Genomic DNA, 143669 nt, shown 5'->3' on the forward strand with positions numbered 1-143669 from the left:
TATGCTAGATCACAAAATTACAAGTTTTCAAATTGATTGACATGAATCAAATGGAATTTGTCCTGACGGTTACAACAAATCGTTAGACCGTCTCTCTAAAATGGTTGTACAATCCAACGATATGTGCGAGAGATATTCAATAGTGCAAATCTTCCCAACGATCGACTTTTGAGGAAGGGATAGCTCTTTTTAATTCAAACTCTTTATGTACTTAGTTTTTGTTAAATTTTATTTTTACTTATTAATTTTTTGGTGTTAGCTCCCAGTTCACCCTTAGGGTTAATCCGGATTCGGAGCGAGTTATGGGTAGATAGGTTTCATTCCCCTCCCAATTGTTGTTGCGGGACCGAGATCGAACACGGGTTCTCCTTACCAAGTTCAGCCTCAATCACCACTGAACCAACAGACAATTGATTATTTCTACTTACTAATAACTCGATTTTAAATTAAAAAAATAATAAAGTTAATCATTGTAGAAGTTCCTCATTATGGTTACCACAATTGGAGTACCGCCACGTACCAATTACTCGTGAATTTACATACTACCTCCGTTTCATAAAGTTCTTTACAGTTACTATTTGCACGGACTCCAATACAATATTTAACTACTAATATATCCAATTTCATATGTGAAAAAATTATAAAAAGTTGATATTCTGAATATGAATAACGAGACCAATCTAACAAGATCTTACATGTAACATTTTGATGTATATAATAGTGGGAATTTACAGTCAAAGTTTTCATACTTTTGACACATTTTCCAAAGCGTAAAGGACTTTCTGAAACGGAGGTAGTAATTATTATACATGACACAATATGAGTATGTACTCCGTATATGACTTGTTCGTTAATTTCCTTTTTTTAAGGATTAAAACTCTTATAAGGATTTGAAATCCAAATTAATCGAGTACTTTGTAATTTGTAATTAAAATCATGATACGAGACCAAAAAATAGTTTTCATTAAAATTTTCATGATTTTGACATGGTTTGATATGAACTCTTTTTTATTATAATTAAACACTACAAGAATTTGTATCTTTAACGACAACCTAATTACGACGGGTCAAAAATCCCGTCATAAAAGCCCTTTTGCGACGGGCTAACAATCAAACAAAGACGGGAACAACCGTCGCAGATGTCTTTTACGACGGGTTAACGACGGGATTTTCCATTAACGACGACCCCCTTTTATGACGGGTTCGCGACAGGAAATCCCGTCATTAATCAATGATTATTGGCCTTTAGCGACGGGATATCCCGTCGTTAATGGTACAATTTTTTGTAGTGAAAGAATAATAAACTTTAATCTTAGAAAATTTCTTGCACTTCCTTAAAACTTTATTTTCAAACTGTTTTCTGTATTATTCATAAATTTGTAAAAGACTTAACTTCTTTGGTCTTTAATTATTACGATTGATAAAAAATGCATAATAATAATAATAATAATAATAATAATAATAATAATAATAACACGAAGGTTACTGCTGATGCGGAATCCACCCACTCCTTATCTTCCCGTCATGTTGCCCTATGGAAATCACAGCAGGGGGATTCCTCCTCAGCTTGGTTGCGGGCAGTCCCCATCTCGGGTTTGGGCCAGACTATGAACGGTAAGACTTATCGTTCGGTTCTTTGCTATTGGTTGGGTATTCCGTTGTTCTCTGATTCGGCGCCTTGTTCTGCTTGCTCTCGGGTTTTCGATGGGGACATTTATGGGGATCATGCCGTGTCTTGTGCTGGGATTGTGGGTATTAAACATCGGCATAATGTTGTTCGTGATACCCTTTTGGATATTTGCTATCGGTCGGGGATTTCTGCTCGCAAGGAGGTTAATGTTGGGCTGACTAGTGAGAGTAATGGAGCTCTTCGTCCTGCAGATATATTGCTTTATTCTTGGGATGACGGTGTCGATGTGTGTGTTGACTTGACTGGGTCTTCCCCCATGACGCAATCTGGGTTGTCAGACTTCGTTCCGGGTCGGGTTGTGGCGGTTGCAGCGCAGCGGAAGCAGGATAAGTATGCGGCACGTTGTAGGGCTTTGGGTTACGGTTTCTTTCCTTTTTCCTTCTCTTCTTTTGGAGAATTAGAGAAAGGTGCTGTTTCGTTACTGAAGCGGGTCCAGGCGTACTCTAGGGCTCAAGACATTGGGGCACGGGCAGCTGCCCACATTTTCAGCAGGATCGGGTTCGCCATAGCTCGAGGAGTGGGGGCCCAGATTGTATCTCGGCTCCCCTCCAACTTCTTGTAATTTACTTGATCTTTGTAACTTGTTAAGCTTGTAACGTTTTGGTGGTTTCCCATAATAATAATAATAATAATAATAATAAATAATAATAATTTATTATATTATACATGAAGAGTTATCAAAAAAAAAACATGAAGAGTTACCAAAAAAAAAAATTACAACACCCAGCTAAAATAACCAGCATCCCAACATATTGGGATGGAAAAATGGGTGTGAGAAAAAAAAAAAAAATTGAAAAAAACATTAGCCAATGCAAGTATTCTAAATACTTGGGCCAAAAAAAAAGGGAAAAACAAGTCATTTAGTAAATAATTAATGTAGCAATCATAGTTCTATAATTATCCTATTAATTTATATAATTAACACATACCATGAAAAAAAAAAATGGTATTTGAAGGTGAATATTCTTCAGTAGTGCTCCTCAGGAATGCTTTGAAGAACAGGCATCCAAGAACTTGATTTGTTACCCTTAGCTTGAGCACTAGCCTTCTTCCTTCTCATCAGATCATACAATCGTCGTTCGATGGACGATGACGATTTTGGAGATGGTGATGATGAGATCGATGAAGCATTATTATTGTTGGTTGGACGATGATGATCACGAATCAGTGCTGCATTGTTCATTATCTTTTTCAAATCTTGTTTCTTCACCAAAATCTTCATCCTTACTGTTCCATCTTCAGCAGTGTAAGAAGATATGCTTCCTCCTTGTGCAAGAACTTCTAGAAGACTTGATCTTGAGAATCTCTTACCCTTTGTGTTTCGGAATTCTCTCTTTGGAGAAGACTTGAATTCTTCAACCATGATTCCCATTTTGTTTTGTTTTTTGGAATTTTTGTTTGTTTATGAGTTTGTTATATGTGATTTTAATTTAAGGTTTAAGGAAGATGTATGATGTGTATGTCTCTCAATGTCTTAAAGAATGGACCATTGAGCTATATTTATAGGGGATGCCACCTAATCTTAGTACTTTTTGTATGAATGTATCAAATTAAATAAAGTTAGGTGAATATAGATATCAAATTTCTTATGCAAAAATGGGTTTATTGTACTATAGGGGTAAAATGGTCAAGTCATTCAAATTCTATAATAACCTATTATTTATATTGTATATAAACGTACTCCCTTCAACTCTAGCTAATAATTGCCATATTTCTAATTTCATAAGTTGTTTGACTATTTGTCCAAAATAATAGGTCACTTTGTTGATCATCGAAGAGTTATACTTTCAAAAAAACTATTGTTATTGTTAACAATTCCATTTACTACAAACTTTACAATTGGTGATATCAATGAGACTGGTCGAATACAATTGGTGGTCCATCCTTACTAAAGAGTTGTATCAAAATTCCCGCTCCATCATGCCATACACTATAAAAGCTCATAGTTCTAAGCTTCTAATGCCACACTTAGTCTTACACATCCCAACTTATGGCAAAAAGCTCATAGTTGTAAGCTTCATTTGGGATGCACAAGAAATTAAATCCATACCAGCAACTTTCAACGTTTTTACGATCATAAAAACAGACATGATCAAGGTAGATAAAGCTCATGTATTCGCCAACAAATGCAGGAAGGAATGATTATCGTTTCTTAATAGTTTTTAGCCACTTTCTTTTACCATTGTCAAAAAAAACTTAACGCAAAAAGTATAGTCCATTACAGCAGTAGAACACCGATAGAACGTACCAACATCTTTCCTGTTTTTGTATATAAAAAAAAAATATCTTTCCTCTTTTTACCTTTGGCAAAAACAACAACATTTGTAGACAATTAAATGGTGCACTCTCCAAAATGAATTTGATGATTAAATAATACAACTGTTAATAGGTCCAATTTCGTGAGTGAATCGATACAGACATGCAAATTAAATTAAACTAACTAAAATAGAATTCCAATAATGCCCTATTATGCAAAATGTCAGCTTTGATTGGAGAGAAAAAGGTTTAAATGAAAAAAAGTCAATAGGGGCAAAAAAGGGTGAACAACCTCGCCATACCAATAATGATGTGTTAAGGAAGGATCATACCGACTCATCCTCAAGTCCTCACATGTAATGGGTCCAATAATATGCATACGGAGTATTATTCAAGGCCGCGTTCGTACAGAAAACTAGCTAATAAGAGTATTCTTTTGCTGAGTAGTGGGTGTATATATTTTTTTATTTTTAGGTAAGATGAAGGATCTTATCAGATTGTGATATTTATTGCTTGAATAATCCCTGTATGATTTGGACCGAACAGGATAAAGGCCGGTATTTCCATTGGCAAAGTGCTTCCGGTGAAAACTGTATCTCTGTCATTGTTTCATCAATTTTGAAAGTCGATCTCCTTTCACTAGGTCAAATTTACCTTTGATAAAATTAGATGATATTGAACATACATACCCTAATTGAACTCTAAAACTATTATACAGAGTATTAAAAAAAACTAACTATTTGCAAGCCGTAGAGTAGTGGGTGTATATGTGGTTTCTTATTTAGCAGCTTCCAATATTAATATGCATATTTGAGTAGGTTACTTAATTAGTAGAACACCCTGTTGGTTTACAGCATTGCCAGCATGCTGATCAATCGTTCATTGTAAGCAATGCAGCCATACATCAGCACAGCAACAACAGCAACAACCACATCAATGCTCTAAAGTCCAAGCAAGCTTCTAGAAGATTTCCTAACTGATTCCCCTTGAAATCAGGAGGTTGTTAGAGCTGCATATTTATGATTCATGTAATGATATCTTGTATGTAATCTGAGATGTACAAACCAAGCATTCCCATTGGTTTAAACACATCACTAGTTGTAGCTAACAAAGCTGTATATATACAGATTGTTCATTGTAATTCATTTTCAACATTCAATAATAAAACATTCTCTCTTTCTCTTAATCTTTTCTAAGACAGAATTCATCCTAGAAGGAGAATTCTGACATGGTATCAGAGCAAGATCAATAGATCCTGCTCAAATTTTTTCCGCAAAATCTCTTTCTATTCTCTGATTAATCAGCCAGCTTGATTCAGATTGTTTCAATCAGCTGATTTGCTTGATCAATTTCTTGAATTGTTCGAGGTTTTTTGTTTTAGTTTGATTCAAATTCTTGAAAATTTACTCAAGAATCTCAAATTTCACTATGCCTGATCAAGAAGAGCCTTCAATCAATCCTAATTCAGCTTACTACCTAAGCAACAATGATCTTAATGCATCCAAGTTAGTCAGCATCATCTTCGATGGAAAATGCTTCAATGACTGGAAAAGGTCTATGATGATAGCACTCTCAGCAAGAAACAAATTATGTTTTGTTGATGGAAGCCTCAACCAACCAGCTTCAAACTCTGCAAATTTCAGAATATGGAACAGGTGCAATGATTTGGTGATTTCCTGGATTTTAGCTTCATTAGAACCTTCTATTGCTAGAAGTGTGTTGTATCTTAAAACAGCTAGAGAGATATGGTTGGATTTAGGGGAAAGATTTTGTCAATCATCAGGACCACAACTTTTCTCAGTACAACAGAAGCTGTATGACTTGAATCAGGAAGATGATGAACAGATTTCAAGTTTTTTCACTAAGATTAAGTTGTTATGGGACCAACTTGATGGCCTAGATCCTTTACCATCTTGTGTTTGCACAGGTTGTAACTGCACTCTAACTCAGAAACTTCTGAAGTCTCAACAGGATCAAAGACTTATTCAATTCTTGATGAAATTGAATGAAAAGTATGATCATTCCAAAAGCACCATTCTGATGATGACACCTTTGCCAACAATATCAAGAGCTTATGGACTTCTTCTTCAAGAAGAGCAACAGAAAGAAGTCAACAGCAGTAGAAATCATGGTTTGGAATCTACAATTTTTGCTGCCAGAAAATTCACTGAAAATAAAGCATACAAACCACAATATACTTCATCTTTTGGTTCACAAAATCTGAGTGGAGGAAATACTTCAAGAAATTTCACTTACACAAGGAATAGCTTATACTGTGAACACTGCAAAATGAAAAACCACACAGTTGACAAGTGTTGGAAATTACATGGCTATCCTAAAGACTTTAAGGGAAAAGGAAAAAGAGTGGCAGCTGCTGCACACTTAGAAGAATTTTCTGAACAGGATGCAACAGGAAATGCAGAACAAGGCACTGTCCATGCAACTTTTACTCAAGAACAATATGATCAACTGATGAATTTTCTCAATAATCAGAAGGTTGCTAATCAAGCTGAACATAATGGCTCTAGTTCTCTTGGCTTAGCAACTAGCACTCATTTGAGAGGTACTTTCTGTCTTTTGTCTAATTTCAAAACTAAGTGGATATTAGACAGTGGGGCAAGTGATCACATGTGCTCAGATTTGGCTATGTTCAGTAGTATTGAATCAGTAAATGATAAATTGCACACTATCACCATTCCTGATGGCACAGAACTAACAGTTACACATAAAGGAGAAGTTGATCTAGGCACTATCATTCTGAAAGGTGTACTGCTTGTTCCAGGGTTCCAGTTCAATTTAATTTCTGTTTCCAAGCTGTGCTATGATGATCAATGTTCAATATCATTTACAACTGATGAATGTTTTGCACAGGACCTTTCCAAGAACAAGCATACTCTGCTTGGTAGATTGGACAAAGGCCTATACAGTTTCAATAAAGATTTGCTAAAATCTGACAACAATTCAGTGATCAATAATCAAGCTCTCTCAACTGTGTCAGAAGTGGAAGAAGCAAAATTATGGCACCTTAGACTTGGACATATGTCATTTGGGAAAATAAAGAACATCAGAGGAGTTGATGTTAAAGGATGTTTAGCAGAGTGTTTTTGTCAGATATGCCCCTTAGCTAAACAGTCTAGATTTCCCTTTTCTGTAAGCAGCATTAAAACAGTTCAACCTTTTGAGTTGTTACATATAGATGTTTGGGGTCCCTACTCTGTGTATGATACTGCTAAATGCAATCAGTTCCTCACCATTGTGGATGATTACACCAGGATGACCTGGACTCATTTAATGAGAAATAAGACTGATTCTGTCAAAATAATGCATGATTTTCTTTTGTATGTTGAGAATCAGTTTGGTTATACAGTTAAGCAAATCAGATCTGATAATGCTCTTGACTTAACTGAAGGAGATATGAGACTTCTGTTTTTAAAAAGAGGCATTGTTCATCAAAAGAGTTGTAGTTATACACCACAGCAAAATGGTGTTGTTGAAAGAAAACACAAACACCTTTTGGAGACTGCAAGGGCTCTTTCTTTTCAATCCAAACTCCCTGATAAATACTGGAGTGATTGTGTTCTCACTGCCACCTATTTGATCAATAGGATGCCATTGAAAAGTATTAATTTCATCACTCCTTATGAAAGATTGTTTCATAAACCACCTGATCTGTCTCATTTGAGGGTGTTTGGATGTCTATGTTTCATCAGCACTCCTACCATTCATAGGTCAAAGTTTGATCCTAGAGCAGTTCCATGTGTGTTGCTTGGTTATCCTCCACATCAAAAGGCTTATAAGGTCCTTAACCTTGTCACAAAGAAATTTGTTGTGACTAGAGACATTATTTTTCATGAACATCACTTCCCTTTTCATTTTTCAACTACACCTGATCTAGCCTATTCTAATCAGTTTTTCTTACCTGTTGTTACTCCTTATACTTCAGAATTATGTTCAACAGATATCTCTCAACCCCATTCACATACTTGTACTGATTCTCCTTCACAAACTCTTTCAGAAACCAATCAACAATCTTCTAGTACACCCTCATTTTCTACACCAGACACATATAATTCTGCCTCACCAACAAACCATATCTCACCAACACATAGTCCACCAGCACCAAGAAAATCCACTAGACCCTCCAAACCTCCATCTCACTTGAAAGATTTTGTTTGTCAAAAGCCTACCAGACACTGGTGCAATTTAGTTGCTTATGACAGTTTACCTATGCATCACAAAGTGTTAGTTGCTGCTCATATGGAGTTAATTGAACCAACTACTTATTCTGAAGCAGCAAAGAATTCTCAGTGGATTGAAGCTATGGACAAGGAAATCACAGCTCTCCAAAACAATAAAACATGGGATTTTGTTTTGCTTCCTAAAGGAAAGAAGGCAATTGGTTCTAAGTGGGTCTACAGAATAAAGAAAAATGCTGATGGATCAGTTGAAAGATATAAAGCTAGGTTGGTTGCTAAGGGTTTTACCCAAAAATATGGCATAGATTACCATGAAACTTTCTCTCCTGTGGTAAAAATGTCTACTGTCAGATGCTTGATTAGTCTTGCTGCTAGCAGAAACTGGAAATTGTTTCAGCTGGACATAAACAATGCTTTTCTCCATGGCACACTTGATGAAGAGGTTTACATGAAAGTGCCTGAAGGTGTGACAGCTCCTCCTGGTTTTGTTTGCAAACTTAATAAATCCCTATATGGTCTTAAGCAGGCATCAAGACAGTGGTTTGCTAGACTCCACCAAGAACTCAAGTCTCAAGGTTTTCACCAATCCAAGAATGACTATTCATTGTTCATTAAGAACACTTCATCAGATATCACTGTGGTTGCAGTTTATGTTGATGATATCATCATCACTGGGTCCAATGAATCTGTCATTACTGATCTAAAGAACCATCTTCACCATACTTTTAGCATCAAAGATCTTGGTGTTCTTAATTTCTTCCTTGGGATTGAAGTTAGTCATACAACTGAAGGATACATTCTCACACAGAAGAAGTATACCAAAGAGTTACTTCAAGATTGTGAGTTGGATATATCTAAGCCTGCTGTCACCCCCTTTCCACTCAATCTTAAGCTCTCTAATGAAGGTGAAGATTATCCCAATGCTGAACTCTACAGGTGCTATGTAGGGAAACTGAATTTTTTAACTCATACTAGACCTGATATATCTTTTGCAGTTCAAACTCTCAGCCAATTCATGCATTCTCCCAAGTACCAGCATATTGATGCTCTCTCTCACACTCTTAGATATATTAATAGCACTGCTGGTCAAGGGATTTTGTTGAAAGCAACTGACAAACTTACTCTTCAAGCATTTTCTGATTCAGACTGGGCTGCTTGCCCTACTACAAGAAGATCTGTCACAGGGTATGTTCTTCTTCTTGGCAACTCACCTATCAGTTGGAAATCCAAGAAGCAATCTACTATTTCTAAGAGTTCCTCTGAAGCTGAGTATAGAGCAATGTCTCATGCTGCTGGTGAAGTGACTTGGATCATTCGATTACTTGAAGAACTAGGTGTCACTGATCTCAAGCCAGTTGTTCTGCATTGTGACAATCAGTCTGCCATACACATAGCTACCAATCCAATCTTTCATGAAAGGACAAAACACATTGAAGTGGATTGTCATTTCACTAGGGATAAGGTATTGGATGGTTTACTCCAATTAAGTTATCTTCCCACTCAAAATCAGCTTGCTGATCTCTTCACTAAAGTCCTTCCTGGTGCTCAACACAGAAATCTATCTAGCAAACTAGGCATGGTTCATACCTTCCCTATGTCTAGTTTGAGGGGGGGTGTTGGTTTACAGCATTGCCAGCATGCTGATCAATCGTTCATTGTAAGCAATGCAGCCATACATCAGCACAGCAACAACAGCAACAACCACATCAATGCTCTAAAGTCCAAGCAAGCTTCTAGAAGATTTCCTAACTGATTCCCCTTGAAATCAGGAGGTTGTTAGAGCTGCATATTTATGATTCATGTAATGATATCTTGTATGTAATCTGAGATGTACAAACCAAGCATTCCCATTGGTTTAAACACATCACTAGTTGTAGCTAACAAAGCTGTATATATACAGATTGTTCATTGTAATTCATTTTCAACATTCAATAATAAAACATTCTCTCTTTCTCTTAATCTTTTCTAAGACAGAATTCATCCTAGAAGGAGAATTCTGACACACCCTAATTATTAACTAGTAGGTCAACGCATACATTTGTTGGAGTGGAGAATTGGAGATTACACCATATTTTATTGCTTTAGTTAAAAAAAAATATTGTATGTTGAAATAAAATGGAAAAAAAATTAAATAAAAGCTATACAGGTTAGTTTCTCTGCTCCAATAGGTATATCAGCGCGTCTCCCGTGAGACCAGTCACACCATTAACTTGATGGTGTGACGAGCGCGAAACCAATAGCGTACCTCCCCTAAAACTATATATATAAAAAAGTAACAGATCTAAACTATAAAAGTAATATACCTAAACTAAAAAAGTACCTCCTCTAAAATTATAAAAAATAAACAAAAGCTTTTGTGTAAGACCGTCTAACGGTTAGACCATTTTTTTTGGTACTAACTAAGCTAGTGTAAAACATAACTAAAAGTAATAAAATCATAACTAATTGAATAACAAAATAGTTAAGGTATAAAGACAAATAGTTAAATTTACGAGTCAAATAGTTATTATTTTCGAACAAACTTATTAATAACTAAAACTCATAAAATCTTAACTAATTGATCTCATTGCTTAACTAATCAGTTTCATTGTTTAACTAATTGGTTCAGTGCTTAACTAATAGGTTCGGTTGCATAACTAATAGGTTCGGTTACATAACTAGCTGGTTTCGTTGGTTAACTAATTGAATTTCAAACTTAACTAATTGGTTTCAGCGGTTAACTGATTAGTTAAAGTGCATGAATAAAGTGGTCTAACCGTTAGACCGTCTTTCCTAAAAGTTTGTAAAAAATAAAAGTAACATGTCTAAATTATAGAAGTAACATACCTAAACTAAAAATGTACCTCCCCTAAAACTATTCCCTATAAAAAAAGTAACATGTCTAAACTATAGAAGTAACATACCTAAACTAAAAAAGTACCTCATCTAAAATTATATAAAAAAGTAACATGTCTAAAGTATAGAAGTAATACATAAACTACAAAAGGTACCTCCCCTAAAACTAATCAGTATAAAAAAAAGTAACATGTCTAAACTATAGAAGTAATACATAAACTACAAAAGGTACCTCCCCTAAAACTAATCAGTATAAAAAAAGTAACATGTCTAAACTATAAAATTAACATACCTGAACTAAAAAGGTACCTCCCCTAAAACTACTCCGTATAAAAAAAAAAAGTAACATGTCTAAACTATAGAAGTAATATACCTAAACTAAAAAAAAAATACCTCCTCTAAAATTATTAAAAAAAAGGTAACATGTCTAAACTATAGAAGTAACATACCTAAATTAAGAAGGTATCTCCCCTAAAACTACTCCGTATAAAAAAAGTAATATGTATAAACTATAGAATTAACATACCTAAACTAAAAAAAGTACTTCCTCTAAAATTATATAAAAAAAAGTAACATGTCTAAACTATAGAAGTAACATACCTAAACTAAGAAGGTATCTCCCCTAAAACTAATCCGTATAAAAAAAGTAACATGTATAAACTATAGAAGTAACATACCTAAACCAAAAAAAGTACTTCTTTAAAATTTTTAAAAAAAGTAACATGTCTAAACTATAGAAGTAGCATATCTATATTCGCAAGTGTGAACTGGTCTCAACATCAGTTGATGGTGAGGACAGTCTCATATAAGAATTTGGGTAGGTATATTGCGTCTAATCTAATCTCCTAGTTAAGTACGTAACTTAATTATGATCATACATATTTATGAGTGTGAAAGCACAACAAACTTTATATTAAAAGAGAATGTCATGTAGATTTTCCTTAATCATAGGGTTTAATTGACCATTAAGAAAATTATTATATAATTAAGCTCTCATTTGGAGGGCTTTAATATAATTAATCTGACAGATTAACCTATACATTTTCAACTCTGTTAGACCTTCAATTCAACATTCCAAAATTTAACTAGTTTTGGTTTAGAGGATTGCTATTAGTCTGTAATTGATTTCGGTTAGAGACTACTCAAACTTATTGTAGTGATTACTCTGTAATTTTATGGACCGGTAACTTTTTGTGCTACAGAAAAGATTGAACACATGCATAAAAGTCTCACAAGATTCCATCCTAAAATCAATTGGTTATAAATGGAGTATCCCACCAATTTTATATGTTAAGTGATTTTGAAGAGATAATTTTTATTTAAAAGAAAAATAATTTATCACTAATAAATATATACTCCGTATATTTTACTTATACCGGAGTAACTTTTAAACATTTTAGGATATCTTTATTGTAAAATATTTATTGTATATGAGATGTAATTAAGTATTTGTGTTAAAATAATGATATGTATTAGCAAAATTTGGATAACTTTTCTACTATTCCGTATACTTGTGCTGGGTGGGTGCGCGGTGCCTGATTGTAAAGACAGACAAATAGAAAGAGCGAGCAGCAATAAAAATCTGGGGAGCGTGTCACAGGAATGTTTTGGGTGAGATGTCGGACCGTTGAAAACTTAACTAATTACAGTTGAAATCTTAATCTCAGGAACACGCTATACTCAGCTCAAATTTGCTGGCTTCATTTCTGCCCAGGTTCATAGTTTCCCACTTTCCTGTCTACGTGGCACTACATTAGGATACATACTACCTAATTACTCCGTATTGGACTACTTTTAACCAAGTTTATAGCGAGGTTGTTTTTTCGCATATCAGATATGTGTGGAAACACACATATCAACTAAAAGACAAATAGCTAAAAGACAAAAAAAAGTATCATTCATGTAAAAAAAAGTACCATTCTGTAAAAAAAAGTATCATTTTTGTTTACAAAGTACCATTTAATTATTATTTTTGTCATTTTTCCTATTTTGTCTTTTGTTGTGATATGTATTTGCCCATACATATCTGATATGCGCTTGTACTTCCTCAGTTTACAGCCAACTATTTTTTCTTAATCTCCACCTTTGTCTTAATTTCTAACATACAGTGTATGCTTGTGTGGTACGATAGTTCCTAGTTAGGATTAAACCACATTTCTACCACATACATGTTGTAGAAATGTGGTTTAATTTTAGCCACAATAGAAAAATAATTAAAGAGCGACAATAATCACATTATTAAGTTGAATTACCCACATCGCTAATTAATGTTGGGATGAAATTTATACACGTACGTAAAGTGCTAGGTTTATTTTTCTTTTGAATGCAAAAGAGGGAGATCCCTGTATATATAATGTTAGGTTTATAAATAGATCAAACTCTCTTAATCTCGTACAAAACATTTATGCATATTGATGCATGGCTCGAGATAGTCAAGTACAATTAAGGACTAAAGGATGTACTTTATGCCGGCCTTTAGGCTCTAGCCCACTAAAACCAAATTGAAGCCATGTTAATTAGTTCATCATTTATGTAATCATGTGCAACTTAATGGGGGGTGGAGGCCGAAGGCCGGGATTCCTTACACATTTCGTCTTTAATTGATCGAGCATCATGTTACAATTACAGATTCTTGCACATGACCAACGCTAATTCTCACATGCTATTGCTAATTAATTAAGGATGCATTTTATTAAGACAAACTCTTTGATAATTCATCTTATCCGATCCAATGACAAATGGACAAATGTAGCTTAATTTGTCAATCATCTCTTTATGAAACCGTACGATTTGATTTCAACCAATTGATTGATTGTATTGAATTGAATTCAGATTAAAAGGTGACTCCAATGCTTAATTTTATTATTATTATTATTATTATTATTATTATTATTATCATTATTAATTTTTTTGAGGGAAATATAGCTGACATTTTATCAAATTAAGTCAATTTCCACCAAAGTTAAAATGTTTTGTGGAAAAGTGCCAATACAAACACGTTTTGAACTACTACTAGCATCCCACATGGCCACCAAGTGAGCTATCGTATTACATACCCGTCTAACATAAAAAAAATAAAAAAAAAAGTTGAAATTTAAACTACGCATCGAGTATGTTTCTTAATATCCTCAATGACTAGATGAATTGGAGAACACTCCTTAGCTTGTACCCTTAATTTAACAGCTTGAACTACATTTGCAGCGTCACTTTCGACTCATATTCGATTGTACCCTTGTTATTACTATTATTATTATGGATCGATGAAAAATCTAATCAATAAATTGGCAACAATATTTTAACTACAAAATCACTAGATACAAAACGCAATTTGATGACTGACTAAATATAACGTCTATTTAAACTACTCTTGACAAAATATTGGTGCCCACATACACCAGTTTCTTATAGACACATAGTCTCAAATGCACTTAATAATCTAGGGTCTTCCGTTAGTTGCACACTTTCACCTAGTGACCTAGCTAGCTAATAGGCCAGTTAATTTGAAGTTTAATTATTAGATCATGTGTAGTTTTGTAAGCATTGTAAGAGATAATGCATGGGCAAAGGCTGTCATATTCTTCAACCCTTATAATTAAGATCTGACTTATGAGAAAAAATGATTAGTATACTAAAAAATGATGTGTTTGAATAGAAAGACTTTTAGCACATAACTAACTTTCCTGAAAATGTGTATAATTATGGGTGGTGGGCGGATTGTTCATTGTTGGTTGGAGTTAATCATAGGAATGATGTTAACTTTTAAACGTCTTTACCTAATTCCAATTATTGGTTCGTCGCCCAAATCTCCGATTCTAGGAAGTAGTGCTACTGCACTTCCTTAATTTGATGCCATGCATGATATCGATGTGATGTCCCCAAATATAGATATTGTTAATTCTTTAATTTAATTGGCAGATTGCAAATCAGAAACTACTCATCTCTAATCTACACATGTCACTCTACTTTTGCTGATTTCTCTATCAACATCTTTAAGATTTGTCACATTAATTTCCAAATCCAACGAATATTACATTGTTATAACAATGTATAACTATAACCTAATTATAGCTATAGATAGGTACGTTTTTTATTCCAAGGAGGAGTTCATCCAAAGAAAATTAAACGTTATATAACTAGGTACGTACATAATACTACCTCCGTTTTTAAAATTTCTTTATAGTTACTATTTGCACGAACTCCAATGCAATATTTAACTACTAATATATCCAATTTCGTATGTGGAAAAATTATAAAAAGTTGATATTCTGAAAATACATACCGAGACCAATCTAACAAGATCTTACATGTAATGTTTTGATGTATATAATGGTGAGAATTTACGGTCAAAGTTTTCATATTTTGAACACATATTCCTAAGCGTAAAAAACTTTCAGAAACAGAGGAAGTAGTACCTTATTACATCTATCTTAAAATGATTCGATTTGCGAATTTGGAATTTGTTAGTTAGTTATAGAGTAGTTTAATTGATAACATCATAGTAGTACTAGTACTCCACATTACTTTAAAAATCATAATATTTTAAATTGTACCCGGGCTTAAAATTAAAATTCATTATCATTATGTCTCCTTATCATAAATAAAAAGTACAAGTATATAAATATTTGATACTCTGTATTACTACGTACAAACATAGTGTATAAGTCGTATTCCTAGTGCAATATATTATATATAACAGGGCAAAGTTTCAATCACACACACCGGCCATTATGCATATCTTGGAAGAAATTAACGTTAAACAAGCTCTTTAATTGTTATGATCTACTGTAAAATTTAGTGATATTCGATCAGCTGTACTTGCAAGTACAACATAATCATGTTTAGTTGATCATATTTGAGCTGATAATACTCCGAATACATTTCTGATTCTAATTAATAATTGCATATATAATGCATGGTACCGTATACATTTCTGATTCTAATAATTGCATATATAATCCATTTCTGATTCTAATAACTGCATATATCTGTGTCTCAACTTAGTAATTATTGTTTAACTGTACTACTGCAAAATATTGTCATTTGTTTAAATTAGAGAAAGTTCAATTTATTTCAATACAACACTGATAAACTAACTTGAAATATAAAATAAAAAGTAATCTGTAACATTTGAGTTGAAAGTCATTAACTCATTATCCCCCACTGAAATAAAGGAAAGGAAGAAGGGTGATCAAGATATAACTCGGGTGGCCGGGTTGCTCAACCTAATATCAATTAGTTTTATGACGAAAACTAAAGGGGAAACAACAAACAACCCATTTTTTTTAGAATTGAATATGCCTTGAATCGGTTAATTCTATTTACTGTTATGCCTCAACATGGGATCTCGGTATCTGTTATTCTGGACTAGTTTTATTTGTTATGCTGGTACGTGCTGCTCTTCGAGTTTGAAATTAACAAAAAATGTACACAGCTCGAATCACAAATTAAGAGATCATCAGTTGAAACGTATATTAATTAGTTGTACCAAATACCAATAATAATAATGACCTTATTCACAATAATATTTTCCCAATGAATCATAATTTTGCTAATTGACTAAACTACTAAAGAATTTTTGTTATGATCGAGTGTATATATAAATTAATGTCTATATATGTAGATATAAATAATAATCAATGTTCTTCAGGAATGCTTCGAAGAACAGGTCTCCAATTGCTGGATTGGCGCTCCTTATTAACTTGACTAACTCTCTTCCTCTGCATAAGATCATACAACCGGCTTTCGACTGACGGTGATGGTGATGAATTATTACTAATATTGGTAGTAGCATTATTCTTGTTTGTTCACCAAAATCTTAAGCTTCACCTTCCCATCTTCGGTCGTGTGAGAAGTTACGTACCCTCCCTTAACAAGAGCCTCAAGGAGTGTCGTGTTCCTAACAATCTTGGCGTTGTTGCACCTTGTATTTATATTCTTCGAGGAACGAGCCGCCTTTGGAGACCCCGCGAGTTCTTCAACCGTCAAAGCCATTTTCAATCTTCTTACAAATTATATGTATATGTAATGTAATGTAATCTATATATTAGTGTTGCTATTTTTGTTTGAGTTTTGTTTTGCGATCGAGATGAGGATCTTGTACCCAATAAAGCCATGTATATATAATTATATATATATAGAGAAAGAGAAAGAGAGATTAAGATGTGTTAGTGTTGCCTAACCATCACATCCCTATCGTATAATTGAGGTTCGTTTGGTCAATTAATTATTAATCTATTTTAATTATTATAAAATTTATGAAATCATTTGCATCTACTGCGTTACAAGAGGATAATAAGTTGGTAGGATTCCTGAATCGATCCATTTTGATTCGTTTTACATCATATACAAGCGGTGCCGGTGACTCTTTCGGTTTAACTAAGGATAAGTTGTTACAATCAAACAACACTTGATTTAGATGCGGTCACATTCAATTGAGAAAGTGAAAGTCATAGGGAAAATGTATTAGTCCAGATTACAGGAGATTTGCGTATAATATGACGACACAAACTCATTAGTCTTGAGTCTTGACACAAAACCTGGAGCTTGTTTCGCTGAAGGATGTAAGATTTGTACGTATGTTAGACCGCGTATACACCCAATTAGCGTGGATTCTACTTACTCCTATTTCTATATTTTATGGACTACGGATTAATTAATTAAATTAACTTCATAATATTGTTTTTATTTATTTAATCATATACGATCGATATTAGTTCTATCTTTTTTTATTTAATTATACGGAGTATACGATTTTTATTTGTTCGCTTTGATGATTGCGTTCGAGTTGGTGGGAATAAATTATAATTCAAGGTCAGATTTCTAGCTACTGCAATAGGGATTTCAAATTTACGTAGTATACGTATGGGTTAGCAATTTTTATTTTTATTTTTATTTTTTGACATCGACTTATTGCCTTGCATTGCTTTATTTGGAATGATCTCTAGAGAGTTTTTATTTTTATTTTTGGCGAATGAGCTGTAATTCTGTAAGGGCAATACAAACTATAAGTAGGGATTTAGGGATTCGAACATGAAAATACAGGACCTATCGTGTACAGGAGTACAACAGTACAGATACTCAGTCTTAATCAATAGACAAATACTTTATTGCTATAATCTCTCGAGAGTTGATATACGTGATGTATAGACTGAAATACTGCGTACTCCGTAATATTTTCGCGATGATCAAATTTACAATTGAATACAAAAAGAACTTCTTTTGTAGTTCTGACTTTTGTATTTAATAAAACTCCATATTGCTAATTTCTTTTGTCCTATCAGTCTGATAGAGTATAAAACTAATCTTGGGGCTTCAACTATCAGCTTAACCTTTTGGTTGAGTTGGTCCTTTGACATGGTATCAGAGCCAACGTGACACAAAGGTCACGGGTTCGAATCTCATCCACCCCTCCTTTCAAAGTGGAATATTTCGCGTTGGGTATGAGGAGGCCTATGCTGCATCCACACTCAAGCCCAAAGGGCTTTCATGTGAGGGGGCGTGATAGAGTATAAAACTAATCTTAGGGTTTCAACCATCAGCTTAAACATTTGGAAGCCATTAGAAAACAATTTGGTCGACTAAGTGATGCAACAAAGCAGCCTGAATTCATAAAAGTTGTAAGAGAGTGCGACTTTTCTTTTTGGGAGTAATAGATTGTAATCCCCTAGATAATCAAACTAGGGCTTATGACTTTTTTTAAAAAAAATCCTAATGGTTAACTGTGGTTAAACTATTTAATGAAAAAGTCAGGAAAATAAGGAAGTTAATAGTTTAAGTGTATCATTCACAATATATAATTTAAAGTGAGTGTATCGTTGGCAAAAATTAATAATAAGAGTGTACTAATGAAAATTTCTCATAATAATTAATATAATAAAATTATCTCGATATATAGGTACAGAAAATAGTCCTGTATAGTACAGCATATAAATGTAAATGATTACAAATATAATATTACACACTCCGTATAAAAAGAATAATCCGGGCATTATTATAAGATAATCATATAAATCTAGCATTTTGTAATAGATAATTGATGAGATAATCATACGCATTACCATGAGATTAATTATAGTCATCTAATAAATGTATTTCCTAATTAATTGTCTAAATTTTACTCTGAAATTATTTGTGGTGCACATGCTTAGTGTACGTCTTACTGTCTCAGTTGTGGAGTCTCTATCCTAAGCGAGTCAATTACTTATTTTTCTTAATTAAATTAGTCCCTACTTAGAATATTGATCACTTTAAACTATATTTTCACCGACTTAAAATATATGATAAGTCGTCTTATTAAATTTAACTAGTTTTTGGACTCGGACAATATCGTGACTACTATATTGATAACATTCACGTACAATTACCAATATTTTTTGTTTTTTTTTTGCAATGATAACAATCTCGGTCACATGAAACATGTCATATCTTAAATTCTTAATGGTAAAAGCTTTATTATTACTCAATGTTGAGGGTTCGAACCTTATACAAATCATATTTGACATTTTTATGTATATGAAGCGAAATACTCATAAATAGAGTGTCGCATGTCATGTAAACTTACTTAGAAACGTCTTTAATGTATTATTATGTTTAACTTTTGTTAAATTGACCATTTATTTTTGTCCAAATTAAACCAAATTGTAAAATCACAAGTTAAGTAATACGTAGTAAACAAGGTTCTAAGGGACTCATGGTGATTAAGATCGATTTCGAGAAAGCATACGGCCGTGTCAAATGGTCGTTCATTAAGGATACTTTGCCTCAAATGAATCTTCCACTTTTATTGCTTAATACAATCATGGAATGCGTAACTACTGCATCCCTCAAAGTACTTCGGAATGGAGAGCCTTCAACTAGTTTCAAGCCATCACGGGGTGTGCGGTAAGGAGTCCCCTTGTCCCCATACTTGTTCGTAATGTGTGGGAACAATTATAACAGATTATTGAAAACCAATCTGTGCTAGCAGAGATGGGCCTCTTCTTTCTAATTTATTTTTTGCGGACGATATAATGTTACTTAGGTATGCCCACACTACCAAGCTGGGTCACTAGAGAAACTTTTAGACATCTTTGTGATAGAATTGATCGTAGATTATCAGGATGGAAGTCAAAATATCGAAGCACTCGATCTTGCCAAGTCCACCATCTCTTATATGAGCTATTATGCTATGCAAATGGCCAAAATTCCTCGTACCATATGTGATGATGTGGATAAAAGAGTACCAAGGTTTATTTGGGGAGCGAGTGAATATAAAATAAGCATCCATCTTATGTCGTAGGAAACATTACAACGTCCTTTAGCTCAAGGAGGAGTTAGACAAGTAAATAATGCATTTCTCACCAAGATGGTTTGGGGGATACTCACAGAGCCTAACTCCTTATGGGCGAGTGTTTTGCGGTACAAATACTGTAAAGGTCGTTGTAATGTTGACATGTTTGAGCCTAAGCAAGGTATGTCCAACGTATGGAGTAGGATAACAACGAATGCCCGTGTGTTGTGCGAAGGAATGCGTGTAGCAATAGGCAATGGTGCAAAGACCCTTTTCTGGGATCATAGACGTCTCCTCGAACCTTCTGTGAGTTAACCATTCAGCCAGTTCAAGGTCACATCATAGGAGCCAGAGTCCAAGAGATGTAGGAGTAAGGTCAAGGGTGGAGATGGGATATCTTCAGTCCATACTTACATCAAGACACCCTCAAATTAATTCAAGCTCATAACGTTAGAAACAATCCTGGCTTGGGTGATTTATTGTATTGGCATAATTCTGTTGGAAATAATGCAAAGAAAGAGTATTACCATATTGTGAAAATGTCCCACATTGGTAGAAATGAAAATGAGGCTTTTCAAGTGGAGTATTTAAAGAAAATGACTTTGTCCCACATGGAAAGAAAACAAGCTTTTCCCTTTGTTTAAATATAGGGAAGTAATGTTTATACTTTGAAGTACTTCCCCAAGTGTTGTGGGCTAGAAGGGGGAATCCCCACGCGCGCCGCCGCCGCCTGTCCGGCGTGTTCGTGGCACGTGCGCGGTGTGGTGGGGCCTCCTTTTTGGGCCAAGTCGTAGCTGACGGTCCAGTCTTTATGGGGCCGGTCAGTTACGTAGCTCACTCCACAATCGTAACGGTCGTATTTATTACGTCCCTTGATTTTCGCTTCCGTTTTAATTACTCAAATCAATTCTGATTTTCAGTTATCAAAAGTTTTATTACATGATCAATTCTGATCAGCGGTTACAGGTGCTTTAATTACCCAATTAAATGTTAATTTTCGGTTACAAAATCTTAGTGGCTTTATAATCAGTTTGGGGATCAGTTTTGAAAGTACACCGAAAATCAAACTCTCTCTACTCCTATTCTGAGCATTATTGTGAGTTCCATGTTTCTCCTTAGTTGAGTGCACATTTTGGAGAGACGCTGTGTAAAATCTTGGGGGGCAACGCCTTTTCCGATTGCACCATAGTCGGGGCGAATTTTGCTTCTAAGACAGTGTTTCGTAACACGTCACAGCTTTATTTACATCAAATATTCGGCCCACATTTTATTAACATTTTCGGATTTTACAGTTTTATTTCCTACAAATTCTCCTAAGGGGAAGTTTACCATTAAGTCTACCATTGAGATTGTATTTGAGTCACGAAGTAAGGGAGACAAATTTGAGTCACGAAGTAGGAAGTGCGTATTTTTGGGATACCCATTTGGGCAAAAGGGGTGGAGATTGTATGACTGGAGACACGTGAGTTTTTTGTATCTCGGGATGTGAAATTTCATGATTATGTGTTCCCATTCATGGAAGCAACATATGAGCTTTTGCATTCTTATTCGTTTGTTGGGGTAGCGGACAATATGATGGAAAATGTGGATGATTTTGATCATTGGCATATAGGAGGTACTGACCTGCAGGTGCAAGGTGAGCTGCTTGGGAGCAGCGTGTTACCTGGTACGGTGCAGCATTGTAGGAAGCAGCAGCAGTAGTGTTGCAGGAAGGGGGGAGGCGTGAGGCGCCAGAGGCGCTGCGTGAGGCGAGGAGTGAGGCGCTAGAGGCGCTGCATGAAGCGAGCCTAAGGCGAGGAGTGAGGCGTTAGAGGCGTTGTTTGGTCAGGGTGCGCAGCAGCAGCAACAACATGGATTAGATGGTACACATCAGCAGCAGTGTTCTGCGAGTGAATTGATGACTGATGAGACAACAGCTGTGACTGAAACACAAGATACAATTTCAGCAGAAATAAATAGGGATAATGTGGGTAAGAGTAATATGGAGTTGAGTACGAGTAATACGGAGTTGGGTCGAGGCAAAAGAGAGAAATTTCCATCTTCAAAATTACGTGAATACACAACACATACAATCCTGAAAAAATATAGTACTTCTGAAAGTCCACCAATGTCATCGCCTTCAGGTACTCCTTATCCTATCACCTATTTTGTTAATTATGAACGTTTTTCGTCGAAACACAGAAATTTTATTGTAGTATTGCAGGAAGAAAAGGCACCTAAAACTTTTAAACAGGAAATGCAACATCAAGGGTGGCGCGACGCAATGGCAGCCGAGATTTTTGCCCTAGAGGATCAGGGTACTTGGACATTGGAAAATTTGCCGGAAGGGAAGAAAGAAATCGGAAGTAAATGGGTGTATACTGAGAAGAGGGACGAAGACGGGAATTATTTGCGTTTAAAGGCACGCTTAGTCTGTCTAGGCAATCATCAGGAGGAGGGTCTAGATTATAACGAAACCTTCCCTCCCGTAGCAAAAATGGCTACAGTTCTTACTTTCCTTGCGGTGGCAGCTGTTAAGAATTGGGAGGTGCATCAGATGGAAGTTCATCATGCTTTTCTTCATGGAGATTTGGTGGAAGAAATTTATATGAAAAATGGCTACATTTCTTACTTTCCAGAAACATAATTCGGATAAGGTATGCAGAATGAGAAAATCGTTGTATGGATTGAAACAGGCACCCCGGTGTTGGCTCGAGAAATTGTCTACGGCCCTGAAGAAATATGGCTTTCAACAGTCATACTCAGACTACTCTTTGTTTACACTTTCCAAAGGTACGTTGCAGTTAAGTGTGTTGATTTATGTAGATGACATGATTATTGCAAGCAACAGTACTTTTGCGCTAGAATGTTTTAAAGCATACTTGAGTGAATGCTTTAAGATGAAGGATTTGGGAGCTCCGAAGTATTTTTTGGGGCTGGAGGTGGCTCATAGTAGTCATGGGTTCTATGTTTGTCAGAGAAAATATGCCTTGGATATAATTTCGGAGACTGGGTTGTTGGGTGCAAAGCTTGCAGATTTTCAGATGGAGCAAAATCATAAATTAGCGTTGGCAGACGGGGCAGACTTTGCAGACGGTGAGAAGTACAAGTGCTTGATTGGGCTTCTGATCTTTTTGGCGGTAACAAGACCAGATTTAGCGTACTCGGTTCATATTCTTTCACAGTTCATGCAGTCACCAAAAGAGGAACATTGGGAGGCGGCATTGCGAGTGGTGCGGTACTTGAAAAAGTGCCTCGGACAAGGTATTCTACTTCGTTCTGATAGTGCTTTACAGTTGGAGGGGTGGTGTGATTGGGCGAGTTGTCCGTTGACTCGTCGCTCCTTGTCGGGTTGGTTTGTGTTACTTGGTCTGTCTCCGGTGTCTTGGAAAACCAAGAAACAACATACCATCTCTCGTTCGTCCACTACAACAAAATGAATAATTAACAGCACCTAATTGATAGCGTTTATGAAAAATCGTTGTTGTTATAATTAAGTAACAGCGCTTTATTTTTTACCGCCATCACAAGTTGCTATTTAATACCACTTTGAGTCTAGATTAGTATAATACAGCGTTTATTATTAATGTGCTGTTGAAACGTACTTGGTAATTCTTTACCTACAGGGAAAAAAAACACACAAACACGATAATGTGCAGTTCCAATATGCAGTTCATTCTCATCTCCCCACAAATTTCTCCAGAAAGCTAAACTAACAGTTTCATTCCAATCTCCCCCAATCCAAAATTTTAAGAGTTCCCCTCAATCCAAAATCGCTGAGTTCCCTTCAAATTTTCCCGAGTTCATTTGTGATTTTGCTAGCATCATCTCCGACAAACCTTTACTGGCGACGAAATTCAGTTGCGGTCTTACGGAGGATTTGGATTGCTTCTTCTTCTTTTTAATTGCTCTGAAATTCGGTGTGAGTTATAAATTATGATTTGTAAGCATTGATTTCTTTATAATTGTCAAGTTAATTGAGTCCTACAGGTTTATGAATTGGGAATTTCCGATTTTGCATATGTGAATTGCAGATCAATTGCGAAATGTTGGTTTACTTCTATTGAATTTGGTGTTTTTCCTTCTTAACTTATAGACATTGAAAAGTGTTATTTGATGATTTAAGCTGAAGATCTAACTTGATCTAGTGATTTTTTAGGTTTTAAGGGGATGCAGTCCAAGAGGATTTTGAAGGAGCTGAGAAAGATCCTCCTTCTTCTCGGAATGCAGGTATAATTTATCAACAACTTGTAAGATAGCGTTTGTATTGAAGCTGTGAATTTGATTATGATTTTATTTGTATCCTATAGTCCATTATATTTTTTAATATATACTTCATAATTGCCTGCATTGCTGATAATTTTGGGATATAATTCCCAAATTTATGGTTTTTATTGGTTCCTTGTACTGCCCTCGTCCATGTTTTGCTCCACCTGAATTTCTAGTGAAGGTGGTCACTTAATGAAGTTGGGTGGGTTGGTTTTAGTGTAGCTTTAATTAAATAGTGTATCACTGTCTGAAATTTAAGCTACCGTGTAGACTTGACTTTCATGAACCTTTTCCATATGTCAAGAAGTAGCTTCCTAGTTGAATTTGGTTTTTTCTTATCATTGCAAGTCCTGAGTCTGTTGGGTCATTGCTTCCCAACATCTTCACAATGATGAAACAAAACTGGGACCAGTTGTTGGGGTTTCCATGGTTTCCATGGCAGAAGTAATGGGTGTTCAGATGGCAATTTGTTCAAGAGAGCATTTGTTGTATTATGTAGAGCAGAATATCTGTCGCGCAATACCTTTGGCACTCAGTCTCTTGTGCATATCAAACCCCCAATGTGTGCTCTGTTAGTTTTGAATGAGTTTTTTGTGCCTTTTAATATTCTGAAGTATCTATACAAGGTATATTGGCTTTACTGTAACAATCTGAAGGATGGAACAATAATTATACTGGTGTGAGTTGAGGAAAAATATACTTTGTATATATTGACTAGAGAATACTCTTGGAATTGTTAACTCCAAAGTTGGAGATTGTTTTTCTTTAGAATGCATTATGAGAATTCTATTTCTTTTCCAGGCAGACCATACGTACACATGAAAACATATTAATTAGTTGGAGGTTATTACCTTTAAAATATGTTTTTAAGGAATCTGCATCCATGCTGATGCATCATGTGATTTAATCCCTTTTTTTTCTTCAATATGAAGTATATTCTTCACTATCCCGTTCTTTCAATGTTATGTTCTTTTGTGCAGATACTCTTTACTATGATCGCCTGGAAGTTAAGACTTGCCTAGGACAGGAAAGAAAGGTATTTAACTGGTAGCCCTTGTCGATCTTGTCTCTGTACTAAGCAGAAATGTAATGAATTTACATGTAGCCTCGGTATATAGTGCTCATTTGAGGGCAAGATACGTTCCAAAGAACTAATTTTTTTTGATATGTTGATCATCTCTTTGTTAATTGTGATCAAGGAGAATATGATTTACCCTTACCCGTAATAAACTAATTTGCTTCCGCAAACTTGAGTGCCTTTTCGATTATGTATCAACCTAGCTATGGGCTTGAAATAAATATGAATTGACCTGATAGTTTCAGATTTGGTCTTGGATGTAGAATTCTTCGGTTGATAACAGTTCGTGTTCAGATCAAACAGTTGATATAAATTCTATTAAGACATAGGCATATCAATCTCAGCAGCAAAATACAGGAAGCTGGAGAATGATGAAAACAAAGGTCCGGAATGCATTTCAAATGGTTCTTGTTTATTTCTTATTTTACACTTGTTTGAACTCCCCCCCCCCCCCCCCTACAATCTTGCAGTCAAGACTACTAAAGAGGAAACCTATGTCACAGTCCTAGACAACGTTATGTGATGCAGTCCAAGAGGGTTTTGAAGGAGTTCAAGGAGAAAGATCCTCCTAGTTCTCGGATTGATGGTATAATTCATTAATAATCTTGTAAAATAGTGTTTTTAAGCTGTGAGTTTGATTATGATTTTATTTAAATCCTATATTTGATTAAAAACAATTAATACATGCTTCATAATTTCTTGCATTGCTGATAATTTTGGGATATAATTCCCAAATTTATGGTCTCTAGTGGTTCCTTGTATTGATGATTAGGGCCCTCGTCCTTGGTGTGCTCCACCTGAATTTTTAGTGAATGTGAACGCATATGCATCGCTTAGTGAGGTCGGGTGGGTTGGTTTTGGTGTAGCTTTAATGTTATTAACCAGTGTATCATTGTATGTAGATTTAACTATTTAAGCTACCATGTAGACATGGCTTTCATGAAGTTTTTCCATGTGTCAAGAAGTAGCTTTTGTATCATGAAGTATGCTTGAATCACTGGTTGAGAATCTGAACAAATGATTATATTTGACCAGGTTCTATCCTCTATCAATTGAAGGTCCATCTATATCGCTCTGATTTCCCCTGTTAGGGCCGATTGTATCTGCCATTTGATACCAATGGAGTTAGAACTTAGTGGGCGCCCACAAATATGATAGAATTATCTCCTGGTGAGACCTTAAGCTCTTTTCTTTTCTATTTTTTCCCTTGGAAATGTTCTGATTTGCTGTCTTATTGCACAGTCATATGCTTGAAGCTATAGGGCATGAATTCATGGAGGAGGTTTTCCGTTGTTGTGATTCTATCTTGGCAGTTAATGTGTTCTTGTCCTTGAGGTAATGACAAAAAAAAAATCTAATGCTGCAATCCGTTCATACTTTCTGATTGTTTCAGGTATCTTGCTAAGTGATGTTGTTTCTTCTTCAGTTTATATCTATATGTGATGAGCGATATGATGAGTACAGGAGAAGCTCAGATTTCATTAAGGAATACTTTTTCCCAAGAGGATGCCTACCCTGCTTGAGCCGAGTAACACCAGCAATGACTGCTGCGTCCAGACTTTGGTACGTGCAAGTGCAACAAATTAAGTTATTTTTAGAAGTTTCTACTCAAAACTATTGGGTTATTCTTTTTCAGTGTTGAACACATAGAAAATATTGGGATACACTACTATAAAACACTCAGATGTTGGCGAAAAAATTTCTTGGAGCATCAGAGGTCAGTTGGTTACTCAGTTCATCAGTCAGCTCGCAGCTTTGCATACTACTGCTATCTGAATATGCAGCAAACTTATTTCACTCGGGTCATAATGTAATTTCTACTTGCAGCCTGATATTGACTCTTTGAAGGCTGCAATCAGCTCTGTTGTTGACGTGATGCAGGCGATGGTTTCCTCTGTCTGTTCTGTGCTATCAAAGGTTAGTTGAAGATCATCAAACTACTTATAATTAATAATAACGAGATTTTTACTACAAAAACAAGGAAAATTAATAGAAATATTTTAGTTTCATTTCTATCAATTTTGTTCTTTTCATGAACTTCAACTTTTATGGATTTACTACTAAGGAAGTTGGACTTGTTGAATTAGATAAAGGAAACTACAGTTTGTTGGTTTCTTACTGGTGATCAGTTTGTGGGGTAGGATTCATGAGATTTATCTCCTGCCATTTTAAGGTAAATATCCTCAGGGAGTTTCTTTGAAACTTGTTTGAAAGCTTATGTTCAACCTTCTAGTTCTAGTAACAATTTAAGTAACCCAAATTTTGTTCTCCGTCTTGCATAACTCAGTTTATCTTATACCTGCCAGCCACCAGGATAGCGATTTAGTTGCTTTTACGGAGCAATGGTAATACGTGTCACTTTCTTCGTATCTACTAATGTACATTAGGTATCAGATCCATTATGCACCAATACTTGAACCTTCTTTCTCAACATGCTACACATCTGATAATTGACAAATGCATAGCTAAGGGTGATAATTGAACTCCCTGCAATCATCCACAACGTTACACATTATATCATATACCGTTTTCCTTCCTTGAGTGCATTAATGGCTATAAGACAGTCAGACATTATACCCAAGTTTGGACATTTTTCCTCTTTTGCAACCGTCATAGCTTTCTTAATGCTAAGTAGCTTCGCATATAATGGAATAATCGCATAACTTAGTTTGGAAAAACCATCCTTCCATCTTCCCTTACTATCTTTAAACACCCCTGCTATGCTGGAAGGCAGGTTACAATTTACAAACGAGGCATCAGCATTCACATGAGTCCAATTCGGTAAATTAGGGGGTGGTTCTGAATTTTCCTTGTTTATGTTTTGAGGGATCCGCACTGGTTGGGGATTAAAGGCATGACACTCCCACGCACAACTAACAACACCAGGTGGGTCGTTATAGTTTAATCATGGAGTTACATTTTCATTTGTTCGTAGTGTCTTTTTTCATTTCTACAGTTTTCCCGCTGTGAAATGGGTGTCACTCATGTCCTGGTAACTTGGGGTGCTGGCCGGCTTTATTGGCTCTCATGCATCACTAAGACTTCTATAGGACTCCTATCGTGTGACAGTTGTGGTATCCCCTTCCTTTGATCATTGTTGTTATCCACTACTGGTTTAGTTATTGAGGTTTACAAAGAGATTGTTTTTTATGCGTAGGACAATCTTTCTGGTGGGAACCTGGCTGCTGTTAAGAGTTTGCAACAAATGTTTCCAGAACCAGGTAGACTTCATTTTGTATATACTGATCTAGGAGATGCTAGTGTAGTATCCTTATCGCGACAGGCCATTATTTATGTGCTATTATTCTTTCCTTTGGGCCCTCTCTATCAAAATTAGAGATAAATATGAATTGGATTCAACAATATTATCTAGAATATGTGAAGATGTATGTATTTTTCTTTGTTCAGTTATGCTTATACATTATATGTGTTGTTACTAATTATGTTAACTTTCTTATTTTGTAGTACTTTCATAATTGCAATGTTCCGAATTATGACCAAGAACAAACTGATGAAGTCAGAGCTCAATAGATGCGTCATGTTCTTCTCGTGTGCATTTTGTGGTGGATCAATTATGTTTTTCGATTGGAAATTGTCTACAATTTTCTAATTTTAGTGTTTTGATTTGAAATTGAAAGAAGTACTATATGACATAGACTTCTTTCTTTTTTCTATTTTTTTCTTTCTAGTGTGTTGCCAACATTGCATATGACTTTAAATTATGAGAAGTCGAGACGTTTATTTGAAATGATAGAAATAAAATTGGATGGTATATTCAATTATGTTTTTTTATTTTATTTTTTATTTGTAGGGAGAAACATATGTACATTCATCTTTGATATTACAGGCTCTAGAACGGTTGTTTTTTTTATTTATTTATTACAGGTATTTAATAATTAAAAATTAAAACTAAAAAAGAACCTGTAAAAAATGAAAAGTCGCCTCTAAGGCTCTAATATTAGCATTTTTTAATTAAATGCTACTAATTAATTTAAATTAAATTAGTTGTTCGGTGCACAATTTTTCACCTTAACCAGAAGATTTAATAGCGTTTATATATTGAATGCTGCTAAATGAGGAAATATTAACAGCGCTTATTAAAAGCGCTGTTATTTTTTTAACAGCGCTGCTAATTAACAGCGCTTTTAAAGCGTTGTCTTCAATTGAAAAAAGCGCTATTAAAAGCTTATTGTGGCGTAGTGGTCGGCAGAAGCAGAATATCGTTCGATGGCCGCATTGACGTGTGAATTAAAGTGGTTGAAGCAACTACTACAGGATTTGGGAGTGTCGCACAAGCAAGGTATGCGCATGTTCTGTGATAGCCAGTCTGCACTACATATCGCACAGAATCCAGTATTTCATGAGCGGACGAAACATATTGAGTAAGATTGTCATTTTATTCGTGACGCAATCAAGGAGGGGATCATTTGTCCGTCGTATGTGTCAACAAAGGTCCAGTTGGCGGATATTTTCACTAAAGCTTTGGGGAAGGCGCAATTTGAGTTTCTTTTAGACAAGATGGGCATTCGAGATCTTCATGCTTCACCTTGAGGGGATGTTACAATAGGTACATACGGAGTATACGGAGTTTATTATGTGAATATTGTAATATCCTAGATATTTACGGAATTACCTAATTAGCTTTCCTAATGTAATATATATACACGTTGAGACTTAATGAGAAATCAGGAGTTTGAGTATTATATGTCATATTTTCTTATATATTGAAAATAATTTAAAAGATTATCTTCAATTGTGAATATTGTTAAATATCTGAAATCTGAATTAGAACATTATAGAACGGATGGAATACGTGGCATCACAAATCTTCTTCCTCTTATCCAGGACAAAAACATTCCCACACAAATCTTCTTCCTCCTACACATTTATCTTGGTTCATTTATGAGTACGTAGTAACAAAGAACTAACAAAGCAGTGAGCTGAAAAATCACTTGGAGAAGATCAATTGAATAAATAATAAAATTTGTATAGTATAGGTAATTAGGTATACGTAAAAGTAACAAATACAATCTTTCACCATAAACACTATTTCAATAAATCATTAATTGTTGTATACGTTTAACCTACTAAAGAATATTTGTGTGGAATATCAATTTGTCACTAGCTATATTTGTTATCAATGGCCTAGTTAAGTCGTTGAATATCAATATTCTTCAGGAATGCTTTGAAGAGCAGGCTTCCATCTGCTAGGCTGTTGTTCCTTAGCTTGACTAGCCCTCTTCTTCTTCTTAAGATCATACAACCGCCTTTCGAACGATGACGACGATAATGATGATGATGCCGGCAAAATGGTAAAATTACCATTATTATTATTAATATTATTGCAAGAAGTAGCATAATTCATAGTCTCAAGTATTTGCTGCAAATCTTGTTTCTTCACCAAAATTTTAATCTTAACCTTCCCATCATCGGTTGTGTGCGAAGTTACGTACCCTCTCTTGGCAAGAGCCTCCAAAAGAGCCGTGTTCCTAACATTTTTGGCATTTGTAGAACGAACCTCCTTCTTAGGAGAGACACCTATAAGTTCTTCCACCATCAAACCCATTTCTTTAACTTGCTTAATTAGCTTGTAATTTGTAAATGTGTGTGTGTTTTTTTTTCTATTTTAGTTTTGCTTTGTGTTATGAAGATCTTGTACCCGATGAAGCTATATATATATATGGTCACATAGAGAGATGTTACCTAATCCATCATCACCATATCCATAATCAATCATTTCTCGCCAAATATTATTGTTGGGAGAATTAATAAAATTATATATTACCTCTGATCCGTTTTAAAATCATCTTTACACTTTATTTTTATTTTTATTGCATTTTATACATTTTTATTGCATTTTATACATTTTATACATTAATATATCGTTTCATAATGTTATTTTTATTGCATTTTATACATTTTTCTGACATTGAAATTTATTATCTTACCTCTCGATCTTATCCTAAAACATTTACAACTTTCTACTCAATTTCTCTTATTTTATTCATTTTATTTTTCTTGCACTCACCCACCTTTTCACACTCTTGCTTTTATAGTTTTTATCTATATTTTGTTATATTCACCGCTCTTTCTACACATTCTTCCACTTTTGCTTTAATATTTGGGCAAATAGTCACTACAAAAATTTGTATCTTTGATGACAACCTAATAACGACGGGTAAAAATCCGGGCTTTTGCGACGGGGATAATAACACAACAAATACTGGAATAACCGTCACAAATGTCATTTACGACGGGTTAATGACGGGATTTTTCATTAACGACGACCCCCTATTATGACGGGTTCGCAACGGAAAATCCCGTCGTTAATCAACGATTATTGATCTTTAGCGACGGGATTTCCCGTCGTTAATAGTACAATTTCTTATAGTGAGTAACTGTAAAAGTTATTATGAAACATAAGTATTATGAAATAGAGGGTAGTGCGTATTATATGTATATGATCAAACTTATTCGTACATTGTTACTGAATCATTTATGCCACTGGCTAGTTTACGTTATTACTAAACTCGACTACGAAACAGTTAATTAACTTGGAACAATGGGAAACAAATCAGTTTAGCCAGGTCCAGCTAGTGTACGTTATTAGTAACTTGTACAGAGTATATAGCCAAATACTCCAGTTGTCCCCGGTTTTATTAAAATACGATGACACATTGACACCGACGATTCAAACAGTGTTGACATGAAACCTGGAGATTGGTATCGCTGAACAAAGATAAATTTGCGCGTATTAATATTAATATAGCAACTTAATTAATTAAAGAAGAATCTAAATACTAAATAGTGTATATAATTATACACCTCCATAATTTAATGTTTTGTTATTGTTTAATTTGTACTCTTTCTATTTGTATGCTCTAATGATTGATGCCAAGTTGAAAACTTTCCCTTTTGGGGGGAATGGATTATACTCAAGACTAAGGGAACTTGTTGGCAACTTCATAGAAAGAGACCGTTTTTCATGGAAGAACACATTCCTTTTTATGAGGTGTACAGCTATCATTTGATTGGTTAATTTATTAGAAGTGATGATGCGTTGGGAGTGGATATCATTTGGACTAGTTTCTACTAATAATTGTACACCCGCTTTATTAAACAAGCGGTCAAAAATCAGGATCTATAAAGCTGAAGATGATATTGGGTTTGAGCCGTGTGCTATGCCTGTAAATGGGCCAGGGTTGGCTAGGCCAAACTTTATAAACATTCGGCCCAAACTCACATGCACAAGTACACAACCAGTCAACCACTGCAAAAATAAATTACTTTTTAAGGATGGAGAAGTCAGTCTCTAATTAGTCCAAATCTATATCAAATGTTAACTAGAGATAGATTTGAGATGAAAATAGAATTTTGTGGACTATGGATGATGGTATATAATGAGTATGATGCACCCAAAGAGCATATGTACACACGGAAAAGAACACAACATTGCGACAAAAGAACATGTTATATATTATTTCACTTTTTATTAAAAATGTAAATAATAAATATATTCATGTTCTTTTCACATAAGATAATGTTCTTTTAGATATGCATTTGTGCTCCTAAGATGCATCATGCTCACTGTGCACCATAGTCCACCATCTAAATTGCCGGAAATAGGGCGTTCCTATAAAGATAAAATTTTGTCAACTCCATATACAATTCCATCGCAAGTATCATAAGAGACAAAATTTTGGCATTCTATCTCAGTTTTGTCTCTAATAAAGTACGAAGTATAATTTTATAGTGAACAGAGGAATTTATTATGCTATATCAACCAAAAATGTGTTTCATGCATGGCCAATAGCCCGACCGATACACACAATAATATGTCATACGTGATACGTCTTAGGTTGGCCTGGTGCCCAGGGGCGGACCTACCTATACCTGATAGGGTCCCTTTGGACCCCCATTTTTTTTAAAAAAAATTAAAGACATTAGAACACGTGGAAGGAAGGAGAAAGAAATGCTGAAATTGGGACCCCCATTTTATTAAAATAGAAAAAGAAACAAGCAGTAACAGAAGAAAAAGTGCACATGTTCATGTTACAATAAACCTGCCACTCCGCCAATTGGATGCTAGGGCCTATTCCCTATGATAAATATTTCTTTTTTTTTTTGTAGTAACTTTTTACAAAGTATAATGCCAATTCATACGTACAAATGTACAATTCATGCGTTGAATTAAAAATGATAGGGGCCTATCCCTATGAGGCTATGAATGTTCATGAATTATAAATGAAAACATTACAATTCACACACTGAATATACTACCCAATTTCCCCATTACTCCAAACTACAAATAATTTGAAAAAGCTAACTCACCAAATTAACTTTAACAACTCCGTTTTGAAGTCATTTCTCTCTCCTTAATTGAAAAGAGGCCTCCCATATATAATTACTCTCTCCGTTTCGAAATAATAGAGACATTTTGCCTTTACATATTTGCCAATGTAAATGTTTAGACATTAATATCTCTATTTTTTTATTCATAAAAGTTATAAAAAGATGATATTCTCTAAGTACGTAACGAGACGAATTAAACAAGGCACACACGACTATATTTTTCAAAATTGCCGAGGATAATTTTGTAATTTTATTTTACAATTAATTGAGTACAAAGTACTTTTTATATTTTTACCTTATGAGTGAATCGTTGTTTTAGTTTTTTTCAAATGTGTAAGCGACCTTTTTTTTGTGTGTAACAAAGTTCATTTAATTTTGGACCCCCACATTATAACACTACAAGATTTTGTATCTTTAACGACAACCTAATTACGACGGGTCAAAAATCCCGTCGCAAAAGCCTTTTGCGGCGGGGCTAACAACCAAACAATGACGGGATTAACCGTCGCAAATGTCTTTTACGACGGGTTTACGACGGGATTTTCTATTAACGACGGCCCCCTTTTATGACGGGTTCGCGACAGGAAATCCCGTCGTTAATCAACGATTATTGGCCTTTCGCGACGGGATTTCACGTCGTTAATAGTACAATTTCTTGTAGTGTTATAAATCCTGGGTCCGCTCCTGCCGGTGCCTGGTCTAGTGCCAACTTTATTAGTTGCATGTTGATATCATTGTACTAAGCATGGTAAAATATGACAAGGTGCATGGTAAATGTCTTCTAACATACAATTTGATGTTCAAAAAAGGGTTATCGTTAACTTGTACTCCTACTCTGTAAGGTTGAAGGTGTTGTGACTCGATCTAGCTATAGATAGTGGCGGGTAGCGTTTTTCACCCTAATAAACGTCCATAAGAGGTCATGTGGAATGTCGTGGCAAAATATTCAGTGGCCTTTATAAAGCCTGTGCAAGACCTTGTAATTTGATAGAGTTGAACCTCGAAAGAACACACCATGTTTGTAATCTGTATGACGATGTGATGATGCAACAATTAGCTCATTACTCTTTGATTTATTTATTTTCTTCGTTAAATTAAGTTGATTAATCATTTGCATTACGAGTGGCAGTATTAGAATATTTTGACTCGATAATCCAATGTACTCAATCATTGGATTAGAGGAATCTTCTAAAGTTATATCAGGAAGTATTATTTATACAATTATACAAAGTATATTATACATATTAATGATATCATGGTCTTTTGGCTTACTTCCAAAATCCTACGAGTTGTTAATTTTTTTTTTTTTTAAGGGCAGCTAATTTAATTTAAGGAGTAGTTGTTTTTAGTTAAATTTGCTACGTAATGAACCGCCCTCATGCATGTGAGAAGTTTGGTATTAATTCGTCATGTTCCTGCTTCGTTGATGCCACTAACTAAGGAATAAGGAATAATCATGCATGTGAAAAGTATTACAGCAAAATGTCGATTAACAACGGTTGAAAATATATATACTTCGTATAACCTTTGTGATCAATAAGGGTATCATTTGATAGCGCTAATTGAAAAAAACTCATTTTTAATTAAATGTGCAACCTTCTTTGAGAAAATAAACAATCATAAAGGAAAAACAGTGTGCCGGATTCGATTTCAGTTTCAACCTCATGATTTCAACAAAGTAAAGTAACAAAGTACGCAGTAAGATTTATTTGTCACCTCTGTCTTTTAGGGTGATAGCTTGACTAACTAGTTACTAGTTACTCCTTACTACGTAGTATATCACAAATTTATCCCGATATATATAATAATTATCTATTTTTTAGTGAAGAATTTATTCATTTTAATAAAAAATATTCTTTTAAATCACAAAATCACTAATATACGGAGTAAATTTAATTATTTAACCCTTTAAAATGTTTATCCATCAACATTATATAATATAAAAGTTATAAAAAATATACTCCGTATTAAAAAAACTCGATAAAATTACAAAAAACTACGTAAAAGGCATTTCGGTGTACAATAAACTTATTGTACACTTTGTACATGCAAGACTTTTTAGTACATATAGCCAAAATATTTTTTTTTTTAAATGCAAATGGTAAGATAATATTCCCTAAGTGGACAATTAGGACCCAATTGACTTTCTTATCATTGACCACCGTTATCGGAAAGAAAAGGGCATTTCAGGGACTTAAAACTTGAAACTTAAAAGCAATAGTTTATGCTAGGCTGCCATAAGTTAATAATAATAGGTCCATTATACGTACTAATTTTTATATCAAGTGCTACTATACCATATAAATAAACCTCGCGATCCTTTGATAGTTTGCTTGAGAAAGACCAGAAAACGCAACCTACAAAGACCTCCTACAAATCAATACTCCTAGAAAAAAAGAAATTAAAAAAGTAAAATGGCACGAATGAATGCCGAACTTTGTAAACTTATTGAAGAAAGAAGATCATTAAGAGTGAAATTTGTGGTGAAAAGGCAAGATTTAAATGAAATACTAGAAGGTATTAAAGATGGTAAGAGCACAAACTTTGAAATAACAAAGGCGTTTTCAGCTGCCGGAGCATCCTCAGTATTGGAAAAGCGTTTACATGATCTCGTTATTATCAAACAAAAACGAGTTAAAGGTTCAACTGCTATTAAAGTAAGGTGTACCCATCCTTGGAGTCCTTCTCTATATAGCATCCCCGAATTTTAAATTTCAAGGTTTTTCTTTTTTGTGCACTTTTTGTTCGATAGCTTATGCACCTAGTACAAGTTTTGTCGGCAAATCTTTTTTACCCTATTTTTTTTTTCTCCCCTCCTCTTATTCGAGGGTGGGGTGTTTCTAGGTGAGATTTGTTGTAGACGTGTTACGATATCTGGTGTAATTATTCTATCCCGAAAGTCAAAATATTAATAAATACCACATTATTTGTAAACTGGATTTTTTTTTTTTAATTTTTTTTTTTTGGGGGTTAGCACCCGGTTCACCCTTAGGGTTAATCTGGATTCGGGGCGAATTCTGGGTGGATAGGTTCCAGTCCCCTCCCAATTGTTGTTGCGGAGGATCGAATACGAGTTCTCCCTACCAAGTTCAGCCTCAATCACCACTGAACCAACAGACAATTGGTAACTAGAATTCTTTATGATTATGGCTTCAAGGTCGTGGGATCAAATTTTGTTAAGGGTTTGTTGTTTGGATAAAAAAATACCTTATTATTGGCCCCTTCGTTGTTGTTATTAATAAAGGATTCGTGTGAGTTCATGTATGCTCGACTTTATTCAATTGATTTTAATTTTTAAGTAGATGACGAGCTGGTTTGATTAAAATATACTCTGTAACACATAATTTGGTTCAATAATTCCAACCAAATTAAATAAATGACGTTATCAAGAATTATTGATTGAACCAACATTATGAGTCTTAAACATTAATAATGTTTATATTCTAATGATGCTAGGAATGCTTTTTGATAGAGATAGAAATCTACTAGGATTTAATCTCTTAGGATATTTGATGTATATTAGACTTTTAGTCATATTAGTGTTCCTAATCCTATTAGGAATCATATTGTAATCCCTATATATTTGATCAATGGAATACACTCCAATTCACGGAGTTTCACAAATCTGACATGGTATCACAGCTTAGGTTTTAGATCTAGCTTCCACAAATTTATTTTTTGTCGATCTTGGTAATTTGTTACGCCTACCATACAAACAATCTTCCGCTTAGTTACTGATAATTGCGTACAAAAGTATACCATATCCACAAATTAATTTCACCAAAGTTTTGTCTTTTACCAATCATTGTAGCACTATTGCCGTAGGTTCAGCCCGCACCATCGGATTAAACTACTCAAATTTTATTCTATTTTCTTTGCCTTTGTGTTTCTTATGCAGCAGTAGTACGTGAGATTCTCTGGAGTAATATTTGGTTGTTTCATCAATTACAACTAATAACGGTGAATTTTGTTATCGTACAACATCAGATTGTGATCCAACTTCGTCTCTACCGTATTTTAATGGCTATGAATACCAACAACTCGCACTCACAACTCGCTGCATCAACTTCAGGCCCCGGATTTTCTCATATGCCGCCATCCCATGATACTGGAGCTACGTCTCATATGACATCCTTTTCGGGTAATCTCCATTCACTATCTAAATATCATACTTTCAAATTTATTCTTGTTGGTAATGGTCAAACGATTTCTGTCACCACTTTTGGGCACTTTCAATTACCCCCACCTTACCCTCCCTTATCCCTAAATAATGTTCTTGTCGCACCCAATTTAATCATAACCAAGTATCTGTTGAGTTTGATCCTATTGGGGTTTCTGTGAAAGACCTTAAGACAGGGATGGTTATTATGAGATGTGAAAGCAAGGGAGGAGACTTATACCCCATCACCAATTCCCCACCTACTCAACGGTATTTTCCCTCTACATATGCCGCCATTACCACTAGCACTTGGCATGACCGCTTAGGTCACCCCGGACCTCATACTCTCAACACATTGAGAAGTACTAATGCTATTTCTTGTGCTAGGCACATCAATTCTTGTGTTTGCAACTCTTGTCAATTAGGAAAACATTCTCGTATGCTGTTTCATAATTCAATAAGTACTACATCATCTGCCTTTGATATAATTCATGCTGATTCATGGACTTCTCCTATTCGTAGTAATAAAGGTCATAAATATTATTTAGTACTTTTAGATGATTTTACCCATTTTGTGTGGACAATACCCCTTCAATACAAATCACAAGCATTTCAGTCTTTCTTGAATTTTCGTCAATATGTCCTTACTCAATTTGAACGACCTGTTAAATCTTTTCAATGTGATCATGGGAGGGAATTTGACAACAACCCATTTAAATTGTTTTGTGTTAAAAATGGTATGATTTTTAGATTCTCTTGTCCTCACACATCGTCCCAAAATGGTAAGGCCGAACGCATGATTAAAACCTTAAATGATATGTCCCGCACCCTTCTATTTCATGCTTCACTCCCTCCATCCTATTGGGTAGATTCCTTAGAAACGGCTACATATTTAATTAATATATTACCTACTAAAACACTCACTAATAAAACTCCCGCCGAAGTTTTATTCCGTAAAATCCCCTCTTATGACCACATTAGGATTTTTGGGTGTCTATGTTTTCCTAACTTATCGGCCACGGCCCCACATAAGCTTGCACCTCGGTCCACCCCATGTGTATTTTTGGGCTATCCTACGAACCATAGGGGGTATAAATGCTTAGACCTCTCTTCTATGAAAATCATTATTTCCCGTCATGTCACATTGGATGAGAACACCTTCCCCTTTCGAAATTTGGGCCAATTTAAAAATGATGACTACTCCTTCCTTGACTCAGAAGAGCCCAGCCAATTTTTTTCTCCTATGTGGCTCAATCAGGTACATGCTGGCCCAAATAGAGGTGGTCCATTCGCTCATCCTTTGGGTGGCGTTGGGCAGCCTGCTCCGCGGTTGGGTTGTGGGCCTGAGCAATCCGCCACGCCCAACCCGCGGAAATTACCAGGCCAGCAGATAGTGCCAATTCCTTCTTCAAGCATGCCAGACCACACACAGGCCCATCGACCCACTGTGCCTTCCAGCGCTGCCCAGCAACCTATTTCTTTAACCCCTCCTTTGCAGGCCCAGCAGTGCACTCCCTCCCCCCCTACCCACAAGATGCAGCATGGCCCAATCACTCCTACTCCGTGCACGTTGAACCAACCCTCCCCATCCATGACCCATATACCTTATACTCCCCCCCCCCCTCCGCGGTGTCTTCCCCATTCGCCCCACACGGCCAGCCCCGCCGTCACCTCGAGTCACTAGGAGCCAACGTGGCATATTCAAACCAAATCCCAAGTACGGCCTAACTGTCCAACCCAATGGCCCAACTATGACACGCTCACCCATTCCAAAAAATTATAAACTAGCTTTGACCGACCGTAATTGGAATGCGGCGATGCAAGATGAATATGGTGCTTTAATTAATATACTGGGACATGGGATTTGGTACCTAAGCCTACGGGGGTGAATATTGAAAATTGCATGTGGATTTTTTCTCATAAAGAAAATGATAAAGGTGACCTTCTACGACACAAAGCTAGACTTGTTTGTGATCGCAGGTCACAGGAAAAGGGAGTTGATTGTGATGAAACTTTCAGCCCGGTGGTCAAACCGGCGACTATTCGCACCGTTTTGGGCCTTGCTATGGCGAGACGTTGGTCTATTCACCAACTTGATGTTAAAAATGCTTTCTTACATGGTAATCTCCAAGAGACAGTTTACATGCATCAACCACCAGGTTTTGTTGATAAACGAGCTCCCAACTATGTCTGCTTGCTTCGTAAGACACTTTATGGCCTAAAACAGGCACCCCGTGCTTGGTACCAACGTTTTGCACATTTTCTATTACAGATGGGATTTGTCATTGCAAAAAGTGACACATCTTTGTTTACCTTTAAGCATGGTGATGATATGGCTTACCTATTACTTTATGTTGATGATATTATTTTATGCACATCATCTGATGCTTTGCGTGACAGATTGATCTCTCATTTGAAAACGGAATTCCCGATGTCTGATTTGGGGCCCTTGAATTATTTTTTGGGAATTTCAGTCTCTCGTACTCCTTCTTATATGCTTCTCTCTCAGCAAAAGTACGCACAGGAAATTTTGGAACGTGCAAGCATGGGGACTTGTAAGCCTGCTGCCACTCCTGTTGACACTAATGCAAAGCTTAGTGCAGATTCAGGTCCTCCTGTGGCGGACCCAACTCAGTACCGCAGTCTGACAGGTGCTCTACAGTACCTTACATTTACTCGTCCTGACATTGCATATGCGATGCAACAAGTGTGTCTTTTTATGCATGATCCACGAGAGCCTCATTTGTATGCATTAAAGCGCATCTTACGTTATATTCAGGGCACCATTGATCACGGATTACACTTATATCCTACATCTACTTTGCGCTTGATTACATATAGTGATGCAGATTGGGGTGGGTGTCCTGACACTCACCGTTCGACTTCAGGATATTGTTGTTTCTTAGGTGACAATCTTTCGCCAGGATATAGCGCCAGCCTACTCTTTCTAGATCAAGTGCAGAGGCAGAATATAGAGGCGTCGCAAACGTCGTTGCAGAGGCGTGTTGGCTACGTAACCTTCTTCTAGAGTTACATTGCCCTCTACGTCAGGCCACCATTATTTATTGTGATAATGTCAGTGCTATTATTTATCCAACAACCCTGTCCAACATCAGCGCACCAAACATGTGGAGATGGACATCCATTTTGTTCGTGAGAAAGTGGCGTTGGGTCAGGTACGGGTGTTGCACGTTCCTTTGCGGTATCAGTTTGCAGACATTTTCACTAAGGGCCTTCCTCGACAATTGTTTTTGGATTTCAGATCCAGTCTTAGCGTACGACCTCCTCCCGCTACGACTGCGGGGGTGTGATAGAGATAGAAATCTACTAGGATTTAATCTCTTAGGATATTTGATGTATATTAGACTTGTAGTCATATTAGTGTTCCTAATCCTATTAGGAATCATATTGTAATCCCTATATATTTGATCAATGGAATACACTCCAATTCACGGAGTTTCACAATATCTGACACTTTTATATATGAGTGCTTCAATGTTCTCTCAAGTTATTGGCATGATCGAGTTCTGTTCAACCCCGTTGTTAAGAACTCAAAATCTATTTCGATTGAGATTCAGACAAGTCATACGATAACTTCTTATCAATTATAACAGTCGTAAAACTTTAACTATCTATAGATAAAAATATCATCATAATATGGTAAGTCAAACGACATCTACAACAGTGAATCTAAAAATGAAAAACAACAATATTGTAAAACATTAACACAAATCCTACAACTAACACGGTTTAACTTATTTGATTCCATCCAATTATTTTTGTTAGCTTCATTTCACAAGAAAACTTCCAGATATCATCTTCCTATACCAATGGCTCAATGAGTCTTAACCTAATGGCAAGGGTTGGACCGCTGTGTACAATGGATTTCTGTGGTAATTTATAATGCCCTTGTTGTTCATTCAAAAGTGTAAAAAATATACGAAGTATAAGCAAATTAAATAAGCTCACTTAAAAGTTAAAACGAATGAATTCTACTCCCTCCATTCCTTTTTGTTCTTCCCGTTTCTATTTCGGGCATTCCTATATGTTCTTCCCATTTCCTTTTTTAGACATTCCTTTTTACCATAAAATTCCCCTCCATCCCTTATTTAATTCATTCACATTTCCCTATTCACCCATCTAACCCCACTTTTATGATTTTTTATTACTTTATTAAAAATATCTTCTCTCTCCTTCATGTCTTTATTACTTTCTTTTACTACTTTATTACTTTCTCTTACATTCAATCATTATTCTTACACTCAATCATTACAAGATTACATTTTCTTAATTTCCTCACCATTTCCCAAATGGGGAGAACATAAAGGAACAGAGAGAGTACATGAAAACGTTAATGTAATTATCCGATATGAAGTGGGCTATGTTTAAAGAACAACTCTATGGAGTAAAGCTAGCTCTCATAAGTGGAAGTACGGAACTAGCCAAAACCCAAAGTAAAGATCCCAAAAGAAGGCCCAATTATGACCCAAACTTTCAGTTTCCTATTGATATTATGGATAAAAATAAGTGGTAGCTAAATTTCGAGAGATCCTATAGGCTACAGTCCTACGTGACGGATGATTGGCCGGTTAGCAACAAGCCTACAAACGTGTTCGGCTATACCGCTATAGGCTGTACCGTTTAAGGGAGAGGTTATAAATTTTAGCCGTGTTTGTATGGGTGCAAATGAGTCGAGTTGGTCAATAAATTATTCGAGTTCGGGCTCGTGTAAAGCTCGTTCATGTTCGTTCATTTATTAAACGAGCCGACCCCGTGATCAAGTTACTATTATTTCTTTTTCCACTTTCTTAGCATTAAAAGGTGAGCAAGGCGAGAGTGCACCCACAAATTGGATTGGATCGTTCGACGCAGAGCTTTTTGGTTGTTAAGTTATAGTAGTAGGTAAATCAATCATTTGTCCTTGTGGATCCGATTATTTGGACTACAAAATCAAACCAGATTCTCGAACAAGATTGAACAACTTTTGAAGCTCGCTTAATAAACGAGCTTCAACATGAACATAGGTATGCTCGTTCATTTAAGTTCATGAACAACTCGTTCATTTATGTTCATGAACAACTCGTTCATTTATGTTCGTGAACAAGTTCGTCTAGTTATGTTATGCATCATATTTTACCATATATACGTTTTTCAAATATAAATAAAAATAAAAATCATGTTTTTGACTTTTGAAATCTATAATAGAATAAAAATATTTTGAAATAAAATTTTAATTGCTAAATTAGTGCTCTTTGACTCTTTCTAAATTATTAGTTTGTTTATCAAGTAAAGTAATGTACTTTAATTTTTTATTATTAGATATGATTATAATTTGTTAGATTTTCAAGTGGTTATACACTAAAGCTCGTTTAAGAAAGCTTGTTCATGAAAAAAGCTCGTTTAATAAATGAACCGTTCACGAACAGTTCGCTAACAGAAAATGTTTTAAACGAACCGAGCTTGAACAGATTTTTGAGCTCGGTTAAAAGCTCGAGCTCGCATAAGTTAAATGAACATGAACATGAACAGGGTAAAGCTCGGCTCGGCTCGGCTAGTTTGCACCCCTACGTGTTTGACAAGGCAACGGTTAACGGTAAAGTTGGTAGTTGGCTAGCTTTTCTAATTGGTAGTTGGCTAGCTTTTCTAATTGTTTATACTAATATTTTAAAACACAATGTTTGTATAAAGTGACGCCACGTATCATCCTTTTTTATATTATTTTACTAGATTTAAGCCCGTGTGATGAACGGATTCTATTAAATTGTTACGTCAAAATAAACCCCTTAAATATACCAACTGCTACATTTTATATATTAGATTAGATTGGTTTTTGATTTTGGATTGAATTTCATTTTAGATTTATTTTTTAATTATTATATTCTTTGATTTTGGATGAAATTGTATATGTGTAATATTAATAACTAGATTTTAGCCCATGCGATGCACGGCCTCTATTAAATTGTTAAGTTAAAATAAAACTCATATATATACCAACTGCTACATTTTATATATTAGATTATATTAGTTTTTTTATTTTGGATTGAATTTCATTCTAGATTTATTTTTTAATTATTAAAGTGTTTGATTTTGGATGAAATTGTTTATGTGTAATATTAATTATTAATTAATAAAATATCTATGCAGCACCTAATTATTTATCTGCGTGTCACTCGATCAACTTTTTTAATTCAAAAATAATTTCAAAGTCTTATTTTTCATTGGCCGAAATCATTAGATTTCCTACGTGGCGCTCTAATATTGGAATAATGTTTGATTTAGGATTGAGTTTTATTTTAGATTAGTAATTGATTTGGACGAATTTTATTTTAGATTAATTTTTTAATTATTAGAGTGTTTGATTTTTTGATGGAGTTGTATATATTAATGGTTAATTAATTTAAATATCTATGTGGCACCTAATTAATTATCTACATGTCACTCGATTGTTTTAATTCAAAAATAAATTAGAAATCTTATTTTTCATTGGCCGAAATCATTAAATTTCCTACGTGGCGCTCTAATAATTCAGCAAATGTGCCTCCTTTAAATAATATATATATTAGATTTGTTTGTTAAATCATCATTCATATCCATCCTTTTCACTTCGATCTCCTTAATTAAATATTCATCTTATTTCAAAATTACTTTTATTTATTTCACATTCTAAATTTTATTTTATTATACGCCAAATACTTCACATTTTATTATTTCAAAATTTGTGTATCCTATTTATATTACATAAACGATGTAACCGAATTTTTAAATTAAGATACTTGTGGATCGCACGGGGTAAAAACTAGTTAATGTTCAAAGGTAGAGGCCTAGAGAGTAGCGTTTGTTCACTTTATAATATTGTTTTAAACAATATAATTCGTATATAGCTTTTATTGTATTTACAATCTAAATTTTTTCTTTTACCGAACACTCAAGCTATTAACATATACTTTGGCTAACCGCCTAATCGTTGCTCGCTACTCTGACATATTTCATTGTTTAAACGCTAAAAGACACTCGATATCACTAGTTTAACCGAACAGGGTCTATACTACAGAATATGACTATTTTTTTTTCAAAAAAAGTTATCCCTATTGTTTTTGGTAAATACGTAAGTATAGTAATTAGGGGATCTAAAAGAGTAACATCATCTGCAAACTAACGTGTGTTTTCTTAAGTGGATGAAACTTGAACTTATCTGATTGGATTTATTAGACCTAATTAAACCTCATTAAAATGATTGGACTTATTGAGCCTAACGACCAGATTGCAATAGAATAAACTTTAGAGAGTATTATTTATTAACGTGATTGAAACTTATTAACATAATTAGAGTTAATTGAAATTTATTTAAACTTATTGCGTGAAATTTAAGGTCAAATTAACGCCCCTAAGTAAATACTCGTGATATCCCTTCTACTTGTTATTTAAACTGATTGTAATTTTTACATAGTAGTAAGTTTGATTGATTGTGCATTTGGAAAAATTTTAATTGATTGTTGACGTTAGAGTAAATAGTTCGGATAGTCCCTAAACTTTGACAAAAATAGCAGTTTAGTCCTTTAACTTTGAAAATGAGCAGTTTAGTCTCTCAAAATGGATGGAATCAACTGCTTCTTGCCTTTCGCTGTTACTAACGTCCGTTTAAAAGCATTAAATTTTAAGGAAAATTAAAATAAAAGACAGAAAACGACAAAGAAACTGTTACTTTTACTTGAAAACAATTATACAATAAAGGCAAATCCATTTTAGTTAGCTTTATACTAAAAACTAGTCGTTGAACCTCTCAAAAAACAGAGTATTTAATTGTCTATTTGCACAGAAATAATTTAACTCTTCCAAAAAAAAAACAAAAAAAAATATGTTCTCCATCATCATCTCTGTTGCTTCACCATAGCTGACCCTTCTCTAAAAAAAATATAATTTTCTGTCATTTTTTGTAAATCCATTTAAGTTAGCTTATTTGAAGAATACTTAAACATACTTAAGAATAACTAATTAAAACAGGAATTGATTTGCAGTATGATGAACAAGGATGTGTCTTCGTTCACCAGTGGCAATAATTCAAACCCAAAGAGGTGCTACTGTGGATTGACAGTTCCATCCAAAGGCATGGACAAAAGAAAATCCCAGAAGGTGGTTTATTGCTTGTCCAGATTCTAATATTGTAATGAACATAAGGGGTTGCATATCTTTTAGATGGATTGATGAACAAGAACCCACAACTTGGCAAACAAATTTCATATTTGGGTTAATGCAAGATAAACAAAGCCTTGCTGATGAAGTTGATAGTTTTGGAATAAAACTTAGGGAAGTTAACTGCTATGCAAGGAATAGGGAGTCAGATTATGAGATGAGCAAGATGAAAAGACATGTTAGTGTGAAATGTGAAGTGTGGGTTGTAATCCTAGTAGTTCTGTTTTTTTATTTATTTGGTTTGTTTTAAGTTAAGTAGATAGGTAATGTAATGATTTGCACTAATGTAATGAAGACTTTAATTACAATAATATATTACCTCATGGTCTCTTTTTCAATCTTCTAGCCATTGCAAGATCATGTAATGCTTGCTTGATATTGTGTGTTGTCCTTGACTTGGTTGAGTTTGTGACAATGGAAAATCTTGTGCAGGAATGGAGTAGATGGTTTGATCACCCCCATGATCAGAATAGAAAGTTGTAGCTCTTTGTCTCTGTGGTGTGGGAAAATGTTGTGTTATAGGTTGCATATGAAACAAATTAGGAACACGTTAACATACATTACATGTAAAATAACCAATCAGAAAGATGTTTAGTGAATTGAATGACTTACATTAGCTATTCTTTGATACCCATTAGGGTAGGTAAAAATACCTACAATCCTATTGTGCATAGCTAGGGATATCAGAATTGGTCGTTGAGTGTTGTTATTGTGTTGTGGTTTGTTCTGCAGTAGTATGATTGTTGTTGTGTTGTGGTTGCTTAGGAGGCATTTTTGCAGCCCCTTTTGTTGTGGTCTGGCACACCACATAAGCTGCATGTCATGATACAACATGTTCTCTTCATCTTACCAGATTTAGTCACCTCTCCAACACCATGTCTCTTGTTTATTTTAGGTCTGCCACTAACCTTTTCACATTGGGAGCCACAACAATATTATAAAAGTGAAAATATTATAAATAAACGTAATTTTCCTTATTTAAATAAAGAAAATAGAGAAATCTCAATGTACATTAAATAGTCGTTAATAAACGTGGAAAAAACTAAATGTTAAAAAAAACAAAAAAAAACGGAGTGATATTATTATATTGGTTGCTTCCAGGAGTGCTTCAGTTGGCTTCTCTTAGAAGGGATGATTTCGGAGAACGTAGCTTTCTACTCTATCTTATTATCTTAATCTCATATGTCGTTCCTTTCCTTCAGATAAGTAGTATTAATTAATCTATACCTAGTATTTAAAAAGGAACACCATAAATTATTATAAGTCATGTGACATCTCATTATAGAAGTCATGTGACATCTCTTCTATACCTAGTCTATACCTAGTATTTAAAAAGGAACACCATAGATTATTAGAAGTCATGTGGCATCTCTCCTTTCACCCATCATTTTATTTTGTTTTTTTTTTTTCCAATTTTTCTTTATTGTTTCTATGATTTACAACTTCTAATGTCTCTTCCACTCCATTTTCCTTATTCAACATCAAGTTATTAATAGTCTAATATACTCATTAGTCTCTTCCACTCCACCCCTTTAACATCTAGTATTTATTCAACATATAATTTTTATATTTTTCAACCTTCAAATTACACCTCTATTTAATTCATATATTACAAAAAATCACAAGTACTCACTAATTAAAAACTTCAAAAGACATCTGAACAACTACTATACAAATGCCCGTTCTATGAACGTTCTATCTACGGGCTCAAAAGCTAGTTAATTAATTAATCGATTACGCAGTGCTACGATTTTGTTATTTGGTTACACTTTCCTTAATGATAAAGCGATTTTGGTTAGTTGCCATTCAAATAACAACCAAATTATTAACACTAGATTAGATCCCGTGCATGCACGGATTTTGATATTTTTTTTCACAAAATATTTAACTGAATATCTCCCAAACTACTGCATAGTTATAACATTTTTAACATACTCGTTTAAATTTATTCATCTAATATGCATATTTAAAATGCTAATATGACAATTTGACCAAAATATTGAGTGATATATTTTCCATTATTAATATAGCGATTTGACTAAAATATTACCATTTTAGAATATTATTATTACTTCGTATCTATTATTGCCATAATTTATAAACTAAAATTTGTTTCCCTATATAAATAAGGAGAAAAAGGTAGAGAATAAAAATAAAATAAAACAGATACACTTTTTTTGGGAAAGTGGTTTTTGACGGAAAAAAATCACACCAGGAATTGACACATGTCATTCCTGATGTCTTTTTTAGTATATAGTAATAAATTAGCATTCAGAACATAAATATCTACTACGTACTTCATTAATTAGGTTATTTAAATGCAGTGTTAATTTTAACGAGCTTGAGATAGGTCAAAATAATGGTCGCTATATTGCAACCCAAAAAAATGGTCACGACTCACTAGCCTTAAATAGACAGCCTTGGTAATTTTGTACTTGTATATATTTGCCGACATGGAGAACACTTAAGTCAAGACAAATATAGCAAAACAAAGGATTTCCCTAATTAAGTTGAAAAACAATAAATGTAGAACGGTTTTGGATTCTCTAGAATTCTAAAATAAGTCTTATTATTCTAGTATTAAAAATGACAAATCGATGTTTCCAAATAAGTCTTATTCTAGATATCATATTTTGAATTTTCACATTTTGATTTTGGTTTTGACCGTCGAATCGTTTTAATTCGAGTCATATACTTACAGAGTACGTCTTCTACAATCTTACATAAACTTAACGAGGATCAAAATGGAAGCACTCTTAATAGAATTTTCAATGGTCATGACTCACAGTGTTCAAAAGGATTACCAAGATGCAGAGAGCAACTACTGATCTAGCAATCTCACGACCAATAATGTTTTATCCTAGTGGTTAACGTTGAAAGCTTGTGTAAGCTAGATCACAGATTCAATCTCACTCTTAAATACTACTCCCAAATGGTTAATGACATGGTAGGCCCAAATGGCAGAAAATTAAAACTTAGCAGTACTTAAATAGCCAAGCTTTTGCCAATAACGAAACTTTGACGCTACGCATTCCTCCTAGCAAATAGAACCAACTGGAGTATATCTTAATATTCCATCGCCATGTATAGTGGAGTAACCAGTTTACTAACCAGTCTAATTATAGGTCTCTTTTTAATTAGTAATCTCGTATTTAAGAACAAGACATAATTTAATTAAAAAACCATTTCCTCCCTGTAATATCACTGCAACCAATTGTACCATTAACGACAGGAAATTCTGTCGCTAAAGGTTAATAATCGTTGATTAATGACGGGATTTCCTGTCGCGAACCCGTCATAATAGGAGGCCGTCGTAAAAGATATTTGCGACAATTGTTCCCGTCTTTGTTCTCATACTCTCCATCAATTGTTAACTTGTACTCCGTAGAATATATCAATATGACTAGTTTAACAATTTTCTTTCAAATTCCGTAATAATTAATAATACATGAGATGTGATTATTATTAACATTAGCATAAATGTACTCCATGAGTAATTAAATACGTAGTCAAAAGGTTTATTAATCACGTCCTTTCTCTTTTCTAGTTTTGATATCCCGGAGAATGAAAAGACTCTTATAGTATGTGCGTATGTGGGGGCAAAGGAGTCCATTGTCCATTATTTCATACCGGAGTATAAATTATTGTTGCTTCGTCCTCCACACTATAAGTGTACTAAAAGCAAAAGCAAAAAATAAATTCAACTCACGTTTGGCACAGATAAGTGTCCACATTGATAAGGACTCCTTTAATAAGGTCAAAGGAGTCCTTATTGTCATATAATTTTAAGGTGAAATCTTATTTGATTTTCTAAGATGGATTATCTCTTTTGATGATGGACGCAACCCAAACCCGTATTTAACATCCCTTAATTTCAACACAATAATATTATTATTAATAGATATAATCCTACAAAATTTTGTATATATGATGCCATAATATACAGTACGTACAACGTAGACATAACATTAGTAAGTAGAAATGTGAAAAACAAAAGCACTATATATATAAAGCAAAGGTTATTATTCGTTTGAGTTATTAGTTATTACCATTTCTCTTTCGTTTCATATTACTCTTTTTATTTATTTACAGAACGCATATCATAACGTAAAGAGAAAGAGACGACAGACGAGGTATCGGTATCGGTATCGGTATCGGAAATGGAAAAGCTTGGGTGTTTAACCCATCTATTTGTGACGGTGTTTCTTACGGCGTTTGCCGGTTTTGTGGCGATGCCGGCAATTACAGATGTTACAATGGAAGCACTATGTCCTGGCAAAGATGAATGTTCTCTGGCCATTTATCTCTCTGGTTTCCAACAGGCGGTACGTTTCATCATATCTGTTCTCACTTAATTCCTCATATTTTCGTGTCTCTTCAAACTTTTTTTTCGCGTTTCTCCTTGATTTCCTGAAAATAGTCCTTTTTTTTGTTGAGGGAAACTGAAAATAGTCTTTTTAATGAAAAGAAAACATAAATATATGCAAACATAGACAATAATCAATTTATGCGACATTTGCCACACTCACATTTACATATATTAATTAACTAGTTTAGGACTCGTGCAACGCACGGCTACTACTAAAACAATTTATTATTTTAATAGTAATTAAAAGACTTGTGATATTAAGAAAACATGAAAGGAAAAAGGATATATGAAAAAGTATAAATTCAAAGTTGTTTAAAAAAATACTCCGTATTCAAATGAACTAAATTTGCATGTTACTATACAAAATTAAAAATTATAGTCGTTTACCTGTATATAGAAGGATTTAACAACGTTAAACAAACCCGAATGACTCAAGATTAATTTTTGAAAAGACCCGAGCATAACCGACTTAGTCAAATACAACATATTTTGAATTGAATAAAATCTTGATAAATAAACTTATATGTTAGTCTACTTACCATGTATTATTATTTTAATTAACATTCTTACTTACCAGTTACCATGTATTATATTATTAATAGTAGACTAACATTAGAAGTTCATTTATCAATATATTTTATATTTCTTATCAGATTAAAAAGTTATAATAATACATAAATAAAATTATATCATAAAGAAAAAAATAATATTGATTTAGCTTTCCTCCGATAATATATTTTGCAGTACACATTTATGGTAATTAAAATATATTTTTATCTTAGTTTCCTAAAAAAACGTAATGTAATTTATTTATTTTAAAGTAAAAAAATAAAAATAAAAATTTTGGCGGGCACTTGTCATTCCTGGTGTCTCTTTTAGTATATAGTAATAAAAACTAGGAAAAAATAACAATATACGGAGTAGATGGCAAGAAGTATACATACACACTTAAGTAGTTACTCAACCTATACACAATTCTACATTTTGAGTAATTACTTTTTTTTTTATGACTTTTAAAATTAAAACGAGTGTATTTAAATTTTTGTAATGCGTTTTAAAATTTCAATCACGCATTACAACATATAGAGTTATGTTAAGACAAAATACAAATGTACAGTTTAGTTTAGTATAAGACATACGTAGTACGTAGTATATATACCACTAAAAAAATTATATCATTAACGACGGGAAATCCTGTCGCTAAAAGCCAATCGTCGTTGATTAATGATGGGATTTCATGTCGCGAACCCGTCATAAAAGAGGGCCGTTGAAGATGGAAAATCCCGTCGTAAAAGACATTTGCGACGGTTGTTCCCGTCTTTTTTCGGTTGTTAGCCCCGTCGCAAAAGGCTTTTACAATGGGATTTTCGACCCGTCGTAATTAGGTTGTCGTTAAAGATACAAATTCTTGTAATGGTAGGAGGCAAATAGGTTAATATAATACTCCATTTATATTCTGGTTAACCATCTTTTAGGGGATGTTTGGTTCGTGAATTCTAATTATGAGGTATCGGTTTATAATGGTTTAAACCCATATTATTGTTTGGTTAGTAATTTTAAGAGTTTCAAACCCTCAAGGTATGGGTTTTAGAAACCTTGGGGTTAGCTTTGGCTCATACCTTTATTATAGGTATCAAATAAAAGAAGAAAAAAGCATTCCCAATATATATGAACACGTGATATTAATAATCAAGTTTCAAACCCATATCATCTTGATAACATTTTTTATTCCAACCCCATATCACTGCGCGAACCAAACACCCTTACTCTATAGTACAAAATTTTAATTTCTTTATGCATTAATTGCCGCATTGGTATTAAAATTATTGGGGGTATTTGTAATGTAAATGGCAATATGGCTAATGGTTAATGGGCTCTGATACCATATATGAAGTACTAGTTTTGGGAGAAACGTCACACTGTTGAATCGGGAACTATAGAAAAAGTATACAAGGCCTAAAAGGATGAAAAAATTACTGCTCTTTACAATACAAATATCCTAATCAAAATGAATTAAGTAAAAAGTAAGTATTAGAACATTGAAGTTTTTGACAAGTACATAATTGGACATTTGTAGTTTGCTGATGGTACATCTGTAAGCAATAAAGAAATTTCGTTCACTTGTATTTTTGTTTATAAAGAAATTTCGCTCATTTGTTTTTTACTTCTCGAAAATGTTTAAAAAGGAAAGTTACGTTCGAGCTACGTTTTTTTGTTCTTCTCTCTTACGGAGTATTATTGTTTTGTTTGCCTTTTTGGTTCTTCCTTACATTATTACGAAGTATATTCTTTTTCGTCCTAACGGTACACTAATTACTAACTGTAAGTCGCTTTGATAAAAAGTACTCTGTAGCATATTACTTGTTACGGAATGATATATACTCCCTCCGTTTTTTAATGTTAGTTCCTTTTAAAAATTAAGACAATCCAACTTAAGTACACTTGTCACATAAATCTCAATAGAATCCAACCCATGTGGGTAAGAGAAATAAATAAATAAATAAATAAGGGGATAAATATTTACTTGGAAGTAAATAAGTGAGTCATTTGAAAATTTTCAAGGGCATAGTGAGGATAAAAGTTGGACAAATAATGAAAGATTCCAAAAAAGACTAACAAATAAAAACAACTCAATACGAAAAAAAATTAACATTCAAGAACGAAAGGAGTACACTTGACCTAATAGTTAATAAAATTAGAGGTTATAATAATATACGACATATCACATGTTCGAATCTTCTTTCTCTTATTTATAATTTCACAATTTGTACTCTATACTTAAATAAAAGAGACACAGATTCAAACGGTTGAATGATATTTTTGCATGTGCAAATGACCACACAGCGTAACATGCAGCTTTTCTCTTTAGTTTACGGTTCCTTTGATATTTGTGGTAAGAGAATCACTTTTGTGGAAAAGAAAAAGATAAAGAAAAAAGAAGAGGGATTTCTTTTTTTAGACTACAAGCAAAAAGAGGGAGTTTGAATTGAACATTCAATTCGGAACTTGGAAAACAAATAAAACTTTGGAAAAAAGACTTGTACAGTATATAAACAAAGAGTATTTAAAATCCAATAGCGATACCTTTCCTCGTAAAAGAAATAGGGAGTAATAAAAACGCCTTAATATGAACTGAAATCAAATTTTATCTGTATTAATTGACCTATGTAACTCTGACTACACCAAAGAAACAATAGATGACTCAACTTTCATGTTAATCATAAATTTTTTGTTTTAATTTAAAACAATTGAACTATTAAGATTGTCTTATGATCTCGATGAACATATTGAATATTTGGTTTTATACAATCTAATTAATATGATCATGATGTAGGTATCAGGAATAGGGTCAGTGTTGATGACTCCGTTGATAGGTAATTTATCGGACGTGTATGGAAGAAAATCACTATTGACACTTCCATTGATGCTCCATATCCTTCCCTTAGGTAACTCGATTCGTTTTACTGGCTAATACTTGTTAATACATACTTTGTAACATTCTGAAAGCATATATAATTGTATGCAATAAGTCACATATTCGATTTCCTTTCACCCATTAGTTATTTGTGATGATGTTTATATCAAGGTTATTTTATTTGGCCGGTGAAGTAGTCGCACTCACAGTAACTGACTCACGTATCACCCTCTCCAACATTTAGGCGTGCGATTTGATGTGGCAATTGTCTTTCACGTTAGCAAATTATCATTTTCCACTTTAGGATGAGGAGAAGGAATGCGTAACTTGTAATAGTAGAATACTAGCATGCGTCTTGTTTGCACTCAATTGCAACTATCAACACCGGCCTATTCTTAAATCAACAATATTGATTGATGATGTAACTAACACAATATAATGAGTTTGTTAATGACATGTAACTTGTGTTTCTTTTTCACTTTTGTGCAGTGGTATTGGCATATAGTAGGGCAACGAGCTTTTACTATGCCTACTACGTGCTCAAGATAGTCGCATCCATGGTGTCAGAGGGCACCATTCAATGCCTTTGTCTTGCTTACGTTGTATGTATTGTTATCTCTTTATCTCGTTACTAGTTACTCGTACTTCTCTTTTATTTCTGTATGAGGGTGAGTATATCTGAGTGTACGACATGATGTGTCCTTGTCACGCACCAAACCACGTTGTTAGCACGAAGCATGTACACATACCGACTTGTCATGCCATTGCCCATGGCCCATGGGCCTCTCTCACTCGAGTCGAGGGTACACCATATACGAAGAATGTTGCTTTTTAGTCTATCCAGCAACTTCCTTATTTTGGACACATCTCTGCTTGATATGTCATGGATATCTTTTTCTTCTAAAGGGACAAAAATATGAGCACCTTCCATGATCTTTTGTCTGATAATGAAGCTAATTTGGTCCCTAATTGTGGGGGTACACATGATGACTTTCATATCCTAATTCCTAAACATAACTTTGTTGTAGACTTGATGAACTTAAGTTAAACCTTTAGAACCACATTATTGTCCTCGTTACCAAGAATGTCATTTATTACCGCCTACCAAGCGGCCAGATAGAAAGCTAAAGAATATTTCCTACACACATCGAATTCAGAATCATCATTTCAATGATCTTAGAAATCATAAAAGGAAAAAAAAATGGTTTACTTGTCGGTCAATAGAACTATTTATCTGTATATGTTTTTGAAATCCCAACTTTCTCTTGAAGTCCAGTGGAGAAGAAATAGTATAGCAAAGTTTGGATTAGAACTTAATAGCTCTGAATTCTCTCTTCCCAGGCAGACAAAATTTCTGAAGGAAAACGAGCGTCAGCATTTGGTCTTCTTGCAGGGGTTAGTTCTGCTGCATTTGTATGTGGTACATTATCAGCAAGGTTTCTTTCCACAGCACAAACATTTCAGGTCTCTCTCTGCTCTCTGCTCTCTGCTCTTTAGCTCTCCTCAGTTCTTCCTCATAGTCATCAGACATTCTCTGACTAATGAACAAAACCTTTACAGACTGCAGCATTTTCAGCCATGGCTGCTGCAGTTTACATGAGAATTTTCCTTCAAGAAACAACGCGAGAAACTGATGCTTCAACTCGGATACTCCTGAAATCTGAGCCAAGCAGTTCCTCGGATGACAGTTTGACAAAGAAGGTTCAGGTTTTCAAGAAGATTCCAACCATCAATGATATCAAGAACTTAATAGGAAGCAGGTGTTTCATCAGTTTCCCACAGTTTCCACTGATCTTCTAGCTTCTGCAGCCCTTACCTACTGACTGATCTACTGTCTAACTCATCTAAAATACTTCTCTCTTATGCAGCAAAACGTTCTCACAGGTTGCAGTTATGGTGTTATTCAACAGCCTAGGAGAGGGCGGCCTTCAGGCTTCATTGATGGTAATGAAAAACACCTACCATGTTTCACGCAACTAGCTGAGAATAACTAAGAAAATTATGAAAAAGAAAAAAACTAAACGCAGCCCTAAAAGCCATGGAAGAAACCAAAGTAGACGAACTATAGATATACTAGTAATACAGCACATTGAATAACACACAACTTACGAGCTCTTACACAATTAAAGACGAGTTCATGGAGGTTTCTATAGATAAACTATGAGATACATTGAACAATAGCATAAATATTTAAAGCAGTCTAGCAGAAGTAACTAAGTGGATATGCAGCATAACAGTGTCTGGCTTTCTTACCTAGGAAACATTGAATAGTAAGAATCTTTTGTAATCCGTATATAGCAGTATCTTAAGACTGGATGCAATTGCAAAATAGTAGTCTGTAACAAAGGATAATGTTTCATCTAATGCAGTACTTCCTAAAATCAGAGTTTCACTTCAGCAAAAATCAGTTTGCAAACCTGATGCTGATAGTCGGTATTGCTGGAATGGTCTCACAGGTATTATCAACTGAATTTGTTTATCAGAGCTTTTAAGTTGCTATACACTCTCATCTCTCTTATCAGAAAAATGTCAAACTCTGCAGCTAGTTTTGATGCCCATGCTGCTATTAGTAACAGGGGAGGAATGGTTGCTAAGACTCGGACTCCTGGTGTCAAGCACAACCGTAGATACTCTCTCCTTCCAAACCCCAACTCCTTATCATTTGTGTACACTCTAGAGTCTAGATCACACCTCTAATATGAGCTCGTCAATTCTTGCAGATGATTCTTAACAGCATTGCTTGGGATGCATGGGTAATATATCTATGCTTAGTATAGTCACAACAACAATAACACAGCTACAGCTAGTATACCAACAAGACTCACCAACAGCTACAGCTGGCTTTAAATCATAAAATTACCTTGTGGTTTTTCTTTAAATAGAACATGAAAATTTGCTGACTGTTAGATCATAAAAACAATACACAGGTCATTTATGCAGTAGCGGGGCTTTCAGTATTCGGCATCTTCACTAACTCATGTGTAAGTCTCTTACATGTACCTGGACTGTTGTATCTAGTGTCTTCTTACACATAACAGAGACTGCAAAACATGTGCAGATGCGTAGCATTGCCTCCAAACAAGTAGGAGCTTGTGAGCAGGTAAAATGCCCGTCATGCCTAAAGATCATATTTCTCTAATATCTTGTAAAGGGTTAAAAGCTCCCTGCTCCAATATGCCCTTGCAGAAAACATCCTCTATTTATTCACTCATCATAGTTTCTACTTGTGTTTGCTCTTCACAGGGCAAGGCTCAAGGATGCATTTCAGGGATAGGTTCTTTGGCCAACATCATTTCTCCATTGTTTTTTAGCCCTCTAACTGGTAGGCATAATCAAACTAGCTACTTCGTATATTTTCCCCTAAAGAGGAGCAAATAAACTTATTTGTTTCTTTCCTGTCAGCTACTTTCCTCTCAGACAAAGCACCATTCCATTTCCCTGGTTTCAGTCTGTTGTGTATTGCATTATGCATGGTACAACCTCCTATCTCCTTGATTTCCATGAAAAAAACTAGATTATTTTTCCTCTCAAACTTCAATATTTGCAAATGGAATTGAAGTAAGTGCTAACATTGGTGCAGGCAATAGCTTTCATTCAAAGTCTAATGATAAGGACAACTCCGAAGATTTCTGGCAACATGGTAGCCTAAGCCTCAAATTTGAAAAGCTGTAGTAAGAATAACATCTATTCTTTCAACATTTAAGGAGGGCATCTCACCGAATTAAGAGAAACATATATAGTGAGATAATACTGCCGAGCCAGAAGGACGCAAGCCAGAAGGCAATCCACCAACGCCTGTACTATATAGACTTCCTATGAGTCCCTTGTATAGTTGTATATACAGTAGGGCAATTTTATAAAAGACCTCACTTAAGCTCATCCATATTTATCAAAATAGGATGGCTAGATATGTACTTAAATACTAATGGCTTCTGATCTTTCTCATCCCTCAACAAGCACATCTTCTCAATCACTGAAATCAAAAGCACCTCAACAAGCTTGGAGGGTGATATTCAACTACCCTATCATTTATACATGCACAGCGGACAAATCACTTCCACACAGAAATTATGTTATTTTACGAAATTTACGTTAACTTGTAATATCCAACAGAACGATATTCCTGCAAAATTACAAATGCACATTACACTTTTCGGCAGGATACCAGGTGAAAGTGCATCATGCATTTAACAGAATCCCGATATTCCTGCTTAATTACAAATGCACATTACACTTTTTGGCAGGATACCAGGTGAAAGTGTATCATGCATTTAACAGAATCCTTACATATAAGACTTCTTGCTTCCTGTCCAATAATGAACGATACTTCCTTCCAAACATCTACCTCACATTATTTAATGCATTAAACAGCAAGCAGGAGCACTGAAGTGCTAAAACAATTCAAAGTATCCTCCTATACAAGGTGGGGTTCCAAAAACAAATAACTCAGATTAAATACGCAAAGTTCCTCATGGAATTGGAGTCTAACTTCGACATGTACAGATAAGAACATCATATAGTCAATCTAGCATGTCTAGCATCAGTTCCCATCTAAATGCAGGAATTTCAAGGTGACACAAAAGTTCTGTGTTGCTGCGTCCAAAGGCAGAACAAGAAGAACAATTCGGAATTACAATCAACAGCTGGAAGCAGACTCTTCCCATCTAGCTCAGGCTAACACCAATGACATCATAATCAGATCTACATGTTACAATACTTCTACACTGGTACAGCATCGGCTTAGGCTGCAACTCTGCAAGGGCAGAGTCCAAAGGGGGTTTTGCTATCTTTCAAAATTTGAAGTCACATCACTTGCTTGAAACGTCTAACTGGCTAAACCACATCCCAATATTCCATATCTAAAAAGGGTATATGGGGCCAAAATAAAGCCTCAAATGCAGCATAGAGTGAAAAGTGAGTCCACGTGTAATAACCAAACTGGATACATGCTCAAGATCTCTTGAAACGTGTGTGTGTGTGTGTGGGGGGGGGGGGGGGGGGGGGGGGTCAAGCAGCAATATAACTTCACAAGAAGTAACTAGAATTATCGGGTTTAGTACGAGCGACACATAATCAGTCTCAGCTAAAATTTTATTGGGATGTATGAACACGATAGATTATTAAATAGAAAATGTTTATAATACAAGTACAATAAACCTATGTTACAACTTAAAGCTATTGAGATTCAGATAAATAGATGCAGAATATACATACTATATAGGAGCATACGTCCCACTGTTTTAGATGCCGAAAAATCCATTGTCGTCATTATCAATATCCTGATACTCGAAGTTAGCATCGGCTCCTTTGAAACTTGAACTTATATAGCATTTCATACCATCAAATAAATTCAGATTATCAACAAGCTTGTGATAAGCATTGCAGCCACAACACTGCAAACAACCACATAATGATATGGATCAGGACTTTAGGACAATGATGAATGCAGAGCTAAAGAAGAAACACTATGGCTTCTAGTATAGTGTTCCATCAGATAAAGTTTCAGCATAAACTAATAATCTCCTTTCCAAAATGAAATTTAGTAACAAAATAACATCTCAATAATGCACACACAAAGATATAAAAAATAGAAAAGAGATGATAAATATCATACGTTCACAGTGTTCCATAAAATGACTAGTGATCACTAGTCGCCAAATTTCATGGAAATGATTCCAATAAAAACACAAGGGTGAATCACTCATTTCTGAAGTGCCAACTTAAGAGCATTGGTAAAAGCACAGTGCAATAAACACAAACAAATAACTGTACATACAACAATGAAAATGAGCTCATTACCTGAACAAAGACTGTACCATCGGTATATGCATGAGGATTAATGGCACGAGTAGTTCGCTGGCTACAGATGTTACAGGTGAATGCAATAAGCATTCTTCGCCTAGGTGATTTTGTGAAGAGAGACCAAGGGAAAGTGGAGATCTTTGCTGTACTTGATTCAGCATCACCAGCAGACTCAGGAGGGCCTTCCATCCCAGAACCTGTTGTCCATCCTTTGCCAGTTACAGCACTTAATACCAAGCCCATTGCAGTATCCTGAAACAAAAATCCTATAAGCGTGAGAAAACTAGGGGTAAATTAGTTTCAATAACAGACTACAAATTACAATACATGAACTATCAGGTTCAATGCAGGAAAGCCAGAAAGGTGGCTACTTGAAGAAGATCAAAAGAAAAGATTCACCACTCCATCTTTCAGCCCCTCCACCATTCACCTTGGCTCCTTTTTTAGTACCTCTCCTTGATCCTTACCGCAATTACCTGCCCGGCTGCTCCTTTAAAATCTATATTTAATTTAACTAGCAAGTTTTTCACTTTAACTTCTTCCTTTCCTTTTTACTTCAAACCACAAGCATGAGTAAGCAATCACTCCGTTCAGTTGTTTGCCAAGCTAAGAAACTCTTTCCCTTTTCCCTCCTCGCCTCGGTTCTTTTTTACCTCTCCATAACGCATTCCCCCACTCCTTAAACACTACTCTCAAACAAACTCTTATTCCAGCAAAGAAACAAATCAAGCTTTCTTTTACTAAACCTCACAAACAAAAAAAGTTGCAGAAAACACATCAAAATTAATACGAAGAATACATTTTTTTTATCACTATTTCTAAAGTAAAGAAGCAGCTCAATCTCATATGAATTAAAAACAAAATTAAAAGCCAAAACCAAAAAGCGAAAGTTAATTACAAATAGAGAAAGGAGGAAAATACCTTAGAAAGAGGAGAGAGAGAAAGGTGATGATTATCAACAAGGGGAACAATCCTGAGCTCGTTGGAATCTGATTGAAGATCGAACTCATCATCTCTACCTGCAAGCAAAAAAACTAAATAAAGATCTCCTCAATTCGTAAAATTGATCATAATTTTCGGCGAAAAGACAAATCAAACTAGTATAGAAAAATACGAAGTATAAATTGAATACCTTTGGAAGCGAGAGGAAGACGAAGTAGATTGGGCCTAGAAGGTTGCTTCTGGAAGAAGATGGGGAGAGGAGAGGAAGAAGATGATGATTTGAGAGTTGCAGAGGACATTTTTAGGGTTTCCATGATTTTGGAGACGATGTTGAAGCTGAGGGAAGAAATATTGGTGAGAAAGTGATCATAAATTGTGGAGAGAATTTTGGTGGAGAGAGAAAACAGATTAGTACGGACCAACTGTCACCTTTCTCAACAAATAAATATCCAATCATGTTATAGACCTCTTGAGAGTTGGGAAGCTCATTTGGTTAGAGCTTTTTTTCCGGTTTCGGGTGATCTTGGATCAATTTTCATCTCCGTATGTAAAAAAAAGAAAATGTTAACAACTTAATTCTAATTTATTTTGACATATTTATTAGAATCTATAACCCTTTTAAAAGCAACAACTACCTCATTAGAACAGTAAATTGACTTCATGCCCCTCAAATCCTTCCTTGAAAACAAATCAGTTTTCTCTTAGGAACAATGTATTTACTATTTTAGCCTTACACACTCCATTTATTAATTTACCCTTAGCTTTTCAGAGGAAGTATAAGTCACAAGTGACTTGTGTCCATATGGACACAAGTGAGATTAAAATAATATAAAATGAAAAATAAAAAAAGGAAAAGTAAATAACTAGTAACGGAGTCCGTTAGGGAAAAAGGGGGGAAAGAAAGGGGGCATAACAAATTGAAGAGAGAGAAACACCTCCTTCCTCAATATTTCTGAAGAACAAGATAGAAAAATGCCTCATCATCTCCTCACCATTTCTGCAGAAAATCAATTCTTCAAGGTAAGGTCTCATCCTTATTAATTTTTTGTTGTTTTTACAAATTTAGTTAGGTGTTAACATTTAGGGTAAACAAAAATTGGAATCATAATTGTTGAAATTGGGATGAGAATTGTGAACATTCGTAATTTATTGTTATTGATTATTGAAATTAGAATCATAATTTATGCTTAAGTATGACCATTTGCGCGTTTAAGCTTATTTGGTGTTGAAAATGGTGGCAAATGGGGGGTTTTTACTGAAATTTTGGCTTAGGTTTTTGTAGATTGGATATGTTACTTTCAATTTGTTTTAAATAAGAATTCAGAAAGATAATCCACCATATCATAGATAATTGTTATTATCTAGGCTTTGCTCTGTTAATGTTTGGTACTGAAACATTATGCATTAGTACTAGCAAATGGTGTATTGGTATTGTATATATGCGAAAAAACATGGATTTGATTTGGTAAATTATTGCAACTCGGCTCTGTTCTGCTTTGCTTTTGTGTTGATACTGAAACGTTATGCATTAGTACTAGCAAATGGTGTATTTGGTATTGTATATATGCGAAAAAAACATGGATTTGATTTGGTAAATTATTGCAACTCAGCTTTGTTCTGCTTTGCTTTTGTATTGGTACTGAAACGTTATGCATTAGTACTAGCAAATAGTGTATTGGTGTTGTATATATGCGAAAAAACATGGATTTGATTTGGTAAATTATTGCAACTCAGCTCTGTTCTGCTTTGTTTTGTATTGGCACTGAAACGTTATGCATTAGTACTAGAAAATGGTGTATTAGTATTGCATATATGCGAAAAAACATGGATTTGATTTTTGTAAATCATTGCAAGTCAGCTCTACTCTGCTCTGCTTTGCTTATGTATTAGTACTAAAACGTTATGCATTAGTACTATATAATGGTGTATTGGCATTCAATATATGCGAAAAAACATGGACTTGATTTTGTAAAATATTGCTAATGGTTGTTTACCTTGAGTTTATACATGTGATTATGTTTATACATATTGTTTGTTTGAATACGTTTCTTCTTTAACTTGTCATTTTTTTGAAACCAGGAAAAGAGAGACGGTTTCTTATACTCCCCGAATTGACATGATGACCTTTCTTGTTCATGGTTTATTATCTCGTCCTCCATCGGAGTGGACATTATGGTGTTTGTGAAGTTTATTACCATGTTGTATGGCTGGATTATCCTTTTTGGTACCCTTATTTTATTCTCGCTTTTGGATTCTCCTTTTTTGGGAACTTTATATTGTATTTTTATTAAGTGTTATGACGTTTGATATTATTGTATTTTTTATCAAGTGTTATGACGTTTGATATTATTGTATTTTTATTAAGTGTTATGACGTTTGATATAATAAGCCTTGAATTTAACAGTAATCAATATTGTATTCTCTAAATTATTGGTTTCGGATTCTCCCTTTTATGGACAAATGATTCAAATAACTATAGGAGTAATCACATAATGTTGTCAATTCTCCCTCACATGTTGTCAAAACCTCTGAACGTGACTCTTTAACTCATTCAAGTTGGTATACTATATTGTGTTGATACTTATTATAAAGGAAATAATAAATTTATATGAATAAAAGGGGATCAATCAGTACATTTGAGAATCATAATAGTACCAAATTTTGTTGTATTGGTACGTATTGTTAAGGGCTTATCACACAATTGGAAATAAATATTGGTAATATTAAATGTGTGACATTAGAAAAGGTTAATATTGATATAAGAATATAACAATAAAACACGATAATAATTAAAAGTCATAACATCCTCCTCCTTCAATAAGATAATCCCGTATTGAACTACTAACATTTTATATTCTTGTATGATCATAGGTTACATTAATTTATTAGCTTATGTTCAATTTGGTTTGACATTCAATATCTTAATTGTATCTCATGTGTAATTTATTTGATAACCATATGTTACATTTAATTTATTTGGTACACATGGTTCAATCTCATATGAATTTTATAAAATCATATATGTGTTTTATAAAATGATTCACTTAATATAATTTGTTTTTAGATAATTATTACTATTATTCACACTCATATAGTCATATGTTTCTATGTGAATTTGAACCATTGGCAATTGAACCGAACAACTTTACCTCTAAACCCATTGGCCATTGAACACCTATTGTATTGGTACTTGTTTTTGTAGCAAATGATACATTTACATAGGAAAATGAACCCTTGAAAACTGAGTTGGAACCCTTTAGGACGGGAAATGTACCCTCTTTTGTTGCATTTGCATTTATTTTTTTTATAACGGCTTATCTTATTTGCAATTATTTTTTTTATTCAAAGGCTTATCTTAGTAACAATCAAATAAATATTGATAACATTGAATATCGCATTAGAAAAGGAAGACCGTTAATACTCAATATTCGTAACTCATAATTGTTCCTTTTAGGCATGGTTGTAGTTAACTAGTTACTCAAATCAATAAGACGGACTATTGATACTTTTGAATCTCGCATTAGCTGCTTATATATGGAACATACTATTACAAATTAGTTAATGGTTGGTTTATCATATAATACATTCCTTAATTTTCATTTGTATTTTATGAATAATAATGTGTTTGATTCTTAGATTCTTGAAATAGATAAAGTATTGATGTTTGTGAATTTTGGTTTAATAAATATTATAATAACATTGTTATGTAGCAATAGGTTATGTATAATTTATTTGAATTTTCTTCTTTAGTAGATAAGAATATAATAATAAAAAAAGTTATAACCCCATTCCGTTTAGTTTTGTTTGTAGTTATACAACTTTCGTCTTTAATAAAACGAAATATCTATACTTTTGAATCTCGCATTAGCCTCGTATGAATGTTACGAAACGATTTACTTCACATATTTCGTATTAGTTAAGTATTACGATTAATCGCAATCATTTGTCCTTTAATTATGTGATTTGACCCATTGATTAAAGTTGGAACACGCTTTTTGTATTGGTACAAGGTTTACAGAATATAATACAGTTACATTTCAAAAAGGGACCCTTGCACTCTAGGTTGGTACCCTTTACTATTATAAAGGTATCAATAGTTAATGTATTAGAACTTAGTTTTAAATTCAAAGACTTAGCCGAATTTAATCTTGCATTTGAAAAGGCTAATATTGTAGAAGAATGTAATAATAATAAAAAGTTATAACCCCATTCCGTTTAGTGTTGTTTGTAGTTACACAACCTCCGTTTTGGGTAAGTCTCGTTCTCGAGTTCGAACTCCCTTAAATATAATTAACATGAAAATGTATTTATCTCGGGTAAGAAGTTTACACATCCGTATTACATTAATATTTGTATAATTTTTTGACTTTTACAACTTATTATTTCATTAAACAAAACATATGTATTACATTTATAAAATAGAGGGTAAAAGAAACTAAATATTTGTAATGTAAAATAGAGGGAAAAGGTGAAAAAGAGGGAAAAGGGTGAAAAAGAGGGAAAAAGTAAAGGGGGATTTTGGTGGGAAAATCAAAGAGGAAACTTGTAATACCCCGCATTTTTAAAACTCGATTAATTATGCTTAATTATTTTTATTTAGCTTAAAACCGTTTTAAATTCTAATTTTGAACTTCATATTTGATTAATGAAATTTTAATTGAATTTTAATACACGATATATTATCTTTCAGGTTTTAAAATTTAAATTCATATTTACGAGGTTAGTTATATTTTATATTTTAAATAACTTAACGTTTTTATTAACGACAAATTTTATTCGAAAGTTAAATTTATTTTTATTAGCACTTAAAAGAGTTATTTTGAAAATTAACTTTACTCAAGGAAATTATTTTATTTTCAGATTAATGCCCAAAATAAGTAAATTAAATTCTGAAAATTTATTAAATTCCTAAAATACCCTTATTTCACCCAAGAAACCAAAAATCAGTTTCTTCACTTTCTTCTTCTCCTTTCACGTATCTCTTTACCATGAAAGTCAAACTCAACTTTCCATTTGTCATCTCCATTTTCATTCTCAAAGTGATTCAGCAATTCATTGACACTAATCTGAAATTCAAAGCCTTAGTCACCATGTTCTTGATATTACTTTGACATTTGTCATCAAAACTTTGCAAATGAGCTCACTACATACATCAATGGACAATTCCCCATAGCTATAAATAGCTGTTCAATTAGACTGAAATTTCAAGCAAAAATAACCATCAACAAACAATAAACATCTCAATTTCAATTTCAATTTCAATTTTAAATTTCAATTTCAATTCTTGCACTCACCACCACCACCGACTGCCTCGCCGGAAAACCACCACCAACGCGACCACCAAGCACCACCCTAACCTCCCAACACCACCTTGACCACCCAGAACCACCGTGACCAACCTTCCCTTCACCGCCTCCCCTTTCGCGGCCATCCCCCTGTCTCCCTCTCCCTCCGCGGCTCCGCGCTCCACCTCCCTCTCCTCCACCACAGCTGCAGCCACCTCCACCACCCACCTCCGACGCGCAGAACCGCCCAGCGCATTGTGCCGCCCCGACCTAGCCGTCACCCTTCCTCCTTCCCCTGTTCCGTCGTTCCTCTTCCTGCTCTCCTCTCTGTTCCTTCTTGCGTGAGTTTTAGGAACTGTGTTCCTATAAACAAGCTTTGGGTTTTATTCTACAATTCAAGTAAGCCCAACTCCTATCTTGGCCCAACTCTCTTTACTAAGTTGTTTTACTCATTCTAATATTGTTGGTATCTTTTACTTATTTATTCTAAAATTGTTAATATGTTTTACTTAATATGTATTATTCAAATAAAATTAATATGTTTTACTTATTTATTCTAATACTGTTATTTTATACAAATAAAATTGGTAATTATTCTAGATTTAAATTTTACCTAAAACTTGAATTTAACTATACATTTTATTTAATTATTTCATATTTAATTGATTTATGACTATAAACTAACAATGTTATTTAGAAAATATTAACTTTATAGTATCTGTCGTTTTAACATTAATTCAATAAATTAATCTTTTAAAAGAATTCGGACTCGGAGCTCAGGACGAACGACCAAGGAAAAAGGCCTGTCAAATCGTGGAATTGAGGTAACGGTTATTGCTAGTACCCGCAATCCCTTCGAAATGTATTTATGAATGATGTTATGAATGATTGATGTTTTATAATGATGTTTTATGATTTGCGGGATTACAAGTATGATTTGATTGAATTGTTTTACGATAATGCATCTTTATGCAAAGTATTGATTTAATGAATTATTATTATTCCTGAAAGAAATGATTTTATGAAATAACGAGATTTAATGGTTTATTGAACCACCCTGAATGATTGAGATTTTCCTGATTAATGTTCGATTAAAAGAAATGTAAACATGATAAATAAAAGTGTAAGAACTGGTCAAGTTCCCCTGATATGGAGCCCATGCTCCCCCTGGTAAGAAGCACTGGCTTCCCCTGATATGGAACCAAGGTTCCCCCTGATAAGAAGCACTGGCTTCCCCTGATATGGAACCAAGGTTCCCCCTGAAATGAAGCACTGGCTTCCCCTGCTATGGAGCATTGACTCCCCCTGTTATGAAGCACTGGCTTCCCCTGTTCGTAGGAGACGTCCTACCATGTTTTCCTGTAAAGTCCTGACGACCAGAATAATATTGTTAAAAGGAAAAACGTTAATGAAATGATGTTCCTGAAATGATATTCTTGAAATAATGTTCCTGAAATTCCTAAAATGATATTATCGAAAATGATGTTTCGAGATGATGCTTTTGAAATGATGATTTATTAAATGTTTTACTATATTCTATTCTCCCTGTGTTATTAAATAAAATGAATTGAAATGATGTTACGATGCTAGGGTAACTCGTTACTGAGTCTTCGGCTCACCGTTTTGTTTTCCGTTTTAGGTACTACTGGGGACCACGGAAACGAGTAGTGGCGAGGATTTCACTATTACCAAGTTCACCTAAGTAAATTTTAAGTTGTAACAAGTTTAAGTAAAGATTCTTGATTAAGTTTCGTACTTTTACTAAGGAATTGAGAAGGACGATTATGTGAATTTTGGAGTTTAATAGCTTATGATTGATAGTTGCCTTGTAATTCCCAAGAGGGAGTTACGGCGGGTAATGTCCCGACCAAATTAGGTTAATTCCGCTGCTAATTGTGATTAAATAATTGAATTAGAGGTCGGGGCGTTACAAAACTTAATAAAAAAAACCTAGTCCCATCAGCAAACTGAAGAGAGAGAATCAACAAATCCCTAACTCAACACATCGCAAGAATCGTCATGAACACTACTCACCAAGTTTCTGCAGAACAAATTCTACAAGGTAATAACCCATCTCTATATTTTGATGTTCTTTCAAATTTTTCTAATTAGTGATTCAATGTAGCTAATTAAGTGTAATTCAATTTAGGAAAAGCACCATTGGCAAGGAAGCGACAAACATATAAAAGGGAGAATCTAAAAGAAAGAATACAACATTATATCATTACTCCTATAGTTATTTGACCTCATTAGTCCACAAAAGGGAGAATTTAAAAGCAACAATACGACGTTGATTACCGTTAAATTCAAGACTAACTATATTAAACGTCATATTCCCTCAAAAAAAAAAATATTTTACGTCATAATAATTAATAGGAATACAATATAAAAGTGCCTAAAAAGGGAGAATCCAAAAGTGAGAATACAACATAAGTGCCTAAAAAGGAGAATTCAACCATACACCATGATAATAATATAAATGGCATAAACACCAAAATGTCCAACTCTGATGTAGGACGAAATAATAAATCACCACTGTTGTGGGCAAAATTACCGTGCCTTCGTGTACCAATGAGGACGTGACACATGGCACGTATTGCGCCCCCTAAGCAGAAATCATACGAAGTCTACTCCGAGGCATGAGTATTAATCTAGGTATCTACAATGTATGTATTTAAGTGTGTATAAATGTATGTATAAAACCTATACCTGGAAAGGGGCTTAATTAGTATGTATCCCAAGTGAATGACTAAGCACAATAGGCCCAAACAGCCCACTATTGCCAAAAGAGGCCAGAGAATTGTAAGGAGAAAGGACACGTGTCCTCCTCCCATTCCCCAGCCAATCATGTAAGGGGAATATTGGGTCATTCCCCCAAAAACCTAGTACTATAAATATTCCCACTTCCCTAGAAAAAAGGGACACAATCAATACATTCTAGAGCAATTGCTGCTCTGCCTTCTCTCTACTTTCTCTCTCTATAAAAATACAATCTTGTTTAATCTGTAAAAGTTACCAAGAAACCTCCCAGGTATCTCACCGGAAAAACCCCACAACATTTGGCGCCGTCTGTGGGGAGGTACGGTAACATGGAAGATCAACGACAGGACAACGATGCTGGGCGGCCTACACGCGTAGAGCGGCCACCCCTCGAAAGAGAAATGCCGACTGAACATCATACGCCGGCCACAAGAATCACTGAAGATGCCGCACGTACATTTGCGGCCGGGCACACCCCTCGTCACACTGCCGAGGTAGAGGTGCTCAGCGAGGAGGACGACCAGGCCAATCGCACCCCTCCTGGAGGACACCTGGATCCTCGGGTGGATACGGTAATAGAGGAGAACCCTGATATGCCTGTCTCTGTGGGTGCTCTTCGGGCTATTTTGGCTGAGTTCCAAGCTGATGTAGGGAAGACAGTTAATGCTGAGGTACAGAAGAGTATGCTGATTTACACCACTGCTGTGGCTGCAAATCATGAGAGGCCGGCAAGCAATAGGCCAACACTTTCTTTGCGCCCCCCAAATGTCTGGACCAGGCTGACAGGCGAGGACCTAAGGAGACAGCCGCCAACAAGTCAGCCAAATCAGACCATGTCTTACCTACCACGCCGAATGCCACGGCGGCTGATCGGAGAAACGTCCCGAGGACGTGAGCAGCCACGCGCAGAGCAGTTGCCCGACTCTGAGTCGGAACTTTCTGACACTGGGTCAACCCCCGTCATGCCGGATAGACCTCTCCCTCATCCAACTTATACGCATCTGAGCCAGGCACGTCCAGGGGCCACCCGTCCAACCCGTCAAACTCGCGGACGCGAGTCCTCCCTGCGGCTACCTTACTCCAGGCGTCAAGACCCTGTATATCACATTCAGGAGGGGGTGTCCAACATGGCCCTAGGGCACACCACCCCTTTTGCAGACTCTATCATGAGAGCCCCGAGGGAACCCAAAGTCAAGCCGCCCAACATTGATGCTTACGATGGTACCACAGATCCGGACATGCACCTCTTGGTTTACCGGCATCACATGTATGTCCAAGGAACAACTGACTCAACTTGGTGTAAGTATTTCCCGGGCACACTCAAAGGAGTAGCCTCTAAGTGGTTCGAGAGACTTCCAGCCGGAACTATTCGCTCTTTTTCGGAGCTCGAGCTATTGTTCTCTACTCGGTTCATGGCTCACAAGGAAGAGAAGAAGACGAGCATGCATCTGAGTAGGATTCAGCAAGGGAAGGACGAGTCCCTGAGGAGTTATGTGAAGAGATTCAATCTAGAGGCAGGGCAAATTCCGGATTTGCCAGATGGTGTTGCATTCGATAACTTCATTCGAGGGCTTAAAAAGGGCTCTTTCAAGTTTGATCTGGTAAAGAAAAGCGTCCGAACAATGGCAGAAGTGCTGGATGAGGCGGAGGCCTTCATTCATGCAACAGAGATTTGCAGCGTCCCGAAAGACCCCAGAGGAAGTGATAACGCCGAGCTAGCGGCAAAAAAGGAGAAATTTGAAAAGAAGAACCGGCCTAACGGGACGTGGGCTATTGCAAAAGAATCAGACAGGGCCCCCGGAGCGGCAGGTCAGAAACGGCCCAGAACTTATGATCGGGAGCGTTTCGAGTATAACACAGACATGTACACAATCCTGATGGACGTCGGGTCCAAATATGACATTGATCGTCCATTTCCCATGAAGTCACCACCAGAAAGTAGGGACCCCAAACTGTACTGTCACTTTCACAGTGACATTGGGCATGACACCAATGAATGTAAGAGCTTGAAAAGGGCATTGGATGGCCTAGCCACCAAGGGGTTCTTAAAAAGTTATATCAGCAGGAACACGGGAGGTTCTGGCAAACCCTTCTACAAGAAAAACAAATCCCCTCCCTCGGAGGAAGATGGGAATCGTACCGACCCAGAGTGCGTGGCAGTCATCTCAGGAGGATTGGCCGCCGGCGGGCCGACCATGAGGGGCCAGAAGGATTATGCCAAGCGATTGGGACAAGTGATGCTGTCCGGCAAGGCCACAGTTGACCCGTTTCCAAAAGTTGAAATCGGCGAGGCCGACCGTGGGAAAATCTCCACCCCGCATGACGATCCTTTGGTAATTGAGTTAAAAGTTGCTAACCTAAGGGTTAGGCGTATTTTGGTTGATACAGGAAGTTCGTCGGACATAATTAGTCTAGAGTGCTTGAATCGGCTGCAACATGATCCCTCAAAAATTGAGAAAATCCACTATCCCATTATAGGCTTCGGAGGTAGTGTCATCCACCCAGTCGGCATAATTACCCTTCCTCTGAGGATGGGAAATAAAAAGGAATCTCGGCAAATGGATGTCCGTTTTCTCATAGTGAAAGATCTGACGGCATATAACATCATCTTGGGGCGTCCCACGTTGAACAGGGCAAAGGCTGTCATTGTGACTCATCTGATGCTTCTTAAGATCATTTGTGACGATGGGAGCGTCAGCACTATACATGGTGACCAGCAACAAGCTAGAGATTGCTACCTAACCACCTTGAGTCCAGAAGCATGGGGGACGGGTGAAGAGAAAGGGACGTCGAGCAACAAACGAAAATGTGGCGACACACAACCCAAGGTCGTCAAAGAAACATTAACTATCTCAGCAGGGCACATGGAAGAGAGACGCCCAGAGCCTGTTGGGGCCCATTTCAATGTGGTTTTAAACACAGACAAACCTGACAGAGTAGTGCCCATCGGGATTTCTCCTGACAACCCGCTGGCGGCAGAATTGGTCCACCTTTTGAGAGAATTTGAAGATATCTTTGCTTTCACGGTGGACGAAATGCCGGGTATTGACCCTGCTGTGGCCGTCCATAAGCTGAATGTGGACCCAAACTTTAAACCGGTTCGTCAGAAGAAAAGGAACCATGGGGAAGATAGAAATCAGGCGGCAGCCGCGGAAATACAGAAGTTGATGGAGGCTGGGTTCGTCAGGCCTAGTCAGTACCCCGACTGGGTTGCTAATGTGGTCCTCGTCAAAAAACCTAATGGTACCTGGAGAATGTGTGTTGATTACACCAACCTCAATAGGGCATGTCCAAAGGACAGTTTCCCATTGCCCAAGATTGACCGGCTCGTCGACTCTACAGCGGGGCATGCCATGATGAGCTTTATGGATGCCTACTCAGGGTTTCACCAGATTCCGTTGTGGCCTGACGACCAGGAGAAAACGTCATTTGTTACTGAACAAGGCCTTTACTGCTACAAGGTGATGCCGTTTGGGTTAAAAAATGCACCGGCCACTTTTCAGCGTCTTATTAACACTGTGTTCATTAAGCAGCTCGGCAGGAATATTGAAGCTTACATTGACGATATGATCGTAAAAAGTAAGCTGAGGGCGGCGCATATAACTGATCTCAGAGAGACATTTGAGACTATTCGAGCTTACAACATGAGGTTGAATCCTAAGAAGTGTGTGTTCGGGGTGACGGCAGGCAAATTCTTAGGTTTCTTGATTGATGAAAGAGGAATTGAAGCCAACCCAGACAAAATCCAGGCAGTAATTGATATGAGCTCACCAAAGACAGTGAAGGAGGTCCAGCGGCTCACAGGTTGCTTGGCCGCCCTGGGCAGATTCCTTTCCAGGGCTGGAGACAAGTGCCACTACTTTTTTAGATCTGTCAGAAAGAAGGCCAAGTTTGAATGGTCGGACGAGGCCGAGGCGGCATTGGTCAGATTAAAGGAGCACTTACACACCTTGCCTCGTCTTGTTAGTCCCTTGCTAGGAGAGACTTTGTACATGTATCTCGCCGTGTCCGAGCACTCGTTGAGTGCCGTTCTACTGACAGAGAGGGAGGGAATACAGATGCCGGTATACTTTGTCAGTCATGTTCTTCAAAATGCTGAAGTTAGATATCCTACAGTGGAAAAGTTTGGCTTAGCTCTGTTCATGGCCAGCAAAAAGCTCCGTCCTTATTTCTTAGCTCACAAAATAGTGATCTACACCGATCAGCCGCTCAAACTACCCTTCACAAAGCTGGAGGCGTCAGGACGAATGCTGAATTGGGCAATAGAGCTGAACGCCTTTGATATCACCTATGAGCCGAGGAAAGCTGTCAAGGGGCAGGCATGTGCCGACTTCATTGTTGAAATGACGAGGCCAGACTTTGCCAAGAATACAAGCACAGTGTGGACAGTGTATGTAGACGGCTCATCCACACAGAATGGATGTGGAGCAGGGATAATCTGTCACTCCCCAGAAGGAGATACTTTTGAATATGCTATGCGATTTAACTTCCAGGCGTCAAATAATGAAGCCGAATATGAAGCCCTGCTTTGTGGCATTAAAATGTGTAAGGCGGCAGGCGCCGAGGAGATTGTAGCACTATCTGACTCCCAACTGATTGTGAGCCAAGTTAATGGGACCTACGAAGCTAGGGATCCGACTATGGTCAAATACATGCAGGCCGTCCATCAGGAAGTAGAGCCACTGAAAAGCTTTGAAGTAAGGCAAGTCCCTCGCTCGGAAAATAACCAAGCTGATGCCCTGTCAAAGTTGGCAAGTTCCGCGTCTTGTGATACCCCTCGGCACGTGTTCTGGGAGGTAAAAGAGCACAAAAGTGTTGAGCAAATGGAAGTAGAAACTCTTGACAGAACGTCCACATGGATGGATGACATAGTAAACTTCAAAATGAATGGAGTCTTGCCCGAAGACTCAAGGGAAGCGGCAAAACTTCAAAAGAAATGTTCTTGGTTTGAAATGTGGAACGGCACCCTCTACAAAAAGGCCTACTCCCGTCCTTTGTTAAGATGTGTAACACCTGAGAAGGGGCAGGAAATTTTAGAAGACCTTCATCAGGGGTTGTGCAGCTCGCATATTGGTGGAAGGGCTTTGGCTGAAAAGGCACTTCGAACCGGCTATTACTGGCCGACCCTTAAGGAGGACGCAATCTCACTGGTCAAGAAGTGTGACAAATGTCAGCGTTTTTCTCACCTAATACATCAACCGGCACGAGTTCTGACGCCCATTATAAGCCCAATTCCATTTGCTAAATGGGGGATGGATCTCCTAGGCCCATTCACGACCGCACCAGGAGGAAGGCGTTATGTCATCGTTGCCGTAGATTACTTCACCAAATGGGTGGAGGCAGAAGCGCTCAAAAACATAAAAACTGCTGATGTGAGAGCATTCATTTGGAAGAACATCATGACTCGCTTTGGGATTCCACAGGCTATCGTCTTCGATAATGGGCCCCAGTTTGAGACGCCTAAGCTGAAAGAGTGGCTGGCAGATCACGGCATACACACCTGTTTTGCATCAGTCGGACGACCCCAAGCCAATGGTCAGGTTGAGGCGTTCAACAAAATTATCTCTGAAGGAATTAAAAAGAAGCTTGACGAAGCCAAAGGTCTATGGGCTGATGAGCTGCCAAATGTCTTATGGTCCATCCGCACCACGGCTAAGAATTCAACCGGTGAAACACCCTTCTTGCTAGCCTATGGCGCCGAGGCTGTCCTACCCATAGAAATGTGTGAGCCAACGTTGAGAGTCATGTTGTATGACGAAAATGCTAACTGGGAGACAATGAAAGCAGCCTTGGACTTTCTGCCCGAGGTTAGAGGAAATGCAGCGCTCAGACAACAGCTGTACAAGATAAGGATGGCAAGAGAATACAACAAGAGAGTCTCTAATAGAGTGCTCAAAGTGGGAGATTTTGTCCTCAGAAAAATGGAGTCCACAGGACGAGCAAATGAACAAGGTAAGCTGACGCCCACTTGGGAGGGACCTTACGAGATCTATGATGAAGTTAGAGATGGAACCTACCGCATTCAAGACATGCAAGGCCGCCCTATTTCACGCACTTGGAATGCCGACAACCTCAAGAAATATTTCTTCTAGATATGTGCTAAGCCTTGTCTTACTTACCACGATCCATTGCCCAAGGGGCGGCCTCTAATGGTCATAGTAGGGTAGTAATTACTTTTGTAACCGGCTAAATTCGCCTTGCAAAGTTATAAATAATACTACTCTATTTGTTTCGTAATATTTATTGTTCGCACAATGAATATAAACATATACACTCCAATGCATAACCAAAGCCTAATTGTATGACGGCCTGAGAAGTGGCCCAGATTAGCAAAAACTCAGCAAGACTAATTGTTTGAAGCCTAATAAGTGGCCCAGATTAGCACCAAGTTGTAGGCTGATCACCTATCCAACTCCCCTCCTAATATAAGCAAGCCGCTGGCCGACCAGTACAGCATAATACGTGCCAGCGGCACTCACAACTTTGAAACATAGGTTGTTCGCTCAAAAGCCCAGCGGCATGAACAACTTTGAAACATAGGTTGTTCGCTCAAAAGCCCAGCGGCATGAACAAACTTTGAAACATAGGTTGTTCGCTCAAAAGCCCAGCGGCATGAACAACTTTGAAACATAGGTTGTTCGCTCAAAAGCCCAGCGGCATGAACAAACTTTGAAACATAGGGTGTTTGCTAAAAAGCGCGGCGGCACGCATGTTTGGCCGGCCAGTCCATTTGACGAGCATGTCTAGCGGCAATCATACCTATTGATTGACTTGCGTCAATCAATATCGTTATAGACACGCTCGCCAAAGAAAGTGACGACCAAAGTAGGGCCTAGCGCATGCTCAGTTGCCAGCGGCACCAACCACTTGGAAATAAAGGTTGTCCGCTCAAAAGTTCAGCGGCACGATTAACTTCGAAACGAAGGTTGCTTGCTAAAAAGCGCGGCGGCACGAATGTTTGGCCGGCCAGTCCATTTGACGAGCATGTCTAGCGGCAATCATACCTATTGATTGACTTGCGTCAATCAATATCGTTATAGACACGCTCGCCAAAGAAAGTGACGACCAAAGTAGGGCCTAGCGCATGCTCAGTTGCCAGCGGCACCAACCACTTGGAAACAAAGGTTGTCCGCTCAAAAGTTCAGCGGCACGATTAACTTCGAAACAAAGGTTGTTTGCTCAAAGTTAGGTGGCACGAACGTTTGGCTGTACAGTCCATTTGACGAGCATGTCTAGCGGCAATCATACCTGTTGATTGACTTGCGCCAATCAATATCGTTATAGACACGCTCGCCAAAGAAAGTGACGACCAAAGTAGGGTTTAGGGTACACTCGGATGCACCTTGGCAACCATACCTATTGATTAAGCCTATTAAGCCTATTGATCAAGGAATAATCAAATTATGAAGAGCAAGTAAATGCGAGATAGGAGAAACATCAAAAAACCTATTTACTTATAAAACAACGCCCGTAGAAAGGCGTGTGAAAGTAGCTCAGAATTCCTGACCAGGAAAAAGAAAGAGAATTGTTGTGTGCTCAGCAGGCACAATGATACAGACGCCATCAGCGCCAAAACTTTACAACATAATTGTTTTTGCCCTTAGGCACGGGAACGCTTGAATAAAATTTTTTTAAAAAAAAATAGGAAAGGAAGCAAATCAGGGGGCGGCCGCATCGTCCTCGTCATCAGATGATACAAACTCAGGGGGCGGCTGACCAAGACGTTCAGCAGCCAACACAGCGGCACTGTGCTCCATTCGCCGCTGGAACCACCCAAGATCATACTCTGACATGTGGCTCTCCCAGGCGTGCTTAACAGCGTCCTTGGTCGCTTGTTCCCCCTGATCATAGGATTCCAGAAGACGCTCACGCAAGGTGCGAACTTGCGATCTGGCCGTCTCTAGCTCCCCACGAAGATGCTCGGCTTCCTCAGCCGCCTCTTTGACCTGAGGGTACTCCCGCAACTGGTCCTGAAGCGCCCGTATTTCCGCCGCCGCTGTCTTGGCCTCCTCGACCATTGCCACCATGTCCTTGTCCTGCGCCAAGATCTTCTTAAGCAGCTCGGCCTTGTCAGATCTCAACGCAGCCACCTCCTTCGCTTGAAGGTCTATGGTCGTCTGCATCTGCAGGCGGACCTCTTCAATGGACTTGAACGCATAGTCACCATGGTGGGTGGACTCAGCCACCTGAGCTTTGAGCTCCTCAGCAGTGCGGGTCTTCCAGCTCTTGCAGAATTCCATGCGGCAGAACAACTGCAGAAGAAGCTACATATTAGTAAATGACTCAAAGGGAAGACAAGTACAAGCAAGTTGGAAATAGACTTACGTCGAGAAGAGTGGCCTGGATCGCACCAAACTGGGCGTCAGTCTTGCGGCCAGGAAGAGAAGCAACATACTCTGCGGGGACGGCCTTAAAAACCTTGCGGCATATAGCCACCCTATCCTTTGACGAATAGTGGGGAGTAGCAGGTACGTTCTCATCCTCGGCAGCAGCTGCATCCTTCCCTTTGTCTTTGGCTATAGGAAAAACAATGGCCTTAGGATGACGCGGAGAGTAAGAAGAACTGCCAGAGGAGGCTCGATACGTCTGAACGACGTTCGAATAATACTTACCGCCCGAAGACCTAGCTCGGCGGGCCACCTCCGCCGGTATCTGAGAGCGGACGTCGGCCGGGATTCCCGAAAGAGGGTCCTCCACCAAGTCCACCACCAGAGACGGCTTGTCCACGCCCATCTCTTCGTCATCAGGGCATCCCCCCTCAGCAACCTTCGACTCGTCTTTCTTCACGAGACGGCGAGGTAGGGGTTTTGGCTTCTTGAAGGTACTCGGAGTCTCCGAGCCAGCCGGCACAGCTCTCTTCTTCAGCTGGGACAGAGTCGTCCCCTTCTTCTTCCCTGACGCCCTAGCCGCGTCCTTAGCTTGCTAAAAAAGAAAGGACAGTCAAATATTAGGCCTCGTCATCTATCGCAAGTCACTCACCATGTAGTGGCTCGTCATTAAAAAGGACGCCCATCTCAAAAATGACGAGGCGTACCTCATCAATCACAAGTCACTCACAAGATAGTGGCTCGTCATTTAAAAGGACGCCCGTCTTAAAAATGACGAGGCGTACCTCATCAATCACAAGTCACTCACAAGATAGTGGCTCGTCATTAAAAAGGACGCCCGTCTTAAAAATGACGAGGCGTACCTTATCAATCACAAGTCACTCACAAGATAGGGGCTCGTCATTAAAAAGGACGCCCGTTTTAAAAATGACGAGGCGTACCTTATCAATCACAAGTCACTCACAAGATAGTGGCTCGTCATTAAAAAGGACGCCCGTCTTAAAAATGACGAGGCGTACCTTATCAATCACAAGTCACTCACAAGATAGTGGCTCGTCATTAAAAAGGACGCCCGTCTTAAAAATGACGAGGCGTACCTTATCAATCACAAGTCACTCAATAAATAGTGGCTCGCCATTAAAAAGGACGCCCGTCTTAAAAATGACGAGGCGTACCTTATCAAGTGCAAGTCAATCGCAGAAAAGTGGCTCGTCATTAAAAAGGACGCCCGTCCCAAAAATGACGAGGCGTACCCTATCAATCACGAGTCACTTGAAAAAACACTAACTAAGGGGCCCGTCAATAAAAAGTGACGAGGCCTACCTTAGCAAACACGGGTCAGATATCAGGATATCGGCTCGTCACTAAAAAGTCGTCCACTGTAGACGCTGGACGGGAGAAGTTTAACTTGCAAAAAACAACAACCTAAGGGAATACTCACCTTCTCCTCCAACTCGGCCTTGGCTTTCTGCATCTTGGCCTCATAGATGTCCGCCATCCAATCGGTCATATCGCCCTTCCCAATATCCGCCGCCGATAGCTTGCTCATTCCTTCCTCTGTGAACAAAAGAAATCCAAAGTTAGAAAAAATGAATAGACCAACGCGGAACGGCACATAAATTGGCATACAACCTCGAGTCATGGAATATCCTAAGCCTACGGCCGCTAGAAAGGCCTCGTTCCGAAACTGGCTAATGTGCGGCAACCACTCGGCCGGCACATGGAAACTCTTATCCACTGTTAAGTGGTAAGTGTTGGCCCTGAACAGGACCATTATCTGATCCCACTCTTCGGCAGTAAGGGGGGGAAGGGGCTCGTCACGATCCATGAAGTTGGCGTCACAGTTCCAACGGCTCATTCTCTCATACATCTCCTGGTCGTCAGTGTAAAACACGACCCACCTCTTCCTCCACATATGCCACTTGCTGAGCTTGCCGACCACTGTCTGGTAGGTACCACGGCTGCTCAGATTAAACCACCCTTTGGCGGCACTGGGGGAACGAGAGAGGGAGACCAGATGCAGAAAGGCGTTGAAGGACGGCTCCACGTCGTTCAGTGCACATTTGGCAATGTAGCCAAAGATATCCGCCCATGAGTTGGGGGTCAGCTGGGCCACCCCAATATTGAAACCATCTAACACCTCCACAACGAAGGGGTGTGGAGGGAATCTCATGCCGAGTTTGATTGACGCGGCATACACAGGGAATTCTCCCTCGGCAAGCAGGCTGACGGTCGAGTCCAGACCGGCCGGCACGCGCATTTGGTACCCTTCCCCCACGCAGAGGTCATCCCTCATCTTGGCTCCGTGCCTGTCTAGCCACCGCATCCAGCCCACGTCTGGGTGAATCTCTGACGGAAGCAATTGGGCCTCCTCCCGTCCTCTGGGCCTAATAAGCTGGGGAGCAGCTTCTTGTTCCTCGGCGGCCGATGACAATGGAGCGACGCTTGGCTCCCCCACTGCCTGGCTCGCTGTACCCTCCGACGAGCTTGCCGCCTGCTCCCCCGCCTCGACGTACTCGTCGATCTCTTGAAAGAGTTCGGCAAATTCTTCGTCGACTGCCGAGGCGGTGGAAGAATATCTCTCCCTAGGAGGTGTCGATGCTTCTTCCCGCAAGCGCAGGCGCGTCGGATCTGCCGTTTGCTTGGTTCTAGCCATGCCTTCTGCATAGTGAACGAAGCACGGCTTAGGGGTGACCAACAATGAAGAAAAAGACGCGATTGGACGTCCGCCCCGACAAAAGATGAACGGCGGAAAAATCTTAAATAAAACCTTTAAACCCTTACCTAGTACTAAGAGGTCGGCCGCTAACAAAGAGAAAAATGTCAAGAGGATAACAAAAATGGCGAAAACTAACCTTGAAAGATCTGCGAAGTACTTGGTGAAGAACAGGATGAGTATCGCGAAGAACGGGATGAATTTCACGAAGAACAGGATGAGTGTGACGAGGAAAAGGATGAGTCTCGTGGTGGCCGGAAATCGCCTGATGGTGGTAGGAACACGCCGGAAATCGCCTATGAAAGCTCTGTGAAAATGAAATGTAAAAAATGAAATTTACCCCCCTCACCTCTATATATAGGGAGGGGCAAAATGGAGAAAGGTGACACGTGTCACCATCTCAACACCTGACCCAAAGATGAAGATGCAAAACAAGAGTCAAGAAGCGATACCCGGAATGTGTTTCCAGAAATGCCCTTCTTGAGGGGCAAATGTTGTGGGCAAAATTACCGTGCCTTCGTGTACCAATGAGGACGTGACACATGGCACGTATTGCGCCCCCTAAGCAGAAATCATACGAAGTCTACTCCGAGGCATGAGTATTAATCTAGGTATCTACAATGTATGTATTTAAGTGTGTATAAATGTATGTATAAAACCTATACCTGGAAAGGGGCTTAATTAGTATGTATCCCAAGTGAATGACTAAGCACAATAGGCCCAAACAGCCCACTATTGCCAAAAGAGGCCAGAGAATTGTAAGGAGAAAGGACACGTGTCCTCCTCCCATTCCCCAGCCAATCATGTAAGGGGAATATTAGGTCATTCCCCCAAAAACCTAGTACTATAAATATTCCCACTTCCCTAGAAAAAAGGGACACAATCAATACATTCTAGAGCAATTGCTGCTCTGCCTTCTCTCTACTTTCTCTCTCTATAAAAATACAATCTTGTTTAATCTGTAAAAGTTACCAAGAAACCTCCCAGGTATCTCACCGGAAAAACCCCACAACAACCACCACAAGAAGTGTCATCATGGGCATCCGGGGAGTAGAAGGAACCGTCACTCTCATCTTTAGAAGATAATTACTCATTATTTCTTGTATAATGCTGTAAAAACAATCATTAGCAATATTTTACAAAATCAAGTCCATGTTTTTCGCACATATTCAATACCAATACAACATTATATAGTACTGATATATAACATTTCAATACCAATACATAAGCAAAGCAACCATTATCAATATTTTACAAAATCAGATCCATGTTTTTTCACATAATTTCAATACCAATACAACATTATATAGAACTAATACATAACGTTTCAGTACCAACACATAAGCAAATCAAAGCGGAGCAGAGCATTCTTAAATTCTGACCGGTGAATTTAGCCCTAAATGAACTACAATTCATAATCAACAATGAGGGAGATCTTAATCACACAACCAAAATTCAAAATTACCCATAAATTCAAAACAATTATAGTTCTTTTAGCCCTAAATTCACAAATTGAAAACCCTAAACCTAAACCTAACCTTGAAAAGATCCATACCTAGAATTTTCGAGCTATCAACAATGGTTAATGTAGATGAGTTGTAAAGAAAAATACTTATAAACAAAAAATTTAACTATTTTCATAAAAAAGTGGAATTAGAGTAAAATCATGAAATTAATTGTTTACAAAATAGAGATAAACTTACAATTGTTAATGAAGATGAGTTCTTGTGCACATAATTTTGGACGGTTGAGAGGAGAAGTGTTGTGGGAGATGAGAGCTCAGTAGAAGAGTCAACAATGGTGAGGACTTGGGGAGGAGAGAGAAATCTCTGAAGTTTGATGTTTCACAAAAAAGAAGAAAAGCTTTTTTTACATCTTGAAATCCCGTTAACGGAGTCCAAGTCAGCAACATGGGGACAGCTAGAAAATGTATATGGAATTACTATTTTACCCCCGCTTGTGTCCATATAGACACAAGCCACTTGTGGTTTAGACATCCTCAGCTTTTCATGTTATCTTGTCGGTCGAAGATTTCTTTACCTGCCACGTTTAAGCCGTTATCTGCAATTAATGGCGTTTCTACCCTCATTCACCAAACCCGCCTTCGTCAACCCATAAATTACCAACCCAGAATTCTCATGCCCCTCTCTTCTTTCATTCTACTCCTCTCTCCTCTCAAGAACCATGAACTTCAGCCTTCATCGCACCCTCTCTTGTGGTCGAGCAGAACAGTAGGAGGAAAAGAAGGAAGCGGCGACGCTCCACCAAATCAGCTGCATTCCGCCATCAATCAGATCGGAGGAGGGAGGAAAAAAACAACAAGTTAACAAGAACAACAAGGACACTAATCTGTGCAACTCAAGAAAATACCAAACTCTCAAAATTGACTGGTTTGTTCTTTCTTTCTCAATAAGTTCGCCCTTTTAATTGTTAATTGCGGTGGATTTGGTTGGCGGTAGTGGTGGATTTTTGGTTGGTTTCGGAGGAGCCGGTTAGCATGTGGACTCCATTAGTATATGTGATGTGAATATAGGTTGTAATATCAATTAATTTGATGAATTGATTCAAAATTCGAATTCTGAATACAAAAGCAATAATATAGAAAATAAAGAAAATAAAAAGAAGATTACAAGAGTGAAGAGGTGTGAGCAAGGAGGAAGAGAAGGGCTGATAGAGAAAAAAGAAGGAGGAGCCATTGTTCTTGGTTGAGTACAAACTACAGAGTGCTCGTAATAAATAAGACAGAAGAGGTAGTGACAGAAACGGTAGATTTGTTTTAATGGTATTTTCGATTTTTCTCTCTCCAACTCTATTTAACAACGATTTGGAAGTGATGACAGTGATATGGTCCAAATTTTAAATTTAAAAAAAGAAAACAAAAAGAGTAATATTGTTATCTCACTTAAGGAGGAGAGGAGGAAGCACCGCAAAAGTTATTGTCAGTTTGTAATGATGGTGAAGATTAAAACAAGATTTGGTTTTACTTTGACATAAAACAGAATTTCCATCTGAGAAAATATACATTTACATGATAGCTCCTTTATAAGTCTTACCTAAAACTCTATGCAATTGAACTGGTCTTTGATTTTTGTCAGCATAAATTATTATTACATGAGTAGACATACTTTAAGCAAGAATAGTGCTGGTTTTCTGCAGGACTGAGGTGATAGAGTGGGATAAGGAAGTGACGCATCTTGGAGAAAAACTCATGGGATTGTTGTCTAAAGGGATGGGACAAAGTCCTAACAATTTGGCTGGGAAGTCCTATTTAGGAAGGAGAACTATGGTCGACCAGTATTATCCATATTGTCAAGAGCCTAAAAAAAAAATTGGGATTGCTTCACATACAGATCCTGGGATCAAGTGGGTGGACTACAAGTAAAATATGATGGTAAGTGGATCAATCTCAAACCAGTTCACGACACTCTTGTTGTTAACATTACATTTGGTATTTATAGTGTTAGACATCAAAACAATCTAAGGGACAAGAAAATGTCACGTCGATTGAAGCTTGGGGCAGAAGAAAACAATTCACCCACAGGGTTCGGTCGAACCAAGGTCAAGTTTGGCCGAACCTAACCAAAGTTCGGCCAAACTTCCCGAATCTCCAAGCTACTGACTCTTTTCTTGTTCGGTCGAACCATCAAAGGGTTCGACCGAACTTCCAACAAGTTTGGTCGAACTTCAAAAAAGTTTGGCCTAACCTCCAAAATCTCCAAGATACTCTCTTTTCTTGTTCGGTCGAACAATCAAAGGGTTCATCCGAACTTCTGAAAGGTTTGTTCGAACCTCAAACATGTTTGGCCGGACCTCCCTGCTTTATGACAGTTTCTCATAAAATAGTCATAACTCCATCGTTTCTCATCCAAAATGAGCTTATGACAATGCGTTAGAAAGCTATTGAACAAAGCTTTCACCTCCGACTTGAATCAACTCAATCTAATGATTATATCATGAGATATGTCTATTTCAAGCCAGTCATTTCATTATAATAACTCAAACATCCTTCAAGGAGGATTCGAGGCACACGTAACACAAGTTTTATAACCAAATACGTGCAACAAATGATTTGGGAACAAACCTTGTAAATATTGTGTAGAACAAATAGCAAAAACAATAATAAAAGACACAGGTGTTTGTGAGGAAATTTAGATTTCCTCCCCTCAAATATTATCGTATTATTAAGTTCCTGCAAAATAATACAATAACCCCTTAATTGATGATTCGTCTCACCAATGTATTTTTCCTCTTCTTCTAGCTAGGCCTAAACCCCCTTTTATAGGCTAAACTAGAAACCTACATCTACTAGAATTATACTTGCTCTCCAAGTCTAAATAGTTCTAGAGATTGTTACATACCAAAATATATCTAGTTTCCTAATTACAATTCTAATTAAACTAGGAAATAAGATATTAAACCAAACAAGATTTAAGAGTCCAACGTGAATAAGATTCTCATAATTCTTATCAAGTCCACCGTGATTCCTAACATCATTGTTTGATGTGGTTTGTACCACAAGCTTATATTTTACTCCAAGTCCGTTTCGTATTCTTGTCGACTTAACTAAGTTGTGTTTAATTCCTAACAACATGTGATGAGGTGAAGAAGGAGAACGACCAAATTCAACCCGGATGTAGTACATTCCCCTCATTTAGAGTTTATTTTGAACTTTTTTTTGTTTCCGGTAAGTTTACTATTCCCTCATTTTAGTAGTTATACAAAATATTAATTATGTTCTAACTTAATTACGGAACTGTACTAGTTATTTAGCCTTCAATTGACGGTTTGTGTGATACTTTGTTCACTATCAGTGAAAATTGAAAAACCTTGAAATTTACCTGTTAATTATTTCCCCCCAAATTTTTGAATTTTTTTTGTTTCCAGAAATGGTTAACATTTAGTCTAGAAAAGTGAGATGTTTGTTGATTTAATGTCTGAAAGTGTTGATTTTTCTTCTTCTTTCTTCTCTAGTGTCATAGATTGTGAATTTAACTCGTAATTGCATTGTTTTTCCTTCCATTGTAAGATGTGGATTCCGTTTGGTTTCCCTTGCTTGATTTGAATTTTATTTGGTTTTGATCTTGTTCAAGACTTAAACCATAAGTGTTTTTAATCAAAATGGTGAGTGTCCTAGAGGCCGGTAAGATGTTCATGTTTCAACTCCAAGAACATGTTATTGGCTATCCAACTCCTATATTCATTTAATTACTAATTCCATATTTCCATACCATAACAATAAATCTCGCTCTTGCAATCAATACTCTTTTAATGGAGTTGATTTGTTTAGTTGTTGTAAGTTTGGTTTGTCTTGTCATATTTCTCGTGTATCGGGAAATTTTTATTGCTTTATTTGAGTCCCAAGACTTCCAACAACATATTTTTACACATTGTTATGCCTTTGAGTATAATATTGACTTCATCTATGTTTCTCTAACTTTTGTTTTCATGCAAGGTTTCAATGTCTATCCCAGGCAACCAAATTCGTCTTAGGAATGATATAGACAACATCAGTAACCTACCAGACACAATCCTTTATCTTATACTATGTTTTCTCCCCACAAAGTCTGTTTGTTAGGACTAACATATTGTCAAATAAATGGAGGTATGTGTGGACCAAAGTTCCCGTATTGGACTTCACTGAGATGCCTGATCATTTTAAGTCATATAAATCACTAATTTTGGAGCAAAAGATTTGTTTCAAGAGCTTTGTGGATAAAGTTCATGTTCATAATGTTGTATCCCGTTTACAACGATTTTTCATAGACCTATATGATGTAGATGCCTTCTATGTCAATTCATGGCTGAATGTTGCAGCAAGGCGTGAAATTCGTGAGCTCAACATCTACCTTCTTTGGAAGTCAAAGTTGCGTTTTTGTCTGCCTCCACGGATTCTTGTGGTGGGGAACTTGTGATTTTAAAACTCAAGGGCCACTTAACTATCAATGCCTCAATGTCTTTGCATTTTCCAAAACTTGAGACCATCCGCCTCAAGTACCTAAGGTTTGCTGATAATGAATTTATGAGAAAGTTGTTATCCAGTTGTCATGTTCTTACTTCTTAGAGTGCCGAGGATTGTAGAATGTAAGGGCTTAACTACTACCTTTTATATAGAGTCATTGATGCTAAAGTTACTGGAAAAAAAAAAAAAAAAAAACTCCTTGGGGCGTCCTTTGTCATTAAAACACCAAAGCTCATGTTCCTTTGTGTCCATGGTAAATTGTCACAGTTTGATATTGAGGATATGAACCTACTCAATGGAGCAAATCTCGATGATGTTGATCATGGTCATTGTGCACTAAAGCTTCTAAGTTACATTTATGGGGTAAAAGTGTTGTATTTGGGATTTAGAGTAAGGTAAAGCTCTTGCCATATCCTTTCAATATGATGGTATTTGCGCCACTTACTTGAGGGAAAAGAGCAAAAGATTGATAAGTTTCTGCTGATATATAGATAATTGTTCATCTTTCTGCAGAACTTCACGAAGGAAAAGAAGCTACCGGTGTTTCGAAACTTGACTTGTTTACATCACAAACGTATGGATGAAGTTACATTTAGACTATTAAATTATGCTCCCAGCTTGAAATCTTTGATCGTAGAGATTCAGGTAAGCACAACTGCATTAATGTACTTTCTTCCTATTCATAAATTTTCTTGCTCAAGTTTGTGTCTTTGAGGGTGTGCCTTTTATTCAACAGCTCTGGGGACTCAAGCGCAATCTTAAATTTGTACCCGAGCATCTCCCATGCCTTGAAAGTGTGGATATCCATCAATTTTGTGGCGAAGAAGATGAAATCGACGTGTTATCTTATATTTTGAAGGCTGCACCAGCTTTTGAAGTAGGTGAAAATTGGAATTATGGATGATTCCGGAGAAATACAGACACCTATTTTTCAGAAGTTACTGAGTCTTTCCAGATCCTCTGTCGTTTGCCAAGTTAATGTAACTGTAGTATGACCTAAGTTGAGACTCAAGACAGTGTTCAACCATTCATTAGGGCTTTTGTTAACCTTTTAGCTCATGAATCTTCATACTCTATCAATATTTTTTTTGAATATTTTTACTCCAGTTTGAATGTATAAATCCGTATTTTTCTTGTTTCATAGCGCTTATTTTGTATCATTTTTTTCTACTTTCTTTGCCAGTTTCTGAGTGATGTTGCAATGGCTCCTCAATCCCCGCTAGTTAGTTGGTGATGGAAGAACAAAATTAGGATTGGAGAAGAAAAATTAAATTTTGTTTATTTGGAGAAGACATCCTAAAACATAGGATTGTTGTCCATTTTGTTATGGTTACTGAAAATAAGTTGGACATAACACAATCTATATATTTAGGGGGCGTTTTCTTTGCGAATTCTACGTATGAAGTATGGGTTTAGAATGGCCTAAACCCATACCATTTATTTGGTTAGTACTTTTAAGAGTTTCAAATCCATACCTCAAACCCTCAAAATATGGCGTGTAGAAACCTCGGGGGAGGACGGGAGGTGAGTATGCCTTATATCTTTACTATTGGTATCAAATAAAAGAAAAAAACTCATTCTCGGTATCAAGTTTCACATTTTATTAAAAAAACACATGTTATTAAAAATCAAGTTTCAAACACATGTCATCTTGATATCATTCCTGATTCCAGTCTTATACCACTACGCGAACTAGACGCCCCATTACTCCTCTCTATTTTACTTCGTCTTACACGAGTTCATGAGGGTGTAAACTTGTAATGTGTAGAGAAGAATGTGAGAGGGTATATTTTGGAATTTTTTTTTTTTTTTTTTTTTGGTGTTAGCATCTGGTTCACCCTTAGGGCTAATCTGGATTCGGGGCGAGTTCTGGGTGGTTAGGTTCCATTCCCCTCCCAATTGTTGTTGCGGGGGATCGAACACGGGTTCTCCCTACCAAGTTCAGCCCCAATCACCACTGAACCAACAAACAATTGGTTGGAATTTTTTATTTATAATTTAGGGTAATTTAGGGATTTTAATTTTTATTAGTTGATTAAGATGATTAAATATAAGTAAGGGTTAATTATAATGTTTTATTTACGGGAATTATGATGTCATTAGTGGACTAATTGGTTATAATATGGACTAAAGTAACAATTGACGCCAATTGTTAGAAATGTACTCCGTAGGTAAATTGACAACTTCTAACAATCTAGTTAACAATTGACTTTTTTTTTTTTTTGAGAGGATATAACAGTTAACAATTGACTTACTCCCTAATAATCTAGATAATAATTGACAAATTTTACTTATAAGATATATATGGAGTACCAAAGTTAGGAAAGGCATATTTTTTTTTATTGGTGTTACTACCGGTTAACCCTTAGGGCTAATCCGAATTCGAGGCGAGTTCTCGGTGGGTATGTTTCATTCCTTTCCCAATTGTTATTGCGGGAATCAAACACGTGATCGCCCTACGAAGCTCTGCTCTAATCACCACTGAACTAACAGACAATTGGCTAAAAAACACATTTTTAGTTCGAGGACTGTTAATAGTTGGATAATGAAAAATATCTTACACCTAACCTAACACCTCCCCATAACTCCATAAGTCCATAACCCAGTAACTCCCTTTCACTCCTGGCCGGAGCGCTGGTCAAGCCCAAGTTCTCCTCTATGCCTCCGAGACGTTGAACTTGAAGATATTACTTTAAGTTGTGATGGGAAGTTCTGGGAAGTGCCCTCCAAGTGTTCGATAAATTGCTTGACTGACATTCATAGCTAATACGGAGTATGTTTTCTGTTTAATAGCTGAATTTCTGTTGCTTCTTGCAAGTTCACACTTTTCTGGCGATAATAGCTAAATGGAGCGTTTATCATCATTATTGGCTCCAAAAACATGTTGCTTTGATCGGCCACACCTCAATTCCCACTCCAATTCCATGGTTTGTTCAGCTGGTTTTCTGCCTTTTGTCTCCTCCACCTTTGCCCTGCCGGTTTGCGGCGGCGTATCCATTTTGAGAAGAAGTCCAACAGCTGCAGCTACTGTAGCAGAAGCAATAGCAGTAGCAGTGGATGACCCAGCAATACATTCCACTGCCTCTCCTAAAAAGGTTATCATCAAATTCTGTCAATTTTGGATAAAGTATAATTGGGTTAATAATTCTTATGGTGTAACAAAGATGTGCTGTTGGCAACTATGTTGTTTGTGCTAACAGGTTTTGATCCCCATTGGGTATGGAACAGAAGAAATGGAAGCTGTGATATTGGTGTACGTATTGCGCCAAGCTGGTGCTCATGTGACTGTGGCCTCTGTTGAACCACAGCTCGAGGTTGAGGCGTCTGGTGGTGTGAAGTTTGTTGCTGATACCTCTATCAACTCTTGCACGAACCAGATATTCGATCTTATCGTCTTACCGGTTTGTTTTTTCGTGCTTTATTTGTTGAACCGTTTTGCATAGTTGCTAGTTCTGCTGTTAGTATAGTTTTGCACTGTATTGCAAAAATGATGTTAAGAGTATTGCTGAATGCTGGTTGGTGGCCTCATCAATGTTTTGACCTGATATCGGTTATCTTTAGTCAAATATATTCAACCTTACAAATGCTATTTCTGTTGGATGTGGGTTGGAAAACATCAACTGGTTTACTATATCACAATGATCAATTGCACGAGGACCAAGTGAACGGTTTGTTGGTCCATATTATGAAATAAACTAAATCTTTAGTCCTACACCTTAATTCCATGGGTGCAATGGTTCCTGATGATATCCTATGAAATGGTTGATGAATAGAATTTACTCAATAACAAGTTGCAGTACATTGAATAGCGAGTGCATATTAGAAATTTCAAGTCTATAGGTTTCCTTACACTATTAATGGCTGATCTATTGCCTACTTGGTTATGAATCTTTGCTTATTTACTCATTTACCCCCTTTTGGTTTCCCAACATCTGTGCATCTTAGAGGTTACTGACATCATGCAGGGAGGTATGCCTGGTTCCGCCCGGCTGAGAGACTCTGAAGTTCTGCGCAGTATTACTAGCAAACACGCTGAGGAGAAGAGGTTGTATGGTGCTATATGTGCTGCTCCAGCTGTAACCCTCCAACCATGGGGGCTACTAAAGAAAAAGCGGGTATATTATACACATTGGCATTTCTTCTAGGTCTTTTGTTTTTTGTTTGAAGCACACCTAGTGTCATATATCAGATTATTGTAGCTTATTAACTTTTCATGACCTTTCACAACAAGATCACTTGTCACCCTGCTTTCATGGACAAGCTTTCTTCCTTTTGGGCTGTCAAATCAAATATTCAAGTTTCTGGAGAGCTTACAACTAGTCGTGGCCCAGGAACTACTTTTGAATTTGCCCTGTCATTGGTAGAACAATTGTCCGGTGAGTCTGCAGCTCATGAAGTCAAAGGCTTACTGGTAAGTTTGTTGTCACATTCTGAATCACCTTTCATAATCTCATTTATTCTTTCTTTTTTGGGATGATGCATTAGTAACTCATTCCTGATGAATTCAATGCTAAAATTAGGTTGGCATCAATGCTAAAATTAGGTAGGCATCAATGCTAAAATTAGGTAGGCATGTGGCCTATGCAGAGAAGGAAATCCCAATTTGTATATAATCTAGAGGTGAACGGATGAGATGCTAATCCTGCGGCATATGTAACGTTGTTGTGTATTATGGTTGTCTTTTACAATGTTTCGTTTCTACCATATGTAGCAAATGAACCAAACAACATAATGCTGGTCATACTGGTCCATTTAATTAATTGTGTTGTCAAGCTGTAATTACTTTTGGGAACTAATATCCTTAAGCTTTCTAAGGAGTTAGGAGTATGGTGTAAAAACTCGCCCGAGTTAACTCGTATCGCCCGAGTTAACAAGGTTTTGGAGGCTGGCGATACGAGATATCCCGAGTTGTAAAAGTGTTTTTAAAAAGGGCGAGATCTCGGCTGGTTCAACCGATCCGAACGAATTTTGTCCGCATTAAACGCTATAAACCTCATATCCAATGTATAAAAAGGCTCAAGGCGCAACAAGGCGATTTGGAGTTCCCGGCGCCTTAGGCGCGCCTCGGTGCGCCTCATTGAAGTGAGGCGCCCTAATAAAAAGTGAAAAAAAAGTGAAAAAATGGTATGTCTCTTGGTAGGTGCGCCTTTTGTGCGCCTTTTTGCGCCTTTTTGCGCCTTAGGTGCGCCTCATTGAAGTCGCCTCGCCTAGACAGTAAAAGGCGCTGGCTCCAATCGCCTTGCGCCTCAGAGCCTAGGCGCGCCTTTTTATACACTGCTCATATCTACTCGGTTTTCGGCCGAATTCCCCATGTTTTTTACAAAATGAAAGGGAAAAGGGAAAGAAATGGAGAAACTCCATTGAAATAGAGTAGAGAACTCCATTTTCAAATCTAAAACAAGAGAGGAGAGAGAAGGTAGACAAAGGAATTCATTTTAATTATGTCACGTGTATGATTTAGGGGAGGGGAACTAGGGTAGGTAGTGAATGGGGCTGACATGGGGCTTCTTTTTCAAATTTCGAATTCCTATGCGACAACCGCGACACGGTCCGCGACTAACGCATCATTTCCGTTACCGAGACTCCGCGACCGATCCCGCGACCGTGACCGATACCGCATTTTTTATCTATGGTTAGGAGTCTTAGGAATAGGTTTTCTTAATCAATTTGCACATCATGATAGTTCAATGTTCTCTAACCACTTACTTACTTGCAAACACTAATGTATTTGATACTAATCATTGTATTTCTGAACTCATAATTCAGCTACTGAGTGAAGATCAGTCTAGAAAAGAGTTCAATGAAGTGGAATGGTTGCTTGATCACCCTCCTCATGTAAGCAGATTTCTCTATAGTGATGGTTTTTGTCTTGGCTGTTACTTAAAGTGTTGAATATCCATCTACATTCTCTATTCTAGTAGTATACACTCTCTATCCTTCTTTGTTAGTGCATTTGTGTTATTTTCTGATCTGAGAACTGAATGTGTTACCTTCAGGAATTGTGTTGAACTTGGTGATCACTGTCCTGAACTCCCACCTTCCATTACAAAAAAGAAAAACAAAAGGAGGGAAAAGAAAACATTTAAGCTATGTTTCACTTGCTACTGGCTAGCTCCCAGTTGTTTTGGTTTAAGTGCCAATTAAAATTTTGAAGATCAATCCTTCTGTAGCAATTAATGCATGTTTACTAATGGCAGGGCACTGGGGCAGGTTTCTTTTCAGGGACTGTAAATCTGGAAGTTTAGTATTTCACCATTTCCTTAATTTTTTTTATAAGCTTCACCAAAGAATCATCACCCTGATAATCAGACAGAACTAGGGTGTCCTAGATATCACAAAGTGTTCAATTTTTTAATTTTTTTATAACTATTTATTGCCTTTCATCTTCCATTGTTTTGACTATTACACTGCAGAATTGCAGATTCACATGTATTTGTTCTTCGTTTCTCTGGAAATTCCTTCCCTGATTAATTTGTCATCTCTATACCACTAAGGTACTCATCCCAGTGGCGAATGGATCTGATGAGATAGAGGTTGTGACCATAGTTGACATTCTCAGAAGAGCAAAAGTTAATGCTGTGGTTGCTTCGGTTGAAAAGTCATTGCAAATTCTGGCATCTCATGGAACCAATATTGTTGCCGATAAGTTGATTGATGTAGCTGCTGAGTCCATTTATGACTTGATTGTTCTTCCGGTAAGACAACCGCTAACGCTAATAAAATATTACGTCTTGGATTTTTTTAGTCTTACCTAAGAATGGCTCATTCCTGTTAAGTCTCTTGTTTTGGGGGTTAGAAAATGAGTTATAGCAAGTGTGTGCGACTGAAAAGTACATCACCATTCAAAGGAGCTAATAAGATATCAGGGACATAATTTGCACAATTGGGCCTAACTAGCTGTGGGAAGTGCATGCAGGTGTTTCAATATAGTGCTCATAATTGCTAAACTGTTGGTTGGCAAAAGAAAATTGTATGAGCCTGGCATCAGTGAAAATAAAAGCATAATTTGTCCTCTTATAAATTATAATTGACTGGCTAAGAAGATTAGCCGATGTGAGACGGAGAAGAAGAGGGGTACCCAGCCTTCCAACCTTGAAGTTGGGGGAGGTGACAATAGAACCCTCAATTTCGAGGTTGGGAGGTTGAGCTCGAGCCCTCAATTTCAATTTTCGAGGTTGGGAGATGGGAAGTTGAACTCTTGCATTATTCTCACTAAATCATTATTGACAGGCTAGTTCCTTGTTTCTATCACTCTTTTATAATTTACAGGGTGGCATCAATGGGGCTAAGAGGCTAAGTAAGTCAAAGGTTCTTAAGAAGCTACTTAAAGAACAGGAATCCGCTGGCAGAATTTATGGAGCAATATGCTCCTCTCTGACACTCCTGCAAAGACAAGGGTTGCTCAAGGTAAGTGCTAGTTCTTTCTGATCTCTTTTGTGTTTTTACATCAGTCTGCTGCCTTTGGTAAAAATTAAAAAGAAAAAGAGGGTAGTCTTGGTTTTTTCGGGATTCAAAGAGAGGGTAGTTTCTTGACTCAATCTTCTGCTGGTGAAATAGGGCAAGAGAATAACTGATCATCCCTCCTTATCAGACAAGCTAAAACCAGAGGTGGTTGCTGGTGCCAAGGTAGTAATTGATGGGAAGCTTATTACGTCAAAGGGACTCAGTACCGCAACTGACTTTGCCCTTGCTATTGTGAGCAAGCTTTTTGGACATGCCAGGGCAAGAAGTGTCGCTGAAGGTCTTGTTTTTGAATTCCCTAGGAATTAACCAATGACATTCATGTTTAATGATGTTTTATCACAAGAATGGGGTACTTTCCACTTCCTGTGGCCGAGGTCAGTGCTCGATAGGTTACGTGCAACTCATTGGAAATGAAGTTAAAGGCATAACTACCCTTGAAAGATTCAAGGTAACTCTTTATGATGATTTACTGACTGATCGAAAAAAATGTTAGGCATAAAGTGACTAATTGCTCTGCTGAATCTATGCAGAACTTTGGTTGCATAAAAACTTTGAAGACCTCAAATAATGTTTGCCAGTTTTAGACGGTAACCTGTATGGCTGTACTCAGTATGATGTTTTCGATCATTTCCACAATGTCTGAGAGTCTGAGTGCTGTCGTTGAGGTGTTGATGGGTATGTTTCGCGGCCAAGGGATTGTATTGGATCATTGGTTAAGATTTTTTTGAGTGAGTGCTTCTTATTGTGACGGTAATGTTGTTACAACAATTTAGACTCGAGCAGTACAATTTCGCTGTAATTTGAAATGGTGTATGGCTTATAGTGGTGCATATAATCTTGAAATGGTTTCTGTAAAGTAATTGAATTTTCTTTTCCAGTAAATTGCTTCAGTAATGAGTCATTGAGTCTAATGACTGCTTTAAGTTTAAGTCATTAGTTCTTTTGTGAAAACTAAGAAAATAATTTATCCCAAACCGAAAAACATCAATGAAACAGGAAATCCCCAAGCCATCCTCCGTATATGATGTCTAAGGGGGATTTTAGATCAGAAAACCTGATTCAGGGACATTTATATTTATAAAATCATGGTTTTACTTCCCTAAAATGTTTTACATTTATATGTTAATTTAGAGTTTGTTATATTCACCTATTTTTTCTAAACTTATTAGAATGTATAAAAACTTATTTTATTTGTATATTGTACTTTACTCTTATTTTCCTTATACTTATTTTTCTTGAATAAGTGGAAATAGTTTTCCTTTACCGTTTCTATACAAATGAGGTACAGACTGAATAGCTAACCTGATAACAATTTCCAAAAGATGAGAAGGGAGTATTGAATTTGAGGAATATTTACAATATTATCTGTCATGTCAAAAAAAAAAAAAATATTATCTGCATGCTTGGTTAATGAGGTTGTTCCCAATTAAGTTTGACACAAACTAAAAATGAGAAGAGGGAAAAAGGCTATATAATATATACACATAAGATGAAGAGCAGAAGCTGAAGATTTTAGTTAAAAGGAAAGACGTGATGTGATGAGATAAATCATTTAAACAATTACCGCGGAGTAATTGATAATTATTCGCTATGACAATATATACAAGTTAAAATCTCATGACCCTTTGGCCTTTGCCATGAGAGGGAAAGATGAAGTTGAATCAGCTGAAGAAATCTTCAGGGCCACTGTCATCATCTCCTCCATCATCAGATGAACCACCATTGCGCCCTCTTAGTGACAGAATAAGTTCTATGAAGTCCTGTCCAGACCCAGAAGTTCCGCTTTGCTCTGTTCTTGACAGGCGGTTTTCCAGTGAAACTAATTGCAAAAGCAGCTCCTCAGGCGAAGTCACATGATACATCCAGTCCCTTTGCCTTGGCCTCAACTGGAAATGGATTAAAAATTACTGTTATTAGTATCATCATCACCATCATTAAAATTATCATCTTCAGTTTTGCTATTAATCCACGTTAATTTTCATCTTCATCATCATCGTCATCTTCTTCATCACCATCATTAAAATTATCATCTTCAGTTTTGCTATTAATCCACATTAATTTTCATCTTCATCATCATCGTCATCTTCTTCATCACCATCATCATCATCATCAAGATCATCATCTTCATCAGAATAATAAACATTACCCTCATCATTCTCACTGTCATCATCATCATCACTAGATGAATCGTCATCATCACTAGATGAATCGTCAGACCCAAAGAGAAAAGATCCATGACTTATCAAAACCTTTTCAGAAAGCAACGCAGAGATAAGTTAGACTACCTCTGCCCCTCATCTAACAATGCAGACCTACTACCATGGAAAGCTAATGATCCGGGGTATGGCCAACATCAACATTACCACAGTGCCTCTAAAGAGGCTCTAACTGGGACAGGATAATGAGGGCCGTGAACTTTGTAATCCAAAATGCAGACTAAAGATAGACATCTTATTTCGAATTTAATCTCAGCAACAAGTACAACAAGTACGTCAGCTTTCTTTTCTGATATGGAGGGGGGAGGGGGGGGGGGTAGGTGGTGAGCTTGGAATTCTAAGAAAATCAAAAGCCATAGGCCAATGGCCATGCTAATACTACGCTATGCAAAGTAAAAAGGGCCAAATAGGAGGAGTTTTAGAGGAGCAGTGCATCAAATGTATAGAGAACAATGGACATTTTATGTCAGTCAACACGAAACATACCAAAAAGGAAACCAATTATAATAAAACAGGAAGGGAAAACAGATAATAACAAATGTCTTCAAATAGAAGGTGAAGTACTTTAGTTGACTACCAGTCAAAAGAGAAAGCAAAAAAAATAGACAGATGTACTAAAAAGCAAGGGAACATATACGAAGTACGAGATTGTGATTCCTTTATTTGGTTGGATTTTAATGTTCAATTCTGGAGTAGCACAAAGTTGTTTGGTGTTGGGCGTTAGTGTAACAGATCCCTTTCTAAGATTCTCCTTTTTTTAAAGGAACCTTTCTAACATTCTGAAAATGAGAACTAATGCACAAAAATGAATCTAATCCACAAGGATGAATAAATAGCACATAGAAAGATTATAAGAGAGAATACCTCGTCTATGTTGGCAGGCAAAGTAGCTCTTTCCTCTGCCTTAGGAGTCCATATCTTGATATCACTCTCAATTCCACTACTGGCAAGAACTGCAGTATGTGGATGTGCCTCAATGCAATTAACCACGTGCTTATCAGCTTCCATGACACGGATGAGCTCTCCATTTTTCTTTCTCCAAATAAATATCCGACCACAATCAGATCCACTTGCCACATACTCACTCTTCGGCCCAAAGAAACTTACACCCTTGACTGTCTCACGATTAAGATGGCCCTTGAACACTTGGGGAACATGCCTTTTTTCTGTATCTGTTACAGCTGAAGCTGCCTCGAAGGGATCATCATGCCCAGGTTCATCAGTATCACTGCATGCTGACTCAGGAGATGACGGATCAGGGTTTGGTCCCCATCCCATATCTTTAGCGAAGAGATATATGTGCTCGTGATTATAGGACACAAGAAGCTCACTCTGGTCAGAAAATGCCAAACCTGTTATCCCTACTAGCTTACTACCAACCAAATGTCGAGGGCAGTAAAAGTTTACGGGTTGGCCAAAATCAGTTGAACCATCCCACTTATATTTCCGGATATCATAAACCCGAGTATACTCATCGTCAGACCCTCCAACAGCAAACAGATTAGGACTTCTAGGATCAATTGCAATGGTGTTTAATTGCACAACTGTCAAGTTACTCCTCCACTCAAAAGTTGAATGGCAGGTAAAAAGTCTTGTAGGATCTTTAGTTCTCAGATCAAACTGCATCAAGATAGAAATATAAGATTCAGTATTGGCAAAGGCAAGTAAGCAAACATACGGCAGCAAGGTTTATCTTGGACATCATCATGATTCCTAGAATCCTAAATGAAGGGTGTTTATGGGCTAAATGGAAATTCTATAGGCTATACAAGCTCTACCAGGAAAGTTGAAGCATTAGATCCTTGATGCTGCACTTAGACAGCAACCATTAACCTCCCCCCCCCCCCCCCCAACCCCACCCCGCCGTGTGCGAGTGGTAAAAAGGGACAGAATTCCAGTGACATTCTACTGAGGGGTGAGGGCAGACACAAATTGGGAAAGATGACATTATTATCCAAAAGGCTAAACTAAAAAAGGACTTTGTGACTTTCAAATATTCAGGCATTGCCAGGGAAACTAGATACTTCATATCTGAACATTCTATACTGCACACCTGATAGTTTTACGCATTGTATATGAAAGTGCTCTTCAGACATCATCAAACAGCCATTGCTTAGAGTCTGTGCCCCAAGTGCATTAAATCTTGAAACCATTCTCTCAAGATGTGTGTGTGTGGGGCCGGGGGGGGGGGGGGGGTAAGAGATGGAGTAACGCACATGCTGAACCATTCCGTCTTCGGCGCAAGTATAAAATATGTGAGGACTTCCAGGTTCAATAGCCAACTTGTGAGCTCGACTTTCATGCCTACCAAGCAAAGAGGTCTCCACACGCCCACCTTCAAGAATTTGTGCCTGTCTAACCTGAAAGGATAAATATATTACAAAGAAGTAAACTTAAAGTAGCTAATGTCAAGACTAAAGCATAAGGAATAAGCAGAAACGTATCCAGACATATGAAGAAGTTTACAAATTTCCAATTACAAAGATCAGCCTCACTACATGCTGTAATCTTCAGACCAGGATATAACTAGCAAATTATCTTATTAGCTTCGCAAACAACCTTTGAGCAGAAAAAATCAAGGTTTATTTTCCCTCCCTAGCCCCCGACTCAAAAAGCACCACCAGGGAAATACCTGGCCATCTGCTGCGCAAGTAACAATGATGTTGTCATCACTGAAAGGCATGAATTTCGCCTGAAACACGTTGTTACAATGACCAGAATGAAATGAGAGTTTGGCATGGCCAACTTCCCAATCCCATAATATAACTTTTCTGTCATCAGAGCCAGACACAAGAATGTCACCAGACGCGTTGAAGCCCACTGTATTGACACAGCCTCTATGCTTTTCCAGCTTCCTCAAAATATCAAGTCTTAGAACAAGATCCTGGACCACAAGCACAATTTCATTACAGGTAATCTGGTTAAAACATAATTATATACCTTACAAACACATACAAGTATACTGAAATGCACTAAGAAAGCTTTGTCAAACAACTTAACCAATAAATTTAGGAAATTCCGTTTTTTACATCAGGTTGAGCAAATTTCTACCTTAGTTACCTCTTTTTATGGATAATCCTACACTGGTTACCTGGACTTCGCCGGACACCTACTTATGCCGTTTAAGTTATTGACAAGGACAAACATTTTGACACAACAGGTAATTTAAACGTGTTAAACAAAAGCTAAAACTAATCTAGACCCACATTTGTGAAAAAGTCATCCAAGGGTTATTATCGAAGGTAGTTATTCTTATGCTCCGTTTGGCAAGGTGTAAAACGTTTTCATGGAAAACGATTTTTCCCCTTTTCAATCATTTTACGTTGTTTGAGTTGACAAGGGATGGAAAATAATTACTCCCTCAAAGGTGGAAAGACATTTTCCATTTGAAAGGGAGTGAAAACACTTTTCCACTTTTCCACCTTTCCTCATTACCTCCCTCTCCCTTCTTTCCCTCAATCTTCACCATCTTCCCCCATTTTCTTTTAAGGAACCAAACAAAGGAAAACTAATTTGTAATTGTGTTTTCTCTTGGAAAATATATTCCATGAAAAATCATTTTGCACTGAAAATGTTTTACACCAAACCAAACGGAGCCTTAATGCAAAATAGCTACTGCCAAATCCTTGTAAGCGGTAAGAGGGAGACTAAGTTTCCATCTCTAGAACTCTAAACCTTTACATCTTCACCCAATCCAAGACATATGACTCATTTATAGATTCTACTCCTCCAACAGGGTAACTAAATTGCCATTTACTTTTTTTAAAACTCCTAAACAAATTTGAAATCTATCCAAATTTCACATCTTAAGTTATAATACAAGAAAGACCAACTTTTATAACAAGTACTAGTCTCAACACCAATACATGAAAATTTTAATTTTGAGCATCTAACAAAAGTATCCACTGCACCTCCCAATTTCAATTGATGCATGCTACTAGAAACCCAGGTGTGCCATCGAAGTGGACGTTCAGAAAGCTCTATGGTTTTAGTTCTTTTAATAATTGGAATTTCATTTTGGATACACTAAATTTCTCTAATCTTCTTTGTCATTTTCATTTTGATCTAGTGCTAGTTCTCAATTATTTAGTGGCACTAAGCATGGATCAACCGTCCATGATAAAGAGAGCTAGTACGTATGCATTGGATGAGAATCCATTCATCCTTTATAGTTCATCGTTGGCAGAAGGCAATGTCCATTTATTAACGTAAAGCAACTATTCAGACAACCTCATATCAGAAATCTTTTTCCCTCGTTCTTGAGGAGCATATAGAATATAGGATTACTAAACTATACTTGGTAAGAAATTGCAAAATCACATTGCATAATACATTAATGTTCTTGCAAAAGCCGATGAACAACCACGAACACACGCCTATTCTCATGATCTTACCCTTACCGTAACTTAAAAATTTAAAATTGAAAAAATCCCAAGTCTCAGTTTTAGACATGTAGCTATTACTCTATTACCATTATGCTATTGTCAATGCAGCAACTAGTAATTGAACCCGAAGAAAAAGGCAACAACCAAAAAAGCCAAATACAAACTATTCAGATTAAATTCCAATTAATCAAACCAGGAGTACCGTACTATCATTAAGTAGATCAATGAGGAGAAATTAGATTAATGAAAAGAATAATTAGGGTTTAGGGAAATTACTTCAGAAGCGGCGAGGCGATGAGCAAAGCTTCTAGAAGAGAGTTGTCCAACTTCTCTTTGCCAAATATCCACAATTGCCTTCTCATGCCCACTTTTCGGCCTCTTTACACCCATTCTGGATATTAATTGATTGATTGATTAACTCAATTCAGATTCTTAATGTTTTCTATGGTTTGGAGAAATAATTAGGGTTTTCAATTGATGATAAAAGGGAAGAATCATGACAAGAGAGAGAAAATGGAAGGACTTTGATCGGTGTCAGTGACTCAGTGTCTCTCCTTTTCTGTTTACTGCAATTTTTTTTTTTTTAAGAAGAATTGATGATCAAGGATCATGGAGCAATTGCTAGTACAATTTCTATTTTTTTTATTGAAGAAAAATTGGAGCAATTGCTAGTACAATTTCTATTTTTTTATTGAAGAAAATTCGGAGCAGGCATACGTGTCGGGTAAGTTTATGTTTGGTGACATTTAGATTTCGCATTGTTCTTAAAATTATTAAATACGAAGTATAAACTTTTAGAAAAGACCGCCTGATAAAAAAGGCCACTATCCACTAAAGTTGTCTCACGGGTCCAACTTTAGTTTGCAGGTCGGAAATAATCTGTGGGTTATGTCGCGGGTCATGTACATAAGCTTATTTCACTTTTTTCTCTCATTTTCAAATTAACTGTTCACTTGAAGAGAGAAAGCGACTTTTAATATTCGCCCTTCCTTTTGAGAAGAGGGAAACCATTTCGTCGCTAAATTTTTTAAAATTTTCGCCAAATTTCTGTAAGTTTTTTTCTTCTCATTTCTCCTTGTTTTTGTTGATTCTTTTTTTTTTTCATAGTAATGTTGTGTTATTTGCCTTTCTTGTTCGATCTAGGATTTTGTGCTATGATTATTTATTTTGCTCCACTCTTCTTCAAGTTCGTCCAAAATTTTGTAAGTTTCTTCTATTCTCTTCTTTTTGTTGAATTCGTTCATAATTTCACGTTTATTTTGGTTTTCTTAGTGTTTTTATTTCGTTATTGCCGTTGTTTTCGATCTTCACTTTTTCTCGATTCTACTTGTATTTATTTGTATTTTGTTTGATTTTTGTTCGATTTTATGTTTTAGGTCTACTTTTAGGGTTCCTGTTTTGGTTTTCTTATTATTTTAAGGTTTTCGTCGTTTTCGTTGTGTTTGAACTTCTGCTTTTGCTTCGATTCTACTTGTTATTGTTCGTATTTTTGTTCTCTCTCATATTTTCAGTTCATTTTAGGGTTTAAACTTCTTTTCAATTGATTTTAGGGTTTTGATCTGCTCAAACTTGCTTAGTTTTATTCCTTCATATAATTTTATCACACTGCAGGTGTTTTAGTTTGGGTTTTGTTTTTATTTAGTTATGATATCAATAGTTTTAGTTTTGATTTGTTTAATATCTGCCAATTCATTCTACTTTAGTATCAGGTATGTATTAGAAAGTAAATTGTTAAGAGTAGATATGTATTAGTTACGCATTTGTTCTAATTAGTTCAATATTAAAACCCATTAGTTAAGTATTTAAACGGATTAGTGAATTATGTAACCTATAAGTTTCCAGACAAATTAGTTAATTATTTAAACCAATTAGTTAATTATACAAACCAATTAGTTAAGTATTCACACCAGTTAGTAAACGCTGAAATTGTTTTCACATTTGAATTTGTTGCAGTGTTTTTCTTGTTATCTATACTGATTATGTTCTATAACACTCCTTTATTGTTTATCTTTACTTGTATTTTTGCGTTGCAATTTATTTTAACTTCTCTCGTGTATTTTTTCAGTTTCAAAAATGGCTAGAACAAAAAATGCATCCAAGGAATCTGAGCACATTGGTCCCTATGAGGATAAACGGGCAATTAGCTGGCTAGCGACCTCAGAAGACTTCTCCCGAGGATCCAAAACCAACAAAGAAACGTGTTGGGATACACACCCAAGACACTTATCCAGATGTAGAGAATGTTGTTGCTCCATCCAGAAAAGGGATGAGGAAACCCCCCCCCCCCCCCCCCCAAGTGAAGATGGAATATATGGAGGAGGATGGGAATAATTTTAAGTTGGATAGGTATTTTTCATATTTTTCATATTTGGTTGATATTTTGAACTAATATATGTCATTTGTTAACTATTATAATTCAGCGTTTAACTAATTGCTTACCATGGTTAACTAATTGGTTCATGTTCTTAATCCAATTAGTTAAGAAGTTAAAGTAATTAGTTAGGGCTAGAAAACAAGTAGTTGAACATGCAACTCAATTAGTTATGAACTAAAACCAAATAGTTCAGCAATAAATCAATTAGTTAAATCTTTAATTCAATTAGTTAAGCTGTGAAACACGTTAGTTGAGATTTGACAACAATTAGTTATATTGTGAAAGTAATTAGTAAACATTCAATTGAATTAATTATGAACTGAAACCATTAGTGAAGTTTTTATATTAGTTAGTCATACCTTACCCGTAGTTCTTGCTGATATGAATGAAATTCAGGGAAAAGTGATAGAGGAAATTGAATCATTCAACTCCATTAAAGCGGGCATTTCCCCTGCTGTCCTTGATCGTTGAAAGAAGAAGAAGGAAGAAGAAGAGAAGCATAGAAAAGAAGAAGAAGAAGAAGAAGAAGAGAGGAAGAGAAAGAGACAAGAAGAAGAAGAAGTTGTTGCAAAGTTGAAAGAAGAACTGTAAGTCAAAAAGGCCTAATTAGCCATAAAGAAGAGGTTAGAAACGATTGGTTTGAAGAAGACAACAGCGGCAGAGAAGGCAGAGGTAGACAAAGCAGCTGGAGTAATAACTTCAGAACCATTGAAAACCTAATAAGGGGTGCAGCCAAGAAGAAGGAAACCCTTAATGCTGAAGCAATGGCAGCAGCAATAACAACGGTACCAGTGGCACCATTTGTATTGCCTCGGAACAGTATTTATGTACCACCAAAAAAACAAAAGTTGTTCATCCTAAGCAGCCAAGTAATGAGTGAAACTATTGAGCATGTCTTAGCAATCCTTTTTAGTTGTCATTTATTAAATAATTTAGCTGGTGGTTGTGTATATTTGCTAATTAGTTAAATAATTTAGCATGTGAATATTTTAGGCAATAGCTCTTTTTTGGTTGAAGTATTTATAGGTTTCCATGATGCAAATGTTACTTCATAATTTTTAAGCCTTCAATTGAATTAGTTAAGTCTCAAATTCGATTAGTTAATTTATGGAAACAATTAGTTAAGCCTGAAATTCAATTAGTTAAGTCTTTTTTTTTAACGCAAATCGACGATTATATTAATTAATTAAAGGTCTGATACAAAACAACCTCTAACAGAGGTAAAACATTCGTGCAAAGCATTAACAGACCCTTCCCAGCTAAATAACCGAAGTACTCGAAACCTTGGCAAGGAAACCTAATTGAAAAGCCCATAACCCAAAAGATAGATTTTCTATACAATATGTATTTAGCCTAATTTGGGAACCCTTTCTTCGCAAAAACTTGTCAAAAGGGACTTCATTCCAAAAACTTACCCATCTAATATAACCATATCCGATAGATCCTTTTAGCCTTACCCTACTTATAGACATTGTTATCAAAAGCATGAACCGCCAACTTGTGATCAATGACTCCTTGCGGTGACAAAATGACAGCAACTGAAACAAACTAGCTGTTGGATATTTCCCCATCCTCCAATTCAACAATCTCGATTGGATTTGAGATTGTTGAACCACCAACAACAAAAGGTTCGAACATCTTTCCTTTACCCTTATCTAGATTGTGACCTCCTGTACCCTTTGTAACTTCCACTGCTTCTTTGAGAGTTGAAACAATAGTCCCAAAGACTATCTCACCTGGAGTAGAAGTGTTTGCAATGGAATTAACAACTTGTGAGTTATTGTTTGCTGTACTCACCAAGTCATTAACCATCCTTGTCGCATCCTTTCTGACTGTTGCAGCAAAAACTGGATTTGTTTCTTCAAAATCTTTTAAGTAATGATCCTTGGCACATGCTGGAATGATATAGTGAAGTTTATGGCCAACTGCCATCACCAGAGAATGAGCCGCAAGATCATGAGCAACCTTGTTGCAAAATCGAGGAATGTGTGAAAAAAGCACCGTCCAGTTATGGTCAAGAAGCTGAGCCACTTCCCTCAAAACTGGTCCCAATTGGTGGTGAGCATGATCATCCATCTTTCCTAACATAATCTTAATCTGGACTGCATCAGTTTCAACTTCTAATTTGTCAAACTTCAGATCTTTAGCTATCGTTAGGCCTTCACGCAGAGCATACAATTCAGCTGCTAAGGGAGAGTTGACATTAAATTTGCTTGAGAAGCCCACGAACCAGGACCCATTAGACCTCCTAAAAACTCCCCCTCCTCCTGCTTCTGTATCCGACTTCCATGCGCCATCAACATTCAACTTCATAAAATCTGGCTTAGGTGGCTTCCATTTGTATTTGTAAATTCCTGCTTCTCTAACCTGTTGGACATCTTTCCCCTGAAGAATGAAGTTAGTACATTTCAAATCCACAAAAAAAGAATTATAAAGAGAGAAAGAGTTTTGCATTTTGAGGTCAAAAACTGCTGAGTTTCTGGACTTCCATATATGCCAAATAGCCATCACAAAAATGACTCTCCAAGACATGGAACAAGAGAGGTTGAATCTAATCCAATCATTCCATTGAAATTAAAAAAGGAGGAGAGATCAAATTTATCATTTTTCCAAAGTCTTTGGAATATAGAACTCCATAGAATGCTAGATTGGGCACAATCCCTAAAAAGATGAAGATGAGTTTCTGATTCTGTCAGGCATCTGGTACAAGTAGGGCTAATTTCATTAATAACCCTATTTAAATTGTTGGCAACTGGCAGAATCTCATGGGCACAGTTCCAAAGAAGCATTTTATATTTGAAAGGCACTTTGATCCTCCAGATTGATTTCCAAAAGGTGCTAATGGGGAGAGAGTGATCTATGGGATGATGAAGTTGGATATGATAAGCAGATTTGATATTAAAAATTCCATTCTTCGAGTATTGCCATCTGATGAAATCCTCTTCTGTATTCTTCTTTGAAATTGGGTAAGCTAAGATTTTGAGTTATAATATAGGGTGGGAGTAAATGCTTAATCTCATCAAGGTACCATGTTCCATGACGGATAATTTTATTAACAAACCAGTGAGCTTTAGACTCGGGGATTTTTATATTATTAATAGTGTAAAGAGGAGCATTCCCTATCCAATGATGGAACCATAAAGAGGTATTATTTCCGTTCCCAATTCCTATGACTATTCCTTTTTTAAGAATTTCCCGACCTTTAAGGATGTCTCTCCAAAGGGGGGAATGATTGTTATTATGAATGCAATCCAAGAAATTTGATTTTTTAATATATTTTTCTTTAAAAACCTTCACCCACAATTTATCAGGTTTAGTTAAAATTGCCCAACCCAATTTGGCCATGAACGCGAGATTCCATTCCTTTAGCTTTCTAATACCCATGCCACCTTTGTCCATTGAACAAGTAATTTTGTCCCAAGCTATTCTGGACCAATATCTATTCTTATCTACTTTGTTCCAAAAAAAATTCCTGCTATATTTTTCCAGATCATATGTAATGGAAGAAGGTAGAACATTAGTTTGCATCACGTAAAGAGGCTGGGTATTAAGGACTGACTTAATGAGAGTACAACGCCCTGCCATATTTGAAAAGTTCAGCTTTCCATCCTCGAACTTTGGTCATTGATTTATCCAAAAGCTGAAAATAGTTACTAATCCTAAGCTTATTAGGCCTAATATCCACACCTAGCTAGGTATTTACCAAAGCCGGATGAGATTTTTAGACCAAAAGAAGCAGCAATATCTGACCTCACTGAATGATGTAAAGAAGCAGGGAAGATTAAAGTAGATTTGTGCATACTAATTTTAAGACCAGATTTTTGACCAAAGATCTCCAAAGTTTTCATTATATTACACATATTGTCCACTGAGGCAATACTAAATAGGAAAACATCATCAGCGTAGAAAACGTGAGATAATTTAATGCTTTTGGTAATGGGAATGGGCTTCCAAGTTCCTTGGCTAACTTGTTCCTCAATCATGGTGGACAATCTATCTAGACACAAAACAAAGATGTATGAGGAAAGGGGATCACCTTGACGTATTCCTTTCAAAGGATAGAAACAATCACAAATTTCTCCATTCCACAATATCGAAATAGAAGTGGAGGTTATACAGGACATAATTAGTGAAATAGTACTTTCCGGGAACTCGAAGTGAAGTAAGGTATCCCTTATAAAATCCCACTCTAGACTGTCATAAGCTTTTGAAATATCTAACTTTAATGCCATGATTTTGTTTTTCTTCTTAGCTTTATGGAAATGATGGGCCATATCTTTAACTAAAATAACGTTATCCTCTATTCCCCTACCTTGGATAAAACTGGACTGTAACGGACTAACGATGCGGTGTAAGACCCGTTTTAAGCGAGAAGACAAAATTTTTGTAACAATTTTGTAAATAGTGTTACATAAACCTATAGGTCTAAATTCTGAAATATTTGTAGGGGCACTATTCTTAGGAATTAAAGCAATATACGAGTGATTTATTTCGACTGGAATTGCTCCTTTGTCAAAACAGGTAAGACAAAATCTGTAGATGGAATCTCCTAATTCTGTCCAGTGCCTTTGAAAGAAAATGGGCTGAATGCCATCAGGACCCGGGGATTTAATGGGATCCATACAAAAGAGATTATGGCGAACTTCATCTAGGGTGACTTTAGCTGACATTAAACGTTTTTCATTATCAGTTAATCTGATGGTACTAATAGAGGACCTATGTAAATTGCCACTACTATGGGAGCTAGTAAACAGGTTTGTAAAATAGGTGGTGGCTAAAATTTTCAAATCGTTGTTATCAGTAATCCAAAGACCAGCTTCATTCTTCAACATTAGAATTTTCCCTTTTGACTTCCTAATTTTAGCTAAGGTATGAAAATATCTAGTATTAAAATCACCAAATTTTCTCCAATTAATCCCTGCTTTTTGGGCCCAAATTATTCTTTCTTTTTTATAAATGTCATTAAGTTCTTGTAAAAGATCAGCCTCCAAGTTTACAAGAAAACGTGAGTAATGTTTACTCAAAGAAATTTGAATCCCATCAATTCGCGCCAAAATATTCTTTTTTTTGTTTTTTAAATTACCAAAAATATTGTGATTCCAATTACAAATGGAACTCAAAAACCTATCTCTTCCCTGCAAGAAATCATTTGTGGGAGGATCCCAATTACTAACGAAAAACTCAGAAAATTGGGGGTGAGATAACCAGACCTCTTTACATCTAAAAGGATAATTCCCATTAGTAAAATTGTTAGAAAGAGAAACTAAAATGGGAGCATGATCTGAATAGATACGAGGAAGATGAAAAACTTTAGTAAAAGGGAAGGAATCAAGCCATACCGAATTAACCAGAGCGCGGTCCAATCTTTCTTGAATAAGCTCTGCCCCTTGACGAGCATTAGTCCAAGTATAAGGGCTGCCATTAAACCCTAGATCAACCAGTCCTGCCTCATCCATGAAGTTCACCAAGTCCGAGCATTGAGAAGGTCTAAAAGGTCGTCCCCCTTTCTTCTCAGATTGAGAGGTGACTTCATTTAGATCACCAAGAACTAGCCACGGGGAATTAGGAGGGGGAAGATCATCTTGCATGTTTCTCCAAAGCCTATGTCTCGGCCCCGAAGTACTTGGTGCATGTAAACCTGTGACCAAAGCCTCTTTCCCCAAGTTTTTGAAGTGAAAAAGGGAGTGAAAATGGTTGTTCTCAGCATCGAAATCAATTAAGTCAACTGAGTTTTTCCAGAACAACCAAATACCCCCCCTTTTTTCAGCTGGTCTAATTGCTCTGCAGTCATCGTAATTGAGAAATTTCATTACCTCCCTTCCTCTTGAAGCATCTGACTTAGTTTCCAAGAAGATAAAAATGTCAGGGTGTTGAGTCGACACTATCTCTTTTGCATGAGACAAGAACAGATCCCTGCAAGCTCCACGAACATTCCACATGCAAATCTTCATCTTTAAATCAGGTCTTGGAATGGAGAAATTAAATCGGTACGGATTAATTGGATCTAGAGGGTGGTGGACCCAATAATTCTCCCAATCCTTCCAAAATTGTTGCTTTCCTGTGATCGGGATATCCTCCACCCGAATTGGAGTTAGATAAGTGAATATCTGACTCTGACTCAATGCTGGATTCCAATATCTGGCTTGGACTTGTAGCCCCACCACCTCCTCCCTGGTGACATACATTGCTGTAAGGCGTTCGTGATGGCCCATGTCTTGACCTTGAGTTTCGAAGCGCAAGGGAACTATGGGAACTCCTCTTGGAAGTGGTGGTAGAGGTTGGCGGTTTAGAACCGGAGTTTGAGTAGGAGGGCCGAACACCCAATTCTTCCTGCCTGCTCCCTGCCTTGGACCCACCGATATCGGTGCATGTGGATTTCTTTCCGAATTCCGGCGTTGAAACCTCATTGGTACTGAGTAAGGTGGTCCCTTGTAATTGAGAGTGTTGAGAGACCTCAAGCTGCTCCTCAGCTCTCCCATGGTTGCTGGTTGTGGTTTTCTGTTCATGCATGCTGATATCGGTGTTGTGGGGAACAAATTCAGCGTTTTTGGTGGTCGCATCTCCCATGGATCCTCCGGCAATGTTTCCGGAATATTGACCGGAATCCTTCCAAAATCCTTCCTTTTCCTGATTTCCTGAGATCTCCTCTGGTAAGTGTTCAGGGTTGGAACTTTTGGAGACATGCAAGCTAATTTCTCTGGGTGATCGATCTCCATGAACAATAACAGAAGAAGATGGAGGAGTTTTACTTTTGAAAGAGGAGAGAGAGAGTGAAAGAGAGGAAGAAGAAGAAGAAGAGAAGTGATTGTGAGGTACTGAGGACGATTCATTTAAAGGAAAAGATTTAGGAGAAGTGGAAAAGTTTAAAGCGTGAACGCCCAATGCTGCTTCCCCTGGTAGCTTCGAGCCTTGTGCCACGTGTTGGGACTCACTGTTTTCTTCAATGGAGTTACTTATTGAAGTAGGAATTAGATTTTCTTTTTTATTTAAAATCTGAAAGGGGTTGTTGCCATTGGTTGAAGAAAACTTAGCTTTTGATTGGGCTAGCAAAGGAGAGGAAGAGTCACCTGCATTCTTAGAAGAAGAAGCCGAATTAATTCTGGGATTATTATGTTGGATTAATAAATTTTTCCCGTAGTCATTAATTCTCGAGTTATTCGAGGGATACCCTACAAATCTTCCTTTTGTACTATCAACCTTTTGTTTATTATTTTTTCTAATTGTCACCAAAGTCCATGGGCCATAATTTTGTTTTTCTACATTGATATTTTGTTTTTCTTGAGTTTGATTGCCTTCTAAGGCCACTTGTTTCTCTGAATCCTCAGTGTCCACATTATTAGGATTAGTTTTTTTGCTTAGGATACTAGTACTAGGGTTAGCGCCTTGTAAATGTTTATTATTTAAGCAGTTTTGTTTAACGTGACCTATTCTCCCACATTCAAAACATAGCGTATCTAAATTCTCATAAACTATTTTCTGCCAGTCTCCTCCAACCCAGATCTTGGTGATTAGGGGTTTATCTAACTGCACCTCAATACAAAGTCTCGCATACCTAGCTCTAGTTAATTTGTCCGTGGCATAATCTACCCTAATAGGTTTTCCCACTAGTCTTGCAATACAAAAAAGAGCTTCCTTATCGTAATATTCTACTGGCAACTCTGTAAACCTAGCCCAAACGGTAATTTTGTCAAATTCATTAATTGATGGTCTAAAATTTGGTTTCCATGTTGTTAACATTAGATAATGATCTAAGATGAACCATGGGCCACCAAATAAGGCTTTTTCGTAGTCTTCCTCAGTAGAGAAACGAAAGAAGAAAACTCCATTTCCTACATCGTTAATTCTCCACATTGCTCGGACCCTAGTATCCATATAAGCGGATCTAACGTTTATTCCTAAACACTTTCCCATTAAGGTATATTTCCATGGATTTCTTAGTCTAGACAACGTATTTTTATCGAATTTAACCACAAGATTACCTTCCGGCGGTGTTTCCTCACCTTCATCATGCCAGTTCTTCGATTCTTCTACAATTCCTTTTGCCTCCTCAAACCACTGAGTTGATTTCTTGACTGCTTCCCTGAACGAAATACTTGGAGAAGTTATTTTTTTTTTTGATTTTTCTTCCTTTCCTTCTTCTTTTTCTTGATCTTCTGCAGACTGTATATTAACGTCGTACATATGAATCTCTTGGTGAGGTTGCATGTTGCTCTCATTGTGATAATCATAAGCCATTTGTTGATCTTTTGGATCAGGAGACGGCGTCTCCTCCTCCATGATGATCTAGGGTTGATTTGAGACCAATTCTAATTTGACTTCTTTTCTCTCAGACTTTCTCTCTCTAGAAAACTTTAAACAAACACGCTTATTCTTCGTTTGTAAAAGGAAAATTGGTGTGTATGAACTTAGTTAAGTCTCAAATCCTATAGTTTCACTCTATGTAACCAATTAGTTAAGCAACATACCCAATTAGTTAACCCTACTATTCAATTAGTTAAGCAATGTTTCCAATTAGTTAATTAAGCCTGCAATTCAATTACTTAAGGAATAGAACAAATTAGTTAAGCATGCGATTCAAATAGTCAAGTCTGAAATTGAATTAGTTAAGTGTTAAGTACATATAGTTAAGCAATGGAACCAAATAGTCAAGTCTAAAATTCAATTAGTTAAAGGTTAAATACATATATTTAAGGAACGAAACCAATTAGTTAAGCTTGCAATTCAATTAGGCCTAATTATTTATGTTTTGTGGTTACGTACAAATTTCTTAGATATTTAACGTAATTTTTTTTCCGACTTCGTAAAGTTCGTGATTAATGCATTTTATGGTGGATGTACTTGTGGTAAATGTATAATTTCTTAGATAATCAGAAGTATGATTTTACTTTAGAAAGTAGTACGGAGTATGTTTTATGAAGTTTAAAAATTTGTAAAAGGTGCATTATTTATGTACGAACTAATATATATACAGCACAGGGCCTCCAAATTGTCTAAGACGGTCCTGCTTCACCATTTTCACACGTAGAATACAAACATACCACACTTCTGCGGGGAGGCTAATAGAGCAGCAAAATAAATAACGAATGCAGAAAATCTAGTTTCTGATTCATAGTATATTCAAGCTTGTAATAGTTCATTCTTTACTTTCCATAGTAGTCATCCTCGAGCTAAGGGGGTACCTTTTCATTCAACCAATGTACCTTTTCTGTCTATAAAAAAAGAGTCAATTATACTCTTTTGTGCATATACACATTATCGATAGGTAAAGTATCACTGTCAAGTCCCCCCCTGCACGCTTTACAAACATCTGTTTGACAGTGTTTCACCATGATGCTCTACGAATATTATTTTCGTGCCATCTTGTTTCAATCCTATGCAAATCTCGGGACTAGGTTCTTTTTTCCAAGAGACTACACTTCAAACTCTATTGCCTTCCACTTCTGAAACAGAGTCCTGTCATATATATAGCATACACAGTAAACGAGAGTTATGAACAAGATAATATAAAAATTAAAGCCTGATTTCTTGGTTGCCTAGAAGCCAAAAACATCGCGTAAACTGACCTTAACTCATTTCCTCGACAATACAAGTATTTGGGATTCACATGCAATACATGTTTGCGATTTGATACGTAGAAATCATGAGAAACTCATCGCATCATCTGCCCAACTGAAGGGAATAATGTTGAAACCATCCTATCTCCGGACTAGGGTTGCACCTGCATAAATGGTAGATAAAAGGACAAATGTCACAAACAGTTGCAACTTCATGGGAAGACCAATTCCGATGAATAGCCCGAACACAGTCCTTACTTGTTAAGGATTATAGTAAGTTCTACCTCAGTTTTCAATGCAATATTCCTCCAGGCCTTCAGCAATAGTGATCCATAAAACGTGGAACCTTGAAACTTTCTCAATTTCAGTAAAATCTTAAAAGTAGCAAGGACTTGGTTGGGAGGCAAACCAGAGCTCATGTAATTTACTTCAGTATTTGTTGCAACTATTGATGAGAGAGAGAGAATCATCTCACAATATGTGGTCACTCAAAACCAATAGTAAGCTCTAAACATTTTGTATTAACCCTAATAATCATCACATACCAAAATATGTGTCAGACAATCTACTTTTGCAGTATTTGATGAACAAAAGATATTTCACAGTGAAAAGTGCACAAGATTGTGCTTAGTTGAATGCTGATCAAAGAGGAACTTAACTGGTATAACTGTCCAACTTCAAAGTTGCATTTTTCTGCAGTAATCTGTCTTCCACAGACCCCCCTCCCCCTTTCTACTTTACAGCCAACTCACAGGATTCAAGCAGGCACATCTTCTGTCACCTTTGTCCGCTGCAAAAATGAATCATGAGAGTTGTCCAAGCAAGTTGGTAATTGTGCCTGTATACACCAACCCCAAACAGAATCCTATTATATAGAATTAGGGTTCATATACAATTAGGGGATTTTCTTTAGTTATTTTTCTAACTTGTGGGTAATTATCATAAACTAAGCGTATATATCAGTTCAATTACTTCAATACGAAGTAAATCACTCTAAAATATGCTTAATTTGGACAAACCATCTAGCTTGATCCTCTTTCTATAAACTTAAAATAGGTCAAATCTATAATGAAAGCCTTTTCCCTAACCCAATTTTGGTCTTTTGGTGGAAAGAACATCAATTTTGATACTCTCCCTTCTTAAATGGTCTTCCTACTTTCCGTTAGAGAATGTTTTTATAATCTTCCTCAATGTATAAAAAACCTCAAGGCGCATCAAGGCAATAGGGGTCTTGCTGTGCCTAGGCGCGCCTTGGGAGTGCTTCGGGATCTGTATAAAGTTCTATATAACTGACTGAAGTGCCCCACTGATGCTTGCGCTTGAATGAGCCTTAGAACAAAAAAGGCGCTTGCCCTTATCGCCTAGCGCCTCCTAGGTGCGCCTTTGATACACTAATCTTCCTACTTTTGTTTTATTCCCTTTACGTCAAAATAAATCCTCTCTTTTACCTTTTCTTTTCCCATCACATGGGGCCGCTTATATTTTTTTAATAATACCATTGTCCTTAAACAACTTCCTCTTACCTACCTAGAAAACCAAATAGGAACCCACTTACCACTACCTCTTTCATTTCATTGGTTTCTGTTACTACTGCAAATAGGAAGATCATTCAAGAACGGAGAGAGCAACATATTGACGTAAATAGGAAGATCAATTAAGAACGGGGAGAGCAACATATTTATGATACAAAGAAGTCGAAGAAAAAGTGTCAATGAAATTGTGTAAAGAGGAGGTAAAAAGAGGGGAAAGTTGAAGAAGCTATTAGTGTCCCTAGATAGACGAAATCCGTCATCTGATGGTAACTATAAAGCAGTTTGGGATAGGGGTAGTGTATTAAGGGGTAATAAAGAATATGATGAATCTAGGTGGTTGTAAGGAAAAATGAGGTAGTGATGGTGTGATTGCAAGGGGAATGAAGTAGTGATGGTGTGATAACAAGGGAGGGAGGGGAAACTATTACCCTCATTTTGGGGGTAATTCTTTTCCGAGTGTGGTGGTGGAAACTACTTCCCCCTTTATGAGGGTAATAATCTGCCCATGTCTCCCTCTTCCTCATACCACCACTAGCTTATTTACCTATAGCGTAGTTTTACCCTATGGTACAGGAAGTAGCTACTAGAGAGAGTACAGATAACATCCCAGAACTTTTTTTTCCTGGAAATCCTAAACAGTAAGTGTAACTGTTACTTATGGAGTTATGGTTGGTGACTTGGTGGGAAACTGGGAAAATCACATAAAGAAATGAAAAAAGAAAATTAAGAGTTACCTCAAGGATCAGTAGCTTTGAGAGAAACTGACAAGATTTTTGTGAGAATGCAATTAAAACCAGGGCATCCACCATATATACATTTTCCCGAGATTTTTGTGAGAAACTGCCTCAGCAATCAACCTACGAGCTTGTCCCTCCACGGCTAAAGGCAAAGATGGCGCTGCTGCAACCCCAACAACAATTCCTTGCAACCTTGCTTCGATATTACTGATAGCTCGCTGCAATTCACAAACATCGGACTTCAGTACGGTATTAAAAAAAATATCCGAGGTTGTCATCTGTTGAAATTAATACAAGCTTTTGCTTTAGTAAATTACTAGTTACACATCACCCAAAAACACATCCATGTTAAGGAGAAGTGACCTTTTCCTGAGACAAGCCACCAACTGCTTTTAGTTAAAGAAAACTATTTTCCATCAACACCGACAAACCACGTAGAGATGTTCAAGCCAAACTAACGTCACTTTTCCATACCGCGCTATCCAAGAAAAATCCTTGAAAGGATGATGTGGTGTGTTATTAGATTTACTCTACTGGCTTGGGATGAGTGATTTTTACCGAGGATGGCCAGAGTCAAAGGCATATGGAGAACTAATGAGCATGGTGCTTTGTGTCTTGGCTATTGATACAAAGTTGATGATGAACCTGGACAACTTCTTCCCCATTCTAGAGTGGGGTAAGTATTTTATACATACATACCGGTTTATTCTACGTAACAGTTGAACCAGCTTTAGCACAATGACACTGTACCTGAATCAAGGGCAAGATTAAGCATGCGGATAAATTATCATACCTGGGCATGGGGATTCTGCACTTCCACTCCGCTTGATTTATGAGATTTAGTCCACTCTACAAGGGGATCATGGATAAATGTCTCAAGAACACTCATTAGAGTCTCCCTGTGAGTCCTGAGAACAGAAAGAGTGATCTCACACACCTTGAGAAAAATGCCTTCATATCCAGTAATTCCCAATCCATCAATCATATTCTGGCATTTACCACGAAGTATCTTGAATTAGAACATGAATTGTCCACTCAGTCATAAGCTCATACGTCATTATAACATGAAATGACAGGAATAGAATGAAATAAGGGAGCAGCAAAAGCAATAAAGGCCACTAAAGACAATAGGACATAAATTTCTTACAAAAATGCAAATACCATGTGCTTCACTCACCTGGGTCAACCTAAAAGGCACAAGCTCTGGCTTCTCCAACAGCAAACCTTTGTCAAATAAGCAACTAAAGTCAACATGCACACAGTCCCCTGTAGTGGAATCAAAAAGAATATTTTCTCCATGCCGATCCCCAAGGCCAACAATGTGACCAACCATGGACCACACCGCGGTAGTATGCGCATAAGCAACCCTGGCTCTGAACCAGGCAGCTGGTTCAGCAAAAGTAGTTAAAAACCATTTGTGGAAAACAGGGGGAAACATTGGGAGTATTTTGGTCTTCAACATCTCATCTTCTGGCATTTTCCCTTGCGACTGATCATATAACCGCTTAATCTGAGGATTTGTCTTCTGTCTGTCGAATTTGCCACAAGTTATATAAATCTCCTGAAGAATGTGCCGAAGGCCACGAGTATGAGACACCCATTCCACCATACCACAATCCTCAGTTAGAGGTATTACAGCAAAAGTGCGAATATAGAGTTTTCTGCGGCGGCTTTCAGCACATTTTGATAGTAGACGATTAATCATAGCATTGAATTCCATCATACGGGCATCCTTTCGCAAATCATCTTTGGGTTTACAGAGGAATGCACGCTCAACGCCATCACTTCCAACAAGAACAACCTGCATGAGAAAATTTATTAGTGTCGTAGAAAACTCATTTGTGATCACGTCATTAGGAGCATATCACCAATAAGGCTCAAAGGTTGAAATTTCATGCTAAACAGTTACCTTAAGGCTAAGCCCAAATTGCTCTGATCATGGAATGAAACTCGTATATATGTGATCAAGTTTAATGAGTAGACAGAATAGCACTTAATGGGTGATTTTGTATAAAAAGTTACTCTGACTGTCTGACTGTTTTGGGAATAAGGGGGGCAATAATGGGTGGTCCTTCGTCAAAAGTCCTTATAGTTATTACAAAAGATATTATCTAATGCTTACTTCTCCACAAAATAGCAAATTAAAGAATTTGAAGTTATTTTCCAAGTAAAAATATTAAAATAAGAGAAACCCTTGACTTATACCAAAGGAAGTTCCCAAATTTTCAATTCATGCTACGATGGCAGAAAATAACACCAGGAGATGCCACTTTTGCTACTGTTATAAACTTCGACCATGACGACATTAGCATACTATTTTGTTCCTTTTTCTACCATTTTGTTCTATAGCTTTAATTTCACAACATACTCAAGCCGACACATAGAAATATTATTTTTTAGGATACAACAATGAGCTTAACGTCCTTGGAGTTTGACTATCTGATTTTAAAGCATTTTATATCAATTTCAAGCTAAACTAACATGACAGCGGGGAGACCAATGTCCTCACCTTGATAAACATCCAATATCCATCATAGTAACTAAAACTCTAAAACAAGCATTGCCTGAACTGAAAGTGGAATGTTCAAGGGACTTACTTTTTTGGGACGTTGAAGAGATGAAAGTATTTCGGCTTCATCAGCTATTCCTGCTATTGTTGGAAGATCTGTAGCTGAAAAGATATTAGATGAGTCTGCCAAAGTTGAATCAAAAGTCGGCAAGTTAACAGTGAGGGACTGCTGAATGGGCATTATAATTCCCAGAGGCATCATTCTCTTCAGGGTACTAAATTCAGTCAAGATATTGATAGTCTTTGCTTTTGATTGAGCAGCATGAAAGCACAACCTAATCAGATGATCAATCAGACTGGTAAACTGAGAAAACAAGTCACTACGACTACTGTCTGAACTGGGCCCCTTGCGCGCAGCTTGCAAGATCTCTGCAGCTGCTTGTCTCCTTGAAAGAACAGCAGATTTAGAAACTGCAGCCATGAGCCATAAAGCTTGCTGAGGATATTGTCGGAGCACAGAAGTAATAATGTGTTTGACCAATCGAACAATCTCTTCATTATGGTGGCAGATTCTAGAGACTAACTGTGGCAGAACAGTCAACCACTGATAAGTTGGCAAATCCTTCAAACAGCCTCGCATGATACTCATCACCTGCGTAATTAGTCATGTCAAACTAATAAATTATTATGCATAAGAAAATGTTAAATGAATATTTAGAAACTAAATTTACAACCAAAATACAACCTTTCCCTGGACATTTTTTAGATCTTTATTTGATGAGCCACTCTGCTGATATACACTTCCAAAGTCAAACCAAAGGGTCAACAATCTTGGAAGAGCTTGGAAAAGATTCTTATGACCTCTGTGAAGGCCTTTAGCATAAAATAGAAGTGCTTCAGGAAGATAAACCCACCAAGGTTTCTCAGTATTCAAATTATTAGAGATGATAGCAGTAGTAGGTGTCATCCTTGAAGTAGTGTCAACATTCTCCACCTGACGTTTTCTAGCATCAACAAGAACTTCATCACAATATTTAGCAACATAAAAGTACCCATTTTCCCATTTAGGTTGCAATTCCCTCACCCTAGAATACAGACTCATTACGTCTTCTTTTTGTTTTTGCCCAGTATAATGGATCCATCTTGAGTACAAGAGAAGGGTCTTTCCAACATTATGATTCCCATTTGGAGCTTGAGCATCACCATGCAAGAGTTTTGGGTTCAGGGGAATCAAGGCAAGGCTTGTTATAGAAGATATTGCAGCGGACCCAACAACTTCTATAGGCATATTTAAGAGAGACTGCTGCAATTCAGCAATGGCACCCTCAGACCGCTTCATGCTCCAAAGAAGCTTGGCCTTTTCAATGTGGACATTAGGTGCACCGGAAGAATTTGCCTCAAGAATAGCTCGATTAGCTGTCTCATAGTGACCAGCAGAGCGACAGAGCTTAGCATATTGAAGCCAGCAGTCTCCAACTTGAGCGCCCAGACCACTGGCACCAAAAACAAGTCTCCTGAATGCTAAAAGTGGTTCCCTTGCCCAGAGCGATGGTTGCGTGAATTTTAGCCTATTTTGCCAGTTCTGTATGACTTTCAAAAATTCCGGGTCTCCAAGATGAAAATGTTTTTCCAAGAAAGAGTGACAACCAAGTAGATCATGAAACTTCTCCAGTTCTTTCAACAGGTGAAGCTTTACAACAAACGGATAAGCACGTGCATAGGAGTCCATGCCAGCAGCAGCTAATGGAGCAATTAGAGCTTGTTTTGATAAAGCAATTTTCTCATCAACAGCAAATTGGTCTTTTTTCATAATTGCCTGGAGAATTTTAGCAACATCCATGTCAAATGAAGCATTACTATCAGAAATGCTACAATGTAGGCCTTCTTGATCAGCTCCATCAAGATACTCATCCATCAGGTCCCATCTTCCAAGCCTCCAAGCTGCCTGCACTCCTTGCATGCACCATGTTTTCCTGTACTGAGGAATTCTAGATATTAGGCCATCCACATGGGTGACCATTGTCTGGAGATGGCACATATTAAGTAAGCAGTTAAGAACATCCGAATGCCGTTGAACTGAGGTGGGTTCCATCTGCAAAGCTTGCTCACAAGAAGTCAGGACCTCTGCCCAGTTTCCAGCTTTCTTATTTATTAGCAGCTGATCTTGTAAGCTTACTGACTTTCTTAAGCTTGCCAACCCTGATAAACCATCAGGTTCATCCATACCACTATATATTGCCATCAGAAAGGAGATGTCCTCATCCTCAAAGGTGCCACTCCTCTCAGCTGCTGGGTTAAACGAACCTGATTTTACCCGAACATGTGATTCAAAGTACATAAATGATCTAGCGTAAGCCTGGCACCTATATGATGCCCTAGCCAGGGTCACCTTCGGAATCGCATCCAAAAGCTCAGATACATATTTGCATTGCCCACGAAGTTCCCTATCAGTTACAGAGTTGCTACTTGTGTTGTTAAACTTGGAATGTTTAGAAGAAACAGATAAAAGAGACTGGGAAAGTGCTATTTCCTGATCCACGTCATCAACCCACTGTCCCATATTATCAAGCAGAGTAAATACAGCTTGGATACAAACCTCACCTTGCCCACCACCAACTGCAACAACTGCTGCACCACTGTTCTCTGATGCAGCTGCATTAAGCACAGACAAAATCTCCTCGGTAATACCATCACGTGCTTCCTCTGAACCATGGCAAACAACATCAAGAACTAAATAAGGTAGCAGATATATTGCTGTTTGCATATCAAGACGCACTATGCCACGACATGCCATGAAAATTCTTGCACGAGATCCAGTTGCATCCACAATCAGTTTTCTAATCCATAGAAAGATCCATCTCCTGAATGACAAAGAAGGTTGGTAAATAGCACCAGAAGATGAAGAATCCGATGCTTTGGAAAGATGAAATCGAGAAGTTAAGCATGGTGCTATAATCTCCTTAACGTAGTTAGAAAATCGATCCCATAACTGTTGACCCCTTCCACTCATCACTTCACAGTCATTAAAGCCCTTAGACCCCAGTGCACTAGCCTTCAGCTTCTGTGATATAGAGACTGCAGCATTCTCGTCAAGAGATGCATTGCATTCAGCAATTTTTAGCAGCTCTTGTATAGCAAGCGCAGCAGAGTCTTGGATACTAGCATCGGGGGCAGCTCTAAATGCCCTGGCAAGGTGCTTATGGATCAGTTCAAAGATCAAATCATCATCAGAGCACTGAATTTTGAATCTTTGACATGATGCTGCTTTTACTTTGGCAGGATCAACAGCACCTAGAGCTCCAAGACAATCCGCACACTCCATTTTTAACCGTTGCCCAACTGAAGTCCGTGATTCTTCAGCACATCCTCTTAGTAAAGATGTAATCAAAGAACTTAAAACAGTAATATCTAAACCCATTTCTGTGCCAATTGCTGCCGCCACATCCTCCTTCCTAAGATTCAGTAGTTTGCTTAGCTCACAAGCAACCATATACCTTACATTTAAGTTCTCATGATTCAAACCATCAGCAGCATCTCGCAATTGATCCTTCAAAGTCATAGGCCCTCGTGCTTCTTGTATCACTTGATTCACTTTTACTAACGCAGGGATGCTAGGCAACAGAGGAAATTCACTTATGTGCTGCTTTAGTATAGTCTTGTTTTCACATACAAGCTCTTCCAGGACATCAACAATTTTATCCAAGTGCATAAAAGGCTTGTCTTTTTCTTTCTCTAAAAACGGAATTAGAGCGGAAAACACTTGAAATATCACATGTTTAGCACTAGATGGTGACAGCATTGCCAGCTGCTTGATAAAGAAATGTAACACAGAGAGACCTTCACCACGCAGGGATTTCTTCTCAATTGCATGCATGAGAAGCACCATAAGTTTTGGTACATAGGTACTAAGGTGAGGACCCATCAATTTAATCAACAGTTCTATTCTTTTAATGGCTTGCTTCTGCCAAGAGACATTCTTTGCAGTGAGCATTTTCTTATCTATTCTGTCAAGAAGGCCAACAAAATGATTCTTCAAAAAGCTAGGGAGATCTTCATTTCCAGTCAAAATTTTTGCAACTTCTTCTATTATTTGTGGTAGTCTTGCCAACCTATCAGTGAAAATAAGAAATTTCCACAATGAAATGAAGAATATGAACACAAAAGCAAGATGGCTGAAATTTTCTGTAAAACCCTAGATTATTAGAAATACCAATTCTTATAATGACAGAGGAACGATAGAAATCATTGGCATACATGCATTATATATTTTACTACACTACAATTACATGTGAAGCCTAGAGTGGAGTTACGGGAAGGTCGGGAACATCCATCTGATGGAAAACAACTTTCACGTTCGAAAAAAAGCAAAGAAAATAAGGGAAATAAAAGGAACCTCTTCGAAGATTTGTGCTTGAATAGAAACACAAGAGTTATAACTGTGGATTGTTGAATGTAATGCCAACTAGTATGTATCGCCATAGATTTGAATATTTTAAAAGAAAAGATGGTCATCCACCATATCTTATGAACCGCAAGCCGGAAATCAAACTACATACCTTTGGCTAATCTCATCAGGGTCATTTTCATCCACAAAGCACACTAATTCTTCTAATAATGCAGATAATCTCACAGCAAATATTTCCTGCTTGTTCGATCCCGTATGTGTTTGGTAAAATTGCAAAGCATGGACCAACTCTTTTCCATCAGATTGCTGAAGAGCATAAGCCAGCACTGTAGGTAGAACATCAAGAAGAACATCCATTATGGCTTTGTTCAAGCAGTTTTTGGCAAGGTCGTACAATATGGCAACTGATTGTTCATCAGGCTTTGGAGATACAATAAGCTTTGGCAGAACAACTGGAATCATTTTGAGGACCAGCTCTTTGGCTTCAGTACCAAGAACAGCCTCAGCAAACTCCTTCACCATTTCTGAACGATTTACAAGGCTTAGGTAAAGGTACTCAAAAAGTTCATTTCGGATATGAGTGGCCTTTGAAAGGACTAGTTCAAATCCTCCTTGAAGATGGAAGTAGCAAGACCGTTTAATTAACCTTGCAGCAGTCACTCTGATAGTCAGATGAGGATTGTCGAGCTTATCAACTAGCAAAATAAGCGAAGATAGGAAAAGCTGACAGTTAATATCAACTGCCATCATAATCTCAGCTGTTGACTCCAATAAAGTTTCAACGATTTGGGTGTCTTCCGTTGTTGCAAGCGCTTTTACTATTTTGTCAAGAAACATTTTCCGTTTACTTGCATTTGGCATATCCTTCTCAGGAAAAAGACAAATTAAAATATTGTCATCCAAGAAAAAGCTGATCTGAGAGCAGAATGCTTCCCTCAAAGAACTCTTTTTATGGAGGAGCAGAAAGTCAATACATTTGATCCATTGAGATCTTGTTTCTAGCAGAACTTCTCTCTCTGCATGCATGATGATTCGGTGAAGTATTTCTATACAGGAAACTTGGACCTCTTCTGAAGACTCGTCGAATAGAAATTTGAAGAACAATGAATGTATGTAATTAAAGTCACAGCGAGCAGTGTCCTTTATGCATATGTTTTCTGGGACATGCATGATTAGGGAATTCTGAGCATCAGCAAGAACAGACTTTTTATCACACTTGGAACACCAAAACCCTTGAAACAACGAGTCTAGCAGCAAATTGTGCTTTTCGTCACAGTGAAAAGATATTTTGCAGTCATGTACACATCTACCATCATAGTTATGATAAAGTTCCTGCAGACATGATAAATAGCCTAGACAAAATGGAATTACTTTTTTGACATTCTCATGCACCTCTTTCCCGAGTAATCTACAAAACAAGAAATAGACAACAAATATTAGCATTATAAGCATTTCCAATAGTACAGGAAACATAACAGAAAACTCAATAGTTGCTACAATCCACTGTGAACTATATCGGATACATAACAGAAAACTCAATAGATAATAAGCAATCATCTACGCCTAGAAGGCGCACATCACCCACTTTTAAAGCATATGCAAAATACTTTTCACTTACTTGAGCCAGGTAAAAATAGGAGGGAGAGCATGAAAACCAGATGACAGGACAACAATTGGCATAGACATTATAGCTTCCATTCTGACTTCTTCGACCTCATCATGAAGACCCATAATCATAACATCAAGTTGAAGTTCTGACTTAGGACCAATCTTACACAATACTTGAATAGAGAGGCACTTTATTCTCCATGGCTGATGGGTTTTGTTGACCTCAAGAAAATGAGTCCATGGAAGCTTAAGGATAGGAAATATAAGATCCATGTTACTTTTATCACTGCAGAAGTGTTTGATGTTTCCAGGAAATGAACCTAATTTAAGTCACCACAAATAGGATAAAATCAAGAAAATATTGTGAAAGGAAATGTGATACACAAGACTAATAAAGTAATAAGTACACGTAGTCTCTAGACACTGAAAGAGCCAAATTCTTTAAAACACAATGTTTATTACGAATTACATTTAGATGTCACGCAATAATTAAATTATTCACAGTATACCAAACCTAAGGCCACCTTCAGCTACCAGAGCTCATAGGGCAACGATTGTCAGTTTTCACAAGATAGCAAACAATTGATGTATCTACAAGGGCTACTCCCTCCGTCCCTAAAAGATTTCCCCATAGAGCAAACTTCACTTTACTAATATTTGGGTGTAAGTTGTGCACATGGCTTGGTAAAGTGGGACCATGAGGAGAGAGAGAGAGAGAGAGAGAGAGAGAGAGAGAGAGAGAGAGAGAGAGAGAGAGAAAGTGGGAGAAGTTACAATTTAAGGTATGGGGAAAACTGAAAGGGACACCCTAAAAAGGAATACGGGGCAATCTTTTAGAGATGAAGGGAGTATCTTTCATGACACTCGTATCCACCATGTTGCAGATGATGTAGTAAGTTGTGTCTATCATAGATGATAGATCAAGAAGCATGTGATGTTTCCCTAAAAAGAAAAAGCATGCGATATAAGAAAATTCAGAATTCTACAGAAAATCAGCCTAGAAATGCATACAGAACATGCATGATTGATAAGAGATTAGATTTTCGAATTTCCTAGTGCAGGTTAACTTCTTCAACAAAAGAGAACAGCATTGATCACCATCGTCGTTTAAAAACTTAATCTTCAAAAAGGAGGTATCTCAAGAGCATACTCTTTAAGTTTCCTCCCATGTATTTTCTTACTTGACAGTAACAGTGTTTTGTGTAACGCTTCCAGATAGCTTGACAAGTCGAATCGGATTAGGTTATCTTGATCTGCCTACATGGAAGAAACACAAGATCAGACTTTCACAGTAAGAAGTAGCAACCAATAATCCAATATAGTAAGACAAGGCCTAACTTCGTCCAGCTTCATACCTGCTTGCAAATCCACGGGACCCACAAATATATCAGCTCAAATATTCTTACTGATAAACTGGTGTTTGGGAATTTACAGAAGACCATACAAAGCATGCTAAGAGTTGCCAGGGAGAGTTCGTCTCTGGTAGACTTCGTATCAAGACTTGAAGGTTTCAGAGATTCAAGAGCTGAAAAAAGTGCTGTACACATATCAGAAGAATATTTTTCTTTTGTCTCATAATTCAGCTGGCAAAACACATCCTCTCTCTTCACATCAATATCAGATGTAACCTCTTCTTCATTTGTCTTCTGGCGCTTTAACTTGGAAGTTCCTAGATCCTCTGCTGGTCTTTTACACTCTACTCTGTACCTATCTGATCTTTTGTCACATGCTGCTAAATGACTTGAAGTGTCACTAATGGTGCCTCCCCCAACCAGATCAGGACCAAGAATTGAAATAGCCACCTCAAAGCAATCTTGTAACATAAAGCAAATGCTTGAGGAACAAATCATATTTAGTAGAGCTTCCGGCTTCCAGACATGAGGAGGACAAATTCTACAGATCCTGACATATGCACTGCACAGCGCATCCTGTCAAGTAATACAAACATCATTTTCAAAACGAAAGGTCGTCTACAGGAGTTTAAGTATTTTCCACTTCCATTTGTAGGTAAAAGAAGGCAATTTGGGGAAAAAAGGGAAATTCACCTGTAACTCACAACTTTTTGTTTTCAGCAAAGAGTTATAGAACGCAGAAACTAATTCAGCAGCTGTCAATCTAACAATGTCAGCAGGGCACCTGGAATGCAGAACATCAAGACAGCTACCTATAGTGGAGTCAAATGCCATGTCACTGCAAGGAAAATCAGCAGAGTTTCTAAGAAAACGCCGCAAAAGAACGGGAAACATTTGATATGATTTCATCAAAATAGATATCCAGTTAAAACTGATATGCTATTTGTTCTAGATAAAACTGGGCTCTTGGTACTAAAGCAGGTATATAGAAGAACAGCCATTGGCCAGTAAATAGCCACAAACAACCAGGCACATACACAACAGAGTCAAATAAGGTTAACGATTTAACTGAAGCATTCTCAACTACTGATATCAACCTCTCTTGTAGTTTGATCCTCAAACTTACATCGCTACCCTTGATAGCAACATCCACATAAACAGTTCTCCCTTCTGCCTATCCGGGGCCAATATATATAGGTCTTGACTCAAACCATCATGACAAGACCCAACCTGACCTGAACACCAGATTTGACAGCTCTATATGTAATGCAATTGTTGTCCATGTTGGCTACTGCAAGATTCGTCTCATAACCAGGAAATCAATATTTTTGTATCCACAATAGAACTCAATGATCATATTCACCCACCATCAATACTTCAATACCTCAAGTCCAACAACACCTTTTCTCTATGTGCTAGATATGTACAAGAATCAAAGTACTTTAAAATATACTTCTACTCCAAATCTTAACTATACACCAAAAGTTTATACTCCCCCGGGTTTTATTTATGTGCCCTTTTATTGTAGACTCTTGTTTCTAGGAGGAGTTAAGAAAAGGGTGGATAAAGTAAGAGAGAGGTAGTAAATTTTATTTTTGATTGAATTCAACCAAAGCATGAACTTCTTCTCTGACATCAAATATTCTAGGTTTAGTCCTCGGGTAAACATCATTGACTAATACTTTGATTCGGAGAGAGGAGATCAATGACTAACCAATCCATGGGTCATTATACTCCACGGATTAATGTGAAAGAAGCGGGGAATTTTTTGACTTTCACATCCCACAAATAGAGGAAAGGACACCACCGACAATTAAGCCTTGAAGTTTGTTTACACAATATGGGGGCTTCTTTTCACGTCAAACCCTAGTTGTTGTTAGGCCCCCAACTAAGACGAGGGAAAAAGACGAAGTGCGGGTAGATGTGGTTGGTGGGTGTAAGAAATAGGTGGATAAAGTAGGAAATATATAGTGGAAATGTAGGGAAAAGGGGTATGAGTGGATGATGGTAAAATGTGTTTGCCAAGAATAAAATAAAGTAGAAGTTGGTATAACCCAAAAAAATACCCCCTATAGAAAAGTGGGTACATAAATTAATATATTGGTATTAAGTTTGATCACAGTTTTAGTGTTTATTCCCTTTCTATGTCCAAATCCATTATGAAAGAATTTGTAAAAATGAAATAAATTGGCAGGGTCATCTTGACATCTTTGTTCTCTTCACCTTAAACAATAATATTCCTTAAAAATCAGTTTTAATCGGTAAGAGTAATTTTTATTCAGTAAAAATCAGTAAGTCCAAAGAACAAATAAAATGATATTCTATGTATTCGGTAAAAAAATCTAAAAATCATTTTTAATCAGCAAAATAAGCTTGATTCTGACTCTGTTTTCTTCACCTTATTCTTATTGCTTATTAGACCACACCAGAAAAATCATACCAGAGTAAATAAAATCAACATTCGGACAAGACAAGACCAGATCATAAACTAGAAAATCAGACCAGAGTAGGTGAAGAGAACATAGCCTCGGTAAAAATAAGTTTCAATCATTAAAAATAATTCCAGTTCAATAGAAGGTTAAGAGAACATGGCCTTAGAGAAAATCAAGGGAACAAAACCTAATTCAACACAAAGAACAAAAGTTCAACAGAACTCCACAAGGGAACAATGGAAATTAAGCAAATAGTTCCAATACAATGTCCACTTCTACAAATATTTCGACAGCATGATGCAACAATCTTAAAGAAACTAGAGTCTTACTTTTCCATCTTCGTCATGCTAAAATCATACCTGAATACAGGGAGGTTTCCATTAGCTTCCTTTAATATGATTATTATGGAGAAAATTAATTTCTCATATGGGACAATTTCATAGTTTAACACCATTCCAGCAACCCGGGCGAAGTCAAAACATGCCTACCACAAATATGAAAACACCCACATTAGAAAGCCATTTTAGGCTCATATGAGGGTAATATGCATATGGGAGATAAATGCCTAATAGAAGATGCCACCAACCTTATGCAAGTCAGCATCTTCATAACTTAACATCGAGCACACAGCCAAAATAAGCGAAGAGGTCACAAGTCCTTCCACATAAAGAGTTCCCTCTGCTAAGCATTTACTTAGGAGCCAAATGACCCAAGTAGAAAATAATTTCCACCTCTCCTTGAGCGTGAGATCAACTAAAATACCATACCCATTGCCAGGCTTGTTACATTCTGGGAGATCGCCCAGCAATGCTCCACTATCAGATATTTCAGCAAATGACTTTGAAAAGCATTTTAAACACACTTGAGTGGTTTCTGTAGTGCTTGATTTACTGTAGTGCAACGATGCTATATACTCAAGATCTGCACCATACGAAACCGGATTAGAGCATGAAAGAGACTTGTAATTTTGGCATCCAAAAAGTAGATTGTTATTAAGGCCTTAAACTAATGGTAGCAAGTAGAAGTGCAGAACATAGTAGCCACAAGCCCAATTAACTTGTATTAATTCCTACAATAGAAATGAAGAGAAAGGCTTACCTTATCTCTGACATTTACAAGCTAACCTTAATATTGTTTTCGTCTCCCGGGGAAAAGAAGTTGACCTTTGAGTTGAGAATTTTTGTTTTTTTGAGAGAAGTCGTTACTAAAAATAAATAAATAAACCCTCACACAAAAAGTCGAAAACTTCAGTTTTTATTTTATTTTTTATTGTTAATGTTACACTCCGTATAACAACAAATATGAATGGTCCACTGCCGGGAAAAAAAAAAACAAATATGAATGGTCAATATATGACCTAGGAGACTGCAAAAAGTCTAATAAGCCTATATGGCTATATTTATGGAAATGTAGGGGACAACTTCAGCATAAGAAATTTTCCTAAGCATGTTCAAAAGGTAGCAATAGAATCATAAATTACTACATCAGTAATTTTTGGTTCTTCCTGTTTTATTTCTATTAATGGTTACGAATTCTCTCTCTTCCACCCCCCCTAAAAAAAAAACCGCAGCTTGTGGACCCCACTTAAATCCACTAAGGCCCTGTTCTGTTCACCTTATTTCCACTTATTTCAGGAAAAATAAGTTCAGATAAGTTCAGATAAGTTCAGATAAGTTCAGTTAAGTTCAGATAAGTTCAGATAAGATAAGTTCAGGAAAAATAAGGGTTGGCCAAGTACAATTTATAACTAAAATAAGTTTTGATAAGTTCTAATAAGTTCAGATAAGTTCAGTTAAGTTCAGATAAGATAAGTTCAGGAAAAATAAGTGAAAATCAGGTGAATAGAACGCAGCCTAACTCCCTACAACCACTCCGGCAAAAAAATTGCATCGAGTCGGAGAGATAAAGAGAGAATTCAACACGGTTTGACTTTGACTCTACAACACAGGGTCTTTACACAACCAGAGTAATCCAGTTCATCCAAGTTCTAACCACTTGAAAAATCACCCATTTGAAAAACGTCAATCAATATATCATTTGCATGATTCTAGTTCTTCGTGGTATATGTTAGACAAGTTCAATGTATAAAAAGGCTCAAGGCGCAACAAGGCGATTTGGAGTTCCCAACGCCTTAGGCGCGCCTCGGTGCGCCTCATTGAAGTGAGGCGCCCTAATAAAAAGTAAAAAAAGTGAAAAAATGGTGTGTGCCTTGGTAGGTGCGCCTTTTTTGCGACTCAAAGTGCGCCTTTGTGCGCCTTTTAGCGCCTTGGTGCGCCTTTTTGCGCCTCGTCGAAATCGCCTCGCCTAGACAATAAAAGGCGCTGGCTCCAATCGCCTTGCGCCTCAGAGCCTAAGGCGCGCCTTTTTATACACTGGACAAGTTAATTGGAGACTTACACTCCCATACCTATTCCAAATACCAAAACACACAACACGTAGAATCCCAACCCTGGGCGGAAGATAACCTCTGTAACCTATGGTCAAGACTCAAGATTAAGAGGTCTCAAGTTAAAATTCTGCAATCAGTACCCATTCTTGTACTTACTATTTGACGCCCCTAAAAAGTGGATTATGAGAGTGAATTCATCCACACTAAACTAAAGAAAGAATGCATGAATCATCAAATAAATATGATAAAATATGCTTTTCAGTGATTATCAATTTGTCATACCTTCTATTACTAACATAGAATCCAGAAAAAATTGTCGATATGCATCTCGATCCCCACTTCGGAGCAAATCAATAAGAGAACCAATGGTTTCAAGAATCACTCCATGTCGGCCCCTGTGGTTAAATTTATTAGTTCTCCAACAAGCAGAACAACGAACATATGGCACCAAAAACACTAGACTATGAAATATGGAAGTATCAACACAACACAACACAACAGTATCAACACAGCAGTATCAACTTCGAAGGAAATCAAATAATCAGACTTCTGCTACGTGATAAATTGAAGTTTGACATTTCTATAATTGAAAGACAAGAAACTGGTGTCAAACTAGCTAGTTTAAAGATTATTAGGTTATCCACTCTGCTCATATTTACCAATATTATTTAAAATTTAAATAATACTCCGTACCCATTCTTCTTTAATCTCAAACAGACCATTAAGGCATTAAGTATTTCCTCTTCTAGACATCAGCAAGATATGCCAACAAATACATCATGTCTATCAGGCACCTAACACATAGATGCTTTCCTCGAGAGTTGCCACGTAGATCAAAGGCAGCTCCTCCAATAAAAGTTCATTTTCAAAAACTGAATCATAAAAGTTCATTTTCAAAAACTGAATTATAAAAGTCTTGAACCATTGATCCTAATAATTTATAAAAGTAACACATAACTCATTAAATGAGAAAATGTTAAACACCAAGCTCAAATTCAACATTTCACAACATTTTTATTCTTTTGACATCCAAAATCATTCGTCAAATTCGTCAAAATCAATCAATTATATCAGCACATAAATGACCAGTCACAAATCAATCAATCAATCATAACCTGTATTTTTCTAAAGTGTGTCCATAATCCTTCTTCAAACAACTAGTAACCTAGTTTAAACACTACTAGCACATAGCCAACAATCGTCCACAAGTAACAATGGCCAAATTACAAACTTCAAATGTCAGATAAGCGCAATCCGCATACAGTCACGCCTAATACTATTCCAAAAACAGTATTCAAATTGTTCAAAAAAATTAAAGAATACTGAAATTTATCGGTACCGAAAACTCGGCTCGGCAAAGAATGGCAATAGGCGGCCAATCACAGGCAAAACAGCATTTGATTTTCCGTGGTAGAAAACGCCGGGAAATTTCTTGGTGGTATGATTTAGCAGCTTTAATATTGCAAATACTTCTCTTTCATTCGCTGCACACACAAAACCTAGGTCATTTTCATGGTTAATTTCTGGTAAAAAATCGATTCTGGAGAGAGAGAACACCTGAGTGAGAGGCGATGACGTAGCCGCTGAGGAGATTTGGGAGAACGGAGCGGAATCTGGCCTCCAAGGCGACGTCGTTTACTTTGTTGGTAGGTGTTGATGACGAAGTTGCTATTCTTTCACGGAGTTCGTTTACCAAGCTTGAGATGCTAGCCATGGCGTCGCGCGCGCTCTTTCTCTCTCCTCTCTCTCTAGTGTCAGTGTGTCAGACTGTCAGAGACAATGGTGGAGTAGAAGGTGTTTGTCGGTTTTCTTTCTTCTTTTTTCCCTCTTTGTTTCGAATGTCTGTCGCTCTCTAATTTTCCCTCTACGATTTTCTATACTCCGTATATAAGGCCTGTTTAGTTCACCTTATTTTCAGGACCTTATTACTTATTTCAGATTTAATTAGATTAGATTAGATCAGATCAGACCAGACCAGATCAGATCAGATCAGAAAAAATAAATTCAAATCAGATCTGACCACACCAGACCAGACCAGACCAGACCAGATCAGATCAGACCAGATTATTATGATGATGATTATTATTATTATTTATATCATTGTTATTATATTTAATATTTATTACTATTATTGCTTTAATAAAAAAAAAGAATTTTATTGTCGGTGCAATTAAAATCTATTACTTTAGGCATAAAAAAACATTAACAAAACATTCAAATTCATCATGTCCAAATTAAAACCATTAAGTCCAGATCAGAAACGATATGATCAGGTCATGTCCATATCAAAACTGATTTTTATAGATCAAAACTATTACGGAATATATATCTAGACCAGAACTGATAGAATCAGATAATATCCATATCATAATTGATCTGTACAGATCATGTCTAGATCATGTTCAAATCTGCAAAAATCTTGTCTACATCATAACCAATTCTTACATAACCAATATGTTCAGATCAAAACCGATTTGTACAGATCATGTCCAGATCAGAATCGATATGTCCAGATTATAACTGGTCTAGAAATCGACTCTGTACAGATTATGTTCAGATCGGAATTGATAGGCAAAGATCATGTCCATATCAGAATTGATTAATAGTGATCATGACCAGATCAGAACTGGTATGTACAGATCATGACCAGATCAGAAATGATATGTACAGATACAGATCATGTCCAGATCAGACCTGATCTGTACAGATCATGTCCAGATCAGAACTGAACTGTACAGCTCATGTCAAGATCAGAATTGGTCTGTACATATCATGTCCAGATCAGAATTGGTGTGTACAAATCATGTCCAGATCAGAACTGATCTGTACAGATTATGTCCAGATCAGAACTGAACTGTACAGATCATGTCCAGATCAGAACTGAACTGTACAAATAATTTCCAGATCAGAACGGATCATGTCCAAACATAACAGATCTGTACAAATCATGTCCAGATTAGAATCGATCTGTACAAATCATGTCCAGCTCAGAATCGATCTGTACAAATCATGTCCAGATCTGAATCGATCTGTACAAATCATGTCCAGATCAGAATCAATCTGTACAGATCATATCCAGATCAGAACTTATATGTATAGATCATAATCGATCTATCTAGATCATGTCTAGGTCTATCTAATATAAGGAATAGTTAAATCATGAGCAAAGTCAAATAAATAATATCAATATTAGAAATTTGTGTAACATTTATTTTACACGTAAGTCGTTTAATATTAATAAATGTAGATTTTTGTTTAAACTTAATTATGAAGAATCAGATCAGATCAGATCAGACCAGATCAGATCAGATCAGACCAGATCAGATCAGACCAGATCAGACTAGATCAGATCAGATAAAAAAAATAAGTTCAGATCAGATCAGACCAGACCAGATCAGATCAGATCAGATCAGGAGAAATAAGGTGAACTAAACAGGGCCTAAATCTGCACTTTAGTCACTTACCGACTTTTCCCAATCTTATTACTCCCTTCGTCCTTTAATACTTGACATGTTTTGACCGGACACGTTTGCCAATGCATAACTTTAACCACTACTATCTTTAACTACATATTATAAAAACTTATAAAAATATTAATATTTTGAAAATATATATTAAGATGAAACCAACAATATATTATATAATAGCATTTATTTTCATATACTAGAAACAAAATAGGGTCAAAGTGAATTATGTAAATAGTGCAAAAAGTCAAAACAGGTCGAGTATTAAGGGACAGAGGGAGTACTTATTTCAGATTTAATCAGATCAGATCAAACCAGATCAGATCTTATCAGACCAGATCAGATCAGATCAGATCAGACCAGATCGGATCAGATCAGACCAGATCAGATTATTATTATTATTATTATTGTTATTATTATTATTATTATATTACTATTATTATTATTATTATTATTGGTATATTTTTATATCATTGTTATTATATTTAATATTTTATTACTATTATTGCTTTAATAGAAAAATAATATTATTGTCGGTGCAATTAAAATCTATTATTTAAGGCATAAAAAAACATTAACAAAACATTCAAATTCATCATGTCCAAATTAAAACCATTAAGTCCAGATCAGAAACGATATGATCATGTCATGTCCATATTAGAACTGATTTTTATAGATCAGAACCATTATATCTACACCAGAACTGATAGGATCATATAATATCCAGATCATAACTGATCTGTACAGCAGTACAGATCATGTCCAGATAATGTTCAAATCTTCAAAGATCTTGTATACATCAGAACCAATCCTTACAGAACCAATATGTTCAGATCAAAACCGATTTGTACAGATCATGTCCAGATCAGAATCGACACGTCCAAATTATAACTGGTCTAGATATCGACTCTGTACAGATTATGTTCAGATCAGAATTGATTTGTACAGATTATGACCAGATCAGAACTGGTCTGTATAGATCAAAACTGATATGTATAGATCATGTCCAGATCAGAACTAATATGTACAGATCATGTCCAGATCAGAACTGGTCAGTACAGATCATGTCCAGATCAGAACTGATCAGTACAGATCATGTCCAGATCAAAACTGATATGTACAGATCATGTTCAAATCAGAACTGATCTGTACAAATCATGTCCAGATCAGAACTGATCATGTCCAGATCAAAACTGAGCTGTACAAATCATGTCTAGATCAAAACCGATCTGTACGGATCATATACAGATCATAATCGATCTATCTAGATCATGTATAGGTCTATCTAATATAAGGAATAGTTAAATCATGAGCAAAGTCAAATAAATAATAACAATATTATAAATTTGTGTAACATTTATTTTACACGTAAGTCGTTTAATATTAATGAATGTAGATTTTTGTTTAAACTTAATTTTGAAGAATCAAATCAGATCAGATCAGATCAGATCAGATCAGATCATACCAGACCAGACCAGACCAGATCAGATCAGATCAGACTAGATCAGATCATATCATAAAAAATAAGTTCAGATCATATCAGACCAGATCAGATCAGGAGAAATAAGGTGAACTAAACAGGGCCTTAGTGCGTGTTCGGCAGTAGCGATTTAGATAGCGGGTAGCGTTTTGACCAATTTAAAACGCTAGTGGATAAAACTAAAAGTATTTGGCAAATTAGCGATTTAAGTAGCGAGTAACGGAGAGGTAGCGGTAAAGATGGTTGTGGGGCGAGCCGGCCTATTCGGCACGAAAAAAGCACGGCCCGGCACGGGCACGAAGTCGTGGGCCGGGCCTGGGCCTTAATTTTTGGAAAAGACACGACAAGACACGACACGACTCGACCTGGCACGACAAAGCACGCTAAATTTAGTAAAATTAGCCTTAGGCTCGACGGGCCGGCCTGACCCGGCACGAAAGCACATGGGATTGGGCCGGGCCTGGGCCATGTTTTTAACTTTTCAGCCCGGCACGGAACAACGTGAGTCCGGCGTGGGCCCTGCCCGGTTAGGCCCACAGTTGGGCTAGGCCTGACCCACGACCATCTTTAGGTAGCAGTTGACTAGATTTTCACAAACGTTACTTTTGATAGCGTTTGATGGATAAGAGTAGCGGTTGACGTAATTAAAATCACGAATATCTGATCAAAATAGGCAAGTTCTGAAGTTTGTGAAGAAAGAGAGATATGAATTAAGGAATATAACTTGAATTTTATTTATCTCTATTCTATAAGCCAGCTCCTGAGGGCTTTTTAGTAAAGTAACTTTTCGTGTCCCCCAAGCAATTTACAATAATACCCTTCCCAGTTTCACCCAACGCCCAAAAACGTGAATTAGCCCCATTAATTGTACTGTTTACTGCCCAAAGAAAAAAAATATTATATATGACAATTACTACAATTAGGGTTGATTGACATTTTAAATCAGGAAAGAAGCAAAAAAATCAGCGGCCCTCAATAAAATAGGCAAAATGTCAGACGTAAAAAAGGGAAACTGCGAACAATTATTGTACTTAATATCACCACAAATCACGCAGCTAAACAGCATGGTAAAAAGTCAAAATTTAAAAAATGAAAATGTGGTTAAAGTGGTTTGCAGTCCTCTTCCTCCTGAGTGAATCTCAGGCACTAGTTTTGACTTCGAGGGAGGAACGAAGTGAAGGCAGCTGAAAGAAAAAAGATTTTTGACCTCCTCTTAAGGAGTATTCTCTAAGATTCTAGAAAGTTCCCACCCAATTTTCCATTTTGGATTATGAAATCAGAAGGTGCAAAACTTCTATTCGTCGGAGCAAAGCCCGTTTTTTGCTCCCTCTATTGATAGACTCATTGCCTGCCTGGAGTGTCCTAGCTGTCAAGGATCTGCGCAGTGGGATCTTGGCTGGGAATCATTCAAAAAAAGAACTGCTTTTGAAAACAAATTCAAAACATTTTTTTTTATGGAGAATCAGACCCGATCTTCGGACTTCCTTCCCGCATCGCGTCCTAGAGGGGCCGCTCGGACGAAGAAAGTCGGGGAAGGATCCTCATTACGGGCCCGTCGAATCCAAAAGCCAACTTCCCTTAGGTGAGCATACATCTTCTGGATTTTGAATTTCCCTGACTGAATCAATTTCTCACCACCACCAGCATTCTGCAGGAAAATTGTGAACAATTACTTAGAAAAGCAAATATCACGCCAGCAATGAATCAACATGGACAAAAGTCAGAAATTTTAAAAAGGAATTACAGCCAAAATCACGCTAATTAAGCAAAACATTAAAGATAAAAAAAAAGGAAATTCACACCAAAATGCAGCTACTTATTATAAATTTACAATTATAAAAATTCACAAATTTTTGTGTTAGCAAAGTCACAAAATTACAACGAAATTTTCCAATACTAAAATTGACAAATTCGTCAATGAGCTCAAAATGGAAAACCTAAAACTGACGCCAGTAGAATATTTCAGCGAAAACTAAAACACACAAACATCAACAGAAACTCCATCACGGTTTCTCCTCCTAAGATTGCGGTCGCGCCGATTCAAGTAAGTACATTTGACTCAACTTAAAACCTGCATAAAATTCGACTCAAGAATGTACTTACTTGAATCGGCGCGACCGCAATCTTAGGAGGAGAAACCGTGATGGAGTTTCTGTTGATGTTTGTGTGTTTTAGTTTTCGCTGAAATATTCTACTGGCGTCAGTTTTAGGTTTTCCATTTTGAGCTCATTGACGAATTTGTCAATTTTAGTATTGGAAAATTTCGTTGTAATTTTGTGACTTTGCTAACACAAAAATTTGTGAACTTTTATAATTGTAAATTTATAATAAGTAGCTGCATTTTGGTGTGAATTTCCTTTTTTTTTATCTTTAATGTTTTGCTTAATTAGCGTGATTTTGGCTGTAATTCCTTTTTAAAATATCTGACTTTTGTCCATGTTGATTCATTGCTGGCGTGATATTTGCTTTTCTAAGTAATTGTTCACAATTTTCCTTTTTAAATTTTGACTTTTTACCATGCTGTTTAGCTGCGTGATTTGTGGTGATATTAAGTACAATAATTGTTCGCAGTTTCCCTTTTTTACGTCTGACATTTTGCCTATTTTATTGAGGGCCGCTGATTTTTTTGCTTCTTTCCTGATTTAAAATGTCAATCAACCCTAATTGTAGTAATTGTCATATATAATATTTTTTTTCTTTGGGCAGTAAACAGTACAATTAATGGGGCTAATTCACGTTTTTGGGCGTTGGGTGAAACTGGGAAGGGTATTATTGTAAATTGCTTGGGGGACACGAAAAGTTACTTTACTAACAAGCCCTCAGGAGCTGGCTTATAGAATACTAAAAGAGAGGAAATCACTTTGGTGATGACAAATGTCACTCTACGATTCACCTCTCTTATTGTGATCTCAAAAATAATCATAATCATATTAACTATAAATATATATAAAGGATACATATTTATGTTCGAAAATATTTAATATAATATCTATTACATTATACTAAAACAGACATCATGAGTGACACGTGTCACCTCCTGGTGATAAATTTTCCCGCTAAAAGTTTTCTTCTTTTTATTCATTTAAGTTAACTTTTGTGGAAAAGATTCTGTAGTTTGACTAAAAGTTTATCATTCCCTATTTATTTGATCTTCGATATAAATTTTCAACTATAATTGATTTTATTGCTCAAAATGATATTTGTAAAATCATAAAATATATCATAACTTTATTAATCTTTTGAAAATTTGCAAGATCGTTTTTACTACGTATTACTTTATTTTTGAATTATTCTTTTGTTACTCAATTTTTTTTTAAATGGTAAAATCATTTTTTGTGAACATCCGTGCGTGCACGGATTCTATATATATATAGAATCGGGATCCGGTGAGAACCAACCCTTAAGATGAGAACTGAGAACTAATCTCAGCCCTCGATCAATTTAATCCAACAATCCACATCTCACCCGAACAAATCAAAAAATAAGGTTAAATTGGTAATTTCGTTCGATTTGAATGACATCCCCTCTTTCCCCGATTTTCAGTTTTCTTTCTCTTTCTCTTCCTTCGTTTTCTCTCTCCTCCTGCAAATCCTCTCGACCGACTTCTTCTTCTTCAATGTATTCAATTTTTGATGTTCCTGCAATTGCTTAACCTTCTTGCGATTGAATCTCTCTCAACTCGCGCATGTATTGATTGAACTTTAGTTACTAATTTGTTCGATTTTTTGGATTGATGTTCTGATTTTTACCGAAATTTGGTCGATTCTTTAGGGTTTCAGTTTTATTTTGGTCGAATTCATGTTTGATTGGACATATTGGAATTAATTTATGATTTTCATTTTGTGAATTTGTAACATTGTTTGCGATTTTGATATCTAAATTTGGGGTTTCTAATTTTGATTTTTTTAGGATTTTAGTTTTAGGGTTTTAATCTATTGTTTCTTGTTTTTGTTTTTTTACATGTGTTTGTTTTTTATTTCAGAAGATTTATGGTAAATTTTGAATGATCGATATAATAATATGAAGAAGTTTAAGTTGTTATTTCAGTTTTACAAGGTTGAGATAAGAAGAATGGAGTTTGACTTGTTATTTGTACATTCTCCTATTTTATGATGTTTACTTTCATAGGTTGTATTGTTTACTTTTCTGAGATTTTTAGAAGTTTGGAGTTTCTCTTGCAATCCTCTCCTCTATGAGAATTGAGAAGTAAAAGTTCAATCCAGACCTTTAGTTCTTGTTTCTCTTTCTCATATTAGGCTCTTAATCTCTAGTCTCAAATAACCTGAAATAACCTGAGAAATTGCCTATTACTGAAGTCAGTAGTCTCACAAGGAATCAATCTGCAATGATGGGTGCTCTTACTTGTGTTCTTGATATGGTTTTATAGCTATGAATAACCTGATACGGTTGGTAATTTAACCTATTAATGTTATAGTTTTAGGTGATGAAAAATCTATACTAAAAGTTAGGTAAATATGCCTCATTGGAAAACTTGAAAAGACTCATTTTGTATTTGATTGCATTTCGGAATTTTAAGATGAAACACAATTGTGGATATCAGAATTCGGAAGCCAAAGTGTTCTACATTGATATAAGTCTGAATTACATCTATAGTTTGATAATTCACTTGTGGAAACATGAGGATCTGTAGATGAATTTTATAGTCAAAGACTCAAATGTAAGTAGTTTTGACAGGGTGGTGTCTGAGGTTGGGGAAGAAAGAATTCAGTCATAACATTGACATGGATGAGAAGTTAGCTCCTAGTATGACAGTTGGAGGTTTAGGAGCCTTATCAAATCAGCTTCCGCTTTGCGACATACACTTATGACTTATGAGGTTATCATTACTATTCCTAAGGAATGATATAAGCATCTTATGCTTCAGAAGTTGTATAATCAACCACTCAATCCTGTTTTTACAACCCCTTGCTTGGTTGAATTAGTAAGAGGTGTATGTCATTGGGATATTGAGTTCCTTCTTGTTACCACTATTGTTATTGAATAATGTTATCCATAATCTGCCATACGGTTGCTTCTACTTGTATTAATGTCTGGACATTCTCTTTCCATCTGATATATTCTGCACATTATTGCTAAGATGCAACTTTTACTCCATATTGTCGTATTATAATATCGTACTTTTCATTAAATTAATTTACTCTTTAGTCTTCACTTGAATAGTTTGAAAATAATCGGAGTGCAGGCACTTTGGAATTGTACCCATGCATCTTCTTGCCTGTTCTAAAAAATCAGCCACGACACCTTAAATAATATAGTTTACTTTTGCAGAAATTTTGTTTACTTTTATAGAGATTTAGTCTACTTTTACAGCATGTATTGAGGTTTTGTTCGGTGGCATACTTGAGTTAAATGTGTAGTCCGCTGCGAGTTGACCCCTTTAAAAATGAAGCGTGACCGTTAAAAGAATGGGTACGTAGCTATATCCTGCTTTATCATAGCGAGGATGGATGGAATGGGGGACGTGTTCTAAGATTTATTGCATTGCTTTGGAGTCTGTGGAAAATGAGGAATTCGAGAATTTTTAGAGGAGAGGGGGGACATCCGGGTGCGGTGTTGAATGCAATGAATGGGCATTTACAGGAAGTAAGTACCTTTATAGCGCGGAATGAGAAGATATCTATTGATGGACCAAAGGAGCCCCCGGGTTACAATATGGTTCATATTGGGCGAGAAAAGGAGTTCCATAACAACTTTGTTGTTCAAGTGGATGGTTCTTGGGACAAGAAGTCTGGGAAGGCAGGTTGGGGAATGACAATCACTTCTAATTGCTTGTTAGAAGGGGAGGAGTCGGCAGGTCAACATGGCCGAGCAGTTTCTTCAGATCATGCAGAAGCGAAAGCTTGTCTTCTAGCCCTAACTTGAGCCGCAGATAGGCAGATTAACCAAATACGAATTAATACGGACTCAGCTGCTCTGGTTTCGTATCTTCGTAGGGAAAAGGTAAGTGATATTTCGATTATGGGTACTATTGGAGATATCAAAACCTTGGGATCCACCTTCCGTCAATGCACAATACTAAAGGTTCCAAGGGATGAGGTGCAGAATGCTCACATTTTGGTCAATAATTGTAGGATTTTTGGATTTTCTGTTTTTTAAAGTTGTTTTGTTATGTTTTGTTGTAGCTATTGTCAAAAAAAAAAAAAAAAAAAAAAAAACAAACTAGGCACTGGAGGAAATCAGTGAGGTGTTTTTTTTTTGCTTTACTTTTATTTAGTTAACACTAGTCTACTAGCTCAATTGGTAGAGCATTGTGCAAATGCACAAAAGATGTGGGGTTCGAATCCCACGTAGGTTCGGCTTTACTTTTTGTATTACTTTATTTAATTTTAATTGGAAAACCTTTACTTTTGGATTTTTATTATTTACTTTTTAGATTTCACCCATCTCCTTCCCAATTACTTTTTTTTTTGTCTTAAATCCACTAAAATAAGACCACCTACTTTTTTTCAAAAGAAACAACTCAAATAGAAGCAGCAGCAAAATCACTTTTTTTTTTTTCTTTTAGTACTTAGCAAAACAGGATTGAGGAAGTATAAGCAAGAAGGCGAAGGCTGACCTTGTTTGGACCTTGTAGTACAATTCCTATTGAAGAGGTTCTTGAGTGGCTAATGCAGAGATGTGAGCTACTGTCGTTATTTTGTTGCCTGATTTTTGAGAACATGTAGGGTAGGTGAAAGCTCGGATTGTAGTTCTAAATGCCTGCAGTCTTGTTTTCTGACTGTTTAGGTGTTGTTTTTCAGGTGCTCTTACATTGTTCTGGTGCTAGACATATCTGACTCGAAGCTTCCATGCTTATTTATTGCGCTCATTTATCACTTTGATGTGATGGTTGCCTGTTGAAGATGGTGGGCGGCTGTCTCCCCTCTCTCTTTTCTGAGTTAGGGTTAGTAAGTTTGGTGGAATGGATTGTGAAACTTGGGGTAAGAGGTGTGTATGGGATTCCAGGGATTTGATGGGGAGATAGAACCTCTGGGTATGAGACTCCATTCCAAAAAAGCTCAACCAAACAGTTAAGTGGATGGAATGGATTCTAAGTCCATTCCAACCCATTCCAAAATGCCCAATCAAACGATCCCTAATTTGATTCCTTCCATTGGGAGGAGAAAAAGGGTGGATTTGTGCAACATCAATCTACAGCAAGATCATTTATACACTGGATACTACATACTCCGTAGTGCGGAGTATAATAAGGCACCAACGAACAAACAAGAGAATACTACGTACTAAAGTATGAACTAACCTAAACAATGTAGAGTATACATTATGAAGTACAAGAAAGAAAAAAGGAAGAATTGAATAAAAGCTCTTCTCAATTAAAGGGAGGACAGGACAGGACAGTACAGGACAGTACAGCAGTACAGCACAGAGGATTAAACATTGTTAAAAAAAAAGTATTTCTACCCAAGATTACACATAGCAAATGATGCCTGCCACAAATGATATGATTCTATGGACTTGTTCAATGGTGAGTTACCTCCTTAGTGCCTTCAGCAACGAATGGATCAGCACCCAAGTTAGAGGGAGGGAAACAAACAGACGGCATGGAATTAACATTAACATTTACAGGATAAATACGGTAATCAATATCAAATTCCCTGAAAATTTTCACACATTCTTCTATCAAAATTCCGCGCCTTACCCACCTTTCTCCCATGTCTTGATGGTTCATTCTATGTGTCACCCACACTGCTATTCTTAACATATACAAACTTTCTGCATCTTTTAGAACTATCATCGGGTCTGGATACCAGTGTTCCTTCTTGTTCACGATGTAACTACACCAACAAAAATTCACAGGAAATTAAACACCATGCATACTTGTAACTTGTAAGCTAGCTAGCTAGATTCTAAATTTATAAAAACAATCTAACTCCAATTAGGAACTGTGTACATCTGTTGCCTTAATTACCTGGTTAATCTCTGCCTAAAAAGAGCAATTTTCTCTGTAGGAGTAGCAATATGAAGGCAGAATTCCACAGCGTCACCCATATCAGGGCTACGATAGTAGTTATGGATGGGTTTTGATACAAGAATGTAGTTTGGATATATGATCTTCTGGTTGTCAAACCTTAAGAAAACCGTGGTTAAAATGTTCATCTCTTCAACAACCATCTGAACAAGATAATTAAAAACAAAGTTAAAAAGTAATTAGACATTGTTTTCAAAGATTGATTATAAGTAAATTAAAATAAAAGGAAGGGGAAGTCGATAGTCTCTCTATACCTGAACTCCATCGATCTCACAACGATCACCAACATCGAAGGGATGAATAACAAACAAGAAGATGATGGATTCAAAGACATTCTTGCAAGTGTTGCCAAAGACAAAAGCCACAACAACAAGCTGAGAGCTTAAGAATAAGATGGACTTTGAGGGTATGATGTTAAGCGCAATAACAGCAATTAGAATTATAATTATGCTCACTAAAACATCCACCATCTTGTGAAGCTTGTTAACTGCTGTTTTTGTGTCACTCAGAGTTAAAGCTAATGCTCTTCGTTCCCGGAATGCATTAACCTGTCAAACAGCCAATATACATGTTTGGTACAGTAAGTGGCTTTTTCCCTGCTAAAACCAAATTTCTGCCAAAATCTAAAAACTAGTAAGAGTGCCTTTTGTATAGTGGTTGTTGGCTTTTCTTTACTAATTACATTTTATATGAAACAACTAATTAGTAATTACATTTTATATGAAACAACTAATAGCCAACAACCAACTTTACCAAAAACATTTTTCGAAAGTCTAGATTCAAAAAACCAATATAAAAGTCCAATACAAACCGCCAGTCAAACAAAGCAAGTAAAACCGATTGCCAAATGCCAAATAGGACCTAAAGCTAAATGGGAAATTAACATACCACCCAATTCTTCAGTGCTGGCTTGCTTATTCTCCCAACTTCAGAAGCTCCTTCAAATAGACTAATCGTCTTAAATGCTTCATCTTCTTGCATAAATCGCATAAGGTCGTTCCAGTAAATGTACCTGACATTATCATATACCTCGAGAACTTAAGGCCAGATTCATTTTCCATTTTGAAGAATGTATACTCCGTAGTAAATCTATCAAGCTTCAGAAATGACATAAATTAAAATAAGGAATATATAAGTATTTACTTACCTAGACCTTGGTCTTGCAACATTGCGGAATATTTTCTTTGCAGCAGCTTTGGCCTCAACCTCACTCCTAATTTGTGTTGCAGACTCATCTTCATGAGTGGTCGTATTAGTATTCTCTATACGTTCATCTAGCGTAGTCAAAAACCCATGTCTAACAATCCTTATTAGTCTCTTCATATTCCAAGCAGACACATTTTTTTGGTTTAGCCTATGCAAACGATCAATTGTTATCCCTTCGTCGTTATTATACTTCTTAGCAATCGGCCCTGAAAGCCGTACACTCTGTCTCACCGGACTCTTCATGCACGGCGGCGTTACAGGAAGAGTCTTACTGCCTTGACTATTCAAACCCAATAACCCACTTTTGGTTCTTGCAAACACTGATGATTTTAGTTCAGGAGGAAGACTGATCCCTGCACTTTGGAGCATTCGTACTTCAGCAAGTGCCCTCTCTTCTTCTTCTTGTGCACTTCTTAAGTCGAACAAAGGAGGGGCTGAGAGTGTTTCAATCACAAACTGATTGAACAATGATTCTTGAATCCTATCAAAGAACGCGTTCACATGGAATGTTGATGCACAAACCTTAACCATTAAGGTTTTCAACAGCCAAAGAACAGCACCCACTTCACCTATGACCAACAGTTTAGTCACCATCTTAAGAGGCTCACTTGTAGCTTGGGTCTCAACTTTATCGTCAAATATACATTCCCAAGTTAAGATAAGAAGACCCATCCAGATAACATTTTGAACAGCCTTCTTTAACCCATAAACAAAGTACAAAACCC

The 143669-nt window shown here is 36.9% G+C and overlaps 8 protein-coding genes and 3 long non-coding RNA genes across 31 annotated transcripts in view; 5 read left to right on the forward strand and 6 right to left on the reverse strand.

Annotated features, from left to right (window-relative positions):
* The first annotated feature begins 23827 nt into the window (after window positions 1–23827).
* On the forward strand, window positions 23828–29416 carry LOC130459620 (uncharacterized). 6 transcript variants are annotated; one of them, XR_008919138.1, is made up of 12 exons: window positions 23828–24146; window positions 24384–24454; window positions 25474–25529; window positions 25835–25954; window positions 26042–26157; window positions 26607–26741; window positions 26814–26906; window positions 26998–27134; window positions 27208–27288; window positions 27399–27488; window positions 28729–28792; window positions 29037–29416. It is a non-coding gene; the product is annotated as an uncharacterized lncRNA (long non-coding RNA). The 6 variants fall into 6 exon arrangements; XR_008919139.1 differs by lacking the exon at window positions 26042–26157 and having other exon boundaries at window positions 23829–24146; window positions 29037–29414; XR_008919137.1 differs by lacking the exons at window positions 25835–25954; window positions 26042–26157 and adding an exon at window positions 28528–28645 and having other exon boundaries at window positions 23831–24146; window positions 29037–29411.
* A 16245-nt stretch (window positions 29417–45661) lies between these two features.
* LOC130472340 (uncharacterized) lies at window positions 45662–47095 on the reverse strand. Its single transcript, XR_008932448.1, has 3 exons — window positions 46885–47095; window positions 46592–46765; window positions 45662–45984 (listed from the first exon to the last, which is right to left on the reverse strand). It is a non-coding gene; the product is annotated as an uncharacterized lncRNA (long non-coding RNA).
* A 3070-nt stretch (window positions 47096–50165) lies between these two features.
* LOC110789328 (uncharacterized) lies at window positions 50166–58090 on the forward strand. Of its 3 annotated transcripts, none has more exons than XM_056843016.1 (15): window positions 50166–50243; window positions 50365–50597; window positions 53976–54087; window positions 54546–54658; window positions 55398–55520; window positions 55617–55816; window positions 55925–56000; window positions 56426–56512; window positions 56599–56679; window positions 56777–56809; window positions 56984–57037; window positions 57115–57156; window positions 57300–57378; window positions 57459–57529; window positions 57637–58090. In XM_056843016.1, the coding sequence occupies exons 2-15, from the start codon at window positions 50433–50435 to the stop codon at window positions 57703–57705; spliced, it is 1305 nt and encodes a 434-aa protein (XP_056698994.1). In that variant the 5' UTR covers window positions 50166–50243; window positions 50365–50432; the 3' UTR covers window positions 57706–58090. The 3 variants fall into 3 exon arrangements, with proteins under 3 accessions (XP_056698994.1, XP_021849680.1, XP_021849679.1); XM_021993988.2 differs by having other exon boundaries at window positions 50179–50290; XM_021993987.2 differs by lacking the exon at window positions 50166–50243 and having other exon boundaries at window positions 50297–50597.
* Window positions 58091–59126: 1036 nt separating this feature from the next.
* On the reverse strand, window positions 59127–61231 carry LOC110789326 (uncharacterized). Of its 2 annotated transcripts, none has more exons than XM_021993985.2 (4): window positions 60991–61231; window positions 60780–60892; window positions 59856–60110; window positions 59127–59449 (listed from the first exon to the last, which is right to left on the reverse strand). In XM_021993985.2, the coding sequence occupies exons 1-4, from the start codon at window positions 61112–61114 to the stop codon at window positions 59297–59299; spliced, it is 645 nt and encodes a 214-aa protein (XP_021849677.2). In that variant the 5' UTR covers window positions 61115–61231; the 3' UTR covers window positions 59127–59296. The 2 variants fall into 2 exon arrangements, with proteins under 2 accessions (XP_021849677.2, XP_021849678.2); XM_021993986.2 differs by having other exon boundaries at window positions 60780–60877; window positions 60991–61228.
* Window positions 61232–61567: 336 nt separating this feature from the next.
* Window positions 61568–63207, forward strand: LOC110789327 (uncharacterized). Its single transcript, XR_002533569.2, has 2 exons — window positions 61568–61820; window positions 62880–63207. It is a non-coding gene; the product is annotated as an uncharacterized lncRNA (long non-coding RNA).
* Window positions 63208–76182: 12975 nt separating this feature from the next.
* On the reverse strand, window positions 76183–80603 carry LOC130472341 (uncharacterized). Of its 3 annotated transcripts, none has more exons than XM_056843019.1 (4): window positions 80028–80603; window positions 78614–78729; window positions 77171–77767; window positions 76183–77097 (listed from the first exon to the last, which is right to left on the reverse strand). In XM_056843019.1, exons 2-4 carry the CDS (start codon window positions 78719–78721, stop codon window positions 76504–76506), a joined length of 1299 nt encoding a protein of 432 aa, XP_056698997.1. In that variant the 5' UTR covers window positions 78722–78729; window positions 80028–80603; the 3' UTR covers window positions 76183–76503. The 3 variants fall into 3 exon arrangements, with proteins under 3 accessions (XP_056698997.1, XP_056698996.1, XP_056698995.1); XM_056843018.1 differs by lacking the exon at window positions 80028–80603 and having other exon boundaries at window positions 77171–77361; window positions 77458–77767; window positions 78614–79458; XM_056843017.1 differs by lacking the exon at window positions 80028–80603 and having other exon boundaries at window positions 78614–79458.
* Window positions 80604–81926: 1323 nt separating this feature from the next.
* LOC110789324 (uncharacterized) lies at window positions 81927–86988 on the forward strand. Of its 5 annotated transcripts, none has more exons than XR_002533566.2 (5): window positions 81930–82278; window positions 83045–84572; window positions 86115–86242; window positions 86361–86492; window positions 86584–86988. XR_002533566.2 is itself a non-coding variant. In XM_021993982.2 (4 exons), exons 2-4 carry the CDS (start codon window positions 83274–83276, stop codon window positions 86749–86751), a joined length of 306 nt encoding a protein of 101 aa, XP_021849674.1. In that variant the 5' UTR covers window positions 81939–82278; window positions 83045–83273; the 3' UTR covers window positions 86752–86988. The 5 variants fall into 5 exon arrangements, 2 of the variants coding, with proteins under 2 accessions (XP_021849674.1, XP_021849675.1); XR_002533567.2 differs by having other exon boundaries at window positions 81939–82278; window positions 83045–83279; XR_002533565.2 differs by having other exon boundaries at window positions 81927–82278; window positions 83045–86242.
* Window positions 86989–88396: 1408 nt separating this feature from the next.
* Window positions 88397–94212, forward strand: LOC110789323 (protein DJ-1 homolog C). Its single transcript, XM_021993981.2, has 9 exons — window positions 88397–88942; window positions 89048–89248; window positions 89813–89962; window positions 90079–90258; window positions 91614–91682; window positions 92342–92542; window positions 93117–93254; window positions 93405–93759; window positions 93842–94212. The coding sequence occupies exons 1-8, from the start codon at window positions 88694–88696 to the stop codon at window positions 93615–93617; spliced, it is 1401 nt and encodes a 466-aa protein (XP_021849673.2). The 5' UTR covers window positions 88397–88693; the 3' UTR covers window positions 93618–93759; window positions 93842–94212.
* Window positions 94213–94760: 548 nt separating this feature from the next.
* On the reverse strand, window positions 94761–100563 carry LOC110789321 (uncharacterized). Of its 3 annotated transcripts, none has more exons than XM_021993979.2 (5): window positions 100189–100555; window positions 98160–98411; window positions 97744–97887; window positions 96392–97147; window positions 94761–95197 (listed from the first exon to the last, which is right to left on the reverse strand). In XM_021993979.2, the coding sequence occupies exons 1-5, from the start codon at window positions 100300–100302 to the stop codon at window positions 94973–94975; spliced, it is 1491 nt and encodes a 496-aa protein (XP_021849671.2). In that variant the 5' UTR covers window positions 100303–100555; the 3' UTR covers window positions 94761–94972. The 3 variants fall into 3 exon arrangements, with proteins under 3 accessions (XP_021849671.2, XP_056698999.1, XP_021849672.2); XM_056843021.1 differs by lacking the exon at window positions 94761–95197 and adding an exon at window positions 95204–95433 and having other exon boundaries at window positions 100189–100560; XM_021993980.2 differs by lacking the exon at window positions 94761–95197 and adding an exon at window positions 95213–95560 and having other exon boundaries at window positions 100189–100563.
* A 10783-nt stretch (window positions 100564–111346) lies between these two features.
* LOC110789320 (serine/threonine-protein kinase ATR) lies at window positions 111347–130671 on the reverse strand. Of its 5 annotated transcripts, none has more exons than XM_021993976.2 (19): window positions 130362–130671; window positions 130144–130288; window positions 129087–129199; window positions 127002–127336; window positions 126775–126899; window positions 124677–124821; window positions 123987–124559; window positions 123813–123888; window positions 122642–122951; window positions 121175–122431; window positions 117364–120727; window positions 116707–117270; window positions 115287–115910; window positions 114903–115097; window positions 114107–114327; window positions 112500–112630; window positions 112125–112367; window positions 111850–112004; window positions 111347–111739 (listed from the first exon to the last, which is right to left on the reverse strand). In XM_021993976.2, the coding sequence occupies exons 1-15, from the start codon at window positions 130516–130518 to the stop codon at window positions 114160–114162; spliced, it is 8151 nt and encodes a 2716-aa protein (XP_021849668.2). In that variant the 5' UTR covers window positions 130519–130671; the 3' UTR covers window positions 111347–111739; window positions 111850–112004; window positions 112125–112367; window positions 112500–112630; window positions 114107–114159. The 5 variants fall into 5 exon arrangements, with proteins under 5 accessions (XP_021849668.2, XP_021849669.2, XP_056699000.1 ...); XM_021993977.2 differs by having other exon boundaries at window positions 112500–112678; XM_056843022.1 differs by having other exon boundaries at window positions 112099–112367; window positions 112500–112678.
* Window positions 130672–141061: 10390 nt separating this feature from the next.
* Window positions 141062–143669, reverse strand: part of LOC110789319 (mechanosensitive ion channel protein 6) — a 4212-nt gene continuing 1604 nt past the window's right edge. Inside the window, exons 1-5 of the mRNA XM_021993975.2 lie at window positions 142886–143669; window positions 142627–142750; window positions 141993–142286; window positions 141679–141881; window positions 141062–141544 (exon numbers count right to left, since the gene is read on the reverse strand). The exon at window positions 142886–143669 is cut by the window's right edge and continues 1604 nt beyond it. Coding sequence (XP_021849667.2) covers window positions 141229–141544; window positions 141679–141881; window positions 141993–142286; window positions 142627–142750; window positions 142886–143669 — 1721 coding nt within the window. The 3' untranslated portion in view covers window positions 141062–141228. The remainder of the gene's footprint in view (window positions 141545–141678; window positions 141882–141992; window positions 142287–142626; window positions 142751–142885) is intronic.

The sequence above is a fragment of the Spinacia oleracea genome, chromosome 4 (genome assembly GCF_020520425.1).
Source record: "Spinacia oleracea cultivar Varoflay chromosome 4, BTI_SOV_V1, whole genome shotgun sequence".
NCBI lineage: Eukaryota > Viridiplantae > Streptophyta > Magnoliopsida > Caryophyllales > Amaranthaceae > Spinacia > Spinacia oleracea.

Bases quoted from the DNA above. Each gene is read 5' to 3' on its own strand.
- LOC130472341 (XM_056843017.1), bottom strand. From the start codon at position 79,432: ATGCGCGTGCCGGCCGGTCTGGACTCGACCGTCAGCCTGCTTGCCGAG. The intron at 77,768-78,613 runs GTGAGTATTCCC...TTTCTTTTTTAG, and splicing joins AGGCCGAGTTGGAGGAGAAG to CAAGCTAAGGACGCGGCTAG. The intron at 77,098-77,170 runs GTAAGTCTATTT...CTTCTTCTGCAG, and splicing joins TCCAGGCCACTCTTCTCGAC to TTGTTCTGCCGCATGGAATT.
- LOC110789323 (XM_021993981.2), top strand. From the start codon at position 88,694: ATGGAGCGTTTATCATCATTATTGGCTCCAAAAACATGTTGCTTTGAT. The intron at 89,963-90,078 runs GTATATTATACA...TTTCACAACAAG, and splicing joins GGCTACTAAAGAAAAAGCGG to ATCACTTGTCACCCTGCTTT. The intron at 92,543-93,116 runs GTAAGACAACCG...TATAATTTACAG, and splicing joins ATGACTTGATTGTTCTTCCG to GGTGGCATCAATGGGGCTAA.
- LOC110789324 (XM_021993982.2), top strand. The intron at 86,493-86,583 runs GTAAGCACAACT...TTTATTCAACAG, and splicing joins CTTTGATCGTAGAGATTCAG to CTCTGGGGACTCAAGCGCAA.
- LOC110789328 (XM_056843016.1), top strand. From the start codon at position 50,433: ATGGAAAAGCTTGGGTGTTTAACCCATCTATTTGTGACGGTGTTTCTT. The intron at 54,088-54,545 runs GTAACTCGATTC...ACTTTTGTGCAG, and splicing joins GCTCCATATCCTTCCCTTAG to TGGTATTGGCATATAGTAGG. The intron at 57,157-57,299 runs GTAAAATGCCCG...TGCTCTTCACAG, and splicing joins AAGTAGGAGCTTGTGAGCAG to GGCAAGGCTCAAGGATGCAT.
- LOC110789321 (XM_021993979.2), bottom strand. From the start codon at position 100,302: ATGGGTGTAAAGAGGCCGAAAAGTGGGCATGAGAAGGCAATTGTGGAT. The intron at 98,412-100,188 runs GTAATTTCCCTA...CTTGTGGTCCAG, and splicing joins ATCGCCTCGCCGCTTCTGAA to GATCTTGTTCTAAGACTTGA. The intron at 97,148-97,743 runs GTGCGTTACTCC...ATCTTGATGCAG, and splicing joins AAGACGGAATGGTTCAGCAT to TTTGATCTGAGAACTAAAGA.
- LOC110789320 (XM_056843025.1), bottom strand. From the start codon at position 130,518: ATGGCTAGCATCTCAAGCTTGGTAAACGAACTCCGTGAAAGAATAGCA. The intron at 122,952-123,812 runs GTAAGAAAATAC...GACTTAAATTAG, and splicing joins CAAAACACTGTTACTGTCAA to GTTCATTTCCTGGAAACATC. The intron at 117,271-117,363 runs GTTGTATTTTGG...CTAATTACGCAG, and splicing joins TAAAAAATGTCCAGGGAAAG to GTGATGAGTATCATGCGAGG.
- LOC110789326 (XM_021993985.2), bottom strand. From the start codon at position 61,114: ATGGAAACCCTAAAAATGTCCTCTGCAACTCTCAAATCATCATCTTCT. The intron at 60,893-60,990 runs GTATTCAATTTA...ATCTTTATTTAG, and splicing joins TCTTCCTCTCGCTTCCAAAG to TTTTTTTGCTTGCAGGTAGA. The intron at 59,450-59,855 runs GTAATGAGCTCA...GGTTGTTTGCAG, and splicing joins ATGGTACAGTCTTTGTTCAG to TGTTGTGGCTGCAATGCTTA.